We start from the raw sequence: 143514 nt of genomic DNA, 5'->3' as shown, positions 1-143514 counted from the left end.
AGGCAGCAGGAGCTCTCCACTCGGAGCAGAGTGGGGCCAGGGCCTCTCATCTCTGAACGCCCTCTTATGAGTCATTCTGGGTCCCTGAGGCATCTCTAAGGCCTTGAGACTCTGAGCATGATGTTCCTTAGGCAGTTTGCAATCAGGACGTCCCTCTGTGGGTGTTAGAAATCCTTTGTATTTGTATTTTAAAGTCTAAAAGTTGATATGTATGCTGTAGTAACTAGTTTTGCCCTCATTTTGGGAGGTAGTTAAACTATGCACGGAGAAAGTTAAATTCAGTTCCTTCTCAGGCTGGTTGGTTGCATTGGGCACATTCTTGCCCTTCCATCATTTCTGCAGTTACAATCTCAGCCTGTGGAGTAGTTTAATAGATTCTTATTTAATAGAGTAGAAAACATCAGAGAAGTAATAAGATATAAATTCAAGTGGTGAAAATAAAAGGAATGCATTATGAATTTACATATTCCTGAAGGTGGGGCAGTTGGAGCTTGGTCTTACCCCAAATAATAATCACAATTCAGTCTTGTTCATGTGTCTGCTCATTCTACGAGCATTTAGAGCCCATAGCCAGATGTTTGCTAAGCATCAATGAATTCAAAGTGTAAGTGACAGGATCCTTGCCCTCCAAGGGCCTATATTCCAGTGGGGGTGACAGTCATGGAAACTGGTAGATGTCATACGGAATTACAGGTGCTTTAGCCAGGTGTAATAGGGCACAAAGGAGGGAGCAGCTGGTTCTGCCAGGGTTGGGCTGGGGGTGGTTAGAACAGGTTTACAAAAGCGTGCGGGAAGTGCTTTGGAATTCTTCCATGAGTGACGGGAACCTTCAGGGAACAAGGTTGCCCTGCTTTTTGAACAGGGAATGTGCACAGGTTGTTGAAGGTGTTGATTAAATTGCAGATGATCCAGCACCATGATCAGAGGCTGCAGTGAAGATTCCCAGGTGAGATGATCAGCACACTCGTGAGAAGACAGCTCCACCACTGCTCATGTTATGTAGGTTGGAGGTGATGGTGGTTAAGATGATGATGATGGTGATGACACCTCACAGGGTGGCTGTGAGGATCAGATAAGGTCATGAGTGGAGAGGGTTTAGCTTAGCACAACACCTGGGACAAAGTAAGAGCTCCAGGGCTTGTTCATGTGTAGCCATTCCAAAGGTTAAAAGTGTTCAATTGTATGTGCTGCTTGGTAAGTAGCTGTAGCCCTGAGCCACCTGAGTGCCTCCCTTGGACCTTTAAACCTCACAGTCCAGCAACTTATAGGTTAACACCCAGGCACAGCAAGGGGCTCCAGGACCCTGCTCCAGCCCCATGGCCAGCATTAATTCTAACAGAACCCATGCTTTACCTGTGGTTAAATATTTTGAAGTCACCCTATGTCTTTGTCAAAGCATGCCTGTGAGCTGCTGATCTGTTTTTCCAGTAACATCTGGACACACACACACCTCACCAGATGTCTCACAGGGTTCCAAACGACAGTCGTCATTTCCCCCCAGAGTAAGTGAAACCACTGCCCCCTCACTGCTTGAGCCAGGAGTCACCCCTGTCTCTCTGCCGTGCCACATCCGCTCGGGCGGAAGCCCTGACACAGCCACCCCCTCCCACTTCTCCCAGCCACCCCTCCACTCCGAGGTGGTGCCTGGATTCCAGCAGCAGCCCCTCTGCACCCCTGCCTGTTAGCTGAGAACAGAAACGTGGTTCATGCTCTCTATATTCTCTCAGTGCTCAAAGAGCACCACCCTTGGCCGGACACCGAGGAGATGACTAAGACCGAGACAGGTACGGTTCCTGTCTTCATGACACGGTCCAGCTGGGAGGAAACCAGCAATAGTTATGATCTAACTGTACAAATTGCAGCATGTGTCTTGAGGGACAGGTACAGGCCCCAGGTGGCCTCCCTGTCTCTAGCCTGACTCCCATTCAGAGACTGGTCTTCCTCAAAAGACACCTGTCTGTGCCCCTTCCCCTCAAACCCTCCAGTGTCTCCCCTTTGGCTTCAGGAGAAAGTCCCAGCTCCACGCTGTGGCTGAGGAGGAGCTTCCTGACTGCCCTGTCTCCCTGCCACCCAGCCTCCTCTGCCATGGGCTCTGCCAGTGGCCGCACTGACCAAGCGAACCATCCATGTGCCTCTTGCTCCATCGCCAGCTGCCCCTGTGCATCCCTCCTCCGAGTTCCCTGCCTTCCGTACTGGAACCACAGGCCGAGCGTGGGACTCTTCCTGCGACTGCTCGCTTCCCCCTGGGCGTGCACTCCACGGATGGCAGGGCTGTGTCTTTTATCTCTGTATCCACAGAGGTCGCGCTATGCTTGACCCACATCAGTAACAATAGAAATGACTAACGTTCATTGAGCACTTACTATGTTCCTACCACTGTTCCAAGGGTTTTGCAGGGATTAACTCATTCAAAATGTCACAACAGTGAAGATTCTGTGATTATTTCCATTTTACAGATGGAAAAACTGAGGCACAGAGAGGTTCAACAGCTCGTTCCAAGTACTTACTAGTCGCAGGTAAGGAAGTGGCAGAGCCAGATTTAGAACCCAGTTTTCTAAGTTCAAAACCTGTGCTCTGAATGGCTCTAGAACTGGTTTCTTTTCTTCACTTAAAAACACCTAGTGCTTTTGGGGTTTACTTTTTATTGAGGTATAACTTTTTAAGGCATATATACTCGAAGTACACAGCTGATGAATTTCTACACAGGCTATACCACGTGCTAACCATCAGATTGAGCTACACGCCATTCCCAGCCCTCCCAGGACTACCTGTGTAGCCCCCAAGGCCACTACTCTGAGCACTATCACTATAGACCACTTTTGCCCATTTTTGAATTTCAAATAAGTGCAATCATACCATGTAAGACCTGGTGGTCCTTTGAGAAAAGCAACAGCTTTATTGAGATGTAATTCCTATACCATAAAATCCACCCTATTAAAATGCATAACTGTTCTTAGTATATTCACAGAAGGCTGGGCACATTTCTGTCTTGATAAATCTTGCCCGTCACATATAAAAAACACTCAGCACCCCGCTGTTTGAGTATGTATGGATATTTGAACTGGACGATGCATTTCAGGGTCTCCGTCTCGCTGGGAGAAAGGGGAGTGAGGTGTGGGGGAAACGCCCTCCCATTGTGTGTCCCCCCCCCCCCCCCTGGGCTGGGTCCACAGTGGGAGGAGCTGGAGAGGCCAGCGGCAACGGAGGGATGACTGCCCTTCCCGTCCTCAGGCTGAGTTCGGTCAAGGGGTTGACTCCACAGCGGCCGTTTATCATGAACTGGGCACTGAGCTGTGCCCGCTTTGGGAGACTGAGTCTCAGAGAGAGGAAGTCCCCCCCAATCTGGCACACTGTTAAGGAGACAGAACCTTTTTCCTGCTTCTCTCCCCCACTATTTGTTTTGGCTGCACCCCAGGCCTAACCAAAGATCCTAAATGCCCAGAAGGCAGCAAAGGATCAGGGCAGCTGAGCTCCTGCAGCCAGCCGCAAACTGCAATCTGGGCGAGAAGGGAGTGGCGCCTTGGCCAAACTGAGCATGTTGGTCGTGGACACCCACAAGTAATACCTGTTGGGCAATGGGCTATGGGGAAACCGTGGCCTATCTGTGTCTAAGTCCCTGGTAATGTTCTGTCGAAATGCCTGTTGCCAATCAGGGGTAGCTGCCGGGTGTTAAGATACTGTCCCATGGAGTCACTCAGAAACTCAGGACCATAGGCCTTTCTGTCTCATTCGCTGGGATGGCTGGTCCTTGTGTGTTCTTCTGGGGGGCGTCCTCGACTGGAGTTGTAAGGACAGCAGGCAGGGTGGAAAGGGCCCGGTTGTCAGCTGGCCCCGGTTCCGGTCTGCTGGCCTGTGTTGCCTTGGTTAGTTCATCTTCTCTCTCTGGGCCTCTCCTCCTATCTGTAAAGTGAGCAGGGTGATAAAATGATCTCCAAGTTCTCTTCCAGCTCCAACTTTCTTAGACTTTATCATTGTATATGATTCTTTGGGAGATTCCTGTGGGCAGCAGGAGGCCTGAGGGAAAAACGATGACATGGGCAAATCCCTGGGGGGTGTTGGGGGGCAGGGTCACTCTGTCTTAACCAAGGCTGGATTCCTAGCTCGCATCAAAGCCTGGTAGACAGGTGCGCAAATATTTTCTTTCTGCTTGGGGTGGGGCCAGCGATTTGTTAGATTTGTTATTGGGGATAGCTGCCAGGCTGGGCTAACATCTTGTATAACTTCATCTGAAGTCTGCTTACTTCCAGAAGATGCCTGGAATTACCAGTAATAAATCTAAAGTAGCTCAAATGTTTCAATTTTCAGCTGGGTAGTAGCCCCCAGTGTCTGACTGGTCGCTTTAGGAACCAGAGATGCTACTTGAAGTGAGAATTGAGCACCATCTAGTGTGTGAGTTGGGGAAATCAGAGGAGTGATTTCTTTTTTTTTTTAAGTTTTAGCTATTGTGTTTTAAAAGAGGGATAAATCCAGTGGCACCCTTAAATGATACCAAGAAAACCACTATTTAAAAGGCCCATGAGTGCATTTTTATGTGACACAAACAGTTTGTAATATATATGCTCTCCCGCTAATTAATTCCTCCTAAAAACTTCTAATGATTAATTAAGGGTTTTGTCAATAGGAATCTTTTGCTAGTAAAAGCTTAGAGTCCCAAGGGCTTTTATCTTTCCCGTGTTCAGCTGGTTCAGGAGGGCAGGCATGGCCCTTAGAGCAGCTGATGTGCATGCTTACCATTTACACAAACAGTAGCAGCCTCCCATGACTGTGTATCTGTGTTTTATGTCACGTGTCAGGTTGAACACATTTTTTATCTCACTTAATCCTGACGATTATCCCAGGGAGTAAGAACAGCTGTCTCTCATTTGCTGATCAGTCACTACAGCTCAGAAAGTTTCTATAATTTGTCCTGGGGTCACACAGTAAGTGGTAGGACCATGATGCAGACTCACATGTGTCTATCTCTGAAGACTGCTCTTTGCCCACTAAAAAAAAAAAATATATATATGTCATACTCCCTATTCCATTGCGATAACATTGGCATCCTATTATGTCCAAGGATAAATCTCTATATACTTCTCCTGGGTATATAACACTAATGGTTAAGAAATTGGGCTCTGAAGCCAGACTATCAGCATTCAATTCCCAGCCATATCACTTTTTATTTGTCTGACATAGGGAAAGCTACTGAAGCACTCCGTGCCTCAGTTTCCCATTATAAACGGAGTTGATGCTAATGATAACACCTACTTCAGAGGGTTGTGCAAAGCTTAAAAGAGCTACTACACCTAAGGTGCTTAAAACAGTGCCATCATATAGTAAGTTGCTCAGTACATACTACTTAAAACTTGACTGTAAGGCAGGGAGTTGAAGATCTGAGGCTTGGGAAATGAGGCCGCCTATAGCTGGCCAGCATTATATGGAGGGGTATGAGAGAGTGATTGAGATTTGCAAAGACAGACTCCGACTAGAGCCTCACCTCCTGTAGCCACTCTGCAGAGAGAAGTCTGCCCCCAGGAGGTGTGAGAGCTTCAAGACAGCCTCGAAAACTAGATGCAGACCAAAAAGGCAATTTCCCATCATTACCAGAAGAGGGCAGTGTAGTGCAGAGGACAGAGAAGGGACTAGTCCTGGGAGCTTCAGGTTCCAGTCCACACTTGGAAGTAGCTGCGCTCTGTAAAATAAGCGTGGCCCAGTTTTTCCTGATGGCCCCTTCTAGCCCTAAGGTTCTGCGATCCTCCAAATAAGCTTATGTAAAGAAGAAACCAGCTGTGGGGGAGGGGATAGGGATAGAGGGTGTGTGCACAGCTGGGAAGTTTCTTTTGTGGGGACTCAAATCTCTCTAAGTGAATCCAGCATTGGGAAAACGCCTTAAAACATTTCTCTTAGGGTCACGTGCTCGGAACGGGCACCATGTCAAGCCGCCTCAAGTAGCTTGGAATCCACCATTATAGTCTGTCCCTGCCCTTGTTGGGGCACATACTTAATCCCAAAGAAACGGTGAAAGTTACAAACACCACACACTGGTGGTTTGCCCATCTCTGCATTTTGTGACAGCAAAGCCTGTTTTTTTTTCCTTGATGGAAATTCCTTCCAGAAATGGCTCAATGCAGAATCTGTGGTGGCCTTGGGGTGCCCCTTGGCAGAGATAAAAAGTGAAGTCAGCAGGCAAAACCCTTTCTGGCTCATCCTAGCTCCACTGAACATGCCTCACTATGAGTTAGAAAGCCCATTGGAGTCTTGGGTTCCCCCAATGACTTTGGGAAGAGCCTGTTTCCATTGGAGTTATTTGAGTGGGTCGCCCCGGGAGTCAAGGACAATGAGATTATGTCTTAAGAGACCACTAAGGGCCTAGCTTGTCACTAAGAGACGAATGGGTATTTTGGGTGGTTCGGTGTATATGCATCTCCACTGGCCTCTAATTCTTCCAGACTCACCCAAAAGCCAGCCTCAAAAGGATAAACTCTGGGCAGGTGAGCCCTGCTGAGGAGCCTCCTACCAAGCTTCCCCTTTTCCAGCCTGTTCCTGCATCCGCTGGGCATGGACTGCTGACCTCGCTTCCTGTTATTACCCTTGGATTTCTTGGAGCTAGTGGGGGCAAGAAAGCCTAGTGGCTTGGAACTCAGGCTCCGGAACTGGATTGTCTGGCTGTGTGACTCAGGCTAAATCCTTCTTACTGCCTCAGTCCCTCACCTGTAAGCGGGGAGAATATAGCAGTCCCTCACAGAGTTTATGTGAGAATTAAAGTGCTTAGTGCATCTGATAAAGATTTGTTGAAAATACACATTCATGTCTACATTATGGAGACTAATGGAGACAGAGAAAAAAAATCCCATGAGAAAATACATTAAAAAAAGCATTGCCTGGCCAGGCGTGGCTCAGCGGTTGAGCATTGACCTAGGATCCAGGCGATCTCGGTTAGATTCCAGGTCAGGGCACAGGCCCAGGTTGCGGGCTCGATACCCAGTTGGGGGCATGTAGGAGGCAGCCGACCAATGACTCTCTCATTACTGATGTTTCTCTCTCTCTCGCCCTCTCTCTTCCTCTCCCTGAAATCAATAAGGATATATTAAAAAAAAAAAAGCAGCATTATTTCTACTTCTGTGTCTGGCTATGGTGGACAGGGGCTACATTTACCATCTGTCTGAAATAACTAAACACTAAGCACCTAACAAGAGCTTCTTAAAGGTTTGCTGGGGTTCTTGTTTTCATGCTTTAACTCATTTCTTCCTCACAATAAGTGTGTGAAATATGTTATATTATTGGCCTCATTTTACAGCTGAGGAAATTGAGATTCAAAGGTACAGGACTTGATCAAGGTCACTCAGCTAGTCAGGGACAGAATCAAGATCCAAACATCCTAGAGGCTGTGTTCCGGACCAGTGCGCTATCCTGCCCCAGCCTGGGACGAAGTGTCCAAAACAATTTGTTGAACGAATGACCCAACGACCCAGAATGAGACACGCCCTCCCTTGCCCCTCACCTCCCATATCTCCAGCCTCATCTCTCCTGGCTCCATCCAGTCAAGTCTTGAATGTGTTCATCTGTTGCCCATTCAGAAAAAAACAAAAAAACCCCCGAGACAATAAAAAACAAACGTCCCGTGCCCATCCCAGCCCATGCCGCCAGCCCACAGGCAAACCCCTGAAGGAGTCACCTAACGGTAGGTCCCTTTCTTCTCTCTCCAGTCCCCTCTCTCTGAATTCCCCTCTGTGCCGTCAGAATGGCTCCTGCTGAAGTCACCGGTGGTTTCCAAGATCCAGATCTTCCGCCCTCATCTCCCTGGACCCCACAGCTGTGTTTGCTACGGGTGCCCACTGGCGTCCACCTTGCCACACGCCTGGTTTTCTTCTCACTTCCTTGGCCATGCCCTCCTGGGGTCTTTGTGGGCTTCTCTTCCTTCACCAGACCTAAGGCCCTGGCCGTGGGCAGGCCTCCGTCCTTGCTCTTTCACGTCCTCCTGGCTGATGCCATCTGTCCCTGGGCTCAGCGTGCCACCTGCATGGGCCGAGACACCGAGGTTTCATCTCCAGCCCGACCTCTCCCCTGAGTTCTGGACCAGCTCCGGGTAAACGTACACTTGACATTCCTCCCTGGACGTCTAAGGGCCTCACGGCGGGCCCTCCGTCATCGGGACGCCCTTTCCGCCTGGGGAAGAGACGCAGGTGTCCTCTCTTCTAGCTCGCAGCCCAGAGCCCTTGCTCTTCAAGGTGCAGAGATCATCACAGGCTATTTCCTGAAGAAACCGAACGCCCAGGGCTGAGGGGACACCGTCCAGGGCGGTGCTGGCCAGGGCAGCACCCACACCCGCCTCACTCCACAGGAGCTCTGCTTCCTTCGGGTCTGAATGTTTTCAGGGATTGGGCCTCTGGCCGTCTGATGAATAGTGAGCCACCAGGTAGCCTTCCACGCCAGGGCTGTTTTGCGTTGATTGCCACCAAGACCCATGAAAGGTACAAGCTTCCTAAATTCGATGTGCCCCAAATGAGCTCACGATCTCCCTTTCTCCCCCCTCCCTCTTTCCATTCCTTCTTTCCTCCCACGCTCTCTCTCCCACTCCTTTTTCCTTCACCTACTCTCACCAACCCACCCTTCCCTCTCCTTGCACGAGGCTCTCCTGTTCTTTATTATCGCTATTTCTTGGTCTGTGATTTCAAAGCACATGGTCTTAAAAAGTGCCCAGCTGACTGGGGGGCTCCCCTGCCAGGCAGTTTCCAACAGGTGTGTCCCATTAAGCCAGGGCTCCCCCAGCCCCAGCCCGGCCCCGGCTCTCATTTCTGCCCTGCCCACCCCCACGGCCCACTCCCGTCCCCTCTCCACGCACCCCAGCCTTTGCTGAGCGCCACAGAGGGCTGCCTGCAGCAGGTGTGCCCCTGGCCACCCATCTGGCTGCCAAAAACAACGCTCCTGGTGCCAGGGGAGAGCTCTCCACATGGCACCATGTTTATGGGACTTTTCCTCAGGAAAATCTGGAGCCTAGTGGTTTTAGCCATGGGGAGGGATCCTGAAAGCTCACTTTTTTTTTTTTTTTTGCACTTTCTCCAAGGTACTTTCTCAAAAGCAAAGGCAAATTACATTGTTTATGGAGAAAGAAAAAAAAGAAAAAAAGAAAAACACATGAAACCAATAATAACACAGGGTAATTACAGAAGATGAGGGAAACACTGCAGGAGATCGCTGCTGTTTTTTCCTTAGCAGTTTTCACGTTGGATGCCAAATAGCCAGGGCTAGGCTAAATTCCTGCGGATGGTCCCCTTTTTTTTTTCTAGGATGGATCTGGTTGGGATGAAATCTTTTGGTTCTGAGTAAGAGTGGAAAGCATAATTAGTGTTTGTTGGAAAGATGATTCTTTGACTTTCTCCAGGCTCTGGGTGTCCTAGGGAGCTGCGATTCTGAAGCTCCTGGTTCAGTTTCTGTGACATCTGGCTCTGGTCTAATGAGGATGCAGTGACCCTTGACCCCTGGGTAATAAAACCCTGTGTTTATACTTCTCCCCTCTGCCAGAGCTTGAACCACCTGCTGACCTGCCAAGTCACTTGCCTTAAATGTCAGCAGTGGCCAGAGGTAGGGGCGTGAAAGAAGGCAGGCAGAGAGCGGCTTTAAAGAACTCACACTGAGCGGCTGTGTATTGATTGCTTATGGCTGCTGTAACAGATGACCGCACAGTGCCTTCAAACACCGCAAATTTATTCTCTTATAGTTCTGGAAGTCACAGTCTGGAATGGGTTTCATAGGCTGAAATCAAGGCCTTGGCAGGGCTGGTTCCTTCTGGAGGCTCTAGAGGAGAAACTGTTTCCTTGACTTTTACAACTTCTGGAGGCCGCCCGCATTCCTTGGCTCATGGCTCCTTCCTCCACCTTCAAACCAGCACTGTAGCATCTTCAGACGTTCTGCTTTCTTCATAGCAGTCCTTTTCGGACTCTTTTCTGGACCCCTGTGATCACACTGGACTCAGGTAGGTTATCCAGAATCATCTCCCCATCTCACAGTCTTTAACTTTATCACATTTGCCAAGTTCCTTTTTACCACGTAGGGTCCCGTAGTCACAGGCTTCAGGGATTAGGATGTAGACATCTTTGGGGAACCCTTCTTCTGTCTACCACAGGCCTCTTTGAAAAGCAGTTGCCTTAAGTCATGTGCTGAGAACAGAGGACAGAGGGGACTTGCTTTAAGATGGAAAGCCAGTCATTGGCTGAGATGGGATGTGAATCCTAGTTTAGGACCCCTGTCTTTTCATGACATTAGGAGTGGAGGGTGATCTTTTGAGGGTGGCTGGGGATCCTTGCATTGCCAATCTTAGCCTTCTTACAGAGGAAGTAACAAGCCCAGATGGTATTGGAAGGATTAATAAAAAAAATATAGAAACTATATACTACTGAGCTTTAATTTGTGCAAAGACGATGGTAAGTGATCAAATGCCTTACTTCACAAAATTCTCCCCAAGCACTTTGCAGTGGGGACAATTCTTAGCTCCATTCTACAACCAAGAAGACCAAGGCTAAGGGAGATTAAATAATTTGTTCAAGAAAGCAATGAAGACAGGACATAATACCAGGTCTGTCTGACTTCAAAACCCATGTTCTCAATGACCGTGGTACCAAGGAGGACTCATAAAACACTTTGCTGGTGGGAGAAGATGTTACTAATTCTCTTTTCCTGCAAGGCTGCGTTACTTCATTATCACTCAGAGGATAGAACAAAAATGGATGGAGAAACTCCAGGCACAGAGAGGTTAAATAACTTGACTAATATCATGCAGCCAGGCAGAGGCAAGGACAGGAATAGATGCCTGGAGCAATCCATCCTTTGGGACCTCTATGTCAGGGCTATTTGTGGGAAGAAACAGATACTAGTAGAAGTGGCTCCTTCATCTGTAGCCGTCTCCAGTGGGTAGAGAACAACACGCAGAGAGGTGTTGCCTGCACTGAAGATGGTAGGCTATAGTCCAGCGCCCTCCCCACAGCCAGCAAAGCCTCCACGATGACCGGGCCCTGCCTTCTAGGCACACTTGTCTTTCTCCGTTGGCTTCCCATGCCCCACCACACTGATCTGCTTTCAGTTATGACAACTCTCCAAATGCCTTCCTGCCTCAGGGCCTTTGCACTTGTTACCCTTCTTCCTAGAACTCACTGCCTCAGTGCTTACATGTCTGACAACCTCTTGTCATTCAGTCCAGTCACCTCAAAAGTCACCTCCTCAGGACCCTCCCTGACCACCCAGTCAAAATTGCCCCAATCCTTCTCACCTAATCAACACTGTCACTTAACACGGTTATTTTTTGTGTCACTGCATTTACTGCTATTTGATTTCCTTATTTACTTTTATTATTGGTCTCTCCCCTCTCCCCCTAATAATCTCCACTGAGTGCAAAAGGGCTTGGACTGATGATTTACAGCCGTGCCCTGGTGCCTGGCGCATGGCATGCCCTAGAAAATATTTGACGAATGAATGAATGAGAGTTGATTAGATGAACAAAGATGAAGGGGAGAGAGACATAGGAGGACTCTAGGCAGAGGCATGGGGCTTTGAGAGAACAAGGGGCAGTGAGGGGTGCTCAGCCATGAGCTGTGGCTGGAGCAGCAGCGTTGAGATGGAGAGTGGAGGGGATGAGTTATTGCGATGAGCAGGGCCAGCTCACACACACAGGGTCTTGTCTGCCAACCCAGAGAGCTTACAGTTTATCCTGAGACAGATGGAAAACCACTGAAGGATTCTGGGCAGGGATGTGTCATTGTCGGGTTCTCATGTTTTATAGATCACTTTGGTTGAGCACGAAGAATGGATCAGATCAGGGTGAGTGAGGCTGGAGACAGGATAACAGGTAGGAGGGGCCCCAATGAGGGGCAGGCCTGGATAATTTGTTTAGTCTGGAGATTGTTGCCAATGGTTTGGGGGTGGTTCCTGTAATTTATACTTTTATACATATATATCTTGGTTCTTCGGCCACACTGGCCTCCTTGCTGTTTGTAGTGGATGTTTGTGTCCTGCCTACAGCCCCTGTCCCTCCTGACCCCACTTCAGGCCTGTGGCACCCTGGCAGCGACAGGCATCCAAGGCTCTGCCTACTGGCCGCCTGCGAGTTAACGCCTGGGAGGCGGCCTCAGCCAATAGCCAATGTTGGTAGATAAACACTTCAGCCTCCTCACACTGCAGGGGAACAGCCCTGAGACCTCCCAGGTGTCCCCGGTGGGACTGAGCCCCAGGGTAACCGCTCACGAAAGACCCTCCCTATAATGGCTTCCTCCCCTTTCCCGTCTCACTCCCTTTCTCAGTATTTCTGGGATCCACTGCTAAATAAATTCCTTACATTCAAATCTTTGTTTGAGGGTCTGCTTCTGGGGGATTTCACCCTAGACCCCGTTCCTCACACCTCCTACACACCCCTGCTTTAGGGTCTTGGAATTTGCTCTCCCTGGCTTGCTCTCCCCCCGGTTTCCAGAAGGCTCACTCCTTTGTCGGCTCAGGTCTCTCCTGAGATGTCACCTTCGTTATCAGTCAGGACGGGCTAGTTATGCTGAGGTAACAAACAAGGCCCTAATCTCAGTGGCTTAACCAACAAAGATTTACTTGTCCTCATGCCACATGCCCGCTGCTTTGCTCATTAGAGTCCCTTGGGACCCAGGCTGTTGGAGACTCTGAGGCAGCACGTATCCCACCGTCAGCGAGGCATGATGGGGCCACAGAGAAATGATGCTCGTCACTTCTGCTCGCGTACCACAGGCCAGGGAAAATGAATGGCTGCCCTAACAGGGAGCAGAGCATTGCCATCTTCCCTCAGGTCCAGGGGGCAGAGAGCTGGAAATAATCGGTCACTAGCTCCAGGGACTCCTGCATCTCAGGGAAGCTGGCTGTGACCCCCTGGTGTTGATCATGTTCTGTGCCTTGAGCTGGGTGCCGGTTACATGTCTAGTTCACCTTGAGAACATTCATTGAGCTGAACACGTATGATTTGTTCGTTTTCCCTTATGTGTCCGATACTTCACTATAAAGTTAAAAAATTGCTATCCTGCACTGGCTGTGCCTTTCCTACGTTGCCTCCACAGCATTTGTCCCCATCTCACTGACTACGTGTTATGCTACTTTATTTTATTTGTCTCTCCCGTTGGAATGTAAGCTCCATAAGGAGAGAGGGAGTTCTCAATTTCTTTTTTCATTCAGTCTTTACTGCTGTTTGAGCAGGTTCTGGCATATAGTAGGCACTCAATATTTAGTATTAAATAAATGAATATTTGGAACGAGATGTAATACTCTAGCTTCGTCACAGCTAGAAGGCAGAGGCATGATCCATTTGGGATGGAGACTTATCATCAACAACCAGTCCAGTCTTACTGGGCATACTGGCTGAATATTAGCCCTGACTAGGATGCTAAATGCAGTGTTTGAAAATCTTATACTTGCCTTTTAGCAGCAAATTAGGCGTGATCTGGGAACAGGCATTGCCAGGGCTAATGTCTGTGTAACTAGCAGAGCGAAAGGGAACTCACACCTACTTAGCATTTAATCTTGTGCCAGGTCCTAGGCTGGGCTTTTTTATAGTTATTATTTAATTTAACTTCATGGCCTGTTTTGTTCTATTTCAAAAACCCCCAAATTGCATAACCCAACATTTTCCCCTGACTAGATTAAGAATAATCAGGGAGTCAAACAGGCCAAATCTTGCAGTGTGATAAAATCTATAATGGTTAATATTAGGGTTATGGAAACATGGAGAGAAAAGAGAAAAAGAAATTCTTCTGACGGAACAAGATAAAGTTTCATATGAAAGGGACTTTCGGGAGTGGGAGTGGGGGGCGTAGGAGGAACTGGGGAAGAAAAACCAGCAAAGGGAACAGCATGAGCAAAGACACCGAAGTTCGGAGACTCAACAGGTATGAAGACCAAGAAACCTTGAAAAAGAGAGACAGGAGGTGAGAACGGACCAACGTCATGGAAATAACGGGCTCTGGAGCCACTTACCACCTCAGTTCCTTACCATGTGGCCCTCTCCACAAGGCTGCTTGAGTGTCCTCACGACATGGCAGCTGGCTTTCTACTGAGTCCATGTTCAAAGAGAGAGCAAGGTGGAAATTGCAGTTTTTATATTTCAGTGTCCTGGCCTCAGAAGTCACACACCATTATTTCCACAACATTCTTTGGTAACACGGATCAGCCCTGTTCAGTGTGGGAGTGGACTGCGCAAAGGTCTGAACACCAGAAGGTGAGGATCAGTGGGGACTCTCTTGTAGGCTGGCTCCTAAAATGTACTCTTTAGACATAAAAGGTACTCAAATTATTTCATATCCTTGGAATGGTATTGATGGAAGAGAGAGATTTTTGAGTTGGATATAGAAGGCTGGACAGTATATCAATAGTGAAAAAAGATATGGAGGTGTGGGCCCATCATTTCTCTCCACTTCTTCACCTCTAATCATTATCATCATTGCTAACTGACATCACCACTGTCACCAGTCATCATCATCATCATCGTTGTCATCATTCTAGAGATGTCTTAGACTCTTTCATAGGAGTTTACAATCTATGATTTTAAAGATAGGAACAGAAGTATACAGAATGCGCACATGTATAAAGTTAAATATATATTATGTGATGCAAAGCAGAGGCTGTTTGGGAGGCGTGGGATGGGTGAGTTATGAGTGACAGCAAAGAGCTACTCATTTGCCCTCCGGAAAGCCAGTGTCTCCTGAGGCCTAGAGAAGGAGGGGTTTGGTACCTCAACTGAGGGTTGCGAGGGAAAGATCTTAGTGACTAAAGGGGGCTGGCTCTAAATACCCTTGCTATATGTCCCCTTGGCACTCTGAATTTGTAATTTCTTGTGTAACGGGATGTTATATTTGACTTTTGCTGCTTTGGCAAAGTACCCGAGGGTTGAGACCATCTGTGCAGTACATGCTAAGAGATTGTGAAATCAGTTCTTATTTAAAAAATTCTGAGCTCAGCACCCACATGGAGGACATACAATGGGGTGTGGGGGAATCAATCGAGAGAGATTGGAGAGCGAGTAGTCAGAGTGGGGGAAGCAAGGGGGTGTTTCCCTCCCCTTCTTCCCAGCCAAATGAGGAGGACTTCTGAGGATCATCTGGAAAAGCCCCTGGCGCTGAAGGGCCTTAGTGACTGTGCACAACTTGTGCCTGGAGCTGCCCTGGTGAGAGAGAGGAAAAAGGGCTGTGCTCCCAACAGCAGTGGGGCCTGGATATGGTTCCAGGAAGGGCGAGCCATCTTGAGTCATTTCGAGAGGGGTCTCCATCCCTTACGAGGCACAAGGTGACCCCAACAGACTATCTGAGTAGGAGAGATGGGTAGAAGCGAGAGGTTGAGAAGTCAGTGGGAAGAGGCATGGCCCACATCAGGGGGCTGCAGGAGGTCAATTCCATCTCTAGCTGGAGGGAGTGGAGGGAAGGTCCTCGTGGGAGAAAGAACCAGCATTTGGGCATCTTCTATGGCTGAGGACATTTGAGTAGTGCAGGTGGCCCTGGCTCCATAAAACTTTCTCACCCTCTTCGCCTCTCCAGGCTCTTCTTCCTGCTCTCTGGGCTCCTGAGCCTGGCCCAGGGGAGCCTGAATAAGCACAGTGAGTTGGAGAGAAGGGCAATGATTAGCAAAGGAGCCCACACTATCCACTTCCCATGGCAGCTCCCAAGCCTGAGCCATTGGGCCAAATGGGACTTTACAAAGGACCTGAAATGCGAAGCTATTCTTTAATACCCAAGAGTGACTAGAGCAGCTATAGGATCCATCTAAGACACCTAAGGTTTCCAGGGAGTAGGAAGATGGAACAGGTTCGAAGGGGCAGTGATGAGAAAATAAACTTCCTTTCTGCTGATTCCAGCTCACTCAGTAAGCTGGTTACATTTTTAAAGTTGTTCTTTTCTGCTGCACTCTGAGGGCAAGGCTCATGGTAGTCGTGTTCACCCTGGGGTTGCTAGCACCAAGGACAGCGTGCAGCTCATAGTAGGTGCTCAGCTAAACCTCGTTTAATTGCACCAAGTTCAGTTAAAGGGTTTGGGCAAAGAGTTCGGTGAACCAAATGACAAGGCCAGTGATTTCATGGGAGAGAAAGAAACCACCTTTTCCCTCATTTAAGATTCCAGTGAAGAATGTAATGCGATGGCAAGAGCGTCACCTTACAAGCTCTGGGTTCTGGCCGTGGCTCTGCTCCCAGCAGGCCGGTTATGTGGGACGTGTCACTGGGACTCTCTGGGCTTTGGTTTTCTGGTCTGGAAAACAAAGAGGTCAGTTGGATTGGTAAGTGGATTCCAAACAAGGCTGAATGTGAGAATCACTTGGTGCTCTGTAAAATCGGCTCTGCAGTCAATTACTGATCACCGTTCTGATTGGGGTGCTGTGTCTAGAACACGGTCCCAGATTCTGTAGGGTTTCTAAGATAATTTTGATGTACAAGTCAGCCTAGAAACCACTGGTTAAGATAATTTTTAAGGTCTGTTCAACTTTTAAAATCACTTTCCTTATCTGAAAAATGAAAATAATTTTAGTACCTGCCCCATAGGTTGGTGTGAGATTAGATGAAATAATACATGCAAAGGGTTGAGAACACTGAGAACAGCTTCTGGCGCACGCTACCTACTCAGTGAATAAAATCTCATAAATTCTAAAAGCTGATATTTGCCAGTAGAGTAGAATTGTCAACTCTAAAATTGGTTTTAAACCCACAAATATAATGCCAAATCTTTTCTTGTTTTCATTTCATTTTCTTACACACTTCTAGCCTGGGCCATGCCCTTTCTCCCTCTCATGTGTTTGCAATTATTTTCTCTTTAAAATGTTTTCTTATCCTGTTCCACCCACATCCCACGCTTGCCGTTGTATTTCCCTCACACTGAACTCATGGGCATTTTTTACTAATTTTCTAGTTCTCAGGCGATCGCCCACAAGTTCCTCCACCCCAGTGTCCCTGCAATGAAATGTCTTAGGAAGTCCCTGGCGTGACGGGCAAGTTTTCTGTAAGTTGCAGAGCAAGTTGAACAAGGATAGTGGGTAATTTAGCTTCATGGTCAAGGCCTGATGGACAGAGGGGCTGCTGTTGTCTTGGTGAATGTTGATCTTGGTCATGCTCAGCTTCCCGGCTGGTTTTCATTGCATCCTGACTTGGCCGAAGCCAAACATTTTGTGCTGGGCCAGCAGTTGTGAAATCCACAGCAGATCCAGTGTTATTGTGTGTCTATTTTTAGCTGCTGTGTCCTCGGGCCACAGAGAATGGGGGTTCTGTGGTATTTCGCTGCCTCTCGGGCCTTGCTGTCAGGGAGCTGACCTCATCTTTCACTCACCATCAGTAATTGACTGCAGAGCCATCGCTGGACTTCTCCAGAACCATCTCAGACTTTCTCCCCGCACCCTCCCGTTACTGAGCTGTAAGTACACGGCCTGGCTTCGTGGACGGAAATTGATTCTGGCCTAAGGCACTGCTCCAGTACATTTTTCTATAGCTGCAAATAACAGGCCAAGGCCAGTATATCCTAAATCCCTGCAGGTCTCTGTTTTTGATGAGCTGTTAAGTAAGGGAATGATTAGAATTTGAGAGGGTGGGGTTCAGTAGGCTTATTCTAAGGTTTTTCAAACCCGGTACAAGGCTAGTGGTAGAAAATGTGGCTCTCATGCTCTCTGGTCTCATCGACCCCTTCCTTTACTTACCACTATTGTAGACAGCAAATCGCACTGTTAGTTGCATGTGAATTTGTCTACTTTTGCTAGTAGTTTATAAACTACTATGGCCCAGGCACATGGTGGGAGCTCAGACATCATTTGTTGAGTGAAATTTGAATAAGTTACATGAGGACTGGGTCTTGTCCACCATTTATTTCCAGTTTCACACAGGACTTGGAGATGGTAGGTGTGTTACCATATCTGTGAATGAATGAATTTCAGCATCTATGGTTTTGGAGTCTGGCAGATATGGTGTCAAATGCTGGCCCCACAATCCTATGGCCAAATTTGGTCCGTTTCCTTTCTGAGTCTCCCATTTCTCATCTGCATAGTGGAGATAATAGTATCTATCACACAGAGCTTATCTTGGAGGTTGGATGAGTGAATGTACTGGTTAATGAAGAAATTCAGCAAAGAGAGAACCTCAGAGAATTGATGGTGACTCTGGGAGAAAGGGAAATAGGGACAGTAGAGCCAGAGGGGTGAGGGTAGGAAGAGAGGCAAGACAAGGGGAGGGCCGGCGAGGGTAATGAATGCATCCGCTCCCTTAACTAGAAACCATTGGTGGTGGCCTAGCCCACCCTCTGCTTCTGGATCAGCGACTTAGAGGTCCAGCTAGGGAGAGTGGAGAAGGTCCCTGGTTGGCTCCAACATTCAGGTTGGGGTACATAGGCCCTCCCCTGACTCCACTGAGGGAGTCCCTGTTAGAGTGGTTATGGACTAGAGGCAGGGTCCAGGGTCCAGTAGAATCCCAGGACACTGGGGGACTGAGCACAAACCCAAATACCTAGATCTGGAAGATCAGTCCTGGTTGCATTGATACAAAGGGGTTTTTCAGACCGTGACTTCTCTGAAATTTTTAGTGGCTATCGTCAGTTTATACACTTAGTGCTGAAAATATGTTATGTAGAGCATTGCTGATCAAAAGTCTAGGTAGTGGAGTGTGTGAAAACAGGGCTTCTCCTCTATTTTGTGTATCCTCAGTAGTGTTATAGAAAGGGGTAGAGAGGGGAGAGAAACATGTCACTTGAGAAATATTTTTAAAAATTCCCAATTACCCAGGAAAATTCATGTAATAAAAGTTACTTACAAACGTATGAAATCTATCAGTGTCTGACACCTTCTGGATGTTTAAGAACCATTATCTTCTGTTCTCCTCTGTAGGATTAAAAATTGGTAATAAACAAAAAAATCAGAGTAAAAGGAAGAAGCCCCAAACCCCCAATTCCAAATCTAAGATCCATATGTTCAAAAATGTTGCAGAATCATAATTTCGTGTGCTTCTTTCCAAGGCTCTGTCCGATCATCCTCAAATCAACTTTCTGTTTTCGCTGGATGCCTGGGAGAAACAAGCAGACGGCATGCCCGTCCTAAAACCAGAACTGGACAGATCCGTTAGGGCGCTTCTGTTGACGGCTCAAGAGGCACAAAGGCTATTAGTTTATTTAACTGAAAAGTTCAGGATAGACTTGGCCCAGCTTTATCCAGAGTTGCAGTATTATCATCAGGACTCCATCTCTCTCCCTCTCTCCATCTCTTGACTCTGCTTTCCCATTTTTGGCTTCATTCTCAGGCTTTGAATGCTAGCAAGACAGCTACCTTAACTACTTTCTTTAGGCTTAAGCCCTTCTACTCCAATCCAGCCTTAAAAAAAAGACACCCTTTCACCAGCAGTATTTACACAAATCCCAAGGTTCACTCTGATTAGACCAACTTGGGAGAGTATCTATCCCTGAAACAATCCCTTGGAAGTCACAAGGACAGAATTTTTGTGATAGGCTTACCTCTAAATCAATCACTGTGACTTGAGGAATTTTGTGCTCTCGTTGGCCAGGTCTAGGTCACATGCCCTTTCCTTTCCCTCTGAGAGTTTGTAGAGCTACTGGTTTGAAATCTGAGCTACCGTTGCCAGCAGAAAGGGGATAGATATTGGCAGGGAGATCAGCACATGAGCATTATACAGATTCTGTCACTTGCATGACATCAAAAAAGCAAAACAAAAAACATCTTTCAAAAAAAGACAAATCCCAAAAACAAATCCCAACTCTTTGATCTGACCCACGTTTACTTTGCTGACCTCACCTTCTTCCCCACCTCCTGGAAATCCTTGGCCAACTTTGCTCCCTCAGAGGTCGAGAGGTGCCTTGAAGAAAAATAAAGACATGTCAAAATAGGGCTAGGAAATTTGCGGTATATTGAAATGTTTTGGTTAACTAACACTGTCAACATATGCATCAGAAGCTCAGTGGTCATACCATCTCATTTGATGGCTACGACCAGAAGCCTGCATTTGGGGCCCTCTGCAGCCTCACCAAACAGTTACAGTGTCTGAAAGCATGTGCTTTTCCAAGAGGTGCTCCCTAGACTAAAATGCCTGTCCCCTGCCCCTTTCCTTTGCCTGTGTTAATTCATGCCTTTTAAAGTCTAGTAACCAGTCCTTTAAACCACTGTGCCTGCATCCCCTAGTCCTGGGGTCATTGATCTTTTCATGCCTTGGACCCCTTTGAAAAAATGACTTAGTGATACAGTAATATATGGAATTCTTTATTAATGCATCAAATAACAATATCCAGCAGCAAGTCTAATAACTACCATGGTTTGGATGTAATCATGTTTATAAATGTTCTTTCAAGGTTTCTGCCACAAATGAAATGTGATATAAGAATATATGTGATTACAATTTGTGGCAAAGTCACAGGAATTGCTAATACCATTATGGTTTGTTGCCCCCACTCATAATAGAAAGACATGCTTCATTTCAGTTAGAGGTTAATAAAAATCAAGATAGAATTTTTCTTGTCCACATTCCAGATGTTGACCTGCAGAACGCAGGGCAGAAACTGCCCTACTCTGATTTAGATGCCCTTGACCTAAGACCCGGAGCACTGTGTGTGTCTCTGTATCATGGCTCTCTTCTCTCTTCTGCTCTTAAAGCTGGACTGAGACACGCGATCACCATAAGTCAGCCACAGCCTGCCTGCCATCGGCTGCTGAGAGGAGGGGCGCGGTGACGGGGAAGGTGGAAAGGAGCCTGGACCTCTGTGGGTAGCCCGCGGCCGCAGCCCCAGTCCCCAGCTCAGTTCACTGTCAGCCCAAACTGACATGCTTCAGCCGGCAGCATTCCCATCCTTAGAGAGCAATTGTGCTTCTAGATTGATGTTTCCTGAGCTTGCCCCGTGGAGGAAGTGCTAGAAGCTTCTTTCTTCAGAGGCGGTTTCGGCTTCCCCGGTATGCATAAAGCCTTCCCTAAGATACCCGGTGCCCACCTTTCCTTCCTGGCTGGACGGGGAAGGAGGCCTTTAGTAAGAGGCTAAGGCAGTCACCTTTTCTTTATGCTCCTTGCTGCAAATGTTTCTCCGTCTGGGACAGTGCGTAGCTGGGCCTCGCCCTCGGTCTGGCTAAACGCTCACCGACCGGTTACCTGCTCCCGCTTCCTAGCGTGCATTAGGTGCTCAGGATTTTTGGAAGAAGCACGTCTATGAAAAGCAGTGATGAATGAAGACTAAGACCTCAGGGATGAGAGCCTAAGATTCCTGATTCTTGCTCAGGCCTAGGGCTTTCATTCCAGCACTTCCATTCATCAAACCAGCCTTTCCTCTTTCTGCCCTCTCTTGCTCCCACCCAGCACCGTGTCCTAATGAAGCAGCCTTGTTCTATAACCTGGCACCGGGGAATGACACCAACTGCAGACCCAAATAAGCGTCTGCTCCCTGCATTTTTGCGGCGAAAGGATTGACAGACTCTCTGGAGGGGTGGGAATGCATTCATTTAACAACCTCAGAGCGGAGAGAATACTGGTTTTTATATATTTTCTTTTTACTATCAAAAGGTGAACAAATAAAAAGGCTGTGCAGCTTGTGCTTTTATCACGGGGCCCTTTTCTCAGGCCCCGAGGGCCTCTAGCCTGTGTGTGTGTGTGTGTGTGTGTGTGTGGCAATTTGGTTCAGATGTAATTTGGCGATTCTTTTGATGTCTCACTTTGGTTCTTGGCAATCTGTTGGATTCTTCCTGGAGCCACCTGGCTCGCCAGGTGATGTGGCTTTAGTTATAAACTTTGGTTTATTGAGGTCCGGGGAGCTGCAGATTGCAGAGTAGACCAGAAGTCCTAGCAGGTGGCTGCTTTATTCCTCGTGATATTAAAAAATTTGGGAATAAGAGGCCCACTTTAAAAAGTTAGGAGATTTTACATTTAAAAAAACTCTCTGCTTCCAGCCTCTTTTGGAAGACTGGAAGGCCTGGCACTGTTGGGTTCCCTGTCCCACATTCCAGTGTCTGGCTGGTGTTGAGGGTGGCGGCCACCGCCTTCAGATGGCTGTTAATTTTCATTGCCCGCAGTCACGTGCTGTCCTCTTCATTTAAAACCTTCCAGGCCTCTCATTGCTTTTCGGGTGCAGACCAACATTCTTTCCGTGGCCACAAGGCCTGCACAGCCTACCTCCTGCCTACCTCTGCATCTTGTGCCAGAAACAGTAACAGCGAACGCACGTACAGAGCTGAACCTGTACCAGGCTCCCTCGATCCTCAGGACAGGCCTGGGAGGGAGGTACTATTGTTACCCTCACTTTACAGGTGAGGAAAGTGAGGCACAGAGGAGTCAAGTAACTTGTCTAGCAACACACAGCTAGGAAGAGTTGGGGCTGGGATTCCAACCCAGGCAGCTACCCCTTGGAAACTCTCGTCTTAACCACTCCCGCTCTTTGCATTCCAGCCACATGGGTCCTCCCACCGCAGGCTTTTAGAGGTGCTGCGTCCCCTGCCTGGGGGGCTTTCCTGCCCTTCCCCTCATCCTTCAGTTCTGGCTCAAGTGCCACTTCCCCCGGGAAACCTGCCAGTGTCTGAACACCCCGAGCTCCTAGTTCTGGCTCCTTCCCCTTAAGCAGTGCTCTCTGTAGAGGATCCCGTGGCAACGAAAATGGTCTTAATGCTGAGCAGTGTGGGAGCCACCAACCACATTGGCTGCTGGGCACTTGTCCTGTGTGACTGAAGAGCCAGGTTATCCATTCGGTTTCATTTTAACGAATTCGAAGTTGAATTAGCCACAACTTTAGAGCATTGGTCTCAGGCTGGAATGACGCCCCCTCGCTCCTGCGGGGGTCTCTGTCTCAGTCACGGAGCATGAGCCCCACGAGGGCAGACACGGGGTGCTTCCCGCGGACCCCCGACCCCCTCAGCGCTGCCACGTCTCGGGTGCTGGCCGAACGGGAGACTTCGTAGCTTTGTCTCCATCGGAAAGGAACGTGCTAGACACGGGTGGTCTGAAACCCCAGGGCCAGGGCGACACTGCAACCATGTGACATCGGGGGCAGAGCCGCGTTGGAACCCAGGCTCCACCTCGCCCAAGCCCTGTGAGCCTCAGTTTCCCTCAGACAAGTGGAAGGGGTAATCACTTCTACCTCACAGGACTGTTGTGAGGAACAGATGAATAACTGATGAGAACAGTAAAGCTTTATTGAGTTTATCATGTCCCCTAAGCGTTTTCCTGTAGTAAGCCATTCGGTCCCCTCCGTGAGCTGAGGCGCAGAGGGGCTGGGCGGCCTGGGGACATGTCGGTGGCACAGTGGCGCAGCCGTGTTTGTTCGAGCTCCCGGTTCCCTTCCCAGCGCTGGCTCTGCCCGTTGCGCGAAGAGCCCGGCTCATGGCAGGCCCCCCAGTATGTTGAACTATTGCCCCCACCCCTAATTTGTCCCCTCTTCCCTCTGCCAGCTCCTCGGGGTCCAGATGCAGCGGCGAGACCCCCTGTTGTGTGAGCCCCTTTTGGGGGCAGCTCCGGGCAGCCAGGGCCTTTGGGGCGACGTGGGAGGACTCCTCCCTCACAGTGGCCGCGGGGGCCCTGGGGCCCGGCAACCCAGCCAACCCCTCCGTGACCTTGCTGCCGCCCCGACCTTACGTGGCGCCACTGATCACTGCGACCCGGTCCAGCTGTGACAGGTCAGCCTCGCTACCCTCAGGCAGGCGGCCTCCACGTAGGCTCCCCGGAGACTCCTCTTTGAGGGGTTCCACTCTGAGGCTGAGGTGAGTGGGGCAGAGGGGAGGGAGCGAGTGAGAGGAGGAGGGGGGAGAGAAGGGGGGCTGAGCTTTGTGGGTGAGAGGTCAGCTCCGTCTGGGAACTGGGGCTTTTGGGGATTTGTAACCTCTTGGGCAGCACTTTGCAACAAGGCTAATGTGGATAACGAATACTTATCAGGCACTTGAAATGTGCCCAGCAATGTTCTCATCACTTTACCCTTCAAAGGAGGTTCTCTGATTTAATCTCATTTGACCGATGAGGTAACTGAGGAACAGAGAGGTTAAGGAACTGGCCCAAGGTCACACAGTAAGAGGTAGAGCCAGGATTCCAACCCAAGCAGTTGCACTTTAGAACCTACAGCTCTGAAATAATAAACCCAGATTGTCTCATCGCCTAAGTGCCTATTAGGAACCCAAAAGATTAGCCACCTAGTACATCCTGTTCATTTCATAGCTGCCGCATCAGAAGTCTAGAGAGGAGGAGTCTTGAGGCTTTGCTCAAGGACATACCTGTGCATAGAGACAGAGCGGGGTAAGAGCCCAGACCCCTACCGCAATTTTCGTCACGTACAGGATGTTACTGTACTAAAACACCCGGAGTTCCAACTGTACTGTGGCTTCCCACAGAAACTTCAATGAAGTGTTTCTGGAAGCATGACCCATGTGACGCTCTGTGAAGAAAGGGTCCACAGGTCGGCGAAATCTGGGCAGTGTCTTACAGAGTGTCACAACAGGCATTTGCTTACTAAAGGCAAACCTCCTTATCAGCTTGACCATAGAGTTTTAGCAAAATGTTTGATTTGGTGGCATTTAAAGAGAGAGGAGAATTAGCTGCAGATCAGGTTGGGACAAAGGAGATAGAAATCAGACAAAATTGGGAGGGTGTGTGGTGTGGGGGAAAGGCCATGGACTTCAGTGTTGGGCAGACTTGGGTCGAATTCTGCCTGTATTGCCTGTGTGATGTTGGGCAACTGACTGTCGCCTCATAGGGACAACAATGTCTCTCACACATGTGTGAGCCCAGATGAAGTCATAGAAATACTTAACACATAGGGGTCAGCTTGACAGTGATAGCTATTAAAACTGTTAAAATAATTAACAGTTCCAAAGAGTTGGGAATTAATAAGTATTACTTGACAAAAGTTTCTGTGAGCAAATATGGTTAGAAAATGCTTAGTTAAGCAAGGTACACAGATTTCTTTCTGCAGGACTTCTCAGTGCCTTTAGTTGATTTCTTATCCAACTTCATCTCCAGTCATGTTTCTTAGGATTACCAACTCTGATTTTTTTTAGAGCATAATTTATTCATTTTTAGAGAGAGAGGAGGGGGGAAGAGAGAAACATTGATGTAAGAGTGTAACATTGATCAGCTGCCTCCTGCATGCACCCCACTGGGGACTGAGCTCACAGCCCGGGCATATGCCCTGACGGGAAATTGAACCGGCAACCTTTCAGTTCATGGAACAATGCCCAATCCGCACTGGCCAAGGCCCAATTCTGATATTTTCAAAAAGGAAAAAACTACTTTTCTATTTATTTTTCATAACTATTTCCCCTTTGTGTCCTCCAAGTCTTAAAGTACCTGGAATCTTTTGTGGTACTTTGAATATTAACTAGTCAAATATCCTGAGAAAAAAGGTATGGCTGATATGTGTGTCACACAAGGTGTCACAGGGGATAAAACCAGCATTTATTGAGTGAATGCTTACTATATGCTGGTTACTTTACACATGTAATCCTGTTTATTTCTCATAAAAGTCACATGTAATTTTATTGACTGGGAAACTGAGGCTCAGAGAGCTCAGTTATTCAAGGCTACCCAGGTAGTGATAGCCCTTTTGGGGCTTAAAACACAACTTCAGGCTGACTCCAAAATCCACGCCCTTGGAATGGTGGGATGAGCATGAACTTTAAGGATGTCAGAAAATGAAAAGTAACCAAGTAGAGAAGCGAGCAGCTCCTTGGGTGATACAACGAAAACAAAGGAGCCCCGTGTGAGTTAGCTGGGCCACATGCTGACCCCTGGCTGGAGTGCTAGGGCTGGGCCGATAACCGAATGAATGAAGAACAGGGTTAAGCTTCCTAAAGATTGACATGCCAATAAAGTGACAGTCTTCATCTAGATTAGAGGGTGGAAAATGGGGGTAATTGGAAGAAATGGGCTATTTCTGCCTCCTTTGGCTGAGCCCTGGCAGACCTCACATGTGTTCCGTTCGGCTCTATTGTGATTTTCCTGCCCCATTTCTAGCCTTTTTTTTTTTCCCCTAATTTCTGAAAAATGACTTTGGAGCCAGTTTCTGAGAAATGACTTTTTCATTTTGTACAGGGTTGCTTTAATAACTTATATTACTTATTGTCATTTGCAGTAATTCCTTGAATATTAGAAATAAAATCTTTAGGGGACAAGAAAGCTTGCCTCTCTCCCATTTGGGACTAATGATTCTTTTTCATAAATAAATAAGATGGAACTTGGGAGCATTAAGCGTGGAGAGGAAGAAATGGAAAGTGGGCTTGAAGTCAGAGCAGTGGGGTTCTCGTTTTAGCAAAGTTAGGACTAGGGGCACCACCCAGTTGTGTGACCTTGGGCAAGTTTCTTAACTTCTCTGGGTATCAATTTTCTCATTTGTCAAATGAGGGGTTTGAACCGGATCATCTCAGATGTTTTCCAACTCTAATATTCCATAACTATGAGCCTATTCTGTGGGCACAGGGTAAGTAAATATACAATAAAAACTCAGGACTGTTAGTGAGATCAGGCTTGGGGGTTATTGAGGGGAGTCTTTGGGCAAGGGAGATATCTCCTTCATGACACTGATCCCGAGGGCTGAAGGACTGAGCTATGGCATCACAAAGTCGTCATAGGAAGGTCTGCATCTCAGCCTGGCCAGTTTGCTAGCCTCAGAGGGGCCCAGCCAAATGACATTACCATACTTAAAAAAGTGTCCCTGACTTTGTGATACACTGTTAATTCTGGAAATCTCTAATGTCAATCAACTTACAGGTAATTTCCACCTCTAAAATGGTTTCAAATCAGGATTTTCTTAACCTGTAAAACTGAAATAATAAAATGTACAGACTCGCAATGAAGGTTAAGTGAGATAATATGTGAATAGTGCCCAGACATAGAAAACAGTACATAGGTGCTCAATAAATGCCTGTCTACTTACTCCATGTGCATTACTGTGGCTGCCCACTCCTGTCTAATCTAGGCCCTTTCTGCACCACCCCTGCCCCCCAAAACATTCTTCTCCCTTGCAGATGTCCCTGTTGTCCACCCTGCTTTCTCCTTGGAGCCTTTGTCTCTTTCCCTGGCACCCGCCTGCTGGGCTGGCCATTTGGTAGGGTTCATTTTTGTTTTCCCAGCATGTCCCAGTTCTTTGTCCTTGCCTGAGACTGGAATTCTGAAAGTCAGGTTTCTTTTAAATAAAACAAAGTGTTTCCTTTTTATTGTAAAAGTGATTCATACTTATAACTGGAAAATAGGGGAAGAAAAAAAATTAAATTTGTATTAGTCTAAAACTAACAGCCAAGTACAGTGACTGTAAGCTCTTGGGTCATATTTTCTTGCATTCTTTTTGTCCAGATGAAATGTGTTTGAACATAATTTGCATAATTATATATGTGTGTGTGTGTATATATATATATATATATATATATATATATAATTGTGTACTCAGAGTTGCCTATAATATTATAACAATCACAAGATATTATCGCAAACTCTTCTTAAGTGTACTTGGTAAAGGGCATTTATTACTCCATCAAGACAGGTGGCCCATCATTTCTTTAACTATTACCTTTTGTTCATCTGGAAGATGTTTGTTGAGGGCCCAGGCTGGGTCAGGCATTATGTGAACCACTGGACACTTAGGTAGGTTGTGTCCAATTTTCTAATAGTATACATAGTCCCAGGGCAAATAATTTTGTATATAATAAAATTTCCCCCCCCCAAGTTTGAGATTATCTTCTTGGGCTAGGTTCCCAGAAGTTGGAGGCAGCTGGCTATGGTTAGTGGAAAAACCATGGGCCTCTGAGTTAGACAACCAGCTCCACCTTTCTGTGCCTGAATGACCCTGGACAAGCCATGTATCCTCTCTCACCTTTGCTTTCTCATCTCTAAAATGTAGGTTCAAAGGCCTCCTCCCAGGATTTTGGTCAGAATTCAGTGGTACGTGCTGAAATGAGGCCTGGTACATAGTTAGCTGTGAAAACAGCAACCACCACCACAAAATATATTATTGAGTTTGAGTGTATGAACACTTAGACATTCTACAAGCTTTTTCTCCAGAATAGGCCAAGACATGTCTTGATTACCCTTCCCAGCTGTCATCTCATTGTAGCTCACTCGGGGCTTGGGAAAGTCTCTTCCTTTACCCGGGGACACCTCTCCATGCGGCCGCAGGGAAGGGAGTGGGCTATGAGGTGTGGAGAGAACCAGTTACCTGCCTCCTGAACTGCCTCCCTCACGGCCTGGAGAGGAGCCCTGGACTTGCCAGTGGAAGATGCGGCTGGAAACCTGCCTCCGCCCTGGAAGACCCTGGAAGGAGCCTCTGAACCCAGGCTCCTCTGCCTGCGGAGCCAGCGTGCCCTCCTGCAAAGCTGAGACCATCCAGAGGGCGTGGGCCCGGCCCAGGGGGTGTCAGCCGAAACCAATGAAGCTCAGCTGCGGGTCCCTTCGCCCAACACGTGCTCCTCTGCCCAGGCCCACAGCCCCCCGCTGGGGTCCAGCTGACTTTCGCCCTGTGGGACGCTTCCCCAGAATTGCCAGGTCTTCTGACTTTTGAAAGATAAGCCAACACACCTGGATTCAAAACACAAAAGAACCTCCCAAGTTTTAAATGTCAGCAGCCTCTGACTTTCCTTCAGGACTTTTTCCAGCTATATCACCTCTTCTGGGGAGTTGTCTCCTCGGTGCCCCCCCTTCTACTTCTCTCCAGCATCACATCTCATCCCTTTGCATAATTCTCATGGCTGCTCATCTCTCGCACTTGTCCCTCAGTCATTTGAGGGTGCCACCTAGCCCCAGGCATGTACCTAGCACAGAACCAGGTACATAGAGGCGCTCAACAGACACCTCAAATGAATGGATAAACCAGTGACTGGTGAGCTAAAGCCGGAGGAGGTTATGTTATGATGGGGAACTTGCAAACTCAAGGACCAGGCTGTTGAAAAAGCACATCCCTCAAGCTGGCCGTATTTGAGCTAACAGGTGCCAGGCTGCTTGTAGTGTAAGCTGGTTTCTGCCCTGCGCCCAGCAAAACACCCCTGGGGCTGGCACGTTGCCATCCTTGCATATCCCTAAGTGGGGGTGGATTACACACATGCTCTGTAAAATAGCTATGCTCGTGTGTAAACACAAGAAAGCGAAACAAGATGTCAATGACATCAAGTGTTAGGGTAGGAGGATATGGTGAAGTTCTTTCCATGAAAATTGTATTATGGTTAGAGTGGATAAGTCGATTATGATAGTGAAAAACACAGAAAGGCACAAAGAACACCATAATGAACATCCCCGGACTCGCCATTTGGAATTGCTGCTAACATGTTATCGTATTTCCTTCCAATATTTTTATGTGAATAAAATTTTAAAATTACAGTTAAAGTTGAAATTCTCTTTTCCCTTCTTTCTCAGTCCACTCCCCCTACCTCTGTCTTCTCTCCACGGGCCCCGTCTCACATGCTGTAGGCACTGGGGTTCCTTCCCATCTCTTTCACACTTGGCAGTGTTTTTTGAACATAGAACTGAGAAAACAAAAAACAACAACCCACTTACCTATCTATTCCAATCCCTATTCTTTTAGATACCAAGGTGAGAGGCCTAAAAACTCAGTTTTGGGGACTAGAATATTCTAGTAGGCATCGCGAGGAAGAGAACTACTCTTTGACCAAGAAGAGATGAGGTACAGGGCCATGGCATATGTTCAAGGGGATCGTATGTGTCCAGCGCAACCAAAGAAATGATGATATATCTATAGTTCACAACATGGTGGGTACTTTGAATATACAACCGCATTTAAACTTTCCAGAAGTCTGTGAGGAAAGCATTTCATGCCCATTTTACAGATGAGGAAACCGAGATCTGGATACGTGAGAGAGATTCCAGGCTACTCAGCTAACAATCACGGCTGGATTTGAACCCGGGTCTGTCTGACTTCATTGCTCATGCAGATGAGAGGGAGCCAAGTGACACTGGTTGCAAACGGATTCAGGCCTGAAGGCCAAGGTTCTTGTTCTCATTAAGTAGGGATTCTATTCAATGTTCTGTTTGTTTTTTTTCACTCACTCATAATTTTTCTGAAAATTTCTCTCCTTAGGGCAACATTTTTCCATCACCAAAGGTGATTTGTTTTGGAAAAGTTTGAGTAAAAACAGCTCTATATTTCTTGCTTTCCAGCGAATGGAAAAACACATGCTGTTCAGTTGTGTTTTTAAATAGCTCCTTTAAGAAGCAGCACAGAGACACTCACATAACTTATTTCTTATTTGTTCATCATTTTAAATGCCATGTGCAGTGCTTTCAAAAAACAGTTGAGAACGTGAGTTAAGAAATTGGGTGCACTTAAAAACATATTTTTACTTTCCTTATGAAATCTGTATCTTCTGTTTTAGAGAAATAAATGTGCTTGCATCTCTCAACTTGGAGTTATTTAACATTTTCCAAGAACCAGCAGACTTCCAGGTGCTTTTCAGGGATTCGAGTAGATGGGTCCCTATCTAGGGGATCTTCACCTAAAAAATCTCATAAAATGAGCAAAAATATACAAAGAGATACAAATGAATAATGGCTGGTATTTGCATCGTGCTTTACAGTTTAAAATGTGGGTTCACATAGCCCTTGGCTCAGTGGTTAGAGTGTTGGCCTGTGGACTGAAGGGTCCCGGGTTAGATTCTAGCCAAGGGCACGCACCCAGGTTGCAGGCTCGATCCCTGGTGTGTGCAGGAGGCAGCCAATCGATGTGTCTCTCCCACATTGATGTCTCTCCCCCCCCCCCCCTTTCACTCTCTCTGAAAAAAATCAATGGAGAAAAATATCCTTGAGTGAGGATTGAAAAAAAAGTATCTCTTCATATAAAGTATCTCTTCGATGACCCTGGAGGGCAGGGGAAGAGACCTTGCTCTTCCCATTTTACAGAATAGGCCAGTGGGCACTCAAGGGATTGAGTGGCTGCGCTAAGCCATGTGGCTGGCGAGTGGCAGAACTACCCCCCCACTAAGGTCGTCTGGCTTCTGGGTCTGTGCTCATTCCTCAGGGAGCAAACTGATGGAGGCCTGAGCTCTGACTTTGAGGCTACCAGGTGTGTGCCCTTGAGGAGGTGCTCAGCCTCTAAACCTCATGTCTTCATCCATCAAAGCAGGAACCAGGATACATGCAACTTAGGGGCAGGAGGGGAATCAGTGAGCTGAGGAGACACCTGAAGGAAAGGATGTCTTAGATCAGGCTCACCGAGCAGCTTCAGCAGAAAGGGGCATTCAATGGGTGATCCTAGGGTTTCCTTTATTTATTTATTTTTTTACATTGCTTCTTTTCATTCTTTTTATTTAAATTTCTTTTTCAATTACAGTTGACATTCCATAGTATTTTGTGTTAGTTTCAGGTGTACAGCATAGTGGTTAGACAATCATATACTTTTCAAAGCGTTCCCCTGATATTTCTAGTACCTGCCTGGCATTGTACAGTTATTGCAATATTGTTAACTATATTCCCTATCCTGTACTATACCTCCCTGTGATGATTTTGTAACTACCAATCTGTGCTTCTTAATCCCTTCACCTTTTTAACCCAGTCTCCCAATCCTCTCTCCTCTGGCAACCATCAGTCTGTTCTCTGTATTTATGAGTCTGTTTTTGTTTCATTTGTTCATTTATATTGGTCTTTAGACTCCACATATAAGTGAAATCATGTGTTATCTGTCTTTCTCTGACTGACTTATTTCACTTAGCATAATACCGTCTAGGTCCACCCATGCTGTCTCGAATGGTAGGATTTCATTCCTTTTTATGGCTGAGTAATATTCCATTGCATATATGTACCACAGCTTTTTATCCACTCGTCTATTGATGGCACTTGGGTTGCTTCCGTAGCCTGGCTATTGTAAATGCTGCTGCAATAAACATAGGGCTGGATATATTCTTTCCAATTAGTGTTTTGAGTTTCTTCATATACATATCCAAAAGTGGAATCACTGGGTCATAAGGCAGTTCCATTTTTTGTTTTCTGAGTAACCTCCATACTGTTTTCCACAGTGGCTGCACCAATCTGCATTGGATCCTGGGGTTTCTTATGAAAACCAAGTGTTTTTTTTCTCTCTCTCTCCTTCCTCCTTTACTTTCCCCCCAAGTCCTTCCTCTGCTACCTTCTGCCCCGACCCCACCCCAATGGCTCCTCACCTCTCCTTCCCACTCTGCCTGTTTTTTTCTTTCCCTCCTCCCACAGGCTTTCTCTGCTTCTCTGGATATGGGACATATGATGCCACCTCAGCTCTAACCTGTCATCTTGGTTCAAGCACCCACAGAGAAGTACCAGAATTTCTGAGTACTAATTGCAAATTTTAGAAAGATGAAATCCAACTGGCCCGTTTGGGTCAGGTTCTTGGGGAGGTGCTATGGGGTCATAAGTCAGCAGTCAGCAAGCATTACATAAGCCATTAAGTATCCGGCGGTTGCTTGCTGCCATGATCCGATTAGATTTTTTACATGACTGTTTACACTAGTGTTTCTGTGAATTAGGCACTGTGCCAAGCACCCATGATTTTATTTCATCCTTACAGCAATCTTTTAAAAGAGGCATTATTACCCCTATTTTTTTCTTACCTATGAGGAAACTGAGGCTCAGGGAGATTGAACAATTTGCCTAAGACACATAGGTAAATAAGAGACAGAGTCAAGATTTGAACTCAGGTCTTCTGACTCTAAAGTGGGCACCATGTAACCACCAGGTGCTACTGCCTAGAAGACATTGATTGCTTCTCTGAATGTTCAGGAGTGAAGGAAGGAATGAGGGACTCCATCGGCACGATCTGAAAGATGCACGAGAGCAGGGGAGGGTCTTGTTTCCTTCCAAAGCTTTCCCAGGGCCTCATAGGCTCTGACTTACACAATGATTTTCCTGAGGCCGCACTGAAAGTATTCTTTGAGCCTGTCTTGGTACTTCATCTGCTGGGCTCTCCAGCTCTCTCCTACTTCAATCCCAGCTCCAACTCAAGCGACAGCCAGATCCCACCAAAGGCACCCTGCCCTCCAGACTGCACTGCAGTCCCAACTTGTGCCTTTGGACCTTCAACCAAGATAACGACAAAATAGGACTTTATCCAAATATAACTGTGCCTTTTTCAGGCCCCTGCATAAGGGGTGAGGTGAGAAATCTGTTCATTGACCACAGGGTCATCTAAGTGGGCCCTGATATTCGTGGTTTCAGCTACCAAGCTACTTCCAGACCCCTTTATAGAGCTGCGCTTGGGGCAGTGGAGGTGAACAGGTTAAAGCGGTAATAAAACCATGGGGAAAACTATTGTCTTAGTAGCTAGTAACAGAAGAATTCTTTTTGGGGAGCAAATTTGTTTATTTGTGAAAACATTGATGAAACTGATTGGGGTGAGATCCCCCGGAGCTCATACCAAGAGTTTTAGGAACTCACCAAAGCAAGAGTGGGTCCCTTTCCTAGGCTGGGCACAACTTTCTGATCGTTTGAAATAAGTAACAAGGAAGAAGCTCCTGGACACCAGGAGATGTAGCAGCCACTCAAAGACTGTTCCCAGCAACAGCTCAGACTAACATTTGCTTGTTCTCACATCACTTCCGTCCACAGCTTGGGACAGGTATTCCTTTTTGACCTGTCTGAAGAGAGTTCCCAGTTCGGGTGGGGGAAGACACAGAGAGTTGTTTTTTTCTTCTACAAGTGGATATCTGCTCTGAAGGTGGGGATGGCATTTTCATAAAATCTCCTGAGAAAAAACTTCACTAGAAAGATATCAGATCATAACTCCACACATTCCACTGAGGTAGCTTTAATAGGTCCAACTTTAGCTTTTTAAAGTTAATATTAAACAACAAGAATGGCTCAATTATTGAATAACACTTACAAGAATGGTCCAATATTATACGCTTTATTTGTTTTAATAATGGAAAATTTATCTTTCTGAGAAAGATGCTCACAGATCCTAGAGTGACTCACTGGAGGCAGAGGGAAACAATTAAACCTATTCTCACCCTTTTCCTGAAAGATAGAGGTAAAAAATTCTTAAAATGTATACTGAGTTTGAAGAGGTTCACTCAGGAAATATAAAAACATTCTAGGTATTTCTAACAGAAGGAATTTAATACAGGGTATAGTTATAAAGATGTTAGAAGGGCTGAACAAACAAAACTGAGAGGCAGGACGGGGCCAGAGAGAAAAGAAGGGAAGACACCTGGGCACCCAGGGCTGCTGGTGCCCCTGGCAGGAGCCGCTTCACTGTTCGGGAAGTAGTTACATCTGTGTCAGCTGAAGAGATGTCTCCTCAGCTTAGGCTGGGACTGCTGAAATGGGGTTGTTTCTGCCACGGTGGCTGGAATCCAAAATCACCCAACTGCTGCTGTCACTAGAGCGAGCCCCAGCAATTCACCTGTCAGAGCTCCAGAGCAGGAGGCCTCTCACTGCCTCCCACCCACTGGCTCATCTCCCACCAGGGCCACCTTGGGGGAAACTAACCAGGAAGGTAGCTGGTAAAGGAGCCTGGGAAAGGTAGTTTGCAGATCACGTAGCTCCAGGTGTACAGAGCAGAGCACAGGCAGGCAGCTGCAAGCCTGCGAATCATTAGGTAAATTATGGGCCCAGGCCTATCAAAGGGGGATTTGAACAAGGTCTCTTGGATCATCAGGGCTTCGAAGAAAGCGGTGGAACTTGAAAGGGAGCCTGGTGGGGAGAGTGCTGGGAAGAGCCAGAGGATTGACGGGTTGGAAAAGCCGGGGATGGTCATGCAGGAGAGGTACGATCCCTCCCCACTACCTCTTTTTGATAAACATTTTACTTACTTATTTAGGAAACAGGTGAAGGGTTTTATATCCAACTTGATGTCAGGGTGGGTCAAGACAGCTCATGAAGGCCCTTGAGGCCAAGATAGGAGACTATGGATGAATGAGTCCCTGAGAATGTGTCCACACTGTGTATAGGACTAGTGTGCTATAGCTGTGTCTGTACCCCCTAAAGGCAGTGCTGTATAGATTTCAAGGGTTGGGGACCCCAATTTACATCTAGGTGATAAATAGAGCCTTTGCTTGGAATTAGAAGACCTAATTTGTGCCTCTGTTCTGCCTCTTATTAGTTCTGTGACCTTTGACAAGAAACTTGGTTAAAGTTACTTAACCTCTCTGTTTAGCCTCTCAGGCTTCTCCTTTCTGAGACAGAGATAATGGTTGCTTTATGTGGTTGCCACCTCCTCCAGGAAGCCTGCCCAGCTCTCAGGCCAAATTTCTTCTGTGCCCCCATTGCCCTTTGTGCTTTCTTTCTTGAGAGACCTCCTGGCAGGGTGTTCTAAGTGTTTGGTTTTATGTCTGGCCCCTGAGCTCACTTGAACTCATTGAAGGGATTAGCTTTGCTTTATTGGTGGGCTCATTCTCTTTTTCATAATAGAGTCCTTAACTGGGCACAGGGCTGTCCACGAGAAAGACTTCATTTCCCAGCCATCCTTGCAGCAGATGTGGCCATGTGATCAGGCGGTGACCACTGGGATACGACTGGCTGTGAGGGAGGAGGTCTGTCCTCCTTCCCCTCCTCTTTCTCCTTTCCGCTGGCTGGAATGTAACATGGCAACAAACCACTTTGGACCATGTGGATGAAGGCAACATCTCCATTTGGTTTTCTGGGGCTGCCATAACAAACTTAGTGGCTTAAACAACAGAAATTTATTTTCTCAGAGTTCAGGTGGCCTGACTTCCAAAATCGAGGTGTCAGCAGAGTTAGTTCCTTCTGGGGACGGTGGGGAGAATTTTCCGGGCCTTTCTTCTAGCTTCTGGTGGCTTGCTGGCAAGCTTTGGCATCCCTTGGCTTGTAGCAGTGTCACCTCAGTCTTTGCCTTCACGGCACTCTCTGTGTGCATTTCCATGCCAAATTTGTCCTTTGCGTAAGGCCACCAATTGTATTGGATTAGGGACCCATCCTACTCCAGTATGACCTCACCTAAACTTAACTAATTACATCTGCAACCATCCTATTTCCAAATAAGGGCACATTCTGAGGTACTGGGGGTTAGAACTTCCGCATATGAATTTGAGGGGAAGACACAGTCAGCCCCTAACAACCTCACGTGGATGCTGCTGGACTGGACCGCTCAGATTACTTTTCACGACCAAAGGCCTTATTCCCACAGCCTTCAGCTAAAAGCCCTTGCTGAGAACTGCTCTCAGTTGAAGAGAGTCTCCTAGTCCAAGGTCACACCCCTTCCCAAGGGCAGCCAGTATCCAATGATTGGTCTCTGCGTGTGAATAAGGCCTCATCTTAACTTGGACAACCCTGAAAGGCCAGTACAGCTTCAGGGCTCCCCTAGGGGGTGGCTGAGGCCTTGGCTGTGACCACATCTCAGCCCAACTCCTCCCTCTGCTCAATCCAGCAGATACCCACCCTTCCCCATAGGTGTGGGCCCTGCATGCTAACCTCCATCTCGGAGTCTGCCTTCTGGGGGGAGGGGAGCAAAATGCAATACACTCTAAAGAACCCAGAGCAGAGAGGAGTCCTGTGTCCCCAGCCCCAAGGAGCTTCCCTATTAGCCCTGTATCATTTATACCCGGCTTGTGATCTGAGAAAGGAATAAACTGCCCTTCATTCAAGGTGCTGCTATTTTGGGTCGCTCATTACAGCAGAACCTATAACCTAAGCACCTGGGGGGGCTCAGAGTGGCGGTCTGCACTGAACAGCTGGTTTTGCTTGATGAGCTCAGATGGTCCTCCCGGCCTGGAGTTTCCAGGATTCCCCGCTACTGTGGACACAGCGTAGTGGGTAGTGGCCTCCAAACGTGTGCATTGCTAGGGAAACTAGCAAATACTTGTTTGGGGTTATGTCCAAGACCTTAGCATCACTGTAGTGGTTGTGACGGTTGCGAGGCAGCCGGCCGGGCAGCATCTGCAGATGGCATCTGGGATGCGCTGGTGTGGGGGGAGCTCACTGACCTCTGCCGAGGGGACTCCGTCCCAGCTTTGAATGTCTCTCTTCCCACCTCTGCTATTTTTCGGGCTTCAATTTCCTCATCTCCAACACAGGACTAAGTTATTTGAACATCCCTTGCTCCTGCTGCTTCAGAAAGTTGCACAAGGCCAAATTGAGCCCAGATGAAGGGCTCTGAGAGGTCAGCAGCGCTGTCTAAATACTCGAGGTGCGATTATCATGATTGGTATTGACATTAAAAGGCTGTTTTGGTCACAGGTTGTGCAAAGCGATGCTTGACAGATGGTATTCCCATAATGCTCCCAGCGGCCTTGTTACTGGGGGATTTTCCACTGAACGCAGCTCTCTTTCAAAGTTTTGTTTTGAAACCAGAGAGCCAGTGAGGAGCTTTGGTTAATCCTGGATGCGGGCTGAGCAACTCAGCTAGCCGAGCATGGGGCAGGCCTTTTATCTGGACCTGGACCTTTGGCTGACCTGGGAAGAGCAGTTCTTTCAGTCCCTAAGACAGCTGGCTATGGTTGATCAAACGTGAGCTCCAGGCTTATTGCAGTTCCCAGAAGTCTCTGGAAGGAGTTGAGCCAAACTCTCTGCCTTTGTCTTGATGTGCATTCTTTGGGGCAGGGTGTGTGTGTGTGTGTGTGAGTGAGAGAGGGAGAGAGAGAGGAAGAGGGAAGGGGGAGGGGATCATAGCACACTGGAGTTGGAGGGCACCTTAGAGTGATCTAATCCAGTCTCTTCATATTGCCAGTCATGAAACAGGCTCAGAGAGGTTTAGTATCTTGCCTAACATCACACAGCAAGTTAGGAGACAGCTGGGTGCAGAGCACAGGATTTTTAAAAACTTCTAGGCCAGGGGTTGTTTTCCCCCACCTCCCTTTCTACCCCCTACAGAAGTTGTTGACTCCTCCCCCTTTACCCCTACAGAGGTTGTTGAAGGCAGTTATCTCATAGACTTAGCACAACTGGGGAGTGGGGTGGAAGGATTGCACTCATTTGCTTAGACCCAATTTCACTTCTGAATAGCTGTTTCCTCCCTCTGGTGTTGCTAGATCCTTGTTAGACTAGCTGCTGCTGGAAAGCAGCCAAGGGCACTGACCCAGCTAACCCTAGTTGACCCTACTTTGAAACGCAGTGGCAAGTTGATTGAGGTCTGATGCAAGGGCCACACGACACCCTCTGCTTCTCAACAGCCTGCACCAACACTGCTGGAATCTCTCCATTCAAGGTCCCCTTTGGGGTTGCCTTTCTCTGATTCCTCCATTTGAGATGTAAATACCCTTGGGAGCGGCCACTCTTTCCCATCTGACCTGCTATTGTTGCCTGAGTGTGTTTGGGATCTCAGGGCAGGTCCTGAGAGAGAACTGGACTGAGCACATGTGGAGCGAGGTGGGGTGGCAGGGAGAGCATGGATGTAAGGGCCTGGGTCGTGGGAAACACATTTTTCTCATGCATGGCTGCAGTGGGGGCCGGTGGGCACTATGGGCCCAGCCCCTGCTGGGTGAGGGGCATTTGACCGTCTTGCCTGATAGTCTTGACCTGATCCTGATTTCATGTAGGCTGCCTGGGAAGTCCAGGCTGTCCTCAGACTTGGCTCTTCCCACAGATGGGGAGCAGGGAGCTGGGGGTGGGGGCAGTGCTCCACACCTGAGAGCAGAGGCTACTGGGGCCAAGGGCTCAGGCCTATGTCTGGCTCACACTTTTGGCCATTCAGGGGACATAGAAGAGCTCTTGGAGGCCTTCCTGATGTTTAAGGTCTCCAGGTGGCCTTTGTGAGACAGACAAAGGCAGGCTCAGTGCTCAACGGTGGCCATGGGAGGGCTTGGGGAGGGGCCCAAGCCCTCAGGGGAAAGAAGAACCTTCAGACCTCTCAGTATACCCACCCCCACACATCCCCATTGGCTCCGCCTTCTCACCAAGGAATCAGCATTTCTTTGGGGGGAAAAAAAGAACATTACAAAGATAAAGTCATAGAAAATAGAGAAATGCACAAAGAAAAAAACCAAAGCAATCACCTATAATCCTATTGCCCAGAGAAAATCACTGGGGGCATTTTGGCTTGTGCTCTCCCAGTATTTGGTGTGTTTGTGTGTGTGCATGTGTATATATGTGTGCATATATTTATACGTGTGTATGCATATGTATATGCGTGTATGCATATGTATATGTGTGTGCATGTGTATATATATGTGTGTCCCAAAAAATGTATACACATACTTTGAATAATTATAAACACAGTGTTTATTAAAATACATTTCATTTTCAAAACTGAACTATCAGCTGTTAAAGTGTGTATACATTTTTTGGGACAGCTGATAGTTCAATTTTGAAAATGAAATGTATTTTAATAAACACTGCCTTTATAATTATTCAAAGTGTGTGTATACATTTTTTGGGACACCTTATATATAGGTGTGTATGTGTTTGTATGCACATGTGTATCTGCGTGTAGGATCTAGAAAAACAGTCCTGTTCCCATCTGATGTCTGAACCTCCTGAGAGAGTCTGAGGAGCCGGCAGGGAAGGTCTAAATGAAGAGGAGGGAGCCTTACAGAGGGTGCAGCAGGGTTAAGGGGCAAACACGCAATGGTGTGGTGCCCTAAGGCTAGCCAGCAACTGGAAGGACTTACCTCCCTAAGGGTGCTGGGAAAGTGGAGGCTTTCAGGTTGGAGAAGCTGTAGCCATGGAGGGGGCTGCAGGGCAGGATCCATGGCCAGGGAAGGCTGGATCAGAAACTGCCAGCAGCAGGACACTTCTCCGCTTCTGACCCTTGCTGCTGCCTCCCATTGGCTGTGCCCAACTGAAAGCCAGAGGTCAAGGGGGTCCTGGTGTGGCCCACAGGGGTCGGCCTCCCTGGGCCAGAGAAAGAACAGAATGTATTGGTGCTGGGGGGAGGGGCAAACAAATGGACAATAGAAACTTCTTCCCCAGGGAGGAGTGGGTGTGGAGCCAGAGAGGCTGATTGTGATGGTGGAGCTACTCCACAAGGCAGTAAAATCAGGCAGGATGGAGACAAAGCCCCTCCCCCACCTAATAGCTTATCAATCAATCAATCAATCAATCAATCACATATCCTGTCTCCCAGGCAGTATGAAGTAGCGGCGAAGGCAGGCTCTGGGACAGACGCTTGAGTTGGGGGGCTGGCTGCACTACCTACCAGTGGGAGTTATTTCACCTCTCAGAGGAGCAGTTTCCTCATCTCTCAGTGGTGGTTGGGAAGATTAGATGAGTGAATACCTATGTGTAGTGTTTAGAACAGTGCCTGGCACATAGTAGGTGCTCAGTGACTTTATAGCTATGCCAACAAGTCTAGTGAATAGGTGGGTAACACTTTCTGGTCCTCAGGTCACGGGGTGGGGCTGGAGCCGGCTTGTCCCCCCTCTTCTCTGATCCGCAAACCCCAGGTTAGATTTAGTTTCCCAGTCAGGGCCCCAGGGGTGACCCTCCAGAACATAGTTCTGGGCACTTCTCTTCTAGTTCCTGCCTTTGAAAATGAAAATCCTCCTGGGGAGGGAGCCATTCTCACTAAGGTGCTAAGAATTTATCAGATTTGGGCAGGAAGGGAGGAGGCATTTAGTGGCTCAGGCCTGAAAGGCAAGAAGAGGGAAGGGAAGGAAGAAAGAGGAGAAGCCAAGTGCTGCAAAAGGCACAAAGGGAACGGGCGAAACACAAAGAGCAGCTTCCTACCCTCGCCCTCCACCCCAGGCGTGCACTCCTGGCTGTCTCCCCTCAGGTCCCCACTGCCTGAAACGCAGCGAGGCCAGCAGGTCGGCCAGGCCCACCTCAGGCCCCTCTGGGCCCTTCCTCAGTTGCAAGTCATGAGAAGAGTCTCAGTCTCCTCACCTGTAAAATGGGAACGATAACCTCTCAATCCAGGGGATTAAATGCAATACAATAACATATCTGTGGAGCTTGCTAGAGTGCCTGGCACAAAACACGAAAGAAACACATGGCCATGGAAACAAAACCAAGGGACCTGAATAGGCATTTCTCCAAAGAAAACATCTAAGTGGCCAATAAACATAGGAGAAGATGCTCAACATCACTAATCATTAGGAAAATACAAATCAAAATCACAGTATCACCTCCCATCCATTAAGATGGCTATTATTTACAAATCCAGAAAATAGTAAGTGTTAGTGAGAATGTGGAAAAAATGGATCCCTTGTGCACTGCTGATATGAATGTAAAATGTTGCAGCCACTGTGGCAAACAGTATGACAGTCTCTCAAAAAATTAAACATAAAATTAATATATGATCCAGCAATTCCATTTCTGAGTACATACTGAAAAGAAACGAGAGCAGGGACGTGATGAGGTATTTGTACACTCATGCTTGTAGTAACATTATTCGCAGTAGCCAAAGTGGAAGCAGCCCAGTGTCCATGGGTGGCTGCTGGCTGAACACAGTGTGTATACTATGCTTGACCTATGTATCTTTGTAGATCATTAGGAAGCCCTATAGAGGACTGATGTTCTGACAAAAGCTATAACAGGGATGAGCCTTGAAGACATCATGTAAGTGAAATAAGCCAGTCAAGATCGTAAAAGTAGAATGGAGGTTGCCAGGGGCTTTGGGGAGAGGGGAGAGGAGAGTTAGTGTTTAATGGGTACAGGGTTCCAGTTGGGGAAGATGAAGATATTCTGGAGCTTGGGTGCAGAACAATGTGAATGTACTTAATACCACTAGACTGAACACTTAAAAATGATTGAAACTGTTAATTTTATATTATGTATATTTTGTCACACAAAAGTAACAAAACAAAATGGAACTGAGGAAGCTGTAATAACAACACTATTATTAACCACAATTACTATTATCTTCCTGAAAGTGGATTCTGTTTATTTTCTTAACACTCTTTCCTTCTCAAATCTAAGCTGTCAATACATGAAAGCTTCACACAAGACAAACCCAAAAATCACTAAGTGGAGAAACAAAACCCAGGCCAGTTATCAGAACTCTTCCTCTTTGTCTTCTCTTCCATCTTCTTCCTCAGGAAGGCAGGTCCCGTGTCTTTGCACCATTTTATTTCCAGGGCCTAGCATGGTTCCGGCTTACCAGAAGTTTTTTCAATGACTAAATGACAAAGGCTATTCCTAGGAAAAGCTTGTCTCTGTCTCTCCTAGAAATGCAGCTTGAGGCCTTTGACTTGGGTACATTAAAGCAGCAGGGCAATTAAGAAGCTCCCCTCTCCTAGAGGGATCAGGTTTATTGAGATAGAGCCCATCAGGTGAAAGTCGACAGCTTTGGGGCGGAGGAGCCAGGCCTTGGTGAGAGATCAGCAAGGTTCTCATCCCTCTCTAGAAATGCTGAGTCTTTATTCGCTAACCAGAAAAACAGACAAGTGTCCTCTCCGAGATCCAAGTCACTTCCAAAGGGACTGATTTCATTTCCTTTGAGTTGCATAAGAGGCTTTCCTGGCACTTTGTTTTATTCATCGAACATTCCTTTGAAATGCTCTAATTCTGGGATACACAATACTCACTTCTTGGTAGAGCAAGATTTATGTCAGGGCTTGAGAGTTGGTATGTTAAAACCCTTGGGGACTGGAATGAAAGACCTGATTGCCTGTTTGGCTTATTTTCAGAGTATTTGGAACCACCGTGGTTCTTTCTCATTTGGCAGACCATGCAACTTGTCTTTAGAGTGAGAGCAAAAAGGAAGAGGCACAACTTTGGTCTCTGACCTAATTGACTAGGGCAGCAGATAGGCTGGTTGTTGCCTAACTTCATCCTTAAGAAGGTCTGTGCACAGTCACTGCAACTCTCACTACCATCCTGTGCACGCCAGGATTGCCAGTTGTATTAGTTAGCTTTTGCTGTGTAACAAATGACTCCAAAAATTGGTGGCTTAAAACAACAGCAATTTATTTAGCTCTTGAGACTCTGTCTGACTGGCTATTTCTCTTATCTGGACCAGGTGGGATTTATGGCTGCTGGTTTCATGCATCTGTGGTCAGCGGCTAGACGGCATGGGGGCTGGCTGGTCTAGGATGGCCTCAGCTGGGTTGGCTCACCTCTGTTCTGTGTGGCCTCCCATCCTCCAACAAGCTGGCCCCAGTTTAGGCTTTTTCCTGTGGCAGGGACCTAAGGCCTTGAGAGAGTAGAAGGGCTTTTGAGGTCCAGGCTTGGAACTGGCCAGACATCACTTCCACTGCATTTTATTGGCCAAGCAAGTCATAAAAGCAGCCTAGATTCAAGGGGCGGGGTAACTGATTCAAGGAAAGACTGTGGGACTCACATTGCTCATCTGTAAACTGGACACAATAATGCAATAGCATGACTCTTCTAGACGTTGTCAGACAGAATAAAGCATGCTGCTCTCGCACTTCTCAGTTCATTCGTTCGCTCATTAATTTACATTAGTGAGTGAGTCTTGGCAGTTCTGATCTGAGGGATAAAGGCCTACCAAAATGCCGAAGGAGAAATTGCTGCCCCAACAGTAAAAAAAAAAAAAAAAAAATCCCCTTTTAATTGAGCCCTTATATGCGACAGATACAAAGCTACTTTAATATAATCCTCACCAAATTGTATTTGTTAGGTATGAGGCCATCCTAGACCAGCCAGCCCCCAAGCCGTCCAGCAGTTGACCACGGATGCATGAACCCAGCAGCCATAAATCCCACAGAAACCGAGGCTCAGAGAAAGTTAGCAATTTGTCCAACGTCACACAGCTAGCAGTGGTGGGAGTGGGATTTGACCCAGAAAAGGCTTCGGAGCTTCCATCCTCAATTCCGACGGCCTCACCTATATAGGACTCCCTCTGTGCTTTCTTTCTTTCTTTCAACTTTGGCCTGGCTTGTTCCAGGGAGACGCGGCCCCTGCAAAGGGACTCCACAGCCAAATGGAGACCCGAAGCAGCAGGTGGGCCCATGACCCGAGCAACACGGTGAGAGCTGCTGGGACATTTAGGTAAAGGTAATGGGGGCCCAGACTGTGGATAACGGCTGTGTCTTGCTGTGGCCGGATGCAGGCAGAGTGGGCTAACCACCGTCTCCTGCCTCAGCAGCAGATTCTTGCCTCTCTTCACCCACTGCCTGGGTGACTGTTCCAGTCCATTCTTTGTCAGCGAAGGGATCTAGTCCCTCAGCCAGAACCCACTCATCACCTGTCGTCTGCCCGATTAGGAGAAAGCCAGACGGTAACCTGAGAAGGCCAGAGGAGTGCAGGGCTGGAAGGGGACTGCTGGGTGGAAATACCCCAAGGACACATTAATTTCCCTAAATGTCCTCCTGGCATAATGAAGGTGCCCAGAGTCCAATCAGCTGCCCTTTCAAAGAACATTGAGGCGGCTGCTCTTTTTGAAAGAGCAGGACGCCAAGCCAAAGCCAGGCTGGGGCTCTTTGTCCGGTCCTTTCTCTGGCTCTTCGTTTTCGCCCCCAGCACCCTTCTAAGCTGGGGGCTGAAAACACTACGCATTCCATTGTAAAAAGGGGACCTGGACCCTGCAACCAACTATGTGCAAAGATTTTACAAGTGGCTTTCACATACATGCCCTTTTAAAAAATTTTGACAATATCCCTATGATGAAGGGTACCATTATCCCCATTGCACAGATGGGGATACAGAGGCCCAGAGAGACTATATGATGGGAGGGGGTGGCAAGGGAGAGAGTAGGACCCTTAGATCAGTTTTCCAATCTGTAAAAAGGGAAGGATTGGCAGGGGAGAAGTGTCAGGGGATTGGGTGAAAAAGGTGAAGGGATTGAGAAGGACTGATTGGTGGTTACCAAAGAGTCACAGGGATATAAAGTACAGCATAGGGAATATAGTCAATAATTGTAATAACTATGTATGGGGCCAGGTGGGTAGAGGAAAATATGTCTAACCACTATGCTGTATACCTGAAACTAATACAAAATAATATTGAATGTAAACTACAATTGAAAAAAAAATTTTTTTTTTTAAAGGGAAGGATTGGCCACTTGCAGCCCTAATAGTCAATGAATTTCTGCCAAATTGCTTCTTGATAAACAGATTTGGCTGCTTGCCTTCTGCCTGTCCACACCTCCTAAATCTCCCCTGAATTTCTCCATCCCACCTCCACTTTGCCAAGTTCTTTTTCTTGGTATTTTGTGCCTTGGCTCGCCCTGAAGGGAACTAGACTTCTTTGGATTCTATTTCCTGGCGTTTTAAGCGGGCAGAGATTCAGCCACTTGGTGGTGCTGTGGGAAGATATTTGTTCTCAAAAAGCCACCTGGAAGTTTCTCCCAGGAGAGCTTCAGGTTTAAAGGTAGGGACGCCAGAAATGGTGTTTCAGGGGGAAAGGGGGGTGTTTCAGGGGGAAAGGGGTGTGGTTCAGACCTGTGCGTGTGTTTCCAGCATTTGCCCACATCCTGCTCATTTGGGCAGTCAGGGCTCTGAGTTCAGAGGTTTCAGGAATCCCGAGTGAGGTGCTCGTATTGGAGGGGCTGAGGAGAGACATCTGGCCCGGTGTCCCACTCATTCAAAGTCCTGGAAGTTTCTATCCTGCTGGGGGGAGAGTCCATCTCTCTCCTCCCCGTGTATAACACACAGTTTCTTTCTGGAGCCATTAGGTACACCTTTATCCTTCAGGGAGCTGACTTCCTGTGACTTTTAAAGAACAGCTGTTTGTGAGAGGTGCTGCTGCTTGGATATAAGCTGTGGTGTAGCCAAAAAACCTGCATTTGAGTCTTGGCTCCCCACTTGCGAGCTGCAAGACCTCAGGTAAGGTACTCAGTCCCTTAGCACATCGAGTGAAATGTGGGGAACTTAAAAAAATATCTAATCCCAAGTAAGATTTCATTGAGAAGGAAAAGAGACCCCTTCGGGTGAAAGCGTTTTAGAAACTGTAGAGCATGATACTGATGGAGGGTGTGGGAGACTTCCTGAGGGCAGAGGACTGGCTTACATCTCTCTTTATCCATCCCCAGTCCTTGCCCAATAACTGCATCTCATAGATGCTCAAGTAACATTTGTTGGATGAATGAATGAATAGGTGGATGCAGAGATCATAAGGTGAAGGGCAGATTGAAAATGTGTCTGTTAAATGAAGCGTTTCCAAGGATAAGGCTGGAGAGGGAGCAGAAGCAGGCCCTAGAGAGGAATTTGGAACACGTTCCTCATCTGCCAGGAGGGCAGCTTGCTATCCCTCACCAGCTGGCTGCCCGGGCAGCCTGGCTCCACTTGTGCCCAGCTGCCAGGCCCTGGGCCATTTAAGGCCCATGTGACTGCTCCAGAGCAGGTGGGCCAAGAGCTCCACCGTCAAGCACAGGCTGGTGACGCGCCTGGAATGCTCACCTTCTCGTGCCTGCTTTTGGAGCCTAAGTCCCTGGTGACAGTAAACATAGCCGATGCAGGGCCTGACACTGAGCTGTCCTGGGTTTTGGCGGGGCAGGGAGGAGGGACCTGTATCCCATGGTTAGAAATACAAATAAAAGCAGGACAGGGAAATATAGGCGATTATGTAGGAAATCTAGATCTTAAGACTAGTTTTCCCTGACCTAGTTTTTTTGTTTGGGACACAATAACTAAGGGAATTGTATTTCCTTTATATGATTATCGACCTGATATTGTTTACATGTCATAGACCTGATAGATTAAATTTAATAATATTATCATTTAAACAGTGTCCATATTGTTCCCCATATATCCAGATTGTACATTTCCTTGGGGCTTCTGCTCAAATGCCACCTTATCATCAAGTCTTCTCCTTGCCGCCATCATTCCCTGCCTCCTTAACCCTGACTTGCACTTCCTACCAGCCCTTACTGTCACCTGACATTTAATATTTGTCCATGGAAAATTGTCTGCCTGTGCACCTAATGGAGGCAGGGACTGCGTTTTTTGTCCTTTCTGGATCCCCAGTACCTAGATTCATGATGGGCCCACGGTAAGCCCTTAGCTAATGTGGTTGAATGCACCCGCCCACCAGGTATCAAAATGTAGAGGGGAGCTCTTTACATCTCCGGCCCTGCCCAGAAGCCCCCACTGAACCTCAGTGCAACCCGAGGACCCTTCCATTGTAGCCAACCTGAGGTGTTTTCCTGCCTGACCCTAGCACGTCCCTGCATGTGACACATTTACTCTCCGGGCTTTCTGGCAGCTGCTCCTTCCAGGGTGGCATGGTGTCATTTTCTGCCTCTGGAGCGCTTTCACTGTTGACAGGGAATTTCTCACATTTCAGCTTCTTTTCTGCATAACAGAACCTTCCAACGAATCCCCGCTGTTTCTTTCCCCTCTGGAAGAAGCTGTCTTATTTTTCAGTATAAAGTTCAGGACGGAGGAAACCAAGCGAGGGGAAGTGTTGCCAGTTGTCCTCTTGCCCCATGCTCTGCACACGTGCAGGGACAGGGGAGGGGAGTGAGGAATGTGCCAGGGGTGTGCAACCGAAATCTGCAAAGGTCAAAGCTGTCAGCACGGGAGGGTCATCGTGAGTCATCTCGCCTGATGACATCATTCCACAGGCAGGCAAAGGCACCTACCTGAGGTAGCATCGCTGGGCACAGCAGGGACTAGAAGCCCTGTCCTTGTCCCCAGACTACGGCGGCTACTGAAATTGGTGCTTTTCCCAAACAGGGGCCTTCTGCCCTCTTAATCACCAAGTAGATGAGAAAAATGTAAAGATCTCAGTCTGGGTTCAGTTGAATCCTTGTAATATCTGCAGGTTCTATTAATAATTCTGTTTCCTGATGTCATCTGTCAACCCCCATGAAAAGGCCTTGCCTTGTATCCTTTTAAACACAAAATATAATAACCAGTGGGAAGGTGGCAAATAGTAACAGCAGCATTTATTGGGTTCTCATGCCCATCTCATGCTGTTTTTAGTATTTATTTATTTATTTTTGCATTAACTCCATTGGTCCTCAACAAAACCCCTTTGAGCTAGGTATTATTAATGTCCCCATTTTAAAGATGAGGAAACTGAGAAAAAAAGAGGAAGCTGCCCGAGATTGTTGCAGCTTAAAAATGGCCGAGCCAGGATTTGAACTCAGTGATTTTGATTCTGGAATCTATGCTCTTAACTACCACCATTCTTGTTTCTCTAGCCACTTAGCAGAGGAAGAAGCATAGCTTTGTGTGTTGATTTGTGAGTAAATTTTAGTTTTTATTTTAGGTATCTATTTTGCATTCAAATAGCCTCGGTGCTTCCAAGAAGTTTGGTGGCCAGGGGTCAGTTGAATGCTGTAAACCATGTTTAATACCCACAGGCTGGAAACTTCATGAAGATGAGACCATTCCTGTCTTGTCCCAGCACATCCTCAGCCCAGATACCTGACATGTAGTAAGAGAATAAGAAATATCGTTGACTGAGTAAATTTGTTTCTTACTGTTTTATGACCACTTGGTCTCTGATACACATAACTGAGGAAGAAATTAAAGGAAAAACTCTGGCTCCAAATAACCTGCTTTCTCCTTAAATAAGCAAGTAGAGAATATTAAAGTAGCATTTTTTGGTTTCAACTATTCAGATGGTTGTTATAATCTTCAATTTTGCTTTTTATATGTAAATATGACTTAGTATAAGCATTATATATTAGTGATGGCAGTACTTGCTGCTGTAACAAAAACACTAATTTCTGAGGCTTAACACAAGTTTCTTTCTTTCTCACTCATGTACCAGTCCAATGTCCTGAGCAGAGGGTGGCTTCATTTCTCAAGGTAAAGCAGGGAACCAGGCTTCTTTCATTTAGTGAGTCCACCAGTTACTGGGGTCTTGGAATCCTCTGCCTCCAGTGAGGCAAAGTGGGGACGGCAAACCCAAGTTTTGAACATCCTGACCTGGAAGTACTGACCATCATTTTTGGTCATATTTCATTTGAGAAAACTAATCATGTGGCCATGCTTAGATGCAAGGGAGGCTGGGAAATGTAGCCCCAGCTGAGCAGCTGTCCATCAGCTCCCAAATTTTTGGTGGGCAGCTAGCAATCTTCAGCCACAGTGAAGGATGAGCATCTTCTTAGGTTGCTCTTTAATGCAAGCTGCCTACCAGACAACATACTGAAATTAGAAATGTCGCAATCTTCGTTAGCTTTCCAAAACCTCATCTAGAAATTTGGAAGACTAGTGTCAGCAAAGCATAGGCATTCATTGATATGAGCTGGGATGTCAGGAGGCCTGGAATAGGGGTCTGAGCAAAACCTTAGAGTAGGAGACTTGGGTTCAAGTCCTGATTCAGGCAGTTACTAGCTGTCTGATCACAAGCAACTTAATTTCTTTGAGGCTCAGTGTTCTGAACAGTCAGATGAGGATCATAACACCCAAATGGCAGTTTAATGATGATTAGAGGTAATACATATAAAAGTCCTGGAAGACAGTAGAGCAGATAAATGGTAAGTGGTATTATTATGTTTCCTGAACAAAGATTTCTCAAGAAAGCAAACATGCCTTCTTTCCTTTAAATTGCTTTGGAAATAGAAAGTGTAATAAAAAACAAGTAATGAACCTTATGTAAATATAAGTTGTAGGACCGTGTGGATGTCATGCTTCCAACTGCAGATGTTACAACAACTGTCTTGTGTCCAGAATGATGCCAGAAATCAGTCTAAACAAGCAGTATGATTAAACTGCTTGTAATTGTCTGAATTCTAGTAGGAGCCATGGAAGATGAAAAATAAGTATATCAATAGTCATGATTTACTGTGTATATATTATATCCCTTAATCCTCACATCAACCCCATGGGACATATTATTGTTAGCACCGCCAACATGGCCTATGTTATTACCATCACCATTCTGCAGAGACAACTGAGGCAGAGAGGGTAAATAATTGCCCAAGATTGTTAGTTACTCGTGGTGGAACAGGGATTTGAACCCAGGCGGTCTGACTCCAGAATGTAAACTTCGTTTAAATCCAGGAGGGTGGGATCTTGTTGGAGGAAAAGCTTTATCTATGGAAAACACTTGAATACAATGCATGATAACATTGTGCTGAAGTGTGGTTCAAATTATAAATGCTATAGGAATTCAGTCTGGAGAGGAACTCCCAGTGCCTGGGCAGGACTGTGTGCCAGGCATTGTACTGGGTGTGTTTCCATCCTTCCATTTAAGGAGAGGCAGCACAGTGTCTGTGGAAGAGGAAGAGCACAGGGTTTGGGGCTGGACAGGTAGGATTTAAATTCAGGCTCTGCTATTTACAACCTGTGTAACCTCAGGCAAATTACTTAACTTTGCTGGTATGGTTTCCTTGATTGAAAACAGGGATTACAACAACCACAGTAAAGGGTTTACTGTCGTGAAATGGTACCAGCCTATGGTAGGTGCTATTCACTCAGCAAATACTGATGAAGTCCCAGGCACTTGGAGTAACACTATTAGCCAGAATAAGCTGGGTTATGCTGCTGTAACAAACAACCCCCTGAATCTTACTCACACTACTTTTCCAATGCAGTTTAGCTGGGAATGCTCTGCCATCTTTACAGAGACCCAGGATGCCTGCTGGAGGCTCTATCTCTGTACTTCCATGGTTGTCAAGATAGGCTTGCCAAGACTGTGCTTAAAGAATTGTCAAGACATGGGGATTTGCCCATTGGATCTTAAAAGTTTCTACTTGAAAGCAATGCTCTCATTCCATTGCCCTAAGCAAGGCATGTGGCCACATCTAATTTCAAGAGTTGGGGTAGTGGATTCCTACCACATCCCCAGGAAGGGAAAGAACCAGAAAATATCTAGTGAACAATTTTAATTACCACCACAGACACAATATGTTTACCTGTAAAACAAGATTGGTCATCCATATTTTAAGAAGGGGAAACTGAAGCTCTGAGAGGTTAAGTCCTTTGACCAAGGTCACACAGCCTATTCACTGCAGAGCCAGGCTCGACCCTTATGCTACTCACTCTGACTCTTTTTATTCTACATGCACAGTGTCTACAGACTTTGTATCAAAGCAGAAAACAGTTTTAGGATGGGGGCAGGGAGGCACTGCAAGTGTGGAGAACAGATTAGGAATGGAATAAACATGGCCTTTATGTTTGTATTATGCAATAATTACCGTGCTCCTGGCTAAGGCAGGAAGGGGCAAAGGGGCTCCTGTGAAGCTTCAGTGGAAAAGGGTGAGCAGGTGGGAAAACCAAGCACTGGACTGTGGCAGAGGGGCAGGCACGGAGGATGGGTGACTGCCGTGTTTTAGGCCCTAGCGAGGGCAGCAGGGAGGGGGCCGATGGAGAGGCCATGCCATTGCAGGAGTCCGCGGTAAGGTGATAGGGGCAGACAGGAGTGAGGACAGCAGGAATGCAGAAGGGATGAACCTGAGACCTGCGAGGAAGGTCGCGGGGAGCCGGCGCGCGTGAAAAATGTAAAGAAGCGCCCGGATCCGCAGAGCGCACCAGGCATTCTCCGTACCTCGCTCCTCCTACCCCGGCTGGAAAACCGCACCAGTTAGAAAAAATTCCCCTCGGGCCTCCTTTTCTCTCGCCTTCTTCCTTATTTTTCCGTGACTCTTCAAGAGAAGGGGGAGGGGGCCGCTTCGCAGCAGTCGGAGGCCCCCCTGCCCGGCCCTCGGCTCGAGGGGTTCGGTCGCCGGCACCGTCTCCAGGTCCGGCCCTTCCAGCGAAAGGCTCGAGTCCCGAGGCCCAAGGGGCGCGGAGGCCTGAGCGGCCCAGCAGCCCGGGCCCTGCTCCCGCCGAGGCCCCGGCTGGCCCGCCTCCGTCCCCAGGCGGCCTCGGCGGGCAGCGCGGGCGCCCAGCTCCCTCCGGCCGCCAGCGCCCCTTCTCCTCCACGTCCCCAGCTCCCCTGCTCTCCCGGGCGGCTGCGGGGCCGAGGTCCTGGCTGGCGACGGAGCGGCCGGCGGTCGGCAGCGGGCCCCGGGTGCAGCCCCCGAGTCTCCGGGGCGGGCGCGGGCCCGGGTCAAGGCGCTCCTTTTGGGGCGCTCTGGGTCGCGCGGGCGGCCATCCCCCGGCCCGCGGGGCGGGAGGGGTGCGCATGCGGCGGGAGGGGGCGGTGAGTCACCGCCTGTAACCCAACACCCGCCCGCCTCCCCTCCCTCGCCGCCCTCCCCTCCCCCAGCCTCTCCCCCAGCTCCGGCTGGGCGGCCGCGGCGACACCTAAAAGAATGAAGGGGCGCCCGCGGCCGAGGCGCCCCCGGCCGGATCGCGAGCGGGCCCCGGCGGCCGCCGGCTCGGAGCGCTCCCGGGTGCCCGGGGCTCGGCGGGCAGCTGCAGCCGCCGCCCGGGCGCGAGCCAGGAGGGAGGCCGAGCGGCCGGAGCAGGAGGCGGCGGCGGAGGGCCCGCGGTAGCTGCGGCGGGCGAGCCCGGGGAGGGGGCGCCCGGGCTTGGAACCCCCGGTCCCCGTCCCGGCCGAGCGAGGACAAAGCCCGCGGCCGCTGCTGCGGCCTACACCGCGCGGCACAAAGGGCGAGTCGCGACACGCACCCATCCCCCTCCCAGCTCGGGGTGTCCCCGGGCCCCGGGTGGCGGCTGGGAGGTGGGGGAAGCCCCGGCCGCCCCGCCCCTCGGCCCCCCTCCCCCGGGACCCGAGGAGCGCGCCGCCCCGCCCCCGCCCCGTCTGCCCGTCCTCCGGGGGAGGGGTCGGGGGCCGCGGCGCCCACATAACACTCCCCCTCCTGCGCTCGGAGCCACCCCTCTCCCCTCCCTCCTGCGAACACCACCGCCTCGCCTGCCACCGCCGCCACCTCGCCCGCCGCTCCGCAGTTCGCCGCGGCCGGGGGCGGTGCGCGGACCGTGCGCGCCGGGGGCGCCAGATGTGCAGTCCCCGCCGCCGCCCGTGACCCAGCCGCAGCCCGAGCGGGGTCCCGCCGCCTCCCCAATGCTGCGGGGGCGACCTTGAGCGCACCCCGACTTCCCTCGGCGGGGTCCCTGACGCCCCGAGCGCCGTGCCGGGTCCTGCCCTTTCCATCCCACTCGCCCCGGGTTTGGACATGGAGGGGGCCGCTGCGCCCGCGGCCCGGGACCGCCCGGACTTGGGGCCGGGGGCGCCGGGCTCTCCCCCCGAGGCGGTGGCGGGGGCGGGGGCGACCGCAGCCCCCGCAGCGGCGGTCCCGGAGCCCAGAAAGCCGCACGGCGTGAAGCGGCATCACCACAAACACAACTTGAAGCACCGCTACGAGCTGCAGGAGACCCTGGGCAAAGGCACCTACGGCAAAGTCAAGAGGGCCACCGAGAGGTTCTCCGGCCGAGTGGTGAGTGGGGGGAGTACCTGGGGGAGCGGGCTGGCCGCGCCTGGGGACCCAGGGCGCCGGGGCCGGGGGTGTCTTGGGTGCTGAGTCTCTGTCGTCCGAGAGGGGGCTTCCCGGGAACCCCCAGACAACTCCACTCTCCCCCCAGCTCCCCGTGACTCAGGCGTGTTTCTCTCCTGAAACACTTGTTACATCCTGTCTGCGCATATTTTGGGGGGTTTTTATCCCAGCAGCAAAGTAGTGTTTATGATTTGCAAACACTTTGCAACGTTGGGACCGCCGGGGTCTCCCTCGCGGGCTCGCATTCAGACCATGCCCTGGAATGAATGCCTTATTGCTCCAACTCCAGACCAGACCCCCGTCCTCAGCTCAGAGCTGGCCCCCAAGTCCCGTGTCCTGCAGACGAACGCAGCCCCCTCCCTGTCACCTTGATGCTGCTGTCACTCCAAGGGAGGGCTGACTTCTGCCTGCCTTTCAGAGAGAAGGTTAGGGAGCAAAAGTAAAGGCTGCTGCAGGCATGAGGATTATGACAGTTTGGCCTGGCTTCTGGGAGGACTGAAATGCCCAGGGCATGAGGAGCCACACAGAACAGATGCTGAGTCGCAGCCGGTTCAATTACGTTTCAGGTCCTGGCTGCAGGGCTCCTAAGTTGCTTTAGGGGTCTGGACAAGCCGCCCCGCTCTTTGTGACAGCTGAAACCCTGCCTGGGTCCCAGCACCATTTGCACAGCCCCGGAGAGCGCCTTGAGTGCCCTGGGGTCTCTAGATTGTCACCAACTTGGTTCCTTGTCATTTTCCTTTCTGCAGAACAGGCCCCAGAAATCCACACTGCTTGTGGCTACCGGATTGGGTTCAAAGGGACTGACTGTTGCAGAAAGATTCTGTGTGGTGTGTGGCAGAAAATTAACAGGCTTCTTCGATTTGAAGCATATCAGATGGATGTTAATTGATTTAGCACCAAAATCAGGAACTAATTTTGGGACTTCTTGTGTGCACTTTTGGGGGTGTTTCGTGGCCCAGGGTTGGTTATAAACTTAACAAATGACCAGAGGGGAAAAAGCAAAATGAATTGTTGAATGAATTGGTAGGTTGATGTTGGTATTTTTTTGTTGCATATGTGCAGAAACTCTTCTGTGAAAAAAAGGGGGGCACCAATCAAAAAGTTTAGCCCCCCCCCAATTCTCAAATATTTGGATACCTGGAAAACTCCCTGTCCCTAAGCTTCACTGTTTGGGTTGATACAACTTTCTCCTATAGCTTTTAAAAAAAAAGTCTGTTGTAGGTTAATTGGAAATTTGAGACATTGTACATTATGTATTTTAAGCTGTGTCCAATTAAAAAATTCTATAGCAAGCAAAAGTAGTGGAGAATTCACTCTGGGCAGGTGCCATTTTTGAAGGCTGAAAAATGTAAAGTTGTAAAGATGTCCCTTGCGGAGCACACTCCCAGGTTTGTGGGAGACGAGGCCGGGAAACGTGCGCTTCATTCATGCTTTTCTTCTGAGGTGATACTCCCCAGGCTGGATGTTGAATAAGCAAAAACTAGGCTTAGCTTCTTGCTCGTGTTGTCTTAATAGCTGTTGAAGAATCGCGCTGGGAAGCTGGAAAGTGGAATAATGAAAAACAGACGCGGCTGGAGCTGCAGGTTGAGGATGGGAGCTTGCGACCGGCTGAGTAAGGGTGTGTCTGGGGGCATCAAGGAGGGGACACAGCAGCCTGAATTCTGGGGAGCTGCTGAAAATGGAACGCAGGAGACCTTGGGTTGTGGCAGACACCTTTCTGAGCCTCACTGGAGCCTCCTGTCAGGCGTTCACGTCGCTGTCTGAGCCGCAGCGCGAGTGAAAGGGATTGCATCAGTAGAGGGGAGCCTGCCGGTCCCTTTCCGTGGGTGTCACCCTTTATTTCCAGAAACTCTGAACATTCCGGCGGGAATTAGTGGAATGTCCACTAGGGGGCGCCCTGAGAACGGAAGAGGCTCATGGCTCCGCGGCAAGACTTGAGTCCCGCTCTTATTGTCCAGCCCTAGTTCAGTTCCCCATTGTGCTATTTATTTCAGCTCAGTCTCTTGCTTTACTCAAAAACTAATGCAAAGATTTTGAATCTGGTAGCAGATCCAGACCCAGAAACTGGCAGTCTCCAAACTGCTTTCAACTGGATGGATAAGCTTACAATGTTAGCAGAGTCATCTGGTGAATACCTTGCATTAAATAGGTGGGAAAACTATTGGGTGAGGTTGGGTGAATGGAAGGCGTCCTTGGCCTTGAGTCCTCCCCCTGCTGAGCACACTGCTCACAGATGGTGTAAGAACTTAAGCGAGAAGCAGGAATTGTCAGGTGGAAAATTCCCTGTGCCTGGCTGAACAGAAAATAAAACAAACATACAAAAAAATTGGTCAGCAAGTTGTTCTTGCCATACAGTGCTTGGTGACTCAGAATCTGTCAAGAGCAGCAAGAAATTTTCATCTAAACTGGCAGTTTTCTTCTGGTTCCAAGGATGCACTTAACAGCCACAACTTGCTTTTAAGGTGCAATTGAGGAGAATTGACGAGCCTGTCTCAGTTCTGCCGTTTTGATCTTCAGGGAGAATTCCGCAGTGATTTATTTTCATTTGTAGCCTCGCCTTCTAGAGCACTTCTCAAGAGGTGCAGTGGCTTTAAGCTGCTTTGCCAATGGGAGTGGCTGGAGCGGGTGCTGGGTGTCAGGCTGCATGAGATGCCCTCTGCAATCAGTACTCTTGAGGCAGAGAAGTGTTTTAAAACAAGAATGTTGTGGCTTTTAATTGCATGTCTGGAGGGCCTTCTGAATCAAACAAAACACCGCATAGCTATGATTCTATGATCAGTGAAAGGCAGCTCCAAAAAGAGCTGCAGAATCAGAAAGTTGGATCAGCTGGTCCAACCCTCCGCATGGTCCAGGCATCCTCCCCTCTTCAATCCCAAGTGTGGTCTTGTGGCTATTGCCTGTGCCTGTCCAGAAAACAGGGTCTCAAAGTGGCTTCTTCCAACAACAAGCCACTTAACAAGCCCAACAACAAGGCACTCTTGCAGAAGCGCTAAGAGCTCTGGCTTACATTCAAATCCTGACCCATCCCTTGCTAGCTTTGTGACCTTGTGCAAGAAATCTCAGCTTTCTCATCTGTAAAATGGGCAACTAATAATACCAGGTTCACGGGCTTGTTGTGAGAATTGAGTAAAATTATCTATAGAAAGCTTCAAAAGGGGAAATAAGCCAATTTTTGTTCCCTCTTCTAGTGGATTTATTTTTTCTCAGCTCACTTGGACTTTCATTTAGATTTTAAGGCCATCAGAAAGGCATGATGCTTTGGACAGTTAGCCTTGTATTGTTCAGAGAGAGGTAGAAGAAACAATCATCTTTCCATGTTAATTAGGGAATGCTAGGGAAGTGCTCCCATAGGAAGCCAAGGCAGTCGGATTCCAGTAGGCTCTGAATGTATTTCTAAAGCCTTGGATTTAGGCTTTATTTATTGCAGAACTCTTGTTTTGCTACAACTTGGAGCAGGGCTGTCGAGCGGGCGCCTGTGTCATAACATGGCATGCATTTTCTTTGAGCCAAACTCCCTGGACCTTGGGGCTGCACAAAATATTGACAAAAATACCAAAACCAAAAACAACATTTTGGGGAGAGGTGTCATGTGATCACCTCGCTGCCAAGAGCCAAATTCAACTTTCCCTGTGTACCAGGTTATCTCTGGTATGTGGTGTTATATAAGCAGGAGGAAAGGTCTGTGGGAGGGATCTGGCATGGGGGTGACAGGACTGGTGGGCAGAGTGTGCCCCCAGGTCCCAGAGCTTTAGCTTGAGTGACAGACCATCCTCACTTGGCAAAGCTACTGATTTGACCCAAAATGGGTGTTTTAAGCGTTGGCCCTGTTATTCATAGCCTGGTGGTAGAATGTTGCAGATCAGGGAGTGAGTTAGCAGGCTCGGCTGCTGAGCCTGGGCGTGTGTGGCTGTCATATGCATGGTGGCCGAGGTGCCACTTTGCAGCTAAGACCCAACCCAGTTTCAGGGAGCAAGGGACCTCGGCAAACATGTGGTCCAAACTTCACATCCTGGAGGTGGGAAAAGTAAGGCACAGAAGCGTTAGGTGACTTTTCTGAGGCTGCACAGCTCATAAGTGACCAAGCTGGGTCCAAGAAACCTGGGTCTTGGTTTGGTGTATTTCCATCATTCATTTAATAAATCTTTCCTAGAGCAAGACATGATCCTCATTCTTAAAGAGCTTATGATCTAGTAGCAAAGATGAAATGTACTTACAAATATTGAACTAATTCTGCTCAGTTCAACAAAGATTTATTACCATCTGCCATATGCTTCTCACCATGTTAAATGCTGGGATGTAGACAAAGGACTTACCGTCTGGAAGAGACAGAATTAAGCAGTTGCTAGGCAAGTGCTATATAGGACTTGATGGTTTCAGGTGATTTTCAAGTCAGAATGTAGTTCATTGAAGCTTAGCTCTTTCCATTGAGTTCGATCCTGCATAGGAACACCCCTTCCCCATTTTAGCCCTGCTGTTATTACTACCAGCTGATATCTGGGTGAGCTTGGGGTCTGTCTACTTCACAGACATTTTTTCTGATCCTCTCAACAATGCTAAGAGGTATGCACTCTGGCTAGACCCATTTAACAGATGGGGAAAGTGATGCTGTAGGAGGTTTAGTAACTTGCCGAGGGTCATACCGTTAGACAGTGTCCAACAGGTCTACCTGTTTTGGAACCCATTGCCGCTAGAGAAATGGAGAACATTCCTTATGTTGTCCAGCTGGGGACCTCTGGATCTGGGCATGGTGCTCCGCTCATGGTGCCAGGAGATCAGCCATGGGATGATTCTTTTCCAGGGGGAGTGTTTCTCATTCTTGTTCAGCGGGGGACCTAGAGAAGGGACCATGGAACACTGTAGGATTAGGGATGACAAGTGCTGTTGAAGATGACCTTTGATTTGAGTTTCAGAAGACTGAAATATGGGGCATTTCAGCAAAGGGCAGATTCTAGGGGAGCTGGCCAGGCTGCTTGCAATGTGGGGGTTTGTGCTGGGACCCAGTGGGAGGCACGGTGGGTAAAATAGGATGAGGGTAATAATAATATATAACAACAACAGCTAATACTTCTTGGGTGGTTATAACATGCCAGGTACATATACACTGATTTAATCCCCCTAACAATTTTGTAATGGTCTCATTTTCCAGACAAAGAAACTGAGTCACAGAGAGGTTCCCTAGCCTGCCCAAGGTCACATGCAGCAGCAGAACCGGGGCTTGGACCCAGGTAGCGCGAATGCAGAGACCTTGACCATCTGCCCTCCTCTAGGGGGCTAGGCTGGGTTCTGATCCCTGGGGCCCTGAACCCATCATCTGGTGGGGTGGCTCGGAGCAGGGAGGCCGCCCCGGAGGTTTTTGCAAGAGTTGAGGTATGAGAAGATAAGCATCGGACTGCACCCGGGGAGAGAGAGATGTTTGCTTCTGGCGAACTATCTGCTTGTTGAGCCACAAGTATATTTTAATGAATCAGTTCAGAGAGCTTGCCACCTGGACACACGCTGAGTGTTTTGTTGCTTAAGTAGCCTCAGATTCTAGAAACCCTAGGGGGCCTCGGGAGGGCAGCCCGTTCAATTCTTTTCTTGTAGACAGAAATGCATGCACACCACAGGCCAGGTCTTCGAGGGATCGTTTCGGCCCGGGAAGCAGCAGGAGATAAGGGTTGAGTCAGGTATCTTGTCTGTTGGGTTGTAAGCCCTGTCTTACTGCCTTGAACTTACTGTCAATGCCTCACATAGAGAGTGCCAAGCACATAATAGGTCCTCAACAAAGGCTTGTAGAATGGAACTGAAATGAATACATTGAGCCAGGGGATATTTTAGGAGATGTAGAGGCTGTAGGTCATCGTCTCTGACCTCAAGGAGCTTTTTGATGTTTTGGGAAGAAAAGACAATGGCTGGAAATGAATGGCGGATTACGTGGCAAAGTCTGCAAAGCCAGGCAGACCCTCCCCTGCACAAATCCCTTTCTGTTACATGTGCTCATGCACTCGTTGAGAGAAAGAGAGAGACAGAGAGAGAGAGAGAGACATCTATCCAGGGCTTGTCAGCTTCCTGGCCGTGGCTTCCTGTCCTCAGTGGCTCCGGAGTCAGACAGCATAAGTCTCATTTGTCTTTCCCACATGAAAGTCCTGGAGCATCTGTAAGTTATGATTTGTGAAGTATCTGCTTTAAAGCAGAATGCATTTATCATCGCGCTGGCCCAGACGACACTGTGCAGTACAGGAATGAGAAGATCCCAGGCCCCAGAAGAGGAGGGGCTGGGCCAGATGACCCACCCCGTGAGTGGTGTCTGGCTGTATTGATAAAATTCTCTGGAAACGGCCCAGGAGCAGCCAGATGTTGACTTCACGGCGAGGCTCTTTGGTAAACCTTCCACTGCGTGCTGTACCGGGGCTGGGTAATTCCAGGTCTGCCCAGGAGAAGTGCAAACACATGTCCACACAGAAACTTGCACACAATTGTCCACAGCAGCAGCATTCACAAGAGCCTCAAAGTAGAAGCAATCCAGATATCCACCGGCTGATGAATGGGTCTGTGTGTGTTCATTTTATGTATATTATTTATGATCAATTCCATACTTTTATTTCTGGAATATTGTTCAGGAATAAATGAAAAGAAGTACTGATACATGGATGAACTCGAAAGCATTATGCTAAGTGAAAGAAGCCAGTCACAAAAGATCATGTATAATGTATGGCTCTGTTTCTCTGAAATACCTGAAGTAGGCAAATCCATAGGGACAGAAAGTGGATTAGTGGTTGCCTAGGGCTGGGTGTGTTGGAAGTAAATGGGAGAGGCTGCTAATGGGCATGGGGTTTCTTTTTGGGAATTCAAGTGTTGTAAAGTTGGTTGGGATGATGATTGCACCACTCCGAATACACTAAAAGCTCTGACTTACATGTTTTAAATGGGTGAATTGATGATATGTGAATTAGATCTCAATAAACCTGTTATAAAAAACCACTGTAGCTCAGGGAGGTGGTTGGGAAGTGGGCATGGGGGTAGAAGCCCTTACGTATCAGGCCCCCAAGATTCTAACCTGCGGGTCCAGGGAACGTGCATGTGCATGTTGTGTGAGTGGAAAGCATTGTCCTGTGTAGTCGAGAGAGAGTGCCCTGCAACCAGATGGCCGGGTCCACATTCCTCCCACCCCTTGACAGTCGTGTGACCTTGGGCTAGTCCCCAATCGCCTTAAAACCTGCTTTTTATTTGGGGCTCATAGTAGTTCTTATTTTATGGAGTGTTGAGAGGATTCAAGTGCTATAGCCAGCTAAGCCTTTAGCCCTATGCCCGGCACATAGGAGGTGGTCAGTAAATGCAGTCAGGGCCACTGCTAGTCTAAAAGGTACATTTGCACAAATTAGAAAAAGCCTTTCTCTGGGTGGATGAATTTGAAAAAGCTCCCCCACTGGCCTGAAGCAGCCCCCGGACTGGTGGCTGGGTGAGAACAGTGTGGGCTGGAGGCCTGTCACTTGCCCCTCCAAGTGACTTTCATCGTTCTTATCAGCTACTATGCATCACTACTCTGGCTGAAGAGTCCCCGCAAGGAAGACACAACATACTTTGGGGGTTGGCACACCATTTCCTGTCACTCTAGCAATAAACCCGACACATTTAATGAGCATTTAAAGTGCCCAGGACTGGGGGAAATTTCAGAGACTATGACAAGCCCTGCCGTCAAGATACCGAGAAGTTAGTGGGGGTGTGTAATGAACACATCTGGAATAATCTGAGGACGATGCAAGGTAGTACATAAATGAGGGGGGAGGAAGAAGTCACAGCTGTGGGATCAGGCGGATTTGAGGTCCGAGTCCTCCCCGCCACTCGGCAGCTAAGTGATCTGGGCAGGCTGCCTGTTCCCCCCGAGCTTCTGCATTCTCATCTAGAAAAATGCGGCTACCGAGTGGGATTGCCATGAGAAGTGGGGCTTGGAAGCTTCCAGACTAGAGCCAGCATTATTGTTTTGGTGAGAAGTGCGAGCATAGAGTACTCGGTGACCTTTTTATCTTAGAGCATGGCTCTTCCTGCTTAAAACCCTCTCATGGTTGCAAGGGGACTAAGCTCTGAATTTTCCATGTCCCTTCGAGGCTTCTGCCTGGGTATCCGAACTCCCACTTCGTTATTCCTCTGCCTTGGACCTGGGTCTGTTCCCTTCAGAGCACGTAGACCGTGCGGGTTTGATGATTTGTGTGTATACACTCTGTCCTTGTCTCCCATTAGAAGGGAAACGGGGGCACTGTCTTACCACTGCAGCCTGGCATGTAGCCTGGTGCCAGGCATATAGTAGGTGCTCAGTAAGAATGAATGAATGAGTGAATGAATGAATGAGTGGACAACTGCATGAAGAGTATTCCAGCAATCCTGAGACAGGGGAGTTCTGTGAAGGGGGAGGCAGTGGGGAAGGCCCTATGGGACCTTCCTCCTCTTTTCCTGGGTCACCCTCTTATCATGACCATGAGGGCATCCATGGAGAGCCCAGCATTGCCAGGGGCCTCTTGATTGCACTGTGGGCCTGGAGAGGAAGAGGGACCGTGTTCCTAACCCTTGGAGGCTGCTTCCTAAAGCTCTGCATCCTTGGGCTGCTTTCATACTTCCTGGAGACTCCAGCCTCCCATCTGAGAAACCCTGGTAATCAGCTCTGCAGAGTAGGCAGGCTTTAGATGCAAAATGCATTTGCAAGCTTTTCAAAACATTTTATCCCAGGGTTGTAAATCAAGTACTTAAAGAACTGTAAACTGGCTGGAGTGCAGAGGTAATGTATGTCTGGAAGAAACACCATCATGATTTGCTCTTTAAACTCAAGAAAAGAATCCCACTTGTTTACTTCCATTAGAGATATTGAGAAGCAGCATGAGATTTCCAGGGGGAAGGTGCTAAGAGGCCTCTGCATAGGTTCCCCTCCTTCCCTGGAAGGGGAGGGGACTGGTGGCAGTTCCAGTGGCTTGAGGTGAGCAACTTGAATCTATTTGGCCCAGGGGCAATTTCCCAGTAAAGAATGGGGGCTGCTTCTCCGTTTGAGTGTTTCCCAATGGCCATTCCCTCCCCATTTCTTCCAGCTGACTCAAAAGCCACAATGGCATCTGATCTTGGCAGATAGAAGGATTCCTTGCCTGGCTGTTGTTATTTCACCTATGATTCACCCCAAGTGCCTAAGGACACTCAGGTCCCAGTGTTGTACAAGGTAGTGGAAGGGAAGTGGACCATCCAGTCTAGGAATCTACAAGGGTGCATGGGGGTGGCCTGGAGCCAGGCTGCCTGGGTTTGAGGGACCCCTTCAAACCCCCTGTGTAGCGTTGAGATGGTGAGCTTGGCTCAGTTTCCTCATCTGTGAAATGGGAGTGGCTGTGACAACAGCGGAGCCTGGCTCCTAGGTTGTCTTACGGATTCAGGGAGGGTGCTGAGAACAGTGCCTGACCTGTAGCCAGGTCTCAAAACATGTGAACTGTTATTATTCGGGGTTGAGAGGAGGGCAAGCTCCCATTCTGCTGGGTTGCCTGGGAGGATCTTGTCTCATTCTTTAAAAACTTAGAATTTAGGGGCCTTTGCTTTTGGTCCCAATGAAGCCAGAGCCCCGTGGCTGCCTCTGCTCTCAGTCGTGCCTTTGGGTCTTCCTGGAGACACCGTTTCTCTCCCAGTGGCTTTGGCAGTGTGTGTGTGGGGACATTCAGCATCCAGTCAGCCTGGATCCTTCCTCCTGGTGACAGGTGGGTTGGAGGCAAGACTCAGGATGAAGAAAGACTTAGGAGGGGTCCTGTCCCTAAGGCAAGGGATGTTTTTGGCAGCATCTGTTAAAAGGAAGAATTGACTCACTAACATGTTTATGTGTATTGCATCCTTGAAGATGAAATCAGTCCATCAATCAATCCAGCTCACCTTTAAGGAGCACTTTATAGTTGCCAGGCCTGGGGGCGAGCACATTGACTGCATCATCTCAATGACTTTCTTCTTGGCCTTAGATCGGCCTATGAGAGGAGAGAGCTGCTGTTGCCATCCCCACTTTACCACAGGGGCCCCACTGTGTGTAACCTGGGGATGAGGGCAGGAAGGAGACGCACATCTGCCTGAGCTCTCACCTAGGACCCTAGACAGCTTCCCAGGAAGGAGTAGAAATATCTATCATTTTTTCTTGTGGCAGGTGTTCCTTCTGTTTCTCCTAGGCAGCACATTTAAAAATAAGCATTCTGGTATTTGCTGAGCTCTTCCTCAATGCCAGGCACCGTGTAGGCACTGGGGGGACCAGGAGCAAGATAGGACCTCTGTCCCAAAGGGGCTCAACCGCCTCTTGCTTCTAGAACGTGTACCTACCCCTTTCATTTCCAGACCCCCAGCTTTGCGGTTCACACTTACCCCTCCTTGCTGGCTCATTTAAGGAGACTGATTCCCTGGAGTGTTTTTGTGTTTTTTTAAATCAGAATTCATCCCTTTGCATCCAGCACATCCATTATGCAGCCTTGACTTCACAGCGTCAATTAAAAAAGATGCCAACACCCTTTGAGAAACTCTCAGCAGCCCTTGATGCAATGTAATTACTTTGTATGGTTCTTAGTAGATTAGAAAGTGAACTCTTTCTCAAAGCAGCAGAAGTGGGTTGGGGGGGGGGGGGATAATCTGTGGATCTGCTGAGCTCAGAGCCCAGCAGGAGGACTGGGATGGGCAGGCAGGGCAGTGATGGGCTCACTGCAGGGAGAATAACCCTTCACAGCTTCCTCAAGGTTAGTGGATATCTTTTCCTGGGCAGAATCAAGTGGAATGCTCAGGGAGGGACTCCGTGTGTGGGTGTGCAAGCAGCTGGTGGCAGAAATCCTGGAGAGGGGAGGAAGTAAGTGGAAATCTCCGCTAATCGGAGCCACCTTCTTGAGTGTATAAGCAGGTCCAGAGCAGGAGGATCCTCCCCGCACAGTCCTAATCACAGGAAAGATTTAGTGAGTGAGCACTATGTGCCAGGCACTGTTCTAGCTACTTTACATGCCTTCTGTCCTTTGAGCCTCTATTATTAGTGCATTCATTTTGCAGACGAGGAAGGAGAGACTTAGATCAGGTGACTTGCCCAAAGTCACAGAGCCGGATTCTGGGCTGGGCCGTCTATCGTCAGGGTCATGGTTGTAACCACTGGGCTCCAGGGCCTCTCAGGGTATGGAGCACTGTGAGCCTCTGCAGCTTCCTGCTTCGGGTCATTGAACCCGGACGTAAAGCTCAGAGAAAGTTCTCTTCAGGCTTGTGAAATAGCAATTTGAGAAACTTGGTTCTGTAATGTCGATTTTTTCTGTGTCTTACTCATTTCTGTCCTTCTAGTGTTAGTCCAGTGCCAGGCACACAGTAAGAATGCAATAAAATTTTGTTAAGTGGCTGTGTTATGAGTCTGGGGATGTTGTCAGGAGGCTTGGGAGCTGGTCCCAGCATTGCCACAACTTCAGCTATGTGACCTTGGGCAAGATATGTCCCTTCTGTGACTTCAGCTAACTTATCAGTGAGATGAGAGCTCTGGGCCGGATTTTTGTTTTAGGATTCATTCTTCATTCAACAAATATTTGTTGAATGCCTGCTATGTGTCAGATACCATTCTGCTCTGGGCGACAGGGAGAGAGTGACGATGACAATGAGACAGATGATGTTCCTGCTCTCTCAGAGCTTACATTCCAGCCCCTTCCGGATTCTGCATCTGGTGCGTCCTCATGTCGCATGGAAAGCGGCAGACGCTGAATCCTTCCTTGTTTGCCTTTCTTTGCTGGAAGGCGTGTCCCACCAGTGCCAGATGCTTATTGGTTCTGCTCACTGATACATCCCCGGTGCCTAGCACAGTGCCTGGCAAGTAAATATCGGTGACACGCGGCAGGCATGCCTGAATGAATGATTGCAATGTTTCTCTTGCTAACAAAATCTCAGATATGAAAATTCTAGGATTAAAGTGCAAGAAGAAAATTAAGGCCACAAGGTGTCATTTTCCAGGAAAACCAGTGTTTGTTTTTTTTCTGCTTGTTAAGTTTTTATTGATTTCAGAGAGAGGAAGGGAGAGGAAGAGAGAGATAGAAACATCAATGATGAGAGAGAGACATTGATCGCCTGTCTCCTGCACGCCTCCTATTGGGGATCGAGCCTGAAACCCGGGCATGTGCCCTGACCGGAATTGAATCTCGACCTCCTGGTTCATAGGTCAATATTCAACCACTGAGCCACGCCAGCTGAGCAAAAACAGTGTTTTTTTAAAGGCAAGATGCAGCTGAGATTGGGAAGGTTTGTTATCTCTGCTAGCTGAGGGATTAGCAAGTTAGGCATGATCCCTTAATTTTTTCATCTGGTGATGCTTTTTGCAAACCAGAGGGAAAAAAAAACACCTCTCCCATTCCCCCAACTCCCTTTGCTCCAAGTAGAAAAAGCACTTGCTTCTTAAAACAGCTCATGCAGGGAAAAATTATGACAAATATTTTGCATTTCTCTGGTGGCGGCACAGTCTGAATTCCTTTCAGCCCCACAATGAGTTCTAATTTTATGAAATGTTTGGATTAGCCCCCAATTTTCCGGTGGAATTTGGGAGGCTTGTATTTGTACTTATCCTTGAAGTGAAGAAATCTCATAAAACCCGTGCAGTGTCTCAGGCCCAGTGGGACGTTCTAGCCAAGGACAAAGTGACCATCAACAGAATGACGGGGAAGAAAGAGATCCCTCTGGCAGCTGTGGGCAGGCTTTTCGGACCGTGGTGTGTTCTGGAACTGCAGTCTCTGGGGCTTGGCTGGGCTGCATACCACTTCCAACTGATCACGGGCTATAAAAATTCCAGCCCAAGTACAATGCCTTGTACCTGACCTTGTTTCTTCAGTTCCTGGAGCCTGAGAACATTAGGGCACCTGGTAAGTAATAGGGTGAGAGGCATTTGATAACACATGGTGCTGTATTCCCGTGTCCCCTGCCCTGCTCCTAGCACAATTGCCTTGTGTTATAATTTCCAGTTTACTTATCTGTTTCTGCCTCTAGCCCAGCCCTGTTCTATATGGACGCACGTGGCTGTTCAAATGAAAATTAAGTACAATTAAATAAAGTGAAAACTTCAGTCCCTTGGTCATACTGGCCCCTGATTAAGTGCTTAATAACCCTTTGTGGCTAGTGGTTACCGTTGGACAGTGCAGAGGTCATTTCTGTCATAGAAAGTTCTGAAGGACAGCACTGCTCTCGGTGCTGAGTTTAATCATTGCCATGACACACTCCACTCCTTACTTTGCTTTAGTAGCTCCATACGTAGCACTTGTCACCATCGGTAATTATCTCTAAGCAACCTAATTTATCTTTTCTGTGTCTTCAGTGGCTAGGACAGTGCCTAGTGTGTAGTAAGCGCCCAGTAAAGACTTTTAGAATGAATGAATGAATGAAGTTGTCTGATTCAGCATTGATTTCCATGTGCCTCACATGCCGTGGGCCTTCAAAACATTGAACGAATCCTTCTGGAGTTGTAACCATTGAATGGATTCATTTGATATTTGTTGAGCACATACTATGTGTCAGTCATTGAACGAGGCCCCGGAGGTATGGGATGAACAAACAGACACGATCCTCTAGTGAAGGAGCTTATCCAGTCCAATGGTTCTTAAATTTGTGGGAATGTGGATCTCCTGGGTATGCCTGTTAAAAGGCACCATCCTCGGCACCCACCCCCGAGAATCTGATCCAGCAGGTCCAGGGTGGGACTCAGGGTGGCCTGAGAATCTTGTGTTTTAACCAGGCAACTCAAGAGAGTGGGAAGGGTTGGTCCATGGTCTGTACTTGGAGGAACACAGCAGTGGGCAGCTAGTTGTTGTATTCATCTGGGGATAGACACCCCGCTTTCCTCAGTCTACATCTTCTCTTGTGCTGACCAGAGGGCCTAAGACCCTGCGTCCTTATTTTGGCCTGAAGCTTTAGGTCTCTTTGCTATTATCCTTCCATGGAGTAGTAATAATAACTGCAAACAGTTGCATCCCATCCTCATGGTAACCTTAAAAGATGCACACCATTATTACCCCATTTTACAGTGGGTAAACTGAGGCACGGAAAATTAAGTCACTTGCTCATGTTTGCACTACTCAGACCCTGAAGTGCTGCTTACTCACTGGGCCTTGAGCAGCTGCCTCCCAAATGCCAAATGGGCCTTTATCTCCTTTTCTGCCAGTTGCTCAGAATCAAAGTTCAGGTATATTTACGAAATGCCCGTTTAGGGGATTAGCACAGTTGGGCATTATGAGCTCTGTTGTTCTGCACATACCTTTCCTGGCCTCAGGGAGCATAACTCGCTCACTCAGTGGACGTCCCCTTGCTCCTGCTCTGTGCCAGGCCTGTGGTGCTCCCAGGTGTGAGGGCCTTGCCCCTGGCCTCATGGAGGACAGACACAGGCAGGGACTTTCCCAGAAAGTGTCACACCCAAGAGGGGACTAATATCCACATGGGAAAAGCAAAGCAAATCTTAAAAACTAGGAGTTCGCTCATTTTGCTGTTTGTGACTCGGTTTTTACATAGTTTTGCCATAAAGGCAAACGTAAGGAACGATGTGTCTGCCTTCTGCCCTTCTTTAACCACTTAGCAAGGCAGGGAACCCCGTAGCCTTGGGAGTGCCCCCAACGCCAGACCTGCTTGGGAGAACCCTGACATAAGACGGAGAAAGGGAGAGGAGTGGACATTTACGGAGCACTTGGTGTGTGCCTTCTGCAAGGCACCGGAGGAGGCAGGACACGCATTCGGCGCCCAAGGCCCTCTCATTTCACCGCAGCTCGCTGACCGCAGTGGCTGTTCATCCGCACTTTGCAGTTGAAGGAATTGGTGCTCAGAAGTAACCGACCTGCTCCTGTCATCACGGTAGCACCTGGTTCAAAACTCAGGCCCGCCTGGCCCCACGTGCCTCTTCCCGCTATCCCACTGGCTCCCAGCCCGGCTGAGCATTAGAATAACCTGGGGACCTTTTAAAAGCTCTTTGGGGATGAGCCCAAGCATCAGTATCCCCCCCCTCCCATTGCTTTTTAGAGAGAGTGGAAGGGGGGGGAGAGAGAGAGAGAAACACTGATGTGAGAGAGACACATCGATTGGTTGCCTCCCACACTCGCCCTGACCAAGGTCCGGGATCGAACCTGCAACCCAGGTACATGCCCCTGACTGGGAATCGAACCTGAGGCCCTTCGGTGTGCAGGCCGATGCTCCAACCACTGGACAACACCAGCCAAGGCCCAAGCATCAATATTTTAAAACCATCCCCCAGGTTGCTGTAATGCACTGTTGGAGTTGAGAGCCGCTGGCTGAAGCATGCTGACTGTGGAAGCCCAAGGGTCTGGACTCCTGAAGGTGTCCCCATCCATGACTGGTCACACTGGGGCCTGGTCCACAGGAAGGTGAATCTCCTCCCCCACTCTTGCCCTCAGGGAGGATTGGTGTGTCCAAAGCCATCCCCCCGGACCCGGGCCGTGACCTTTGGCTCTGTTGCATCAGAGGCTGCCCGTAAACCGTCAGCCCGCTTGTTTTCTTTTTAGGCCCCAGTTGTAGCGACCTTTGTGTGTCTGTTTATTTCAGGGAAATAACTCCATCCTGCAAACTTGATTCCCCGGGGGCTACAGAAGGGATTCTTATAGTGGGGTGACCTTAAATGTCCTCTTAAAAGAGGCTACAGCTGTTCCCTTTCTCCCGACCCCTGTCTCACTTTGCCCTCTGACATCGCACTCTCAACCTCATATTTTGAGGCTCTCCCTGTAGTGTTCTTATGCACATCTCTGCATAAGGTCTCTTTGTTTTTTTGTTTTAATTTTTATTTATTTAAATCCTTAGAAGAGGACATTTTTTCCATTGCTTTTCAGAGAAAGTGGAAAGGAGAGAGAAAGAGAGAGAGAGAGAAACATCAATGTGACGGAGACGCACCGATTGGTTGCCTCCCACAGGCGCCTAGACAGGGGCCGGGGATTGAGCCTGCAACTGAGGTATGTGCCCTTAGCCAGAATCGAACCCGGGACCCTTTAGTCCACAGGCCGATGCTCTAACCACTGAGCCAAACCAGCCAGGGCAGGTCTCTGTTGATAATGGTAATTTAAAAAGCAGTTTTGAAGCATATGCTTTAAGTTGGGCACATGACTGGGCATTTTCTATATGTCATCTCATTGCATTTTGCCTTTTCTTGGCAGTAACGAGCGTAAGCACAAGTCTGAACTCTGGGGATTTCTACCCTTCTTTACGATGGAGGAAGTTATAGTCATGCCACGATTTGCTGGCCTTGTTGGAGGGTGAGGTGCTCCAGGGACTGTAGAGGCTGCCATATGGGAGCATGAGTTTGGCTGGCATGGCGGTGGGTGGTTGGCTGATTGAGCAGAAGGGTCTGGGGAAAGCAGAGAGGGGCCCCCAAACCAGCACTGTCCTACCTGGCATGAGCCTCGGCCAGGGAGATGGAGCATACTGGTTAGTCGGACGCCTTGCTAAGATGCACACTCTCTTGCCTTCTTAAAACAAAGTGCCTTGAAGGTAGTTGAACCTTCTTGATGCCTTGATGTCTTTGGGGAGCTTCTAAGTAATCCTCAGCGCTGTGTTTTGGCGTTCTGATGTCTGCTATTTATAGTTTGTCTATCTTCTCCCTCATCAACTTTCATTCCTTTGTGTGACCTTTTTAAACAGTAAAATTCTTCTTTTCCCTACAGCAAAAATAATGCATGCTCAATGCCGAAAACTCACAGGACAAGATTAAAGGTGACGTTAGCTGTCCTGCTTGATTCTGTCAGCGAGGCCGTGTCTCGTGGCTTTTTGGGTCTGTTTGCCCACGTTCCCACAGATGGACTGTGACCGCGCTTGTTAGAATTGTTAGTAGGAGAGCTATGAGTGACCGTCTGTGGGGGCTCAGTGCATGGATTGGATGACATTTCTTGGCTTTTCTAAGGGTTAGGTGCAGTTATTCCTACAGTCTTCACAGCTGAACTGTCCCTGGCAGTGAATCTAGTGAAGTTTCGTCTTCTCGTGTAATAGGATGAGGCACTGTGGGGGAGTAGGGCTGGCCAGGGTCACCCAGTAAGTACGTGGCCAAGCTGGGTCCCTTGACTCAAGGTCCAATGCATTTCCCATTTTGCCACTTCTTGTTTAAAAAATTTCACTTATTGGGATTACATTGTTTAATAAAATTATGTAGGTTTCAAGTGCACAATTCTATAACACATCATCTGTATGTTGTCTTATGTGTTCACCACCCCAAGTCAAGTCTCCTTCCGTCACCATGTTTCCCCGTCTACCCTCTTCTACCTCCCCCCACAGCTCTTTCCCTCTGGGAGTCACCACAGTGCTGTCTGTGTCTATGAGATTTTTTATTAATTTCTTCACCTTTCTCACCCAGCTCCCCAGCTCCCCTCACTCTGACATCTGTCAGTCTGTTCTCTTTATCTATGAGTCTGTTTCTATTTTGTTTATTTGTTCATTAGATTCCACATATAAGTGAAATCACATGGTATTTGCCTTTCTCTGACTGGCTTATTTCACTTAGCATAGTACCCTCTAGGTCCATCCGTGCTGTTGTGAAAGGTAAGATTTCTTTCTTTTTTACGGCTGAGTAGTATTCCATAGTGTAAATGTACTGCAGTTTTTTTATCCACTCATCTACTGATGGGCACTTGGGCTGCTTCCAGATCTTTTGCCACCTCTTACCTGTGTTCTTGACTGTGGGTGAAGAGATAATGGGCTTTGGGATAAAGGAGCTGTTGCTATATTTGGATAATTAAATCCAGGAAAAACCTACCTTTACCTCAATCATGTACATTGCTCAAGTGACAGATTTTTTTAACTCCTTTTTCTGAGGGTGTAGAAAGAGAATGTAGCCTCCTCTTCAGCATGCCAGACCCACTCTCTGAACATCAGTCTTGGATTAACAAGGGGATGGACTCAGAAACACACTTGAAAGCAACATGCATTGCTATCCACACATAGCTTACATTTTATGACCTGCTTAAAAGATGCAGGGAGCATAAATCTTGAGGAGGTTTGTCTTATTTACTTGTTTGTCTTTTCTGCAGATGGGATGCTTGCATCAGAGCCGGGCTGGCTTCAGATGTCTGCTCCAGGATATTTTAGCTGAACTGTATGAGTCCATTAAACAAATGTAAGAGTTTTTGGGAAAGAAGGGCTGTGTCTCAAACCAAATGTTTTACATGGAGAACATCTGGGGAATATTGGTATTTGTGTGTACAGTACATCAGAAAGCAGCTTGGCGGGGTTCAGCTGGGATGTTTCTGGCCTGTGGTTGCTGGATTTGACAGTTTCGTTGTAAGAGAATGGTTCTTATGAAGTGTTGCCATAAAGGCGATGCTGGATCCAGGAAGGGGTGTCCTTGTTTCGCTGCACTCCCAAATTGTTCTGATTAGCTCCCTGGCCAGGTCGCCCACGACATTTGAACAGTCCGATCTCTGAGCTCGTTTTCTCCCCGAGGCTTGAGCTCCAGAGAAAGGAAGCAGCACAATGCCAGGACTCCGAGTGTTTCTTCTTTACCCCGTGTTTCCACAGATTTGACGAAATGTGGAAACAGCTGTGGTCCAGCGGAAGTAGCATTGGCCACAGAATCCAAGTACCTGGGTTGATACTTGGGTGTTGACTTTATGACCTGCTGGGACTTGGGGAATTCTTTTCCTGTTTCAGTTTCCCTCTCCTCCCTATTTCATGGGGTAGTGGGTTAGAGTAAAATAAAGTGGGGTGGCATTGTGTACATAGGAGTTGGTCATTTACACCATGGTATTGCACCCATGGATTTGTGGTCTTACCCACAAGTACAGGAGCAGCTTGGACCTGAGTGGAATCCTGTATATCATCTGGGTAGGTTGTCTGACTTCAGCAACTTGTAGACACTGGGCCAGGCTGGTGGTAGTGGGTGGATGGGTGAGAAAGGAATCATCCTGATGAAAGTTAAGACTTTTGCTATGTATCATGTTTGATTCAATTCAACTCAACAGTTATTTATTGAGTGTCTTCTGTGGTACCAGACTCTCCTAGATGTCCTAGGAGACACAGGGGCCCTTGTTCCCCATTCTCTGCTTGCTATGCCTGGTATTGACCATGAATGGCCCTCCCTTTTGTTAGTTTACATGTCGACTGTGTTTTAGGGAGCATGGACAATGACTGCTGTATTAGTCTGCTCAAGCTGCCATAACAGTACCACAGACTGAGTGGCTTAAACAACAGAAATTTATTTATTTTTACAATTCTGGAGGCTGGTAGTCCAATATCAAGGTACCAGCAGGGTTGGTTTCTGGCAAGGCCTCTCTCCATGGCTTGTAGACAGCAGCCTTCTCGCTGTGTCCTCACATGGTCTTTCCTTGGTGTGCATATGCTCCTGGTGTCTCTTCCTCTTCTTATAAAGACACCAGCCCTATTGGATCAGCACCCCACCCTTATGACCTTACTTAACCTTAATTACCTTTTTAAAAGGTCCTATCCTCAGATAGTCATGCCAGGTGTTAGGGCTTCAACAAATGAACTTGTGTGTATGTGTGTGTGGGGGGGTGACACACACACAATTTGGTAAATAACAACTGGTCAGTATTTTATTGGTGTGAACATTATTTGGCAGAAAATATGGCTAGACTTCCTGCACCTTTCTTCAAGTTGGGTCAAAATGATCCTTACTGAACCCCTAGTCAGCATATCCTACAGGACCAAACTTGGGAAAAGAAAGAACTAAGGAAGCCCAGCGGAACTATGTAGGAGAAACTACTAATAGATGGTCTCTTCTGAGACTGTTGTCGGTATGAATGTCCCAGCCGTTTTGAGACCCCTGAAAGTTCAATTCTGAGGAAAGAGAATCTCCTTAGTCAAACTCTAGGATTGTGGGTCCACCCATTGACATGAATTATCTGGACCGACAGTCTCTTTAGAACTGCATCCAATAGGGTAGAGCTCGTCCCCAGAGTAAAGTCAGGGCGTTTCTACTAGTAGAGGGGTGAATGGGTGCAGGGCAGGGAGGATCCCCCATGTCCACTACCCTTTCCAATTGGATTGTAAGCAACTTAAAGGGTAGGCCTGGGTCATGTTCTACAGCACCTGTATCAATGCCTTATTCAGAGTATATTTCCCAAAATTACTTGCTGGAGAACTGACTCATTATTGCATCATTTTAGGGACACACCTCCCAGGCCCTGCTGTTGGATTCTGCCAACTGCATTGGCTGGCCTCACAGGGAGCAGCAAGGAACACCAGTGGGTGTGCTTTTGAAGATAGAAGTGGTTTAAATTTTAGCTTAAAAAAAGACTTAGGGTGGGGACAAGGCAGTGTGGCTTTGGTGGGGCCTTCATCTCCGGAGACTATTATTCATCAGACACCAACCATGTGCTAGGTGCGGCCTGCTTTGTCAGTGGTTGAGAGGTTAAGAGTATGGGCCTTGGGTGTTGTTTTTTTTTAGCGAGACCCAACTCTCCTACTTATTAGTTGTGTGCCCCAGGGCATGTTACTTAACTTCCCTCAGACTCAGCTTATATTCATCGAGAAAGCAGAAATGATAATGTTTCTGCAAGAATTTAATGAGCGAGAGGTTGAGGCTCTTAACGGGATGGTGCCCAGTTCCTGGCATATACTAAGGGCTTGATGACTGGTGGTTATTATGATTGCTGTTAGCTATTAGTGGGAATTATTATCTCCCAGCTTGGCTCCATTTTAAAGATGAGCAAGTTCAGGCGAAGTGATTTTGGGACAGTGATGGATTGGGTTCAACGCTTGAGTAATTAGGAAGTAAAAGGAGACTCAGGGGCAGGTGCCTGTGGAAGGATAAGATGTCCTGCTATGGTTTTATGGTTTTTAAGGGTCCTTTTCCCCTGGCTTTATTGACATATAACTTATTTGAGTTTAAGATGTACAGGTGATGATTTGATACACATATATAAAACGGTTATCACAATAAGGTTAGTTAATACCTCCATCCCCTCACATAACTACCATTTTTATAATTTGTGTGTGTGTGTGTCTGTGTGTGTGTGTGTGTGGTAACATTTAAGATCTCTCTTAAAACTTTCAGGTATTACAATAATGTTAACTAGACTCACCATCCTGTACACTAAATCCCCAGAACTTATTCATCTTATAGCTGAAAGTTTGTACCCTTTTACCAGCATCTCCCCAGCCCTCCCACCCCCAAGCCTCTGTCTTCCACCCACCTACTCTCTATTTCTATGAGTTTGGAACTTACATATTCCACATGTAAGTGAAATTTCCTACAGTATTTGTCTTTCTCTGTCTGACTTCACTTGGCATAATGTTAAGGGTCCTTTTCAGTGGTTGGGGTCTGTCTCAGCAATAGCTTTTTGGCATTTCCTCTACACCAGGCACCTGCTAGGCACTGGAGCTGCACAGAAGAAAACAGAAGCGGTCTCTATGGGAATGAAACCTAGACGTAATGGTGATCGAGGTTATAAAAGGCGACCTATATGAACTTGATGGGGCTCATGGCAGGGATGGGTGTGGGGGAGGGGGCCAGCTGAAGGAGTGAGGTGCAGAGGATAGAGATCCTGGGGAGCTCCTGAAATGCCTGCCTGGAACTGAGCATGCTCCTTGGGGGTCCAGGCTGTCATCGCCTGGGGGGATGTGCATTTGTAGCTGGAGGTGCTGCCGTGACTAGCATCCCGGGCAGGTTTGCAGGGCAGTAATTAGCGGGTTGATAAGCATCCAGATGCATTTGGCAGTGGGACTGTGGAGCAGGAACCAGCCTGTTAACTCTCTGGGTGATGGACAAGGAGAGCTTCCCTTGGAAGGAAAAGAAGCTTCTGCTAGTGAGGGGATGATGAATGAGGCCTCCAGGGGGACAGACTGCAGCCGGTCTATTGTTCCTTCCTTGTCTGATACGTCTTTGCACACTCTAATTGCCATAAATCAGTTTTCTGAATAAGACGGAGTCTGTCGGGATAAAAATACCTTCTAAAGAATCTTCTCTTTCACTTAGCTGTAAAATCACCCATGGTTAAAATATGAAATTTAAAGCCATGTGTGTTTTGTTTGGTTTTGCATGTTATATGTATTTTACCATCTTAAGAGATTAAAAACCTCTTCTTTGTTCCGCTCACCTGGATCACCTGAATTCAATGGACTAATTTCTTTTCCTTTTGGAAAACTAATTTTGTTTCTTAGCTGTTTTGTGTTCCTTGTTGCTCCCAAGGTCAATGATTCCGTAGCAACCTGAAGTTAATATTTAAAAGCAGTGTTTTCAGGGAATTAGGAAATAATGGGATGAAAACCTCCCAACTATGCCTATTCATGTGTGCTATCAAATCAGCCTTCAGAAATTGGAACAAGGTTGGGACTGAGTTGGACTGGAAACGGTGTCCCTGGCGTGTCTGTGTGAGGACAGCGCCCTGGCATTAGGTGGAGCTGAAATAATGCATCGTGCTGCGAAATGGGTCATCATTTGCCAGCGTGCTTAGGAGTGTCTGTCACTCCTCATCCTGGCTCATTAATAATGCAGCCTTTCTGGGGACTTTGCCGCGCAGGAGCCCGCCTCCCATGTCACTGTTGAACTTTTCTGTGGCGGTTTCTGGCCTGCTGCTGGCTGTGCCTTGGAACTTAGGACTCCTTGCCCGGCGTAGTAATCCAGGACAGGGGTGGGACTCAAGACTCAGCTGCAGTTCCAGTGCTGCTGTTAACTTGGGGGCCTGTGCTTTAGCCTCCCTGGGACTCAGTTTCCTCATCTGTAAAATGGAGGGGAGGCGGCATAGAACATTCTGAGGTCCTTCTAGCTCTAACACCCGCTGTTGATAGCGGCACTCGTTGTGCCTCTGCCATGGTGACTCCTGGCCTTCTCTGCCCTCCGTCATGTGCACAAGCCGATGCGATTCCCACATTTACCAGTTTGTGGGTTGGTATGCTTGTCATCCTCATTGCGGGTGAGGAAGCTGGGCCTGTGATGTGCTTTCCTGAGCACCTCTGTGTGCAGGGGCGCCCTGGCCAAGTGGCTGTGACTGATGACAAGGCGAAGGTGCTGATGCTGGGTTTCTCAGCATTTCTGGCTGGGGCTTGGCTGGGCTTGGAGACTGACAAATAAAAGTTGCACAATCCTAAGCTTACCTAAGCCATGTTATAAACAGAGTCAGCGTGATCGGACGCTGCCAGTCGAGGCTGAACAACTTGTGAGTAACCTCAGCCCCCTGGTCTAGTCCTTCCTCTGCCTCCCCAGGGCACTTGTAACCTGCAAAGAGAGAGTGGCATGTGAGAATTCGGAGTTGCCGTTGCATTTGGCTTTTGGTGACGTGAAAGTCCGTAAACAGCTGCTTGGCCACTTGAGTCCCAGCTACACAGCCTTCATTTTCAGTCCTTCTGCAACTCCAGTTGCCTGTGTGGCGTCTTGTGCTACTGGAGGCCTTTTCATGCAGGTGGCCGTGGGGGTGTTTATTAGAGCAGAGCCCCGAGAGACTTCTAGGGGATCCTGGTCAGAGAAGGCTCCTCACGGCCACAGCCAGACCATCTCTCACCCAGCAGGCAGAGCCTCACGTTCTCCCTCCTCCTTTGGACACATCCACTTTTACCAGGCGTGGGAGCCCAGGTTGCATGCTGTGGATGAAGTCATCTATCAGCAGCCAGCTTCTGGCCCTTATGGGGGCCACAGGCCGGCCTCGGGCTAGGACGAGAGGAAGCAGCTTTCCAGGTGCCAGGGGTAAATTAATTCAGGTCACCAAGCCCCCTCCAGGAAGCAACTTGTTTATAATTCCCCTCTAGATAGATGGGCAGCTCCTCAATTTTCTCTAATCACCTAATGTTTAGTATTTAAGGTACGGAATAATAAGGGCCAGGCTGGCCCCATTGACTGCAGTTTGAGATGGCATTTCTTAAACTTCACAGTGCAGCAGAATCCCTGGGGAAACTCATAAAAAATGCTGACAGGAGCTGGCCCCCACCCTCAAAATTCGGTAGATCCGGGATGGGCTCTGGAATCTGCATTTTGACAGTTTTCCCTCTCCCCCCTGAACCAGGGGGTCTGACTCGGGGGGTGCTCACCACTCTTTTGCAAATTGCTTTCTCTGAGAATCTAACTGTGCTCTGAGCTGGTTTGTTGCTTGCTTTTGGCATTGCTACTGGTGTTAACTTTCCCTTGGCCTTCTTTTCGCTGCTCAGTCAGCCATGGCCACTATCTCGTGTTTACAAACCTCAGCGCCCGTTGTACAGGGGAGTGTAAATCTACCTGAGATTTCTTAGTCATTAATTCAATTTCCCTTGTGGCATCACCACGTGCAATAACGACAGTCTTAGCTCAGTCTTTTTATTTTTTTATTTTTATTTATGTATTTATTTTTTATTTTTTAAACATATCTTTATTGATTTCAGACAGAGGAAGGGAGAGGGAGAAAGAGAGAGAGAAACATCAATGATGAGAGAGTCATTGATCGGCTGCAGCCCACAACCCGGGCATGTGCCCTGACCAGGAATCGAACCCTGATCGCTTGGATCCTAGGTCAATGCTCAACCGCTGAGCCACGCCCGGCTGGGTTTAGCTCAGTCATTGAAGGGGGAGGGGAGTGATGGAGATTCTACTCTACGTATAGAAAAAAGTCCCAGGCCTCTCTGAGGTCCGCCAAAGCAGGCCCTGGCGCCGTCAAATAAAAATCTGATTTGCTGCTTAAATTCTGGAACTAGAACACATTTTTCATAGCAGGAGAAAAATCAGTATCATCCGAGGAAACAACATCTCTGATGGAATTTTGAGAAATAGAAGATTGAGAAGTGAGTTGCAGAGGGTTATATTTTTAGAACCTCTTACAAGATTAAAGGGCTGGTGGTGGTGAATGGTGGGATGCCATTCTTAGAAGAAGAGGCTCTTTTTTACACATGCCGTGCTCCCTGGCATCAGGGTGCCTCTTTTCAGAGCCTGTTGATACAACTCTTGGCTTCCAACCTGCTTCTGTCTGAAAAAACATCCATGTAACAACATGAATCAACAGGCCGGAGAGGAAGAGGGCTGTGGGTCCCGCGGCAGAGCTGGCTTGGGTCCCTGTGGGGCCGATTGCCTCATTGCAACTTGTTGGAGTGTTTTCCTGAGTTGGCCAGAGCTGTGGGTCATTTAATTAATTAGGGGCTTTGGCTGCAAGATGGTCTCCTGGGTGGCATCCCTGGGGTGATGGCTGGGCACAGGCTTTCTGAGTGAAAGCCAGTGGGTGATCCTGTGGGGCTTGGGACCCATGTGGCCCGACTTCTGACCAGACAAGAATGGGAACCTGTGCACTGGCCTCCAACTTGGCTTCCCAGAGGCCACTTGCATCGGTCCCCTTGGTAAGAAAAGGTCCCTGAGCTGCCTCTGATACAGTGCCCTGCAGCTCCCGTGGAACGTGGAACATGGCTGGGCGTGAGATCACACCTTGTGAATGGCGGGGAAGCTGCCAGCTCCTCCTGCCAGATAACTGCAAACTTGTTTTCACTAAGTGATGCTAATGCCGTGTTTATGGCGTGTGTCTTCCCTGCTGCTCACTCCCCAGGCCTGCCTCCTGGCACTTGACATGGGACCCTCTAAAACTTCATCTGCTTGGAGAGGGCTCATCACACTGGGCTTGGGAGACTGTTTGGGATCTTATGAGAGATTCTGTCACCTGCCACATTTGCTGTCCATCCTAACTTTAAACACAACCTCAAGAATTAGCAGCCTCTGAGCTCAGCCTGCCTGGGTTTGAGTCTTAGCTCCACTGTTCGCAAGCTGTGTGACTCTGGGTAATATTTATGTCCTCTGTGCCTCAGTTTCTTCCCCTCGAAAATGGGGTTGTAGTTAGGATTAAATGAGCTAAGGTCCACTGCACATGGTTCACATGTAATGAATGTTAGTCACTGCTGTTAAGAATGTTGTCACTGATTAAAAATGTTGATATGTCAGGGCCAAAGGCAGAGCACTAAGATCTTGCTACTCACAGTGGATCCTTGAACCTGCATCGCTGGCATCACCTGGGAGCTTGCTAGAAATGCAGACTCCCAGGCCCCCTCCTTAGAACTTTGGGTTCAGAGTCTGCATTTTAAGTAACAAGATGCTCATGACCCCTGTAGGAGAAGCACTGCTCTAGAGCACTCCTCGCAGGCTGACGTATGGGAGTGAATGAGCATCCATGAGGGATGGCTGTGGTGGGACGAAGGCAGCGATTGTCTTGGCTAGAGCCTCAAATACACACAACTTGCCCAGAACATGCCCCCCTCCCCAGAGCAGGCCAGGAAGACAGCTGGCTGCCTGCTGAATGTGGGCATGCAGGCTGGCTCTGAATGTTAACCTGCTCTCCCACCAGTATAAATGTGGGGAGAAGATGTGTGGGGAAACGGAGGGGAGAGGTCTGTGAGATGATTTGCTTTGGGTTCATCACCCCTATAACATGGTCCAGGACCCCGTATCTGATAGGCCTCTTTTATAGTTACCCCCATTCAGTGAACACCTACTGTGTGCCAGGCACTAACCTACCATTTTACAGATCAGGAAACTGAGGCCTACCAGGTTGGGGCTTGCCTGAGGCCGGCCAGCCAGTACAGGCCTGAACTTTTGTCATTCTGCTCTGCTTGCCCATAACCCTGCCGAGATCACCAAGCTCCTTCATTCGCGGCGGCGGCGGGCTACAGAGCAGGTGGTGCGGCGGGCTGCAGAGCAGGTGGTTTGGGGTTATTATTCACAAAAAGAGAAACTGCCCCGGCAGAAGAGGAGGCCGGGCCCATTACATTTAACAAGGGATGGGAATTGGCTGCGCCGAGTTTGCCTCTTAAGCAGGCAGGCACTGCAGGGCAGCATTGGCAGGTCCCCGGCCAGACCTGCGGCTGCATACGGTTTAAACATTAAACCACGGGGTGGCCTTATTTAAAAGCAGACCGTTTTATAAGAGACGCGGTGCCGTCTAGACGTGGGGACATTTATGAAAGTTGCTGTGCTGCGTGCTGGGCTCAGACACCTGACTTCCCGGCCCCAGTTATTTCCAAGGCGGAGTGAAATCTGACTCGTGCAAGAACAAATTGGATTTTTTTTTTTGAGGGTGTATGGTTTCAGACATTCGGTAATCTCTTCCTGCTGGGCCCTTTCCTTATCTCGGTCTTTCCTTGTAGATGTGGTGAGGAGGGAGGAAAACGAGAGGAGCTTTTTCCATAATGCTGGCCTCTGTGCGTGTCTTCGGTGGCCTTTGGGCATGAGGGAAATTCTGTAATCATTTGGGCGATTTTTCCGTCTTGTCCTTTGCGCCCCCCCCCCCCATCTTGAGGGCTGGGGCAGGATCATGTTGGCTGCCTTTTGTATTGTCTCAGCACCGTGCCTGGCACCTGGTAGGCACTCAAAGGAATAAGTGGATGAACAGATCCAGAAAAGCTGAGCTGGAGAGCGTGAGTCAGACTTTTGACTGCAAGGAGGAAGAGTTTATTCCCTTGTTCACCTGGATGGGCAACCACAAGGAGATGGGGAAGACGGTCCTAGGTTCAAATTGTCCATCTTCCTTCTGGTCTCAGACTCAGGTGCCATGATGACCATGGTGGGCCCCAGCCGCTCTGAGCTTCCTGATATTTCAGACCAGGGTACAATTTAGAAACCCAGGAGAGAGGTGCTCCAGCCCTTGGTGTTCTTTGGGAACAAATGTGGTTTCCATTCCCTCCCTCATTCACTGCTCCCTGAGTAACCAGGAGGAATTCAAGTTTGCTCTGAGGATGAAAAGAAGACCCGATTTCTGGGGCACCCTCTCCGAGTTAAACACGGTTGACATTTATTGAACACCTACCCTGGGCCAGGCACATTCTAAGCACCTAACATGTAATCCTCACAGGGAGGGACCCATGAAGGTAACACTGCTGTTTCTATACAGATGAGGAAACTGGAGCACAGAGAGGTTATGTAACATGCCCAAGGTCACACAGCTAGTGAGGAGTTTTAGCTAGGACTTAAAGCCACATCGCTAACCGTTATGCAATACTGTTTCACTGTGCCCTGGCTCGGTGTATCCTTTAACTTCATGAAGCAGGCGCTGCCTTCTGTTACAGAAGCTACACTTACAGGTCTCCTCCTCCTCCTTCTTAAACAACTATTTAAAAATGCGACCGCCATTCTTAGCTCTCTAGGCCCTGCAGAAACAGGCCTCGAGCTGGATTCGGCCCATGAGCTGAATGACTATGCAGCAGACAGAGAAGCAAGAGAGCTTCAGATAGTTTGAAATGGCCCCAAAGAGATAAAATGGGGAAGGGTATAGAGGGGGTGGCCAGGGGTGGCCTTATCAACCAGCGGGGTCAGAGAGGGCTCCCTAAGGGGGTGGCATGAAGCTGAAGCTTGAGCAGCGAGAGCGATGTCAAGATCTGAGGTGTGTAAAGCACTTAGCGCAGTGTCTGTGCCGTAAATTAAGTGCTGCATGAATGTCTGCTATTATTACTCCCGTATTGCTTTTTGTGGTTTGCCACTAACTGGCTCTGTGACCTTGGGTAGTCACCTCGCTGCTCGTGGGAGCTGAACTGAGAGCCTTCCCTCTGGCCTTGGCAGTTGCACAGTTCTAAGTGATTTCTAGCATCTGTCTCCTCCCGACTTCCCACCACCCCTTTGAAATAGGGGATAGAATGAACCCTCTTTTACATTTTCAATAGAAGACTCATTGTTGGAAGAGGGAGGCTTTTGTGGAGGGACAACCACCATGCTTATTAACATTTATGGAGCCCTTTTAGTTTCCTCAGTGCTGAGTGGGGTTTTATTAGAATGTGAACACTCCCCTTTTCGCACTGGGCTGGAAGCATCCCCCTGGCAAATGCACCATGGGGCCCTCAGCGGCCCCCAGCTTCTGTTGGGGGAATTGACCAGTGGGCTTATTTTCTTACCCCCCAGAATGCCACTACCCTCCCCTGACCCTGGATGGTGAAAGAATGTATTTCTATTGTCACTTGACAATAGGACCTCCTCAAGGCCAAGTTCAGCCTGCTGCATAATCAAAGGGGTGGTTTCTCCCCTCCTCCCCTTCAGTCCATGGAGGAATGTAGGAGTTGGTCCAGCAGCCACCCACATCCTCCAGGCCTGTGTGTGTTCACTGTCTGCTTCCTCTAAGAACCAGCTCTCGGGATCGCCGGCCCTGCTCAGATAAAATAAAGCCTTCCAGTCATATCCTTACATTTGACGTAAGCACACGGAGGCTTTTCTTGCTATGTACTGAATGGGGCTGTGCTGAAGACCCGGGGTAGCTCTGAGCCTGGCCCCTGGTGAAAGGGGGCCTTGTAGCTGGGAGCTCATTCAGGTCTGCGTAGCCGCCTTTTATCCGGCAGGGTGTCTCGGGTTTCCTATCTGCTTTCTTCGTTCCTCGATTGCCCATGGGGGAGGATGTCCTAGAAATCCTAAGCTGTCCTCCTTTGGTGCCTGTCTCCGCGGTGGTTGGCGGGAGCGCTCCCTTCATTTTCGCTCCCGGTCCACTGTCACTTCTCTAGCCTGCGCTCTCCTCACCTAATAGCAGCCACCCTTGCCTCTCCCTCCCCTCCTTCCTTGCCCGCTTCTCTCCCCTCCTTCCCATCCTACCAGTCTGCCCGCCCGCCCGCCCGCCTGCCCACACCGAGTGTTTTCTCAGGCCTGCCACGTGCCAGGCGTGGCGCTAAGCACTGAGATAAAGCAGTGAGTAAGGTCTCCACTAGTGGAGAGTCAAGTAACGACACAAATGCTGATTTAATTACAACTGGGGAAGGCTCTGCAAAGGAGAAGAACAGGGAGCTGCTAGTTAACCTGTTGCGGGGAGGTCAGTAAATAGCAAAAACACTGATAAAAATAGCTTTCTTATTCTTGAGTTACTAGGAAAGTGTCGGACAGGTAAGTGAAGGCACAGACGCACCAGGATGGAGGTGACTAGGCAGGCTTTCGGAGCTGGCAGCAAATTGGTTGGCAGGCTTCCTTGTTACCCATGGATACCTCCCCCACCTAAGTAGCTTTTATCCCCCTTAGAGCCAAGGAGAATTAAATTACCAACCAACTTGTTCATGAGCAAAGATGAATCCATTGGCAAATGTGTCTTTCCTTATTAGATTCCCATTGTCATTTAATGCCTTTTTATTTATGGATTTCTTTTGAGTAATGGCTCTGCGTCATGGCCTGGCACTTCTCAACAGTTTGGATTTGCAGGAGACATTGGTACAGAGCTTTTGGAATCAACTGGGGCTGGGCAGGGAGTGTAGCTGTCACTCCCTTGGTTTTACCCCGATTTTCCTCTAGCAGAGCCTTTTTGTCACATCGTGTGCTGTGACGGTGCCTTGGGAAAGAGGAAGGATGTAAGGAGGATTTGGCTTCTGAGCAAGTGCATAAACAAGGCATAACCCCGAGTCTTAAAACCCAGGGTTTGAGCAGAAGTGGCCTCCCGACGGGATGTGCAATAAAGCTTTTTGTAGCCTTCGCCCTGGCAGCTGCTGGAGGAGCTGAGTGATACTAATTTCACCTAGCCCTGTTTAATCATCGGTACCCTGTAAACCGAGCTCTCCGTTTTTCTTGTTTCAAAGGATCCGGATTCCTAGAGTAAATGGATCCGGCCACGTGAAGCAGCCTCCGCTTTATGAAAAAAAATTCACCGCCCCAAATCCCAGGCTGTTAAAACCTGATGTTTTCTGTTGTCCGGAGAAGGGTGTTTCTGCTATAAATGAAAGACGTGACAGGGGGTATTTCGAAGCTTTGTTTTGGTTATTGTCGATTCTGCCAACAAGTAACATCTGTATTTATTTTCCAAACTCCCCCAAATGGCTGATTTGCATCTGTTTAGTTCTCGGAGTAACATTTCATTTCCTGACTTTACAGGTTGCTATAAAATCCATCCGTAAGGACAAAATTAAGGATGAACAGGACATGGTTCACATCAGACGAGAGATTGAGATTATGTCATCCCTCAGCCATCCTCATATCATCAGTATTTATGAAGGTCAGTGATTTTTTTTTTTCCCATCCTCATATCAGTTACCATTCCTCATACCATGGGGCCTGCCAAGATTTTTAGGTAATTGCCCTTCTGGGCAGGAGCCAAGTATTTTTCCTCATGATGCAAAAATAGCCGGGTGTTATCTCCTATTTGGTTACCTTGAATGCAAGCAGACAGGCGTAGCGCAGCTCACTTTGGTCATAAAATATCTCCGGTGGGTGCCTCCTTCCGCTTCCCAGTTCCTTGGCGGTTGCTAAGCAACCCGCCCTATTGAAAGCCAGGCTGGGCGACAGCCCTGGTTTCTGAAAAATGGCAGTTTTGTTGGGCGACCAAGTAAGGGTGGATACATTACACTGTAAACATCATTCCCCAAAGCCGATGCTCAGGGGCGGTGTCATGAGTTACCTAAAGTTAGGCCCTTTGATGGAGCAATTGCCGTTGAGCAGGTGCAGGTCCAGTTCATTTTGAGAAAGAAGAGGGATCTGTGGGTGCAGATGGAGTTCAAGTTGGGGCAAAGCTTATAGAAGTGCTCGTGCTTCAACCTCCTTGCTCCCTCGTGGGAAGAGATGGAGAGAATCCATTTCCCGAATCTTATCATTTTTTTAAAATATCCTGGAAAAATATTACACAAGCGATATGTGTTTATTGCAGAAATGATTAAAAGACTAATGTTAAAATTAAAAAATAATTTCTGTTCTAACTCTGATAAAAAGCTCTCTATCAAGATTTACATTTTTATGTACTTCTCTATGTCTGTGTCTTTATCCAAAGTTAGATCATACAGTTTATACTGTTTTGTAGCTGGATTGTTTTCCAGTTTTTATATTATGCATCTCTTCCTGTGTCAATAAATATTCCCCCACGAGGACATTTTAAGCCGCTTTGTAGTACTCCATTTATGGAAATACCATCATTTATTGAATCTAATTCCTTTTGTCAAACATTTAAGTTATTTCAAGTTTCTGGTTGTTATAAACAGGGCTTTAGTGACCCTCCTTGGACATCATTTTTATGTTCATTTTTTATTATTTTCTTATGAAAAATTCCTAGTCTTGGACTTTCTGAGTCAGAGTGTTTCTTGAGAATGTATATTTTTTACTTTCTACATTATTTATTCCATAGATTTATTTTTATAAAATTGAGACATGATTACAGTAAAAATAAGTTCACATACTACACAGAGTTATAAAAGTTGGAAAGCTTAGGTGAAGTCTCAACATCCTTAAATAAGCATTACTAGTGAACATATTTTCAGGTATTTCTTTCTGCATCTACAAACATACAGAGAATATTTTTTAATAAATGGTTGAGTCAGAAAAATGACCTATTTTTCATTTCTGGTCTGATCACGAGAAGTTATACAGTAAGAGCTAAGAGGACACAAAATGGTGACCCTGAAGTTCTTCTAATATTTAAAATTCTCCTTCTTCTGGTTCCCTGTTGTTTTTTGTCCCTCACCTAGAAGTCCATGCTGGTAATATTGTTTATCTTGATTTTAAGGGAACTTTTCATTCATTCAGCCATCTATTCATTCCACAGACATCTCTTGCAGTGATTCTCAAAATGCGGTCCCTGGACCAAAAGCATCAGTATAAACTGGGACTGTTAGAAATGCAGCTTCCTGGGCCGCACCCGGGACCTGCCGAATCAGCAGCTGTAGGGGGGGCCGAGCCGTCTTTGTTTTAACAGCTTGGGAACCACGTGTCTGCTGAGTGTCTACTTCTCGTGACACTGAAACGTGGTTAGAAATTTAAAGAGGAACATGGCATGAGTGCTCCAAGAGTGATGCAAGGCGTGACAGTAAAAGTGTTCTGAGATGTGTAAGCACCACGTTCGGGGACTGTGTAGGCAACATATTCTGGGACCACGGAGGCCTGCGGGTGGGAAGTGTTCGTGGAGATGTGCGGCATCCCAGCTGGGCCGGGGGGAGTGTTTCTGAGGAAGAACTGTCGAAAGTGGAATTTCAGCCTGATAAAACATCTGCATCTGCCTGGTGAAGGAGGGCACTTTCTAGAAGTTAGAAGTGAGTAGAGATACAAAATGTAGAATGAGAGTCAGTTTTATTAAGTTCTGAGTGTTCTTGCTCCCTGTGGCCTGGTTACTATGGAAACCGGAGGCAGTAGCGAAGGAGGACCTGCATGGTGGGACTGGGGTGGGTCACATGCTCTGGGGGCACTTATGTGTCTGGGATTTCATGACCCAGAGTAGGAGCCTCTTTATCAGAAGGCGGAGAGGGAGTTGTGTCAGCAGGAAGGTCTCAGGTTCTTTATTGGGAGGCATCTGCGGTAGCCGAAGTCCTACATGGAGAAACCTAACTTCCTTGCTAGTAGTGTGCCCTCTTTGACCTTGGGAATCCTAGAGGCCAAATGGGGAGCAGGTATCTGTCTGCCTCCCAAGGGAAGGCCAGAGATGAACCTCAATGGAAGAACTTCCTATTATCAAGGTCAAGCTGGCTTCAGTCCAGCCCCTGCTGGGGGCTTCAAGAAGAGAAGCCCTTGCTCAGATGAGTGCCAGTGTGAATTCAAGCTCTTTCGGTGACCCAAAAGAATTTCCCTCAATTCATATTGAGAAGGCCTCAGTTCACCTCAGTTCATAAAACCCTCCGATCTGGTTTTGGGGGGTCAGTTCTTACACCACACAGTCCGCAGTGGCCTAGACACGAGACTGTGGGCGAAATGCAGGCCTCTCGGTGCCTCAGTAACCACACCCACAAATTGAGGATAGTGTCCTGCCTCTCTCCTAGGGATGTTGGAAGGATTAAGTGTGATGATGCATGTACTGGTAAGCTCAGAAAGTTTATTATTTTGAAGACAGTGTAATCATCCTAAGTGGTTCTTAACCTGGGGTCCACTGATAAGGGCATTTCATGGGGGAGCTGCCGGGGGTCTATAAACACTCTGGAATAGTCTGTCACTACATTGTACAGTACAAAAACCGCGATCCAGACGTGGATATTTAAATTAAAAAATAATTGAAATGAAAAGATTTAAAAATGCAATTCTTCAGTCGCACTAGCCACATTTCAAGTGCTCGCTGGCCACCTGTGTCCAGTGGCTGCCCTGTTGGACAATATAGATACAGAACCCTCTCATCATTGCAGGATAGGGCCATGCTGGTGTAGATATACTCTTCTGTGGTAAGTGTGTAGGTTTTTTATTTTTTAAAAATTTATCTTATTGTTGTATTACAGATGTCCCCCTTTCCCCCCATTGATCCTCTCCATCCCACCCCACCCCATTAGGTTATTTTTTATGGGGGATGCATAGCTTTCCTCAGACTCTCAGAGGGATTCCTGACTTCAAATAGGTTAAAAAAACACCCATGGCCATCAATTGTTTTGTGACCTGCAGAGAACCGTATAAATAAAAAGTATGGTTTTTATCCAGAAATCTCTAAGGGGCTTAAGTGGGATCCTTTTTTCTTTTTAATTTCTTAGAGATCTCCAGTTTCTGTTCTGTGCTCTTTCCCTTCTCCCACGCAAGTTCCGTTTCTCCCACATCCACTAAATAACTGTGGAGGGGGCAGCCCCCCTCCCTCCCTGGGGGTTAGGAGCGGAGATGGCCAAGGTGCTGTTCTGGCTCTCACACCTCTATATGGCACCCCGACATCTTCAGGTCTATGACTGTGTCTGCTTTGCTGCCCAGGACCCCAAGGCATGAATTCGGACACCCTGATGTCAGCAGGCCAGGTGTTCCCATTGGGCAGTTGTGGAAACTGAGGCTCTGAATGATTAATGACTCGCTGGGAGTATTAGTTTGCCAGGGCAACCACAACCAAGTACCACAAGCTAGGTGGCTTAAATGATAGAAATTTACTGTCTCACAATTCTGGAGGCCAGAAATGCAAGGTCAAGGTACCAGCAGGGTTGGTCTCTTCTGAGTCCCCTCTCCTTGGCTTGTAGATGATGGTCTTCTCCCTGTGTCTTCACATCTTCCTCCCTCTGTGTGTGTCTGCGTCCAAATTGCCTCCTTCTCTAAGGACACCAGTCACATTGGATTAACACCCCTCTAATGACCTCATCTCATCTGTTATCTCTTTAAAGCCCCTGCATCTGTGCAGGGTCACATTCCGAGGTACTGGGAGTTAGGACTTCAACATGTGAACTTCGGAGGACCCAATTCAGCTCATAACACTGGTGTCACAGTGAGCCTGTGAGTTAATAGGCTGGTTTCTCTGCTCCCCACAGAGTGAAAGGAACCTTCTCTCTGGAAGCTGATTGATTGGTTGACAGGCCAGTCAAGAGCCTTAGCTGAATGGAGAGATGCATTAATATGTTTAATGAAAAATCAGTGCCAGGGCATCTAAGTGGCTGTCTGGATATTAGCCAAGTGAATAGAAGCTATTAAAGAACTTTGCAATTTTCCCCTCCCCTCCCCTCCCCTCCCCTCCCCTCCCCTCCCCTCCCCTCCCCCTCCCCTCCCCTTTTCTCTTCTCTTCTCTTCTCTTCTCTTCTCTTCTCTTCTCTTCTCTTCTCTTCTCTTCTCTTCTCTTCTCTTCTCTTCTCTTCTCTTCTCTTCTCTTCTCTTCTCTTCTCTTTTCTTCTTTCTTTTCTTTCTTGAGAGAGAGAAACACTGATTTGTTGTTCCATTTATTTATACATTCATTGGTTGATTCCGGTATGTGCCCTGACCAGGATCGAACCTACAACCTTGGTGTATCGGGATGATGCTCTAACCAACTGAGCTACACCAGGGTGAACTTTTTGTAACTTCTTTTTCAGCAAGGACCTTTATGATTAAACACACACACACACACGCAGTGGCAGCAGCAATAACGGCCACATGACAAAGCAACACCTCCCTGTAGGTTTAGGAACTCGGGGCCTTCATGAGGGGAAGGCACCACCTTGGTTATATTATCTGGTGATATTGAAATACTAGTTCCAGAGAAAAAGTAATTCATTCGTGAAAAATATCAAGTAAGTGCTTAATATGTCAGGCACTGTTCTAGGCACTAGGAATACAGATGAGTGACTTTTGAACTGAGACCTGAATGGAGCAGGGAGTGAGCCCTTCGAAGAGCTCATTCCAGGCAAAGGGAACAGCATGTGCGGGTGCTTAGAGGACGGGAGGAGCTTGTGTTGGTAGAAGTGACAGAGGGGCTGTGAGGCTCTGAGGCTGAGGGGGTGAATGAGTAGGATGGTGGCAGGAGAGAGGTGGCTGGAGAGGGCCAGATCTTGGCCACATTGGCTAAAGGAGGGAGTGTGGATTTTACACCAGGAATGAGGGCAAACTATTGATTTTGATGAGAGAAATAGCATTTTTTCCATTTACACTTTAAAATAATACTAATAATAGCTAGGAGTTGCTGAGTGTTTACCCTGTGCTAGGATGTGTACATGTATTATCTCATTTAACCCTTACACGATGATATGTGAACTGTTGACATCCCTACTTTATGGTAAGGAAAATTTAGTTTTTCCATGCTTACCCAACTAACAAGGGGGAGGGGATCTGAGAGTCAAACCCAGTCAGGGACATCCTGGAGCTGCTCCTCATAAAATTAACCAGGTCGCTTGGTGGCCTGCAGTGACCTCTGATTGGGGGCATTATCCTAGACCCTGTGATAAGGAGAATTTCTGGCTTCCCAGAGATGGCTGTCTTAAATACGAGAGAGCATTAAATCTCAGCTTTGTGGGTATCTTAGAAAATATGAAGAAGATTGGGCCCATATCCAGGACACTCCTAGGGCAGGCATTTTCTGCACAGCAGTCCATGGCAATGTAAGTTATTTATATATTATTCATAATACCTGCAGGCTCATTAAATCTGCAGCCTCGCTGAATCAACTCCGCTGTTCACCAAATCTCAAAAATAATTCCTTTCAAATGCTTCTATCTCAAACCAGCCCCTGGGGTTACTCTCCTGCTGACCCATGGGGGAAGGTGATTAAGCCGCGAATCTGTCAACTGTGCCAACACAGTCAAATAAAGAGCACGGAAATACCCCTTCCAGTGTGGGACAGAAGGGTAACCTAATCGACAGAGAAAAGGAAGGGATCTCTGGCACCATCTCCGAGCTGGACCCATGTTTCCAGTCAAAGGAATTCCATTCTCTCAGCAGGGAGGTAATGACAATATGGAAAGAGCAGCTGAAAAGGAAGTGCCCACCAGCGCTTTCAACTTGGTTGCCTAGGATGGAAGAGATAAAAACAGTTTTTGCCTGAGGTTCTGATTTCAGGATCCGAGTTCAAACATCAAAGGCCCGTTGTCTCACCCCTCTTTCCCCTTTGAAAACCTAGGAGACCCCATGAGACTGAACATCTTGTGGTACTTTAGGGAACCTTTGTACCCCACCTGGTAACAGTCCTGCAGGTAAAGGGGAAAGGGCGGGGGTGGGGGTGGGGGGTGGGGTGGAGATTGGGCTTGTGCCTTCCCTTTTATGCCCCAGGTTTTTGTTCCTGGAAATCTCGCTTCCTGGCCCTGCACGATTAGATCTCTGTATTGGCCCCTGGCATTGTGATCTGCCAGAACTGGCCAACCCTTTCATCACAGCTCCTGTCTTAGGTGAGGGTGATCCTGGCTTTCTGGGACGAAGTAGGTAGCCTATGTGGCACTTGTCATCTGTGATCTTTCGCCTTGGGAAGAATTCTCAAACTTAAAATAACAGAACAAAATAGACAAACGAGCATGCCATCTTTGATAAGCATGTGAATCTTATGCCCTTGCCCTATGAGTCTCAAACCTGCTGTATGCGAGAAGATGTAAAAGAGTCTGTGTTCTAGAAAATTCTCCAAATTCCTACCATTAAGACACTTTGGATGTGTTTACTATCAGCTAAACACTCCTCCCATCTCCCTAGAAGGACACATTGCAATATGCTTTTTCAAACTACCTGTGCCTCCTGAGGTTCTGATTGACTTTCTGGGAGGAGATATTGTTCTTGCCCTTTGGTGAAAATCACTGCTCAAAACATCCAGCTAGAGATGCAGAGGAGAAAACGAGATGGGATCTGTGGACAAGCCCGCAGCTTTTGTCCCGTGTTGTTTACTGCAGGCTTGTGTGACAGGGCATTCCACCTCCTGCCTTCTCCCCCCGCCTTCTCTGTGGCCAGGGGCAGTGAGGCTGATCTTTCCACAGGAGCCAGCAGAGGTCCTGGAGTCAGAAACGTAGCTGCCTCCCCCCCCCAAAAAAAACCCTGAGAATGGCAGGACCCTGATAAACTGCCTAACAATGCATCTGAGCAGCTGTTCTCAGAGGGTGGTCCAGGACCAGCTGTGTCAGCATCACCTGGTCCCACCCAAATCTACAGAATCCAAAACCCTGGGGGTGGGGCCCAGTGTTCCCACGCACTCTTAAGTTTGAGAACCCTGCTCAGGAGGTCAGAAAGCAAAGCAGGGCTGCATTGCTAGCATCAATTATTTGGAAATACCCACAGTGGAAGCCGTTTACATGTGTCTTCTCAGGCTCAGGTGTTCTAATTCAGGTTTCTCAGGTAGCAAGCAAATCCTGATTCTGGCCCTTTAAAAGGCAGGGATCAGCTGAACTGATCTAGCAAGGTCTGTTCTCATTCACTCATTCACCTATTTAGTCATGTATTTAGTCATTCATTTCTTTTACAAAAATTTGTTGAGCACTTATGTTCTAGGTGCTGTTCTAGTAGGGTGAGTATATATTTATTGTCCAAAGAGGCTTAGATTTGAATGAGCCAGTTGCTCTACCAGTTGTTACTGTGTGATCTTAGGCTAGTGACTTAACCTCTCTGAGGCTCAGTTCTGTTATCTATAAGATAGGGCCAATAACTAGCTATTTTATAGATAAGGTTGTGAAGATTAACTCAGATAATACATAAAATTCTTAAGCATAGTGTTGGGTACATGCTCAATAAATGATATTGATTCTTCCCAATGTGATTGATCTTTAGGGCTCTGAGAGGTCCTTTCTGGCTGGAATAGAAACTTCTATTGGGAGGTACTGGAAGAGAAGCTTGGGACCAGCTTGCCTAGATGTGTATCTGGATGCTGGATACACATTAGAATCTCATGGGGTGTTTATAAAAAATGCCGATGGCTCTGCCTCACCCCCGAGGATTTAGATTTAATTGGCCAGGCTGAGAAATATGGACTTCTTCCTGCAACTAAGGGGAAATGAGAGCCCTGCTCTAGAAACTCATCTTAGTCGGATCATTTGTCATCAGTGAATTCCAGAGGAGAACGTGTGTCTGGCAGCAGTCACCAGCGAGCAGTGAGCGATACCTTTGGGCTTGGGTTTACTTACTTAGCCATTTGGTTGCTACCCTCATCAGGGACTCAGAGCCCCATGAAACAGTTTGTTGAACTTGGCAAAGCGGTGTATTATGCTTGTGTTTACTCTTTTGAACCCATGGCGAATTGCTGAGCCTTGTAACACACTGCCTTTGCTGCCAGATCCACAAGTTGCACATGAAGCCTCTGCAGACTGGATCCGAAGGAAGGACTCGCCCTGGTTAATAACACAGCACCAGAGAGTTGTCCTCACTGTTAATCATATGAACCAGCTCTTCAGCTGTGAGTCTGTCCAGCCACGTTTCTAATGAGTTTCCTATTAAGTTAGCTATTTGACCTTCAAGTGTATTATTTTCATTGTTTTCTTTTGATTACACCCAAGTCATTTTTCTGAAGGCTGGAGATTAGAAATAAAACAACCAAAAACGAATGCTACTCCCTGGTTGTCCTGCCTCACCCTCTTGGGTTTCCTGGAATTCAGTATTTTCTAGGGCCTCAAATAATACCACTTGTACTTGAAGCTAATTTTTAAGGAAAAAAGTTAGAACTGTGTGGTCATTTAATATGGGGTCTTTGGGAATTAACTGGGATGGCTTTGTTAATTTGCCCTGGGCAGTCACAGCCTGCATTTAGGAAGGCTCATAGAGTGTAGAAGAGGTCCAACCGGCCTCCAGGATTTCTGACAATAGGTTCGTCTGATTGGTATGGCTCTGAGATTGAGATCCATGCTTTGGAGCACCACTGGGGACTGAGGAAGGGACCCTAGTTAGGAGATCAGGCTTCCCTCCACCTCAGGCTTTGCTGTCTTTGAGTATTAGTTTACTGTTTCCTCCATTCTCTCACCTCCCCCCATCCCTCAATGGCACATGTATAATCTCAGGTGTGGCTTCTGCCAATACATATCCTTATTAATTTTGGATTTAATCCAGGCTTGTCTTCATATGTTCTTTCTTAAACTAATACTTGCCACTTAATAATAGCAGGTTAACACTTGTAAGTTTGCTTACTATTGCATGCTGTGATAATCTTTACAATAAGGATAGTCTTCACTTCAACAATGAGGAAACTGAGGCACAGAAAGGTTAGGTAACTTGCTAACGTCACTCAGCTGGTAAATGGCAGAGTGTGGATTTGAACCCAGGTAGCCTGGCTCTGGGAGTCAGGCTCTTAACCACTGCGCTATCTTGCCCAATGAGGTGGACTAGAATTTAGAATTGACAAGATGAGCCATACATGGTGGGTCAAGCACTGGCTAGAAGCAGAGGTGTGATAACTATAGGCCCGGCTTTTCCACTCTGACTGGTAGTAAGGGTGGGAGAAGTCCCTATAGTAAAGCCCTCTGTGGGGAGGGGAAGACTAAGGCTGTTTTCCCACAGGGAGGGGTTTCTACCCCCTTCATTGCCTGAATTAGGGGAGCATGCTTTTTTTTAGAAGCTCACTGTGTCAAGTAAAAAAGCCTTAGCTTCAGTCTGGGGTGATTCTGAGATGTTCTGATCAATTGTCACTGCTCTCTCAGATTCAGGATTGTGTGTGTGTGCGTGCGTGCGCGCATGTGTGTGACAGAAAGGCTGAGACAGAGAACAGAGAAAATGATCTGGGAGACTGTGGGTGTGGCTGATGAGTGTGTGATGATGGTTGACCAAGCCCGTCTCATCAAAGCCCTGTTGGTTTCCATGGAAACGCCACCAGGGATGGTTGTGGAAGGAGGGTGGAGTCCAGTGGCTGTTCCAACATGGTGCCTTTGATCTCTCCCATGCAACTACTCTCTTATCCTGGCCATGTCTGTCCCCTATCTCCTAGGATTTGATATTGGGCCCCCAAGAGCACTGATGATCTTAGCAGGAGTGAATGGTTCTTGGCAGGCCTTCTCCATCCCTGTCTTCTGCAGGTCACTTATATACTTTCTTACCATTTCTTCTGCCTTCGGTGGAATCCACTGCTGGTGGTGGGTGGCCTGGTTGGCTGTGGTTCTCCTTGGACACACCAACCAACATCTAGAAAGTATTCTGATTTAAGAAAAGACAGTTAGTGAACTAAAGAGCCTTTCATTGTCCAAACCAGGAAACCCATTGACTCAACCCTGACCAACTCATTGACAGTGGGGAGCTGCCAGTCCATTTTAATTTTCTCACTCTCACTGCCCTGGGCTTTTGGACTTAAGGGATCAGAAGACCATTTTGTAAGCCATGAGCCCGTGAGATGTTTGAAATTTAGTTTTGGGGAGGAAACTGTTGAAGAGGGAATCTTGTATTGACTAAAGATGTAATCAGGTTGGATGATTCTTGCAAAGGAAAGATGGCTCCATTTCTGATGAAAAATAAGCGATTTTCTGTGGATTCTACTGACCTTTAAGAAAAGAGCATCCGTGAGGAATGGAATGGTTCTTCTGTCTGAGGTTTTAAGAAAGTAATAAAAATGCTGCCATGTGGGGAGACAGGGCCATGGAAGGAATGGCAGTTCCCTGGAACTAATTTGGGATATGAAGTTGTTTGAAAGCAAAGGCAGGAAGAGAATTCAGACTGGTCCACTCTAGGCCCTTGGCCTTTTTGCTTAAAACCAACAAACTAGTCTTCCTTTCTTGAGGCTACATGTCAGCCAGAAAGATAGCCTTCATTTTTTATAACCTGCTCTCCACCAAGTATCCTGGAAATCGATTCCCACCCTCTCCCCTCCCAAGCTCATTATCTCCCTAAGTGGCCTCCTGCATTTGGCTTTCAAATGGCTGGTGGATGGTTAAAAATCCCAAGATCTCACTCATCAGCATTTCTCCCAGGCCAGAGTATTGTTTTGATAATATGCATATTCTCAAGTTATACAGTTGTGTTACTAACCCCGAGGGCAACAGGAGGGAATGGTTAGGAGTTGGGTAATTAGCGTGGTTGTGAAAGCCAGACAGATCGGGAGGCAGAACTGGACTGTCAAACTGAACATCTGATGAAATTCAGAATTAATTTGGAGAAGTCGCTGTTGCTATAGCGACCAATCCCCATTCTCTTTTGAAATGGAAAATAAACAGAAAACAAGAAAAACAATTCAAGTTGGTGTCTGGGAAGAAGGCCCTTCTGTGGAGCAGAAGAAGAGAATGAAGAGAGTTTGGATCTTTTAGGGTAAGCTGCAACAATGGTAAAACCCTCTCCCTCCAACAAAGCCCAGGTTGTTTGCCACGGGTCATTTCTGCCTGCTTTCTCTAGGAATCTTTTCGGGCCCATTCAGGTTACCTCACCCCTTCTTTCTGATCATCTAGGTTCTCGAAGCCTGTATGGTGCAGATGAGCCCTTGCTTTATTTTTTTAAGGACTAGTTTTATTCAACCGGATAGCAACTCTGGAGGACAGACTGTGTCTTATGCTACATTTGCATTCTTTCTAACACATAGCAAAATGCTCAGATAAATGCTTTGGACAGGCTGATAAAAGAGCACTTTTAGAAAAGATAGTGATGTGGGTTCTCTTTAACGAAGGAGAATCTTTATTGAGTGTTACGGAAGGAGAGTCCGTGGATGGTGGCGGACGGTGGTGTGGAGTTGTGGCAAGAACATAAGCTTTGGAGTCCCGCAGATTTGGGATCTGATCCGGGAAGGATCTGCCCAGCAGAAATCCGTATGGGTGAGCATCGAAAGTCATGCATGCGAATGTTTGCAGCAACACTGCTCATCTCGACCCTCAGCTGGGGCAACGCAAGCGTCTGTCAGCGGTAGAATGGATACTAACCGGTGATATAGCCGTGCGTGGAGAGCTCGACGGCAGCGAGGGTGCGCAGTCTGACTGCAGGAACAGCACGGATTAGTCTTACAAATATGCTGAGTTAGTGAAGCCAGACGCGAAAGAATATGTACTGGGTGTTTCATTTTTAGAAAAACTTGAAATGCCAGACGAACCTCCGATACCGGCTTATTTGAGATAGTCATGATCTTGGTATAGATATGTGTACACACACAAGCACACGCACGTCCGGGGAGATGGGGAGTGGCAGAAAGAGGACCTGGGGGTGCTCGCAGGGTGCTGGCCACATTGTTTCTTGATCTGAATGCTGGTTCCCTATTCATGGAGTAGGGAGAATATTACTGCCTATCTCACAGGAGTGTTCGTGTTAAATGTGAGAATCCAGGGCAGGCAGTAATGGTTCAGTTAATGTTAACTGTTGTTGTTATGAAGAAGCCTTCCAGGGAAGGAGCAGTCACTGTCTGGGGAGGCTGCTGGGGAGAAGGGAGCTCTGGACTATTTCATAGGTCCAGGATCCTGGATCCCGCCTTGTCCTTTGTCCCCTGTACTTGGCGACCCCTGGTCGCTTGTCTGACTCCTCCGCAGAGCTCCCTGTGGGCATTCAAGGCCTCGGTGTTACATTCAAGGCCTGCGTCTTCTTTCTCTTCTCGTGACCCCTGGCACTTGCCCGCTGCCGGTAGTTCGGCTTAGGTGCTCCTGCTTCTGCCCTCGCTCACGTCCCCTTCTCCTGGGCCAGCCTTCCCTCTCCTTCTTAACCTTGTAAAAACTTCCTTTACTATCCCCAGGGCCATCCGCATAGTGGGTGCTTCATAAAAATGTGTTGTGCTCAGAGCCCAGATCTGCAGCACGTGGGCATGGCCCAGTGCTGGGGCTGAGTCCGGCTGAGCTAAGTTTCTATTCAGGGCTCTCATTTTCCTGGTGGGCCTGGCATGTCAAGGGCCATAGTTTCCTTACCACTCTGGAGCCACCGGGCTGCTGGGTAAAACCGTCTGGCCAAGAGACACAGGCTTTCATTTTTCAGAAAGGAAACCCTTCCCAACTGGTGGAAAATAAGCTTTTGCTTAGTGACTAATAACATAAACACAGACAAGATTTCTGGGCTTATAAATAACCAGTTGTAAAAGTGCCCAAGGGAAGCAGCCCTTTTTGCCGTAAGAATGGCCGAGAGCATTCCTGTCACCTTGTTGATAGTGGCCTGACTATGGGCAAGGAGCCTTGGGCCGAGCGTGCGGAAGCTGGTCATTCTTTAGAACAGATTCCCAAGGCCCTGCTCTCATGCATTACAAATCCCGGGCTTCTTTGGAAAAATAATACTTGATCTCTAAGGTTCTCTCTGCTTGAAAATCCTGTGGTTCTGCGGCAGCCACAACATGTTTGAAAGAGCGATGCTGGCGGAGAGAGGCAAGCCTGAGAGTTTCATTTTGCCAGAGCTGCCTAAGAGGCAGACAAAGTAAGTATGAGAATAGCTTCCATTTATCCAGCACTGGCCGTGGCACTGTGTGTGCGGAGGATGCTGGACCCAGGAGCTCACTAAGTCCCCTGTGGCTGTGAGGAAATTGTGTAGCCTCATTTGATGATGAAGAGACTGAGGTTCTGGGGGGCTAATGCATGTGGCTAAGAGCATGGAGTGTGTAGTCAGACCATGCGCTCAGGCCTGGCTCTGCCTCGTACGAGCTCTGCAGCCATGGCAGTTATTAACCTCGCCGGACCCAGGCCTTCTCATCTGTTGAGTGGGGATACTCATAGGACCAAAGCCATAGGACGTAATTCATGCAAAATGCTATTAACATAGTGCCTGCACATAGCAGACCTTCAATAAGTGATGCTTTTATTAGCAAAGGATCAAGCTTCACGTATGGACACCACATGGCCTTCTCGATGAATCATTGATGCTTCAAGCCTAGAACTGTTGTTTGCCTTTAGCTAATCTAGAGTTATAACCAGGACCTTGACCTTGAGACTCCAGCTGCTTCCTGTGGGATGGGCGAGGCAGAGGTTCTAGAGCCAGGCCTGGCCACTTGGACACTTCTCTCACCTGGCTGCCCACCAGCCTTGCCTGCAACAGTGAGGGCCTGATTTTATCACTTGGATTTCATCTCATTCATGCAGTGTTTCCTGCACTGGCTCCTGGTTAGTTCCTGTGGATTTCAGTAGGTATATTGAAATGAACATATCAACCTGCAAAACTTGAGTTAAAGAAACCAGACTCTCCAAGGGCCATCAAGTATTAGCATTTCCCAAACATGTTACCTGTCTTTGACCATGGAACCCCTTTTTCCTCTAGAATAGCTTGCAGGGCTAGTGCTCCATGGAACATGCATTTGGAACTGTTCCCCGCCCCCTCCAAATGCAGCCAGCAGAGGGGCAAGAGCGAAAGATGGGAAATCAGAGAGGATGGGGATTTGGAGTAAGGGGTGGCTGGGGATGTGGAACAGGTAGACAGAATCTGGATATACTTCAGAGGGAGGACCAGCAGGACTTACTGATCGGAGCTGCTTAGTAAAATATTTGGTGTTTGAGGTCTGTTGAACTGAATATGTCTCCTTGATAACATGTCAGCCAGTTGGGAAGGGAAGAAGCTGGTTGCTGAAGCTGTCCTTTGGTTTGCATGGGGCGCTGACCCACACCTTCTGATAGTCACTGAAGGGACTGCTGGCTTTGACCTTTAGTCTTGGGCATTAGACTTTTTGGGGTGTGAGGCTCCTGTGTCTTTCCCTGTTGAACTCCTTTCCTTCTTTCCTCCCACCCCTTTTAAAATGAGAAAACCCTCTGCCCCCTTTCGGGGATATCACTCTGTCATCAATGGAGTCTGAGCCATGCATCCTGAGACAGCTTTTCCAGTTTGCAAAGTTTATTGTTAATGAAAAGTGCACACCAGGCTGAAATCCCTGGCAGGAGCCGGAGCTGCAGGGTACACCGAGGCCAGCAGCCGCAGGAGCAGCCAGTTTTATCTGGCTGTTCTCTCTCTCTCTCCTCCTTCCTGCCCTCCCCCTTCCCCTTCGTTTTATCAGAGAGGTTTGGCTGGACTTGAAGGAGCCAGAAAGGAACTGGAACTGGATGGGGCCTGTGCTTCTAGCTGCCAGTGACAAGGTGTGGGAGGATCATGGACCCAGGTCTAGGGCACATTCCAGTTTAACTCAGTCCTGTGTGTGTGTGTGTGTGTGTGTGTTTCAGTAGTAGGCCCTGGGGTCCAATAATATTGATACCAACAATAATAGCTAACATAGAGTGCATGCCATAGGTGCAGGCCTTGTTCTAAGCATTTAACATATCTAATACCAATAAATTCTCCCAGCAGTTCTAAGAAGTACTAATAGTGTGCACATTTTACAGTTGACTAAACTTAGGCACAGAGAGGGCAAGCAACTTCCCCAGAGTTACACAGCAAGTAAGAGGCAGATCCAAGAATTCTACTTAGTAGAGTCTGATTCCAAAACTATAGTTTTTACTTCTCAAAGTCCAGGCAGAGGAACTGGATATGTAAACCAGCAAATAAATTCATATAGTTTGAAAGTCCTATGATGCAAGTATGGATTAGTATAGTGAGAGGCAGAAGGAATGCAGAGTGGAAGCCGTATTTGTGTTCATTCTTGACTGATGAGTTGGAGTTTCCCTGGCAGGGAAGACAGGTAGGAAGGAGTAAAGGGAGAGGGAAGAGCATAGCGGTGGGAAACAGCAGTGTGTGTGTGTGTGTGTGTGTGTGTGTGTGTGTGTGTGTGTGAGAGATTGTGAGAAACAGCAAACAGTCCTGCATTGGTGGGCATAGCAGGCCTGTCAGGAATTGGTAGAAGCTGATGAGATTATGGAGGAAGGTAGGCAGAGGTCCTTCAGGGAGAGAGGGTCTTAGGTAGCCTACAAGGGTTTTTTAAATTTATTTTTTATTTTTTTACAACTTATCGCTTGGGAGTGATGGATTTAAAAAAAAATTTTTTTTCATTTTGTCTTTGCTCAAAGGACATTTTATGTGAAAGCCCAAGATATGAAACATAGCAATGGAGTACCTTTGGCTGAGGCTGTGCTGCTGAGGACCAAGAGCCTGTCCTTTGAGGTCTTCCCTAGCCCAGCCCCCCAGGCATCTTCCTGGAGCTCCAGGAACTCAGATGAGCAGAGCTTTGAACATCACTGCTTGAGAATATCAGGGTTGGAAGAGAAGAGCACTTAGTGATATGTAATTATTTAGTGTAATTGTCCTCAATGCATTTAGGAAGTTTTGAATTCACTCATTTAGTAAACATTAATTGAGCCCCTATGCCAACTAGCATGCTGAGTGCTGGGGACACATCAGTGAATGAACTAGAACAACCCTCATATTCTAATGGAGGAGACAAAATAAGCAAATACATAGAAGAGATGTGTAATGCAGCTAAAAAGGGTCCACAGGATCATGTAGGACCTGGTGGGCCACATTTGGAACTTTGGGCTTTATTTTGAGTGAGATGGAAAGTCTGGAACGCTTTGAGCAGAGAGGTGACAAGATCAGCCACCCACTTTGGGTCAGAGTAGCTTATGAGGGCTGGGTAGCTGGTCCATATCAAATGGTTAATAAATAGTAGTTGTGTTTATTACCCATTTTCCCTTCTATAGGGGTGCTGTTCTAGTGGGAGGCGATTGTGAGAATGACCCTGGTAAAGGGAGTGGAGTCCTCAGAAAAGCAAGGCATGCTCCCTTAATTCGACAGTGGTGTGTCCAATAACAATAGTGATGATGTCACTGTCCACCTGGCTGGAAAGCTGGCCCGACTCCTCGTGATGTTGAATGGCCCAACTTGTGTCCTGCCCTGTAGCTGTTTGCCCCGCCCCTCACTCAGTGACATCTCTGCTGTCCCGGTCATGAGTGAGATTGTTGGATAAACAGGGTGTTTGTGTATTGCTGTCCCCCCCCAGTGTTTGAGAACAAAGATAAGATTGTGATCATCATGGAGTACGCCAGCAAAGGGGAGCTGTACGACTACATCAGCGAGCGGAGGCGCCTCAGCGAGAGGGAGACCAGACACTTCTTCCGGCAGATCGTCTCGGCCGTCCACTATTGTCACAAGGTACCGGCCCGGCCAGAGCTTTGGCCACAGATGGTTTTTATGGCATCACATGGTTTTGGTTTTTTTTTTTTCACATTATGAGGGTGGTGTCTGTTCACTGTAGTACTTATGGAGAAATTATAAAATGGAAAGATGGAAATTATCCAGTGATAACCCGTCGTTGACATTTTTATTTGTTTCTTTCCAATCTCCTTCCTCCTCCTCTTAACATTTGTTTTTTATTTTAACTTTTTATTTTGAATAATTTTATATTTACAGCAGTTTCCCAATAGTACAGGGAGTTCCCATATACCCGACTCAGCTGACCCTATGGTAACATCTTACCATGATAAATTACTGTAGTAGGAATGTATCAACATTCGTACGTTGCATTAACAAAACTTCAGATTTTATGTGGGCTTTGCCAGTTTTTCCACCAGTGGCCTTTCTCTGTTCCGGGACTGCATGATTTTTACATAGTTTGTGTCTTGCTTTTTCACTGAGTATTTTAATCTAAACATTTTCCTATGTTCCTGAAAATTCCATATAATTATTGTGAGTTTTGGACATTTAGGCTGGTTCCAATATTATAAATAATGATCAATATCTTTAGACATGAACCTTTTCCTCTCATTTGAATGATTTCCTTAAGAGAAATTCTAGAGGTGGACTTATTGGGCCGTGGGTTCTGAACCTTTCTCTGCTCTTGGTATCTTCTGTTGCATCGATCACACCCACTTGGGTTACCTGTAGATGCTCATATCCATCCTCTCGCAACACACCTAATGGCATGTGCTCATAATATAGTTTCACCACTGTTGGTCTCTGGAGTAGGACATTAAGTCCCCAGATAATCCCAAGCCACGGTCTAGCCATTATAGTTATTAATCATCTTATTTATACTTTCCCCCAGAGTTATTATAATCATTCACTCTGAGGACAGCAGTGACTTGAATCCAACATGGCATGCAGAACATCCTCAGCTTCTTCATACAATGACTGCACCATGGGGTCTCCTGGGTTGTCAGTTTATTGACTGGACTAATTAGAAAAATTTCACTCAGATGTCAAACCTGTAACCCATGTGAACATTACTTGACTTCTTCTTGCTGACTCAAGGCCCTAATGACTCAGATCATACAACATTTTGTATTTCACGATCCAGCATCATCAAAAAGCAATGCAGATGGTATTTTTTAAAAATTATTTGAAGTGTCTGAATACTGTGGGTCTTTATTAGACTAATTTCATCTTATGAAAACCCGGAATGCAACAGTGTCAACCAAACTACTCCCAATATTTAAAAGAAAGCAGAACCAGGTACCTTGTATTTCGTATCTTTCCTCTAGGAGCCTGGGTTTGTACATGGCCTTTTCATCTCTCCTGTCAGTGCTCTTGTAGATGTTAGGAACTGACAAATGGCAAGGAGAGTAATAAAGAACCAACTGGAAACAGGCAGATCTAAACTAAGGAAATCTTGACCGAAAGACAAAGAATTTCTAGGCAGTTCATTTGCTTAAAAGAGTAGCTTAGCTTGTAAATGTCCTTTATACTGAATAATGTCACAACTTTCTCCCTGCTAATTACCTGCCCAGCCCCAAATAGTTGCTCCTTTCAGTTCCACTCTTCTTCCTGTGCCCACCCACCCCCTTAAAAGATCATTGGCTTTTAGAAGAGCACTGAGCAGGCCAGTTGTTACTGCTGCATAAACCAACAGCCCGTTGGCTGATGACCCCTTTTCACCTTTCACCTTGGCTGCTTGTCACTGCGGCTCAGCTTTCAGCCCTCCTGGCGTTTGCCGGAATGGAAAGGTCACCCAGTATGGCAGTGACCTGCTCTGGTCAGCCCAGTGGCTACGGTCTCCCCAGCCTCTCCCACCTTCACCTTCACCTTCACCTACACTGAGTCCTGCCAAGCAGAGAGGGACTTGAAAATCTTCCCTCCAGGCTGCTTTGGAAACACCCGTGGTAGCACCTTTGTCATCCCCAGAACCGATTGAACCAGGCTTCTTTCCAGCACTGAGGAGGCAGGCAGACAGGCAGACAGACAAGCAAGGTCTGTGGGCCCTGCATTCTGAGTCCCCAGCAGAGAAATCTGCTTCTTCCCTGGGAATCACATCACAGACAGACATTGTTCGCTGCCGCCTGGGACTGGGTTGCTTTCACACAGTGGAATGACATTCCGACAAAGGATCCCCCTGCTGTTTTACAGGCTCTGGGGGAGAATGGATTCCAGTCATTTTTCCCTTAACCACACAGCAAGTGACTAATGCTCTGCTGTCCCCGGTCTCTGGGTCTCTGGCGGGAGCTTCATGACAGTGAGAGCAGCCCTGAAGGATGGAGGCGAAGACCACCGGGCGGGTGCATCCTTCATCTGTCAGATGCTTCCCTTTGCTCGGCCTCCGCCTTCCTCTTTCTCTCATCCCCTCCTCTCCCATTCAACCCCTGCCTGTCTTCTCATTTCAGAATGGTGTGGTCCACCGGGACCTGAAGCTGGAAAATATACTGCTTGATGACAACTGCAATATTAAGGTAAACCTCTTGCCTCGATGATTGATATGCAGGGCCTGGGGATGGCATCCGGTGGGGGTTTAAGCTGCTCTAACTAGAGCCTAGAAAGAAGGTGGCCACTTCCTTCCCTGGCAGGCGGGTGGGGAGCGTCACTGGGCTTGAGTCCTCAGTTCAGTTCAAACAATTAAATTCAGTTAAGCCATTTACCCGTGTTCAAGAATGCCAGACATGCTTCTTCATGCTGGGATAATTAGGTGACTAAAATACAGTCCCCATCCTCAGCAAGTTCACGGTCTACAATCATTACAATCATTGCCATAAAAATACTCATAACAATAACGCTTTCCATATGTATTTCAAGTCATATTTGTCTGATAGCACTTAAATTCGATCTTTACAAGAACCCTAGGAGACAGGTACTCTTATTTACATCATTTCACTGATAGGGAAACTGTGGCACAGAGAAGTCAAGTAACTTACCCAAGGTCACACAGTGGTAGGTAGTGGAGTTGGGGTTTGAACCCAGGTCTGTCTAACTTATAAGCCCAAGTTTGAACCACTCTGTGTGACTTGCCAGCAGGGCCCCAAGTTACTTTAGAGCTGGGACTCTTTCCCTGCCACTTTCTATCACTCCCACCCTGTGTCTCCTGCTTCTCCCTCCCACCCCTGAGACCTGCCGAGGAACTGGGAAGCTGAGCGAAATGGTGGTGTTTGCTGCTGGGAAAGAGCATCCCGTCAAGTGATGGAGTTTACTTTTATGGAGAATATTATTGCTGGCTGCTGCTGGAGCTGGAGAAAGTGCTCCTGGCCAATAGGGTTCAAGTGCCTCCTGCAGAGCGCTCCGAACGTCCTTTTGATCATGTCCGCAAAATAAGCAAACACGGTTTCAAAATAAACGGAGCTCGCTGCATGGGTTTCATTATGAAATGGCCTTAGTACTCCCGGCATCAGGGGATCCCTCTCATTAGCCGCTGGTGACGTTAGTGCCTCCTCCCCGGTCCCCAGACAAAGCCTGGGAATGACCTTGCATCACCCTCTCTTGTTGTTGTTGCTCTAAGTTGAGGGATACATCACCGGGTGACCATCTCCTTGCTTAGAAGGACGGCGTCGCTTTGGCATTTCACCACCATTAGTCACCATCGTCCTTCGAGAGGCCTCTGGAAGCCATGTCCAGTGACATCTTGTGCTGGTGGGTGGGTGACCGTGGTCACATATTTCTCTGCGGTCCTTAGACTAAGGAGGAAACAGTTGGCCAAGGCAGTTTTCTCCAGGAACAGGACAGGAAATCTCAGGGCCCCTGCAGTCTGGCAAAGTGGCTGGAGTGTTAGAGCAGGAGACTAGATGCAGGGTTAGAAAATTCCATCCTGTGTGGCTCGCTGGTTCCTTGACCTCGGGCAATCCGCTTCACCCTGTCTCCTCAACTATAAAACGGGGTAACAGCAATGCCCACAGGCTTGTTTTGAGGAGTAAACGAGAGACTCTGTGTTTAGCTTTAGAAACCGCCGAGCACTGTGCAGTGAGTCAAGGTTAAGAGCAGTGGCTTTGGATTTGGATAGCCTGGGTTTGAATCGCAGCCCTGCCTGTTACTAATCGCGGTATTTGGGATAAGTTACTTGCCTGTTTGTCTCAGTTTCCTCATTTGTCCAGTAGGGTTGCCAGGCCCTGTCTTTGACCATTGTTGTTGATTTGCTCATTTTATCAATGACTATTCCCCGAGCAGTTACTGTGTGCTATGCACTCTTCCCAGTCCCGGGGTGTCAGTGACCAACATGAGGACTAGATAATACCTAGTCAAAGCACTTAGCATTTAACTCTTCATGTGCAAGGTGCCTGCTTAAATGTCTGGCCACCAGAGAGGAAGCTGAACAGGAAGTCAGTTGCTCTGAAGGGACCTGGTGGTCAGCCTGTGGCTAGAGAATTGGGTTCTAGTTTGAAGGACACAATCTAAGGGTTTGTGTCATCCACCCGATAACTTCCTCTGCAGGTTCTTCCTCCCACCTGCCCCTAGAGCTCTCCAAACCAAATGTAGTCTTACAAGGCCTGGAATGTGATCCTGTCACTTGGGGATTGGCTTCTGTAGTACAGTGTGACCTCTTGCTCCCATGATGTAGTCCCAGAAGTGATAAGGCACATAGCTTCCTAGGGAGTCATAGAATTGCCCAGAGGAAAAGAATGGTTAGAATCTGGAAAGCAATTGTGCTGGGAACAATAGGCAGGAGCCCAGGAGAATGGCTCACTGGCATAAGCAATAGTGCCATGCTGTTGGTTCTCGCAGCTCCCAGGACCAAGTCCTTCCATCTAGGATCCCTGTCCATTAGGTAGGGAAATAGCAGACACAGAGCATATTATAGAAACTAAGGTTTTGGTCATCTCTTTTTCTTTACGATTCTTAATCCTTAAGGTTCTCTATTTCTGGCATTTACCAAGGGAAAATACACACGCCTCCCCAGTAGAAACCAAACCTTCCCAATCTCGGACACTAACCCTTCCTTCTGCTTATTCAAGGAATGCTGCTGGGATCTGAGACTCCCACGGCTTGAAAGGACCTTGAGGGTCATTTTCAAACTTTTTGTTTTAATGATTATGGTCTGGAAAGTCTAAGTGATGTGCCCAGGATCACTCACAGTGAATCGGTATAGACTAAATGATTGTCTTTGTTTCCCTGGAGTGCGGCATGGTGCTTGTCACACAGTAGGTGCTCCTAAGCTCTTTGATTTGGAGTGAAGGGATGACAGCCTGGATTAGAGCTCACATGTTTGACTCCAGACAGATTCTCTCTTCATCATCTCACACCCACTCCCAAGGTTTTTAAAAATGTGTTTCAGCTGGTGTTGATTTGTCTTCCGGCTGGATGTGCTCAGCTCTTCCCGAGTCAGCATTTCGCTGAAAACAGTACTTATAAAGGGCACTTCTGATAAAGGCAGGCAGGCACAGACACATGGCCACAAGCTGGCTGCCTCCAAGTTCAAGAGAGTCCATGTCATCGATGTCTGGACTGGGGGACCATTGACACCGATGGCCTGTTACCAACCAGTGGGACATGAGCAGTGAGGCGCCTCTTGGAGCTCCCTCCTGTGTCTCTGCAAATGTGGGTGCATCTTCCGTATTCCAAGGGTCGAGGGCTGTTGCCCAGGAAGCCTGTAAAAATGCTACGGTTGAAACTCATCACGTGTCGCTGCAGCTTCGGTGTGAGCCATGCAGCTGTCCCTCATCCCTTCCCTGCCTGATGTTGATCTGCAAAGAGCACATCTGGCACTGGGAGTTACTTATCTGGCCACTGCCAGAGGGTGTGGCTTCTAAAAATATTCACGCAGTCGGTCAGCAGAAAGAATGAGAGCAATGTGCTGCTTTGGGTTGCATTCCGTACTCCGAGGAGAAACACGTCTACCAAAATAGACACCCAGTGTAGCATTAATTCCCAATTAATAAAAACGGGCCAGATTCACATCCCATTCTCTGGGAGAACGGAGTGCCGCCCATTCCCATGGGAGGCTCCTGTGGAAACGCCTTACAGTGAGCAGAGGTCCAGGCACCAGGGTCAGCTGAGCTCCTCAAAGAGGGCTGAGAATTTGGTGAGCCCCCAGGACTGGGAGTAGAGGGGCATCGGGGAAGTGGCCTGCTGCCCCTGATGACAATGGAAACCCAGCTGCTGGGGATGAGACGAGAAACTTGAATGGCTTTTATGGGGCCGGATAGAGGCCTTGGAGGCTTAACAAGACCAAGGAGGCAGCTAAGGATCCGCGCCTCAGGGCTTTGTGAGAATGTGCATTGAGGCGTGAATGAATCCATTCATTTGTCTGTCCATTTATTGAGTGTACACATATATATCCATGCATGCTTGCATTCACTCACCCATTCCTGCACTTATTCATTCAGCAAATTGAGTTTCTTCTGTGGGCAACGTTCACTCAATCACAAATATTTACTAAGTTCCTACCTGGTACCTGGCCCTGTGCTGGCTGCTGGGGATTTACTAGTGGACCCGATGGCTGGGTTCCTGTCGTCTTGGAGCTCAGAATCTAGCACATAAACCATTGGTCATGATGAGTCATGAGAAGGACACCGAGGTGAATGAGGGCGGTAAGGTACCTGCCCTAATGGACTTGGAATTTCAGTTCAGGACGCGAGCAATTCACAAAGAAATGTAAAATGTAATTGCCTGGCAGTGAATAAATTTTTTGTGCAGGGTTAAGTTAGAGAATGGCAGGTACTATTTTAGCTTGGGTGGTCAGAGAAGGCCCCTTGCATAGGACTCGAACTCCTTAAGTCTACCAAGCCTTCTCTGGATTCCTGGCCTTTGCACACATGGTTCCGTCTGCCTAGAATGCTCTTCCCACGACTCTTTGCCTGTCTGTTCTTTGAGCACCTTCTTCTAGGAAGCCTTTTCTGATCCTGTCCCTTCACAGGACCGGTGGCCTTGCTATGTGCCTCCTAATGCCTCCTGTGATATGCTGTGGGAGTGCTGAGCAGGGAGTGGTGGGTCTGTCAACTGGATGGACCAGGAAGCCTTTGCTGAGGAAGTGTTGATTGAACTGGGTTTTGAAGGCTAGGTAGGAGTTCAACAGAAAGGAATGTGATGGTCTTTTAAGGGGAAGGAGCAGCAAGCACAGGGACAGGGCATGGAGGCCAGGAAAAAAAGCAACCTTTATTGAGCCCTTGCTAGAAGCCAGAGCCCAGAGCCAGGCCTTCCATGTGCCTCTTTCGTTTGGTTCTTAGAAAGCCTCCACTGGGATGGGTCTGATTACTCCCATTTTACAGACAAGGAGGCTCTCACAGCTAGGTGATGGGACTGGCCACAGCTAAGGCTCTTTGACTCTGAAGACCAGGCACCTGATAATTTCTACCCTTCACTGCTCCAACCCAGATTTCTTAAATCCACACAAGCATCACGAGGACACCTTTTGGTCCTTGCCTCAGTTGACCTCACCTTGTCTTGTAGCAGCTCATGTCCAGCTGTCCCTGGGAGAGGCCCTCCAAGCACAGGGACAGCAGAGTCAAATGTGTAGTGAGCTAGGGGAGGTTGCTCAGCAGCGTCCTGAGAGGCTGCTTTGGAGGCGCCCTCGGTTAAGAGCGTCCCCAGGTCGCATGGAGTCGGTCCTTTCCAGTCTCTCCTGTGAGGCCGTGTGAGCTTAGATGTTTCGAAGATGAAAGCCGACCCCTTCCCTGCTGCTCAGGGTTCCACTGCTCACCTCCACTTCCTGACAGCTCGGGAGCGAGGCTGTCGTGGGGAAAGCCACGGCCATTAACTCCACGCCGGAAAGGAGCTGGGGAGCGTGTCTTCCTCGACGGGGCTGGGGAAAGCTGTTTCCTCCACAGCCACCTGAGAGCAATGACTCCTCTTTACGTGGACCTCTAAGCAAAGGCTGCTCTTCCTCTGCCTCTCAGGCCAGCCACGTCCCCGCCCTGGGTCTCAGTTTCCTCATCTACAAAATGGGGATAATGATGGCGCCCTCATCATAGTGTGGTGAGGATCCCACACATTAACACATGTTGCGCTCACAGAACGGCGGCAGCAAGCTCACGTGGTCAGTGCCATTGCATCCCATTTCCCAGCGCAGGAAACTGAGACTCAGGGAGGTACAAGGAGTAATTGCTAACGTTTACTGAAGGCCCTGTATGAAGGCGGCATGCTTTCCATCGATCATGTGTTTGATTTTGCATCAGCCCTGTGGAGTCGGTTGCCTTATCACCTCCCCTGTTATACAGATGGAGTGGCTAATGTTTGGCATATCTCCTGGGGATCTTGTTAAAATGCAACCTGACTCAGTAGCCTGGGCTGGGTGGGGCCTGCAGTTCTGTTCTGAGCTGCTTCCAGTCGGTGCCCATGCGCTGGTCCCCAGGCCTCCGTGGAGGAGGGAGAGGTTGACTAATGTGCTTAAGGTTAGAGCTGGGAAGAGTTGAGGCCGGGATTTGAACTCAGACACTCAAGCTCTACATCCCTTACCTTTCCCCTCACGCAGCGCAGCCTCTCATGCTTATTTCAGGAATGAATGATGACTATTCTTTGGCTCTTTCATGGACAGTGGCATAGTGCTTTCAGTCCTGTGTCTTGCCTGGCAAACAATGTTAAATAAACCGAGTCAGCAGCATTATTGTCACTGCTGTAATTTAGAGTCGCTGGGACCAGGATTATTTCAGAGCTTTACATGTGTGTTCTCTGATCCTCACAACGCCTGCATGCGGTGGGGCCTGTTATTGTTCCCATTTTGCAGATGAGGAAATTGAGTACCTTGGCAGGTCCCACCAATCACCTAAACCTCTGATCTGTTCAGTCCGCTGCATTTCCCCTTAGACACAGCAAGTGGCTGTCAGACTGTCGCTTGTATTGTTATTGTCATCAGCATCCTTTCAGCAGTTAATCATCAGCGAGCTGATACTTCCTTCTTCGTCGGGTGAGCTCACAGTCATTATTCATCTGATTGAGGGTAATCCTTTTTTCAAATGATAAAATATATGTAGCATAAAGTTTACCATTTTCAGGTGTCCAGTTCAGTAGCATTAAGTACATTCACATTGTCCTGCATCCATCACCACCACCCATCTCCAGAACTTTTGTGCCCTCCCCAACTGAAACTCTATACCCTTAAAAAAAAATTCCCCATTCCTTCCTCCCCCAGCCCCTGGAAACCACCATTTCACTTTCTGCCTCTGTGACTTTGACTACTCTGTGTCACATATAAATGGAACCATATACTATTTATCCTTTGGTGTCTGGCTTGTCTCACTTAGCGCAGTGTCTTCAAGCTTCATCCGCGTTGTAGGGCGGTGAATTCTTTTGAAATGTGAATAGTCATTTCCTAGTTTATCTTTCTAACTCTGACTTTCATCTGGCAGGGCACACTTCTAGAAAAGCTTGATAGCAACAAAACTCCAAAAGTTAAAGACATGAGTGTTGACTTCCCAGTTTCCTTTTCAGAGTCCAGGCTGAACTGAACCCAGTGTGGGGACAGAGGGTGGTTCTGAACCAGGACGGGGCAGGGGAACCCTCCGTCACCAGGAAAAAAACACAAAGTAGTTACCTTTCTCCAAAGGAGACCGGTGTGTCAGCAAAATACCACTGTAAAAGCAAAGCCTAGATGCCTCCTTGGTAGAATCACCCTCCGTACACAACTGACGGACGCTCTGATGCAGGGAAAGCACACAGATTGGCACACAGACGCTCGTGGGGTTGTCTGTCTCTGTGACCTTCAGCAAAGCTTTCAGTCGTCTGACCTCCACTTGCTTCGCTTACAGAACGAGGGGTAGAATTAGCTCACCTCTTAAGGCTCTTTCAGGTTGAAACCATTTTGGAGATTGGGTTGCTTTTGCTTTATTATGTTCAAAATCATTATTCCCCATGTTATAGCTTTTCCCAACCCCTTTCCTTTCACTTTCTTCTTTTTTGCCTTTTCCTAGTATCTCCTGTGCTGTTTTACTTAACATTTTTATTTCAATTCATTTTTTAAAATTGTATTTATTTGAACGAGGAGCCTTATGGAATTCCCTTAAATGGAAAACCAGTGTCCTGTTGAGTATCGCGAAGTTATTAAAGTTACCTAGATGGGTGAGAGTGGGAAGCAAATACTGATCGAGCTTCAACTCTGTGCCAGTTACTGTTCTAAGCCCTTTACATACTTCATGTTATTTCATTTTTACCATGACCCTGTGGGGATAGATCCTGTTTCTACCTCCATTTTACAGATTAGAAAACTGAGGCTTCGAGGAGTTTCAGAGCCAGTGGCCACTTCCTGTAAGCTCCACGGGGCATGGCATCTTAGGGCCACAGCCCAAGTTTAAGTGGCTCAGGGTTTGAGAACTGTGTGTGCGTGTGTGTGTTGGTTAATTTCGCTTTTCCGCTGAAGTGCCAAGAACATGGACTAATCTAGATTTCTATTAATCTTCTCTCAGCGGCCCTGACAGTTTTACTGGGAGAGGCTGATAAACATCAGTCTGTGAGGATGGGAGTGAGTACAACATAAACACACTCTCAGAGGGCTGCAAACAAAGCAAGGATGCCCAGACTTGGAGAACTCTGGTGTGGGTGTGTGTGCACGGGGATTTGCACATGGAGCTGGTGGGTGCCTCTCGTGTGTGTGTGGGGAGGTGGTGGAAGCTCGTAGGCGCCCCAGATGCCGCCGACATTGCGGGGTAAGAAGGAACGTATTTTCTGCAGGATGCGCAGTTGCTGTGACAGTTCCAGGACACAGCCTGCGACTTCTCCGTATGTCCCAGGGCTGTAGCCATTTCATCTCTCTTCTGATTGACAGGGCACACTTCGTAGAGCTTCCAACCAACTTCCTGCAACCAAGCCAGGCCGGGGCCTTGATAAAAAAATGGAATTCAGGGCAATTAAGTGCAATCCGAACCCCAAGAATGCGTTCTCCGAGGGCAGTTTTTCACCAGCTACTTTCAATGGCATTCCATTCATTCGGGGCTGACTTCTACAAAATAGGCTTATTCTGGGGGCTGTGTTCAAAAGAGAGCCCCAGCGCGTTTTTGCGGTCAGGCCGGGCTGCTCTCTGGGCATGTGAATCGCTCTGCCTGTTTATAAGCCCCCAGTGGAGACCAACTTGGGGAGCGGCAGAAGCCTGCAGTGGGTTCAGCTTGTGAGGCTGGAGGGAAAGGCTGAGAATGGAGGGAAATTTTCTGTTACCTGGGGACAGAGCAACACAGAGGTTGAAAACTTTAGACACTGGTTTACATTGACACTGACTAGTTAGCTTGCCTGAGATGAACCACTGCATCTCTCTAAACCTCAGTTTCCTCATCTGTTAAGTAGTGTTTTGTTTTTGTTTTTAAATGTGGTAAAATATCCGTACCACAAAATTCACCATCTTAATCATTTTTAGATGTACAGTTCAGTGGCATGAAGAACATTCACATTGTTGTGTAAGTGGGATTTTGGGTAGATTAGATTAGAGAGCGTAAAGTGCTTAGATCAGTGCCTGATACTTGGAGTTTGTTCAGTAAGTGGTAACTAAGTCTATTATGATTACTTTGTATTATCTACTAATTATCCTGTGCTTTTCAAAATATAATGCTTATTCTACTGACAAGTATTTCTTGGGTGAGACCTGCCACCTGCCTCAGGGGACTTGGAGTCTAATAGGCAAGGTGCATTTGTATATATATTTATGTAAACATAAATGTACTAAGGAAAAGAATGGCTTCGAGGGGGGTGCGATCCAAGAACAGCAAGATTAGGTAGAGCACTTGTGTGGGACTTGAAGACTTGAAGGTTATAAAGCACTTTTGTATTCACGGTCTCATCTGGATGGATTTTTTTTTTGTCATTCTCATAGTAATCTTGTGAGCTAGAACAAGATAGGGATCATGGATTCCCATTTTCTGGCAGGTAAACTGAGGCTTAGAGTAGCTAAGAGACCTGCTACACGTCACACAAGTGGCTGAAATATGACTCCAAGCCCAGTGCCCTGAGTCTGTTTCATCTAGGGTCACAAGGTGGGCAAACTGCAGCTCTGATCAGAGTGTGGGTGGATCAGGTGGTGGTGTCAGGTGCACAGGTGAGGGTTTTCCAAAGTGTGATATGCACACCACGGCACAGTGTGGTTTTAGGTAGGTTGCAGATGAACACTTTTCACATTAACAGGTAGGCGCTTCAATATTCATCAGAAACATCAAGCCTGTGATTTTGTGGCTATTTCTCAGGCAAGTCTAAATTGAAGTGAAAATAGAGAGTCCACGTAAGGAATCATTTTAATTAAGCAATAGAGCAGGTAGTGTGCAGATGTGGCAGGACTTGTGCTGGATGCCAAGGACCACATTTGGGAGTCACTAGCCCGCCGTGCTGACTGGTCCTTTCATGAAGACCCAGGACTGGAGAGAACAGGGTGATTCAGCCGGCACACCCACCAGGTGCCCTCAGCTGCTCTAGTGCTGGGTGGTGCGAGTTGATCCAATGCAGACACTAACTGCAACGCTAACAAGCCGCTGCCTGGATCTTGCTTGTTTTTGTAGATTGCTGACTTTGGGCTTTCCAACCTGTACCAGAAGGACAAGTTCTTGCAAACATTTTGTGGAAGCCCACTCTATGCATCTCCTGAAATTGTCAATGGGAGGCCTTACCGAGGGCCAGAGGTGAGCAGGTTGCCTATTGTGTATGGTGGGGGGGGGGTGGGTTTGGTGGGGAGAAAAGGCCAGAGGGCAAGAGCTTGATCCAGGAAATACTTTTTAAAAAACCCCAAAACCAAGCAAAGAAAACATTTCCTTATATGATTATAAAAGCCATAATATACACACCTGGGAGGAAAATGGAAAAATCCAGAAAAACCTAAAGGAGAAAATAAAGTTACCTGCAATCTACCCACAAAAGATAACCAGTTAATATTTTTGTGATTTTTTAAAAGACTTTTTTTTTCCAGTGTAAATCTTTGCATTTCAAAAATAACTGAGCCCTGGCCTATGTGGCTCGGTTGGTTAGATATTGTCCTGTGCACTGAAAGGTTGCTGGCCAGGGCATATGCCTGGGTTGCAGGCTCGATCCCCAGTAGGGGGTGTGCAGGAGACTACTGAGTGATGTTCTGCTCTCACATCGATGTCTCTCTCTCTCTTCCTCTCTCTCTCCCTCCCTCTCCCTTCCTCTCTTTCAAAAAAATTAAAAAAAAAAATCTTAAAAAAAATTAAGGTCCTTGAATATGTATATATGTGTGTTTATATATATATATATCTTGCCTTTTATTAACTTAACATTATATTGTGACATTTTCTGAATTTGTTATTAAAAACATAGTTTTTAATGACGACACAAAGTTTTATTGTATGAATAAACAACCATAATTTAATCACTCCCCAAGATTTAGGCTGTCAGATTATTTTCAGTTTTTCCTCATTATAACAAAACAGATAAAACAAACATCAAACCAAAAACCCCCTCCCTGACTCTGGGAGTGACTGTCTTTTTGCAAATAATTTTGACAGCCTGTATTTTTTGATGAAGGAAATACATTTTAATGGTATCTTCTAACTCATGAGAAATGCATTTCTCTACATGCCTAAAGCTTTCAGGGCCATGTGTTATGTAGAAATGTTATTTTAAAAGCGGGTGATTTGTGAGTGACTATTTTCTTTAAAAAAAGATGGTCCTCTTTACAGAGAGATTTCATCCACTCAGTATTCTTTAAATAGCAGCTGTTCACTGGGTTGAAATATTTCCTTCCAAATATTTATCTGTTTGAGAGTGTTTGGGGGCAGGGCTGGAGGCTGAAGAGAAGGGTGCCAGGAGCCTCTGCCAATTACAGTGAAGAGAAAGTCTTTCTGAAGTAGGAATGTAAGGGAGGAGCATAGGATTCCATTTACAAAACTGTAGAAACTCGACACTGTAAATTTATCACAGATAATGAATGCTGCTTTGATCTTCCAGGACCTGTTTCCGAGGTTACAAGCTGGCAGCCTGTGAACTGGCCAGCAGGCATGCTTTATTTGGCCACGTTAGTTTTTCTAAAAAAAAATTTGAACAAACATTTAATAACTGGGAGATTTCACATAAAAGTCTGGTTTCTGACTTCTCTTGAAAAACCAAAGGATCGAGCAGTGTGGGGTCCGTGTCACTTTGAGGCAGCAATTAGCTGAGGGGAGGCCGCCTGCTTAAGACGGGTGAATGGACCCTACTGTTTGTCTCTGTCCCCAACACTCTGCATTGTACCCCAAATTCTCTCCTGCTTTGTTCGTGTTTGTTGTGTGCCTGGCTCCTGTAAGCGTTTGGGTTTGCTGCCTGATCCATTTGAAAAGGAACAGGAAGGAACTGATTCCTGGATTAGGAGCCAAGAGCCCCGCGTCCCAGTCTTAACCTCCTTCACTGGGGCGAGGCCTCTCGAGAAACCATTCGGTCCTCGTGCCTCAGTATTCTCATCTGTCAATAGGGGGGGAGAGTCATCCAAATCCTACCTATTTAACAAAATTATAGTGAAGATCAAAGGAGACAGTCTGTTTGAGAAAGGCCTCATGTAGGTTGGGACCTCGGGTCTTGGTTTGAAGTGGAAATGCCCAGCTGCACTCATATCGGTTGTCAGGCTGCCGTGGGAACCTGTCTGCCAGGTGCCAAATTCAGTTCCTGGGGTCCCGGGGGTGGCTGCTCACGCACGGAGATGCTAATGCTTTGGAAGGCCTCCGGAACCTGCTTCCCAGCCCCTGTGTGTCCTGTCTCCGCTCCAGGTGGACAGCTGGGCCCTGGGCGTGCTGCTTTACACCCTTGTTTATGGAACAATGCCCTTCGATGGCTTCGACCACAAGAACCTCATTCGGCAGATCAGCAGCGGAGAGTACCGGGAGCCCACGCAGCCCTCAGGTGCGTCTCGGGCAGGGTCGGAGGTTGAGTGCGAGCTGTCGGCTTGCCTGCCCGGGCTCACGCCTTCTGCTTCTGTTTTGGTGTCTGTAAGGAGTCTCCTGCTTTCCCATTTTCTTCCCTCCAGGTGTTTGCTTTCTAGCAAAGCTGGCTTCTTAGCTGCTTTACCCAAACTTTCCCCAATGAAAATTTCAGAATAAGCTTCTACATGGCAGGAAGGCCAGGAGTCCCGTTCTCTTGCTGTGTGAACTTGGGGCAAATCCCTGACCTTGTTTGGATTCAGTTTCTCCACTAAAAATTAAAATTTGGGGAAAGGTATTACATGAAGTCCCTTCCGGTCCATGTAGACATACAGAACACCTTCACTAGACTATAAGTGCCACAAGGGTGACAACTGCCCTTTTTTAGCACTGTGCCTTGGACAGGGGTATGGCACATGGCGCTGTTTCAATATCTGTTGCTGCATGACAGCTCTGTCCCAGCCCCCCAAACAACCGTGTGACCATATCTCTGGTTCCCTGGGTTGCTAGAGCTCTCCTGGCCTTGCTTGAAGGGATTTCTCCTGCAGCTGCAATCAGATGGCAGCGGGGCCTGGGGCTGATCTCAGGACACCTCCGTGTGGGCTCTCTATCCATGAGGTGCCTCCCCAGGCCTCTCAGTCCAGGAGGGAGCCTGGACTTCTTACGTGGCAGCTCAGGGCTCTAAGAAGGAGGAAGCAGCTGCCAGGCCTTTTTAACGTCTGTATTTAGAAGCCAAATAAGTCACTTCCACCATGTTCCATTGGTTAAAGCAATGGAGGCCATAAACTCTACCTCTTGATGGGAAAGAGCTGTGTGTGCATGGAAGGGGTCTGTACAGGAGGCCGTTTTTGGAATATAATTAACACAGATGCTTCATATGTCTACATATATGTACACACACAGACACACATAGGCGATTCTCATTAATCATACAGTTACATTCTATAAGGTCGCCATGAACACTTGTTAGTGAAGACTAAAGCATTTCTCTTCAGGGAGATACAGGACTCAGTTCCTGTGAGTCTCTGGTCACAATGCTTTTGTCAACTGAACGGTACAGACCTTGTTTTATGTATGTTTCTGTTTAAAGATACCTCGCTTGAAATACATTGTTCATCCTTTGACATGGAACTCATGGCCAGCAGCACTGTGACGCATGCCTGAAGGAAGCTTATCTAACACACATCACACAGCCTTCCTGCCCTTAGGAACTCTAGATGGCACTTCAGCACTACCCCTGGGGGCATTTTAAATAGCAAACCAGCAACAGAAGGCACAAACATGTGAAAAACATGGACTGAATAGACTGAAAAGGACACTTGGCAAGTCATGAGGGCAGAAACAAGGCAGAGTGTTGTCCTCTTGCTGGACCTCAGCTGGGAACACACGTGTGTCTTGGGGCAATGCAGATTTTTTGCCGCTCTATAAATGTACTCAAATGACCAGGAAAGCAGCCCAAGTACTGATTTTGAGGTTACAAATACATTTTAGTGAGTAGGCGAATTTACAAGTACAGAATCTGTGAATAATGAGGATTGGCCATTGTATGTGTGTAGATAGATAGATTCATATCTTTTTATGTATATTTTTTCAATAAGCCAACCTGTTTTTTTGTTTGTTTTGTTTGTTTGAGATATTTCAGGGTCACCTCTGTGGTGTGGTCTTATTTGCCTCACCAGCTAACAGGAGCTCCTGGCACACTACAGGGGTTCAGAAAATATTTGTTGAATGACTGAGTGAACATCATCCTGTCTGTCACTTTTCAGGGGTGCAGCTCACCCCTCGCCCCCTTGCCAGGCCCTTGCCAGCTACTCCTTAGCCCGCATTAGTGGCGCCTTCCCAGGATGTAATTCAGCCCCGCTGGGGAAGCGCAGTTCGAGCTTCAAAGCCAGCTTGTAAGCGGTGAGAGTCCGTTGGTTCCTGTGGCCTCCTCGACATCCCTTTGGGGCTTTCCCCTGACTCTCTGGCAGCTGACATTTGCAAATGAAATTTGTCAGACAGGCGCTGAGCTGATAGCAGACAGATCAGCTCTGTGATCTGACAGCTCCGCGTGCCGTGGCTTATGTCAGAGAGGGAAAGGAGGCGAGCCCACGGGGCGTGGCCCTCAGAGCCTGGCCGAGGCTGGCCGTGGGTGTGGCCGCTTTCACTGCCCAGGTGTGCCAGGTCTGAGCTCCTCGCCATCCTTTTCTGCCTTTCCCTCTCTCATGAGGAGCCTTTTTCTCGCCATCTCAGCCCCAAATTTCCTTTTCCTCCCTGCACACTTTCCCCGTGACCCCGAGCACTGCGTGCTTCTACGAGCCTACCTTTGGAGGATTACAGAGCCAGAGTAATCTATCCCTGCTATCCATTTTGGTGAAGTGATACCCACCAAAGGAATAGTAAGCCCTGCGGGGGCTGGGGCTGGATTCTGTCCCGGTACCTGGCCTTGCCCATTTTATAAAGACTGGAGTTGACGGACAGCTCAGTAGTTCACGACAGTCCTTCACGCACATGCGAGCACATGCCAGGCTGTGCTGGCACACTGCCTGTGGCTTTAGGTTCTGGTGAGGCTCTTGAGGTACAGTCTGTAAGGCTTTGGCTGAACTGGGACTCCACTTGGAGTTTTCTGAAAGCGAGTGTGTCTCCTTAGCCATTCCTGGAGTGTCATCCCTGTCACAGAGCCAAGGGCCCCCATTAAGGCCTCTTCTTTCTTGACCCCTAGATGCTCGAGGACTCATTCGGTGGATGCTGATGGTGAACCCCGATCGTCGGGCCACCATCGAGGACATCGCCAACCACTGGTGGGTGAACTGGGGCTACAAGAGCAGCGTCTGTGACTGCGATGCCCTTCACAACTCCGAGTCCCCGCTCCTGGCTCGGATTATCGACTGGCACCACCGGTCCACGGGGCTGCAGGCTGAGGCCGAAGCCAAAATGAAGAACCTGGCGAAGCCCGGGGCCTCTGAGGTCATGCTGGAGCGGCAGCGGTCGCTGAAGAAGTCCAAGAAAGAGAACGACTTTGCCCAGTCTGGCCAGGACTCGGTGCCCGAAAGCCCATCCAAGCTGAGCTCCAAGAGACCCAAAGGGATCCTGAAGAAGCGAAGCAACAGCGAGCATCGCTCTCACAGCACCGGCTTCATCGAAGGCGTCGTCAGCCCTGCCTTACCCTCTGCTTTCAAGATGGAGCAGGACCCGTGCCGGACTGGCGTGCCCCTGCCAAGCTCCCCCGAGGCCGAGGTGCCAGGGAAACTCAGCCCCAAGCAGTCGGCCACCATGCCCAAGAAAGGCATCTTGAAAAAGACACAGCAGAGAGAATCGGGTTACTACTCCTCCCCGGAGCGCAGCGAGTCTTCAGAGCTGTTGGACGGTAACGACGGGATGGGCAGTGGTGTCCTGTCCCCCAGCCCCCCGGACCCAGCCAGGGTGACTGGCCACAGCCTCTCCTGCCGCAGGAAGGGCATCTTGAAACACAGCAGCAAGTACTCCGCGGGCACCATGGACCCGGCCCTCGCCAGCCCCGAAATGCCCACACTGGAATCCCTGCTGGAGCCCAGCGTACCCGCCGAGGGCCTCTCCCGGAGCTACAGCCGGCCTTCCAGCATCATCAGCGACGACAGTGTCCTGTCCAGTGACTCCTTTGACTTGCTGGATTTGCAGGAGAATCGCCCCATCCGACAGCACATCCGCAGCTGTGTCTCTGCCGAAAACTTCCTCCAGATCCAAGACTTTGAGGGGCTCCAGAATCGGCCCCGGCCCCAGTACCTGAAGCGGTACCGGAACCGGCTGGGAGACAGCAGCTTCTCCCTCCTCACGGACATGGATGACGTGACTCAGGTCTACAAGAAAGCTCTGGAGATCTGCAACAAACTCAACTAGCTCCCGGGGTGCAGGGGCGGGCTGGGGGTGGGTACGAGGGAGGAAGGGAAGCAGTGACTTGTGCTAACACGCTGGTTACCTCTTTGCTGGCCATAATGATAGACTGAAAAGGGATTGGTGCCATCTCACTTGGCCAAGGTTGCAGCCTTGAGCCAGCACCTAGAAGGGAGAAATGAGCTCTCTGCCAGTCCTGTCACCTGCCAGTCAGAATTTGGGTCCTAATCGGCATTGGCTTTATGGCACCCCTTAGAGGCCCAGCTGTCCAAGGAAGGTGGTGTTGGCCAGCATTTAGAGGGTGGGAGAAGGCATATGGGAGAGGGAACATTTCCCTAGAAGTTGTCCAAATACTTCTGGAGGAGGGCGGGAGAGCCTGGGGCCATCTGCTTTGGGTGAGCTCAGAGCTCGCTCCTTCTCACGTGAGCAAGCTTGGTCTGACCGCGTGGGGTTGGCAAGTAGATTTCAGCAGCCTGAGCTTGAATGGGCGATCGATTGGTGGTGGCAGCTGGCTGTGCTGGTGTGAGTAGCCCAGGCACATGGGAAGGAGCAGGAGCACTCATGCCACATAGTTGCCCTCCTTGACCTGGCTAAGCCCTGGGAGTTAGGTTAAGGCATCCTGCGGGATCCATGTTATCTCTCAATGCTACCGGTGTGGCGTGGGTTCATTTGCTACTCTACCTTGAATGGAAGACAGGGCCTTGGTCAGAGAGAATGTCTGGACTCGGCTAAGGACTTAAGAGTCAGACCATGGTGATTTTTTGCTGCCTTTTCTGATGTCTGCCTTGCTCTTCAGCACAACTTCCCAAGAGTGGATGGGAAAAGGATGTGGTGTCAGAGGTCAAAACTGGTGGAGAACAGAGCTTGGGCCCCTCTGTGGTCCGTGCGCAATGCATGGAAATTGACCCACACCAGCAAGGGGGCAACTTGTCATTTCTTTAACATCTCAATATTAACTGGAATGCCGCCTTTTGGGTTCATTCTCACCTGCATGAATGCTCTGAATCGGATGTGATACTGTCCCTAGCCTCCAAAGGAGTCACTGGCTCACCCGTTGACCCTGTTTAGTGATAGCAGACAGTCTCCCCATCCACCACATGTGGAATCCTCAGAGGTAGGCGAGTTTGCTTCTAGGTAGTTAGTGTGTAGGTGGGATATTTGGATGAGGGAGAGGAAAGTCAGGCAGAAGGCGCTTTTTCCCCAAATCTAGGTATTCTGTGTCATGGGTTTGAACCCCTAGGCTTTTGGGGAAAGAAAGTTTCATCCTTTCGAATGAGTAAGGTGTTGGAAGAGCAGAGTGGGTTGGGAGGAAGCATATGGAAGAGGAGACATTTCCCTAGAAGTCATCCAGATGGCTCTGGAGGAGGCAGAGATGAGGTGTGATAGGACTCTTATCCTTAAAAGCAACCTAAATAAGTATTTAACTTCTGGCACCCAGATTGCAGGTGACAAGACGTCATTCCCACAATGGGACATCTTCAGATACTGGGTTTGGAATTAATGGTGTCATTTGTGAATTTGGGATGACTTCAGATTCCACTGGCCTGGGGAAATTGAAACCCTCGTCTCAAGTTGGCCAACTTCTGGTAGCCACCTAGAGAAAAAAGAAGACTAGTCTGGGAGGTATTTTTGGGAAAACCAACAGGCAATAGCTCATAGGGAGCTGAGGAAGAATTCACCTTAAGGCGCTAAGAACATTAATGAGAACAAAACTGCCCTTTCCCTAAGGAGATGGCTGCCTTTCTGCCACCAGCTCTGGGGCTTTGTCATGTGCATTCCTTCAGGTCGAGCTGAGTAATGTATTGTGGGAAGCTTCTCAGTTTCCTTTCATTCAATTCCACCTCCTTCCTGAGCTCCAGTGTAGGTTCAAAGGGAAAGAAATCTGTAGGTGGCAAATTGTGTGTGGAGGGTGTGTGGGTGCAAGGAGGGCATTGTGCACCCTCTGAGCTCTCGGCTCCTTTTCTCGTTCTGTGCAGCACCCCATAGTGCCACACCGCCGGTCCTCATGCATGGCAGCCGGCCTAGCTGGTAGCTGTCGGTGTGACTTAGGTATAACACCTACCTGCTGGTTGATGTGTTGTTTTTTTCCTTTTGCCGAGTGCTTGCCTCTGTTTGGTATTTTCCAGCCTTCTAATCTTTAAATAAAAATGACACTATTAAGAAAAACCATCCCCCCCCCAAAAAAAAACCACAACAACACACACACGCACACATGTATGTTCTCTTTTGTCAATAAACCCAGACTCGATTGTGGCAAAGACAGTCCTCCACTCAGAGGCCGAGATTCTAAGCTGAGTCCTGGTGTGCTGCTAACTAGCTGGTGGCTTCAGGCACCTGCAGAGTTTTGGGGACTAAGTTTCCCCTTCAGTAAGAGCTGGAGGGGTGGGTTAGCTGGTCTCTTAGGCCCTGCCTAGTCCTGACATTCTACTAAATCCTCTGATTCTAGATGTGATGTTGACTCTGTCTTTTCGAGGAAAACCTTGGAATAGAGGGAAAAGCCCAGAAAAGCAACTTTCTCTGCTTCCTGATTAAGCCCTACCACCCCTACCTGCCAATCCCCAGCCAGGGAGGTTGTTGCTTGATTCATTTCCACGGAATCACAAGTGAGAGACACTTTTATGACCCAGTGGACCAGGCAGGAGATTCGATGTCAGCTCTCCTGGTCCTTTCCTTGCCTCTTGGGCCTCTCAGTGTCTTAGTTTACACATCTGCCAAAGGAGTGGAATGATACTCCTTTTTACAGGTAAATTTCAAAGGCATGATCAGTTTTCAGGAAGTGCTTCAAGACCCCAGGCGAAATGAAAATGCTATGAACTCACTGAATTTCCATTCCTGCTATAAAGTGCTGCTGCTTCAGATGACAGGGAGCACTTTTCAGGGTGGGATTCAGGTGAGGGTTGCCCAGGCCTGCTGTCTTGAGTACAATGTGAATGATCGACTGACTGCTTATTGCCAAACTGGAAATGTTCTGTAGGGATTAACTGGCATGGTATCATTCCTAGAAGAGAAAAAAGAGAGAGAGAGAAACTTGACTGCACATTTTTTTTTTAAAAGAAAAATCCAAGTTGTGACTTTTATTTAATTTTTTTTTTTTTGGTAATAAAAAGTTGACTTTTTTATTTGAATTTGTCTTTTCTTATTTATTGGTCTGAAAGGCATTTCAAAGGTATTATAATAATATATTGGTGTAATTTAATTGGTGCAACATGCTCTATGGCTCCAGTCAAAATTGGTTTTCACTCATTTGATTGGTTTGAGCCCAGAACAGCCTACAGGGGAAAAAAAAAAGCTGGATAACCACCCAAAGTGTTTGTATTTTCATTGGAAACTGATTTTTGTTTTGTTTTCTGTTTTTGTTTCTGTTTTTATTTTTAAATTAAATAAATTGCAATGAACTGAACTGGCACCTTGCTGCTTTATTTGGATGTTTTTCTTTTAGTTAAGTAAGTGACAGAATGGGTGTAAGTGACAGAAACCCACTCAGGCTGGCTTCAGCACACAAGGGGAACTTACTCGAAGTTCTCAGAAGATGGAGAGCAGTTGGCAGGGAAGCGGGAGCTGGAGATGTGGGATCGTAGAACCACGGGCCCTCTTTCTGCTCCTCTTAGCACGTCAGCTTTTTTATGCTTTCATAGCCTGGCTTCTCCTCTCTGATTTTAAGACCCACTTTGGGTTATCAGATAACTTTCAAATTTGCATGTTCTCAGTTCTGGTTTCCCAAGCAGACTACTGACCGGTTCCTTCAACCTGGCCCAGAGATAGCAGCAGAGGGTAAAGCCACGCTCTGTGCCCAGCTCCGCTTCCCCTCCTGCCCTGTCCTCGGCGCCTCCTTTTCTCCCGAGGGCAGACAAGTCTGTGATCTGATTGCTCAGAGTCCGGGATCCACGGGCCATGTTTCCTAGTGGGAAAGGCCACTGCTCTGCCTGGAATAAAGTGGCACCTGGGTCCCATTGTGCCATCGTTCCTTCTGCGCACAGACCCTCCAGGAAGCTCTTGGAAGAGGGATGGGTAATGGGGGAGACTGAGGGTTTTGGGATCCCAGCCACAATAGCAAATGACATCAAACCCGACCCTAGAATCAAACCTCAGAGAGTCACGCTCTGTACTGAAGAGCAGTGGCAGGAGATCCACGCAAGGAAAGTCTGACTTTCCAAAGAAGTAACTTTCACTCCTTATCTGGTCTATGCCTGCTGCAGCGTTGTCACATTTAGCAAATAAAACTACAGGACAGCCAATTAAACAAAAAATTATTTTTCTTTAATATTTGGGTTAGGCTTATGCTGAAGAAAAAAAAAAGGCATTCTATATTTTATCTGGCAATATGATGGGGCTTAATTGGCTAGATTGGGTAATAGCTGTGGTAGAGGGCTGAGGAATGGACACACACCATGGTGGCCTGCCAAATTAGGACATGTCCACGCCTCTCAGGTTGGGCTGAGGTGGGAAGACTTCCAATCCCAGCTTGAACTTGATTGCTATGAAGTCAAATTGCTTCACGTCTTTGGCCTCAGGTTTCTCATCTGTCTTATGGGTGTATTAATTGCTGCCTTACCCAACTCTTAACAGGGCTGCGAAGGATTGAGAGAATTTCCATGAAGTTTCCTTGAGTATAAAACTCAACGTGAATGGGAAAGCATAGTCCTGTCTTTACAGGGCAATATTCATTGACTGTGGACATTTTAATGGCAATCTGCCTGGCTTGGAGGCTCTTAATTCTTGTTATGGCCCCTGAGGCTATTAACAAATGGGCTTGCCAGTCATTTCCAAGGTAAGGGATTAAGGGGAAATCTACTAAAAGGTGAGTCCCTTTGGAAAGACATCATTCTGCAGCCAGATAGAAGGAATAGCACGTGCATGGCCTACAGGCTGGACCAAATGTGACATGTAAGGGGCAGGGAGGAAAATAGGGGTCGCTGGAGTAGCACAGATGACATGTTTTCACCTAATAGGTTGGTGAGGTTAATGAGTGGTCACCTTAAGGAGGAAAATCGAGAGAACCTATATTCATTGAGCTTCTGCATGGTGCTCACATTATCCTTAGCTAGTGGCAAGTGGTGGAAACCCAATTCAGACCATGTTAGGTAACAAGATGAATTTACTGCTTCAGGCACAGCTGGATCCAGGGGTTCAAGAGATGTCACTGGCCTCTTTTTCACTTGCTCTCACTAAATGTGGATTTCATTCTCAGGTGCTCTCTGCATGACAGCAAGATCGTTTCTGGTTACAGGTCCTGTTAGTGTGTGAGCCTAGAGTCAGAGAGAGTCTTACTATCCCAGCATTTATGTGCCAAGGAAGCATTGTGGTTGGCTCTGCTGGGATCCTGTGCCTCCCTCCGGCCAGTCTCAGGGTCCAGGTGGAAGGACGCCCTGATTGGCCAGCCTGGACCCTGTGCCCACCCTTGTATACTTGAGTGACAGCTCCTTCTGAATCACACAGTGGGGGAGGGAAGCTCTCCCAACAGAAGGGATGGATACAGAGTCAACAAAAGAAGTTATACCTTTTGGGCCTCATCTGGAAAATAGCATTAAATCATCCCTAACTTTCAGAGTTGCTGTGAAGATTAAATGTCATAAAGTACCTTAGGGCTTGACACATAGAAGATTTTAAATTTATACAGCTAGTATCAGGAATACAATATATGTAATGCTATAAAGAGGAAATATTTTTGTAAAATCAGCTATAATGTGAGAAAACCCAGCTGAAACTTGTTAAAACACTACCAGGGCTTTATTAGCTCGTATATCTGGAATTCTAGACATAGGATGGATTTCATGGTTACTTAGGTCTAGTGGGAGAAACATAATAAACATGTAAACAAAACCCCCTCAAATTACAGATTGTAATAAGTGCTATGCAGGAAATGTATAGGGTGCAGAGATAAAGAATTAAGGGGAGGGGTACCTCCTGTAGGAAGAGTAGTCTGGGAAGGCATCTCTGAAGAGGTGACTTTTGGGCAGAGGTCTGAAGATGAAGAACCAGCTATAAGAAGAGTGAGTATTTCAGGCAACAGGAACAGTATATGCAAAGGCCCTTGGGTCTTCAAAACAGAGCTTTACAGGGTTAAATTCTGGTCCATTGGCTTAGGACAACCATGGTCAGGGAGTGTGGTGTTTTGCGAAACAGATGTGGCCACGTTCTGATGTGGACTGGCTGCAATCATGTATGACTTGGTGTGCCCTTGATTACCAATGGCTGCTTCCTTCGACAGGTGGTCCCCAGACGAGACATACCATGACGTGCATATTTAATGAGAATATGTTTCCACTGCAGAAATTCACTGCCAATTTATTGAAATTTATGGAGAGGATGTTTTTAATCCACAGAATCATGCAAAGTTTGGGACATGGAATGGAGCAGTGGCGACGCTCTGTAAAGATCAGAAAGTGCAGACTAAGGTTTCCATGTCACAAAACCTGCCCCATGCTATCCCAGCTGTCTGGTTCTAGTAGGGAATTGTGTGGAAAATTTGCAATCAATTGTGTTTTTAAATTTTGACAATTATTTTTCTGCTGATGAAAAATTGACTGTCCATTTCTACCTGACTGGGAATATCCACTGTTTTTTGATCACCTGGTCCCCCTTCTGTCTACTCTCTGTGCTAGTTTTCGTTTGTGAATTCGTCTGGGTAGACTATGTTATGTTAAAGTGACAATAAGCCCTGAAATGTCAGTGGCTCAATATGATCAACAATTATTTCTTGCTCTCACCAAGTTCAAAGCAGTTTGGGTGGCTTTCCTTACCATGTTGTCTCCATGCAGACACTTGGAGATCTGAGCTTCTTCCATCCTGTGCTTCTGCCATCATCAGGTCTTCATTTCTAGCTGTGCAGATGAGGGAGAGAGAAAGCACAAGTCAAGGTCTTTTAAGAATCAGGCCTGGCCCGGCCGGGCTTGGCTCAGCAGTTGAGCGTCGACCTAGGATCCAGGCGATCGGGGTTCGATTCCCGGTCAGGGCACATGCCCGGGTTGCAGGCTAGCCGATCAGTGACTCTCATCATTGATGTTTCCATCTCTGTCTCGCCCTCTCCTTTCCTCTCTCTGAAATCAATAAAGATATATTTAAAAAAAAAAGAAAAAAAAAAAGAATCAGGCCTGGACGTCATATGCATCATTTGTGCCCACATCCCATGTCAGAACTCGGTCACCTGACCCAAGCTAACTTCCTGGATAGAATCAGGTGGACACATAGCAGTGTCTCTGTCACGACTTATGTCTGCTTCCCATGGAAGGACCCAACATAAATAAAAATCATTACTGCTCATTTTAACCCAGTTCTTACTGAGCTTCAGGCAGGTGTCTACCCTTTACATACATCATCTCTTTTAATGTTCCTCATGTTCCCTTATCTCCATTTCTACAGATGAGGAAACTGAGGGTTGGGAATGCACAGTAACTTGCCCAAGTTGCCCGGCTGTTAAATGTGGAACTGGATTCAAATACAGGCCCAGATGACATCCTTCTGAGCCCAAGCTCTTAATTGCTCTGTTGTGCCCCTCAGATGATCCTGCTTCAAGTCAGGCTCCTTGTTCATAAGCCCCATCCTGCCACCTCCCTGCTCATGTAAATGGTATTTTCCTGCAGGAGCTAAACAGATACCATCAGGAATGAAGACCCGGGTCCAAGTCAATTGCTCTTCAAAATACGGAAAGAGCAACTGTCCCCCAGTACCCCATCGGTTTTATGTTCTAGAAAATCTGGGTTCAGCAGATGGATTAATAGAGTCGATTCAGGTTTCTTAGTTCCTCTAGAGTGGAATGGGACAGAGGAGTGAGTCTTTCTCCATTCTGAGCACCTGCTGTGGCTCAGAACTCAGTAGAGGGACAGTAGGCCTTGAGGGGCTGGATTCCTTCTGTGCAAAGCTGTGTATTCACACTCATGCCCCAATTGTGCCACATGCTATTCCCTGTGCTGTTGGGCCTCAGGGGACCCCTCTTCTAGAGGGCTGATTGTTCAAAGCCACTGCTTGGAGCCATATGGAAGCACAGGATGCCAGGCCGGGCTGAATGAACCTTCCTGGGTCAGGCATCGCAACAGTAACTTCAGTCACAAAGAAAGGAGAGTATTGCCACACCTTTGAAGCCCAGAGCAGGGTGATGACACAGGCATGGTCCCAAACTGGACTTCCGGGAGAGCACCTCACAGTCAAGAGAAACTGAGGATGGGCGACAGTTCATTTTGGATGCAGCTGGAGCAAAGGGACTCCAAAAATATAGCTATTCTGAGAAAGTTCTGCAAATTGGAATTTGTGAATCACCGAGGCTGAAAAACATCAGATTCAGCAGCGCAGAGGGCATTCCAGAAGCTTCAGCCATCAGGCCTTGGAGCCCAGACAAAACGATGTGTGCAAAGCAGAAAGTCAGCGGCAGGCCTCAGAACCAGGCTGCTGGTCAGCTCCAAAGAGGCCGTGACCGTGGGTTCCGTCCCTGTGGAGTACACAGACCGTCCCTGGCAGCGGTTGCTGTGTGGACTGGCTCCTCATAAACACATGTGTCTGGGCGTCATGATGAAGTGAAGAGACATGGGGCTGGGGGGAAACTGCCTCCCCTGTTACAGAAACAACTATAATCACATGCTCAGGTCCGTTGGGGATCCAGAGTAGTGGGATCATGTTGCCCCTGAGGTTCAGTGGGACTTAAAGGGTGTCCTTGTTGAGAAGAGAATTCCAAAGTGAAGCAACCGAGTGAAAGAGACAAGTCCTCCTCCAAGGTTCCAGTGCAGTCGCACATTGGTGTTTTGGCTGGTGTTGTTCCTGAGGCCTTTCCTGTCCTTGCAGTTTTCCTTCTGGTCAGTCTACTCATGATTCTGCCACTACAGCCAGTGCCAGCCACGGTGCTCAGAGCCAGTGTCCTGACCCTCAGTGCTTTGCTCTTCCCTTTGCCTCACCTCCTGAACCGTGCCTGCCTTCTGCCCTTAGAGCCTTGCTTGCCTTTGTTTTTCTCCTCACACCCATTCCTTAAATGTGAGCATTGACGTGACATCATAGCATGGACCCCTGAATCAGCCTTCACCCTTTACCTGCACTAGGTGACCTTGTTGTCTGACCCAGTGCCTAATAAAGAATTGGGAATTGTCCTTTTAAGCCAAAAGAAGTCAGGGGTCTTAGTTTAGCACAGATGCCAATGCCAAGTTGGGAGATCTTAGGCTTGATGCTTGTGATCTTGATCCAGTTGCATTTTCGCTCTAGACTTCACTTTTCTCATCTGCAAAGGAAGGCATTGGATTAGAGCAGTGGTTTTCAAATTGGGTTCTTGGGAACATTTTAGGGTGTACTCACCTGGGTAAAGGAGAGTGGCGGGAAAGAAACCTGAGCTGCTGGGATTAAAAAAAAACACCAACCCACAGTTTAGGTTGCTAAACTGTTCCATTTTATCAGTGTGTTGTGACTTTTGAAAGTTGTCTGTTTGAAGAGGGAAATTCGATACAGCTTTAGCCAGTGGTGTGCTGGTAAATACTTAACAACTGGCTCTCTGGGGTCAGGTAGTGGGGGAAGGGGAGGTGTGAGGAGATACATTGATTTGTAGAGTTTGCCCATTTCCATAGTGTAAATTCTCCCACCAAGATTAGTTTCAAGATACTGATGTGATATCAGTGAGCTAGCAAAATTCCTGGAAATTTAACAATTGGCTCTTATGAGCCTGTATGTGTCTCCCCTAGCACCCTGCTGGTCTCAGTGGTCTCTCCTAAGGTCACACAAATGGAAATATCTACTCCAAAGCACGTCACAGTTTTTTCACTGCATGAAGTGGATATATATTGGTTATTTTTACAGCATTGCTCCCTAATTTCTTTTGGGAGCAGAAACCCTCTATCCCTTTTTATGGGATATGTTTCTTGCCCCACTTTTAAAATTGATTTAATCTACATATATTTATTGCATACGCTGTTGCAGGTGCAGGGGATCCAGCAGTGAAAAGATAGAGATGGTTCTTAATTTTATGGAGATAACCTCCAGTGGTTGGGGGAGGAGACAGACAATACACAAACAGCTGCTTTATCTGTATTATTAGCTGGATTCTCCTATCTGCTTCTGCACTCAATATCATGTTATATGTTGGTTAGCTTGAAGTATATGAAGAAAATCTGATTTGTAGTTGCAGAGGGTCTTGGGGATTTTCATCAAGGAAAAATAAATGATGAGAAAAAAGAAAAACAGCTCTCTCTGTTCCACATTGGGTTTTGTGGCTTGGGATGTCCCAGGCTGCCCCGTTGACATCACCTCCAGCCGTTCTTCCTATTATTTCCTGTCCCAGCTGCCCTGTGCCTTGTTGTTTCTTGAACCCCTCAAGTGTGTTCCTTACTCAAGGACTTGGCCCTTGCTGCTTCCTCTCGCTGAAGACTTTTTCAACACACTATAGGGCTAACTGCTTAAGTGTCACCTAATCAGTGTTCCCTGAACACTCTACAAAAATACTATCCCCCCATTTCCCTTGTCTTGCTTTATTTCTTCCACTGTCTTATTACCATCGGATATTGTTATTTTTGTAACAATGAGGCTCTGCTGATATATATAATTTTAATCTTTTTTTCACCCCTCTGTGCTTCTTATGGGTGTTTGTTTTTTATGTCTTCAAGTTAACTGATCTTTTCTTGGTAGTGTTTAATCTGTTCTAAATTCCATCTAGTAAAATTTTATTTCAGATATTGTGTTTTTCATTCCTGAAAGTCCCTTTTGGGGGTGTGTGTGTGTGTGTGTGTGTGTGTGTGTGTGTGTGTGTGTATTTTTTCCTAGCAATGTTTCTGTACTCCGGCTGGTGGGAACTTGACATTTCCAGTTCTTGGTTTGGTCTGAAAATTGTTTGTCTTGCAGCTCCCCATGGACTTTTGTTTTGTTGTTGGAGTTGTTTTGTATTGTTATTTTTCTTTGCTCAGTTTCATAGACTTCCCCCCGTATTAGCACATTAGCGTTTAGTTAGACACAGAGTGTCCCTGTGCAGCTCTGGAGCTCTTTCCTTATATAGTGGCCTCCTCCCCAGTCCTCTGTGCCCCAAATCTAGCTGCCTTGGCCTCCCTGGCCTCCTTGACCTCCATCACTTTCTCTGTTTGGGTTCCTTTCCTGGTGATTTTCACCAGAAACTTCCCCCAGGTTAAGCGGGGACAATTGTATGGTTTCCCTTGTTTTTCCCCCTTTTCACCGGGATCATAGTCCTATGTTGTTTGCTGTATAATGTCTGAAAATAATTGTTTAATATATTTTGTTCTGTCTTGTGGTTTGTTTTTTACAGCGGGGCAAGGGATATCCCATAAGAGTTTCTCCTGCATGGATAGAAGTAAAAGTTGAAGTTAATTAATTTGCACAATAACAGAAATAGTTGATGGCAAAACTGGGTCGTAAACTCAGATATGACCCACTTGGAAGCCTGTGCCTTTCACTGTGATCAAGATCCTGCTCTTCTCTCCTACCGCACTCCTTTTTAAAATAACACATTCCAGAAAAGAGGCAGGTAAAAATCCAAGGCAGGTAAAGAGCAGGTTGGTTATTCAGCTTGCTGGCAATTCCAGTAAAAAGGATTAGCCAGGGAGTGTGCTTATAGCTGCTTACTTCTCAGAGGAGCCCAGGCAAAGCGAGCTTTCACTTACCCCCTTCCTCCTGAGTGAGTGGAGAGTACACGGGGCAGCCCCTCACTTATCCGCTCACTCATTTCATTAATCCTGCCATTTACTCATCCAGGCAAGATTCTTTATGGAACCCCTAAAGTACTCCAGCCTTTTCTTCGCGTCAGGGAGTGAGAAGAACTCCCAACAGCTTTGCTTCTGCTCTCTTCACCCTCTCCTTCCCCTCTCCCAAACCCTCACGTTCATGACCGTGTGGGAAAGGCCCATAGAGTGACATCACCAGGATGTCTCCCTGGACCCCAGTGGAGCTTCTGAGTGGTTCGGAGAGGGCTTAGGGTCTCCTTCGCTACTAAAACAAATGCCAGTGCTCCCGGTAGGGATCACACAGTAAGCCATTATCAGCTCAATCTTAACCAGCCATTAATGTTTCAGGAGAGATTTATTAAGTGCTAACTGAGAGTAAGAGTGGAAACAACGCAGGCCCCTTGGAAAATGGGACAGGATGAGAAAGCAGGGGACTTCTCACAGGAAAAGGGGCAAGGACAGACTCTGAAATCCAGCCTCAAGCTGAGCCACTTAAGTATGTCTCTTGTCTTCTTTGGTCTGAGTGTCCTAATAACAACAAAGTTGAGTGATATTTTGTAGGTTCCAGCCCTCCCCCCCCAACTCACTTTCTCCTTGAAGCTGCCTCTCAATAGGCCCCGGAGGTAAACACTGATAGTGCTGAGGAAGTGGAAGCCTGGAGAAGGGAAGTCACGAGCTCAAGTCACCCAGCTGAGAAGTGGTGGCCTGAACCTGAACTTGGGCCACCTGACTCCAGGGCTTTCGATTCTAATCCTGCTCTGTCATCTAGCGTGCGAAGTGGATGGCTATGACCGAACAGCCTCTGTCTTCATTGCGCATGCCGTCCATGAAGCATTCGCATGTGCAGCCCTTCCACCGAGCACCGAGGTCATCTGGGCTCTGGCGTGTCATCCAGATGTTTGCTGCCAATCTTGGAGATGAGCTCTTCTTCGTGGAGGGTCGGTTGGAATGAAAGTGAAAAGCAAGTCTTTCCAACTACTGCCTGGAAGACCAAGAAATGACAAATAAAGGGACACACAGATGTTCTCATCTTAACGTTTTGCGCCACATCTGGGCAACGGAACTGGAAAGAAAGACCTTTTGAGGAGAAGCAGAAATTAAGTGGTATCCTATTGTCAGGTTTGGAAAACAGAATGCAATGTATTTGCAGGGTGAGGGAGCAAGGCTGTCCCTGAGAGAGGCACCGGCAGGCCTTGCATGAAGGCCTGATGGGTTAATGAAATAAACGCATTTCCTGCTTCTCCATGATTTATATTTCCAAGGCTGCACTACATAGTAATTCAATAAAGCTGAAATGGCAGGAATGTCTGGCAGATTTTTTGGGAACATGATACTTGGCTCATTGTGGTGGTTCCATTTTAGTATCTGGGTAAGAGCGAGAGGCAAAGGGACATCAGAAACAATCTCCCCCCCCCCCATTAGTCTCTCCTGCCTCAGCACACCCCACTCCTCCTTAACTTTATTCACGTCTACATAATAGGCTATTTAATGAGGGCTTCCCGCGGCTGCGGTCTATTCGAGAGCCATGAGGCATTTACTGCCCGCCAATTATGGGTCTCAATTAGGAAGTTTATGCTTCAGTTCACGGTTTTGCTTTTTCTCTGTGTAACAAGAGACCCTAGCTCTGTCCCCCTAGTAATACTGGGATAGACCCTCATGGCCATTTTCCTCTGTTAGGGCCCTAGGGACCATTTAAAGCCATTTTCTTGCGTGTGTGAGAGACAGAGAGACAGAAGGAGGAGGGACGGAAGGAGGGGGGGGAGACAGAAATGTATGAATTTTTGTGGGGGAGCTCCATACTCCTTAATCTAGCTTTCATTCTCGCAGCTTTTATTGATAGATACTCTGTGTCACCGAGGATTCTGAAGTGGAAATCTATTCTTTTTGCCCCTTTGCAACACTTCCTTTGGGGCACTGCCCCTCCCAGTGGAAAGGGGCTCCAGAAGGGCATCACCCGGCTGGAATTACCTGGCGCGAGATCTCCACCCACTCTAACCAGCTGGATTTCTCTTTCTCCCAGACCCAATGTCCTGGTGTCACTCCAAAACCCAAACGGGGTCCATCAGTCCCATTTGGGTGGTCATGTGTGGATGTTGGGGGAGAGGGGTCTGTGTCCTTTCTTTTCTTTCTGGAATTACCAGGAGAAAGCTGCAGACCTAGAGACACTGATGGTGGCCTTTCTTATCACCAAGTGATAGGAAAGCTGGCCCGAGAAGGAAGCCAAGAGAGAGGAAAACAGAGCTAAGGAAGGAAATGAAGTGTGTACTGTGGCGTCATTTGAACTCCTGGGCCCAGCCGTCCTAAAGCAAAAACCAACCCAAGACTTCACTGTTATGAGAGTTAATACATTGTGTGGGGGTTTAACTAGTTTGATTTGGGTTTCTGTCACTTGCAACTGAAGGAGTCCTGACGGATACAGTTTCTGAGAGTAACATGGGATAAAAACCAGCAGAAACTCTTTGTGGTTACAGTGGAGATCAAGGCGAACTTGGACTCTGCCCTCACCTGGTTCATGGTCCAAGGGGCTGTCGTTTCAGTGGCTACATCAGTTCAGAGTTCTTACTTCCAACACCGGAAACAGGTTCTGGCTCTTTTATGCAGATGTAGAAATGATTGAAGGCCATCCCGTGAACACAGAACCTTCAGGTGGGCCACACTTTGAGATCCAGGTGCAGAAACAGAATTCTGTTGTAGCACTTATCAGGTGGAGACACAATCACGCCAGCCCCAGTGGTCACAGACGTCGCCTGTGAACTGCCAACATCTGATAGGGTGATGCTGGGGACAGGCCACTAATGATACTTTCTTCTTCTTCTTTTTTTTTTTTTTGTAAGAGCTGCCTCTGATAATTGGAGGTATCTGCCACCACATTTCCTAGCATAGACTCCACGTGGGGTCTGCATCTGGGTCAAGCTAGGCATGGGTTTATCTAATTGGTGGGGACTGGGTCACAGCCTGGGCCCTGGTGACAAGGGAAGTGATGCTCTAGTTTCTATAGTAGCCTCTACCTTTCACTAAGCTTCATAAGACAGGGACTTTTGTGGACAAAGGACAGGCCTTCAAAGATGTTAGGCATCCAGATAGGATGACAAATGTCCACAGGGTCCACATATTAGGGAAGGATGAGTTTGAACATACAGCATCTGGGGGCCCAGCTCCAAGAACTGTGGAGTATGTTCCCCCCCCACTGGACAGGCCCTGCAAAGTAGGCTCACGTGGCCGTCTCCCCAGGAAGCCACCCAATGAATGCTGCTTCTCTCCTGCTTGAAGTTATCTTTTAGTAGAATAATAATAATAAAAATGATACAAAATCAACTTCTAGTTTAGGATTGACAGGGTAACAAAGAATTTTACTTTTTCTGCTCCAGGTTTCGACGCTACTGAGAAAGCAACCCAGGTGCTAGCTTTCTATTAGCTTCATTCCTGACACAGGCCGATCAGAGGTGGCGGCTGGGCCCTAGGCCACAGCGGGCTTTGGCTCTTTCTCTCTTCCAGTGACGTCTCGCAGTGAGAGGCAGATAAGCTGGACGAATAGAGCCTCCACCTGGGACCAAGAGAAGCACCTAGGACTCCTGAGGGCAAGAGATGGACCCCAGATGGCCTTGGGTGAGCTTGCCCTGTGCTCCTTTTTGGTCTCACCAGCCAGATAGTCACTCTGAGCCAAGGAGAGAGGGGTACAGAGGAAGAGGCGATGCGTCCCTCTTACAAATATTGCCTTCTGGTAAGTAGGAGAGGAGTTTCCCTCCCTTTGTTAAAACGGGGGGAATAAATGCTCTCCTAATACTGTCATCAACAGGGGTCTTCCTCCGTGTTGAATGCGCTACTGAGCGCTTTATAAAACTGAGCTCATTACACTTTCATCAAAACCCTACGAAACAGCCTAGTAAGAGCTAACGCTTATCTCGTGGTCATGCCAGGAGACTTTCTAAGCCCTCGGCATATATCGATATATATCGGCATATATCGTTCACTCTTTACCAGCTTTAGGCAGGGGCCTGGCATGAAACTGGTAACTTGAGAGTTTCATCAAAGGACCATTTCCTCAGGTGTGGGCAGGGAGTGTGGGGGCCACAGGGGAGTGGCTCTGCCCGGGGAGCCAGCGAGGTGTGAGCAAGGGGCAGGCCCTGGGCTCTGGAAGGACCGAGGGAGCAGTGTGGAGAGGGCCTCCCAGACATGGGCTGTCATCAAGGGAGCTGCGCCCCAGGTGACCGTTGGGAAAGGCCGTCTCCTGCTTGGGGTCTTTCAACCTCCACGCTGCCAAGTAAGAACAGGTCCGTTGGGGCCTGGAGCACTTCTTACCAGGAGATAAAGAGCTTGCTGGCCTGTCACCTTGTGTGAGGATACCTTTCCCTGTTTCACATGGTGAGTGCTGTTTGGTCTCAGGTAAGTGTGTTGCACGGCACCTGTCCTATCTGTCCTCTGCGTGGAAGGGACAGGTTCCTTCCACTGCGGGCACAAGGTGCGCGTGTGCAGGCCGATTGCCCTGCCTCGGCTGCTGAGAGACACCGCCGGTCCTGAGGGACCCACCCCCACAATCGCAGCTGTTCTGGCTCGATTTCTTCTCTGTGTAAGCAAAGTGATGCTCCATCCGGTTCTTGATTGCGGTGTGTTTTCTTCTTGGCGACTCTGATACTAAAACTCTGAAGTGTTTAGAGTCCTCCCTTGGGGTTGGCAACTGGTGTATAGGCTCTGCTTGACAGTGACAGTGACCCTGCAGGGAGGGAACTCGCAGATGGGGACCTTGGTCTTCCTCTCCTCCCAGTGCTTCCCCTCTGCAGCCAGAGGGCAGGGGTAGCCATCCACTGATGTAGTTGACACAGGTCACCTTCCCAGGACCCAGAGCAGGTGGAGGAAGGTGGAGAGTAAAACTGGAGGGGTCCATGGAGAGGTGCTCTCAGCACAGGCACATGCTTTTCTGTTCCTAGTTTCTAGAGGAGGAGACCAAGGCTTGGAGAGGTTAGACAGGGGCCCAAGATGCTATCCATAAGAAGCGTCAAAGTCAGATGGCCTCTCAGTCCCCCTTGCCATAAACCTCGGGCTCACCATAGTCATTCTGGCCTCAGGGCCTTCGGCTGCACCTTCTTGCCTCTGAAAAGTGATCTGCGGGCTTGTGTGCCAGGCTGGAGGATGGGGACCCGCACCGATTGAGTTTCTGCTTTATATGACAGGCACTGTACTAGGCAATTTACTCACAACAGACCCACTGCGACAGGAATTACTGATTCCATTCTGTGTGGGAGTCATCTGAGGCTCAGAGAGATTATGTAATGTGCTCGAGGCCACACAGCTGGCTAAGGTATGAAAACAGGTCTGTCAGATTCCAGGGCCATGATTTTTCCACTGGATCACGGGGCTCGGGCATGAGGAAGGACAGGCGGGGGGATGCAAGGGAGATAAAGAAGCGGCTGCTGTGTGGGCTGTTTGGAGATGGTAGGAATGGAGGAGAATTCAGGGGGCAGCAACCCTCTGGGAAGCATAAGGCACGTGGGCAGGAGTCCCAGAGTGCCATCTGGAGCTCCATAAAGTCCCAAAGCAGCTACATCTCTGCAAAACCAGGAGAGCAGGCCTGTGCTGGCTGCAGCCTCTCGGGGAGGCATAAAGCCTGGTGCTTTGGAAGCAGCGGCCGACACGTCTGATTATGCAGCAGATGGGAGGTAAAATCACATGGCGCAGTGGGCACATCGCAGCCAGCACCCTCTGTCCCCTCACGGAGCTGTCAGGATGTCTGAGGAGCTTCTCGCTCGCCTGTACTTCCCACTCCTCTGAGTTCCTCCTCTCTCTCTTTCCTTTGCTGTCATCGTTTCTTGCTTTAGCTTTAGTTTCCTCAAGTTCTCTTTGCCTCCCCCAGGGCCTGGGGATGCATTTTCACTTTGATGATCTTCAGACCTCTCCAATGCAGTGCCTTCAAATCAAAATCACTTTCTTCCCACCCAGCCAACCGTTTCCCGTGTTGCTTAAGGGCACCAGGTGGGCAGGACGGCAACCCAGGGAGGGCCGGCCTCTCCTGCTGCCACATCCCCTGGCCCTCCCTCTGCCTCCAGCTGGTTTCTCCGCTACTCTCAGTGTCAAAAACAGGCACTGCCCTGGTTTTCACCCTCAGCGGCTCTCATGAGAGCTGATCTCCCTGACCGCTTTGTTTCTTCTTCCCTCTCTCCTCACACTGACACCTGAGTCTTTCTAAAATGCAGATGGACCTCCCTTTGAAACATTTTCTAGGTGACATTAACAATCTTAGCAAGGAGAGAAATTTGAGGCATTGCAGGGTGGCTTTGGGAGGAAGGCTGGGCACAATTATGGCCCCACAAGATTCCAGCCCTAAGGGCAAAAAGGACTTTGCAAGTGTAATTTAGGTTAGAATCAATTCACCTCAAGAGAGGTAAATTACCCTGGTAAATTACCCAGGTGGACTCGGTGTAATCACTAGAACCCTTAACAGCGGCAGAAGAAGGCAGAAGGGAAAGCCAGAGACTTGAAGTAGTAGAAGGATTCGACGGCCTTTGCTGGCTTGAAGACAAAGGGGCTACAGGTCAAGGAAATGGGAACCTCAGTCCTACAGCTGCAAGGAGCTGAATTCTGCCAACACTCTGAGCTGGGAAGTGAGTTCTTCTCCAGGGCTCCCAGAAATGAACACAGCTCTGTTGGCACCTTGATTTCAGCCTCATGAGCCCCTGAGCAGAGTTCAACCATGTCAAGTCAACGTCTGAACTACAGAGTTGTGAGATAATAAATGGGTGTTGTTTCTTAAAATCTTACATTTGTGGTCATGCAGTGTCATCATTAAGCCCTGCAAAGACTGTCTCTCATTTTTATTTCCGCTCCCCTTTTTTCGAATACCCATGTCCATTCTCTCTCCCTACTATAGTTAGGCCCTCATCCTAATGTGAGGTATACGTCCTTAAATATGGCTGTGTCTTTGTAAAATATGGCTGATGTGTTTCTAATTTTCACAAATGGTATTGTGCCATAAAACTTATTCTTTCCTTATTTTCTCACTCAATACTATTAAAAAAAGAAAGAAAGAAAGAAAACACAAATATTACTAACGATAAAGCTGCTGAGGGAAGTTTGAGACTTCTCTGCAAAATTCTTGTGTTCTTGTTGTGGTTCTCAGACTATAGCCCACTAAGGATAAATAGTTAGGATATTGTGTTCAAAAGTTTGTTTTCAATTTTGAGGTTTGTCTTTTCTGCCGTCTTTTTGGTTTAATTTATCTTTTGAGTATGTAACACACATAGTTCAAGAGATGAAACTAAATGAAAAGTTCCACTCCGAGATACGGCCCTTCCATCCCTTTTCCTCCACCCCGTTTCTGACCCCCTGACCCATAAGAGTTATCATTATTATTAATTTTTGGTTTTCCTTTGAAGTGATTTTTCTTTTGTGGGGGAATAAGCACATATACATATATATACACATATATTCTTCTTTCTCTTTCTCGTTATGTGAAACGTAGTACACGTATAAACAGCATTCTATACCTTGTCTTTCTTTCATTTAACAATATACCCTGGAGCGACCCCCAACTGGTGCCCAGAGATCGTCTTCATTGTCTCACAGGGGTACAGTACCACACTGAGAAATGTCCAATCATATCCTCAGCTGCCTCCTAATGTTGGAAATTTAGGTTTCTTCCGTTCTTTTATTATTCCAGACAGTGCCACCGTGACTCACCCTGCACATGTGTTGTATTTACGGAGATCCATTTCCAGTGTCGACTCCTAGAAATGGACTTAAAGGATCTAAGGACAAATGCTACATCCCTTCATGAGGAATTGTTTAATTCCCTGCCACAGGGAGTGGAGCACTGATACATTGATGGGATGGGATGTACGAGATGCCAGTTAATCCGCAGTCCCACCGAGAGGGAAGTCAAACTTCTATATTTTCAACAATCTGATAGATGAGAAATGATATCTCAGTATAGATGTCATTTGCATTGTTTCTTATTCTGAGTTAGGTTTTAGGTCTTTTCATGTGTTTCTGGCCGCCTGCTCATTTTGTGTGTTAACGCTGCACCCTTGGAATCCATCCACGATGCTCTAGGGATGTCTAGCTTGTTGCTTCTGCCACATTGCGTCCCAGAGACTGCATTCATCCCCAGTTAACTTTGTCACTTCTCCCGGTGTCACCGTTTACCATAAGCTGTTACCGTAAACCTGGGGTATGTGTACCCAGGAGGACACATACACGTTTAAATTCACTCAGGGCTGACAGATTGCTTTCTGAAACGCCTGGAACCATTCACCTTTCCACCAACGTAGCATAGACTTTTTACTCTCGAACTTACTCAGTTTACACCTAAGGTAAGGAAGCCTAGGTAGGGTCATAAAGTTTGCCAGTAAGAGCCAGGATTTGAAACCCTGGTCCTTTAAATCCATATTAATCATTGTCGACTAATGTCTTAGCCCATAAAATGAATTAATTCCAAGAACCATGTATTGAGTGCTTACTGCATGGCAAGAAATGTACTGGGCGCCGGAGATACAAAGAGGAGGCTCTGGCCTCGGAGGGGAGATCAGCACCTCCGCACACGGCCGCAGTCAGCACTGACCCACCTCCATCTGCAGTGTGCACGGGTCACTCGGCGGCCCGTGTGACCTGGCCCAGCTGGCCTCTCTCCTCTTGCCCAAGTCTGAGCAGGAAGAACGAGCCTGGTGGTTCTGTTCTGCTTTCTGCACATCTCCCTGCTGGTCACATGCTTGTGAATGTTTCCATATCTAGAAAGGTTGGCCAGCTAGTCTGCCACAGTAAGAAATACTTTAGCAAGTTCCACCCACACACAGTTAGGAAAAAGAACTACATTTTTGCGGGCACATCTTCTGACAGCACCCTCAGGACTATGACTTGAGGAAGTTTTCTCTTGCAGTTTTGTCCCACTTGGCTTCCTTGGTTTCCCACTTTCATTAAGAGCAACTAGATCCTGCTGGAGCAGGTCTCACACTTTTCAATGCCTGGGGCCTCTTTTCTCATTTTTTTTCTTCCCCTGTTTTGAAAGATATTGTCTTCTCAACAAATGATTTGTTAAATAGTAACCAATATTTTTTTCCTGCTACTTATGATTCAGATATATATTTCTGATTATGTAATAAAATCGCCTTTTAGGAATTCTATCAAAGGCTCTGACAGTCAATTACAGATTCTAATCAGCATCTGGTAAGCAGTGTTGGTGGACTTGGTCTCTGGGATGGACCTTAATAGTATCTTAGACCTTTTCTGGTTCCATATTTCTAATTCTGTCTATCTATTTATCTATCTATCTCTATCTATCTATTATCTATCTATCTATCTATCATCTATCTATCTATCTATCTATCTATCTATCTATCTATCTATCATCTATCTATCATCATCTATCTATCTATCTATCTATCTATCTATCTATCTATCTATCTATCTATCATCTATCTATCTATCATCATCTATCTATCTATCTATATCTATCTATCTATCTATCTATCTATCTATCTATCTATCTATATCTATCTATCTATCTATCTATCTATCTATCTATCTATCTATCCATCTATATCCATACATCCATTTATCCATCTATTCATCTCTCTCTCTCTCTATCATCATCTATCTATCAACCTGCCATCATCTATCTATCTATCTATCTATCTATCTATCTATCTATCTATCTATCTATCTATCTATCTATCATCTATCTATCATCTATCTATCTATCTATCTATCTATCTATCTATCTATCTATCTATCATCTATCTATCTATCTATCTATCTATCTATCTATCTATCTATCTACCTACCTATCTATCATCTATCTACTATCTAATCTATCTATCTATCTATCATCTATCATCTATCATCATCTATCTATCTATCACCTATCTGTCTATTCAGGAATTCCTTTAATGTCACCTATGGTTATTATAAAATAAATTTAGCACTCAGTTGATGGGATCTCATACAAAGTCACTATGACATCATGGCTAAAAGTCTGGGCCTTGAAGTCAAACTACCTATGTTTTAATCCCAGACATTCCCCTTGCCTCTTGCTGGCTGTGACCTTGGGCAGGCTACTTAACTTCTCTAGACCTCTGTTTTCCCACCTGTGATTTATCTCTGATATTGGTTCCTCTTATGGGGCTGTTGTGAGGCTTAAGAGATAATAATTGAAAAGCACGCAACATACATGCTACCTTGTGATGGTGATGATGATGGTGATGATGATGGTGGTGGTGATATGATGATGGTGATGGTGTTGAAAATGCCTTTAGAAGCTGTTTTATTTTTTACTTATGTTGCTGCTCTCGCCATGGTCGTGTAATTTGTCTTTCCCAGCTGTCCATTAAATTCTCCAAAATTCATACTTCTTGTGTCCTTGCAAATTTCAGAGTCTTTGGGTTTCACATTTTACCACCAAGATTATTCAGTGGGTTGGACATTCATGGCTTTTGTCTAGATCATACAACTGGGGTGATCCTCTCCCCTCAACCCAGGGGACATCTGTCAAGGTCTGGAGACATTTTGGGAACCGCTAGTCCATTCCCTGCAGATTACCTGGGGAAGGGCCCGACAAAGGGGAGATGGATGCATACACAGTGAAGTCGAGGTGACATAGGGAAGGTGCCTGTCAGTCTAACCTGGAACAGAAGGTCATTAGCCAGAGAGGGTGGGGCCACTGCAAGTGAGTGAAATCTTAGAAAGTTAAAATCCGCAGACAGAGGGATTCTCCTTCTGGTTCCTCTCTTGTTCCTGTTGTTTCACTCCTGCCTCCTTACATTCGCCTGTGCTCCTCCCGTAGCCATGTGGCCCTAGAAGTTGTACTGCTCATGGCCATGCAGACCCCACACACAATGGGCAGAGGGACTGCACCTGGGGACACACGCTGCTGGATTGCACTGTGCAAACACAGAACGGACCCTTTGGGCAACAGCTTTAATCCTAGCTCTGCTAGGGACACAGCGCCCCTCTTCTGTGGCAACCTTGGAAACTCAGGGATTTAATTCCACGCAAATAAATGCTGCCATTTTCCCATGCAAGTCTCAGAAAATTCCTTTTCTTGTGACGTCGCAGGAAGTCCACTTCCCCCGGCAGCAGGTGGGGACAGAGGGCTCCCCACCGATAACATCTGCCCCCCGTGTTTCTCCCATCCTGCCTCTGCCCTGTCCCTGTGGTTCACTGCACACGGTGCAAACACACAGACCCTCTTTAGGCTCCTCGAACATGCCAAGCTTGTTCCCAGCTCAGAGGCTTTGCGTGTGCTGTTCCCTCATGCTGTGTGGATAACTCTCCTCACAAATCTTCAGCCTCCTGGCTTCTTCTGCTTGCTAAGTTCTGCCCTCCGAGGGTGCCTCCTCTCAGCGCCTTCTCTAGGCTTTCTCTCCCTCATCCAAACTCCCCGTTACCACATCACTCTGCTTTATAATATTTATCATTACCTGGAATTTTCTGAAACGTTTTTTATTGCTTCTTTCCCAAGAGGATGAAAATGCCAAGAGGGCAGAAGCCTCTTCTGTGTTGCTCATGCTGTGGCCCTGGTAGTGTTGAGCATGTAGTTGGTGCTCAATAAAAATCTCCTGAGAGAATGACCACGGTGATGATGGCAGTGACAGTGTTGGGGAGAGGACTTGTTACTCTCGTCTTTCTGGGCTTCTTTTCTGACCTGTCGCAGCGTCAGAGCCCCTCCCGGTCCAGAGGCAGGGCCCTTGGGAGATAGTGACAGGACATGAAGCAGCGCAGCTTTCCTGCCCGCCCGCAGGTTCTGGAGCCAGGCTACCAATGCTCTCCAGGTACAATCGCTCGCTGTGGCTCATTGACGTGTCTCTCAGCGCTGGACAGGACCTGTTGCAGTGCCTCTTGTCGAATTTGCAGAGAGCTTTTCAAATTTTTTTTATCAGCTATGATGAAGCTGGCAGGCTGCCCTGCATGAAAAATGAAGCACTCGCCTTCTGTGGGACTGGGGTGCTTCCATTCTCAGATGTCTGGGTTTATCTCCTCCGCCGGTTGTATAAATGTCAAAGGCTGACATTTCAAGGGCAATGTCTGACTCTTCCCCTGGACCGGGGCTACCAGGAGTTACATGTGAGGTTGAAATCTCAGAACCAACCCAGCATGTGCTGAAGTTCTCGAGAGAATTCTGCCCGCAACTGCCGTGGCTCGGTGGGCCTTCCTCAGGGTCTTTGCATTCCTGTGTGTGTCATTGCTTTAGCTCTAGGTATTGTCACCGCTCATGATGTAGCAGCTGTCATCTCTCTTCAGCACTGGACTGTGAGCTTTCTGAGGGCAGAGACTACCTCTGAATCATCTGTTTGTCCTTAACACAGGACCTGTTGTCTTAATTGGTGTTCCTTGAGTGCACAAACAGAATGAACGTAAGTGGATCAATGAGATCTCCCTGCATAGACATACATCACAGGCCGGATCACCCACTGGCAGGGCTTGCTTCTTCCCTCTGTCTGTGGGCTGTGGGCTGTGTGGGTCCTTCCCTTTTTTATCCACATGCCTCCCCATGCTAGCCTGGCCACAAACAGGATGGGGAGCTCAACCTGCCAATGGCAAACTTGTGGGTCTCTTCT

At 47.8% G+C, this 143514-nt stretch overlaps 1 protein-coding gene across 1 annotated transcript; it reads left to right on the top strand.

Annotated features, from left to right (window-relative positions):
• Positions 1-52513: 52513 nt before the first annotated feature.
• NUAK1 (NUAK family kinase 1) lies at positions 52514-122736 on the top strand. Its single transcript, XM_016223149.2, has 7 exons — positions 52514-52892; positions 83623-83743; positions 100547-100698; positions 103143-103208; positions 113145-113264; positions 115338-115470; positions 118189-122736. The coding sequence occupies exons 1-7, from the start codon at positions 52632-52634 to the stop codon at positions 119340-119342; spliced, it is 2007 nt and encodes a 668-aa protein (XP_016078635.2). The 5' UTR covers positions 52514-52631; the 3' UTR covers positions 119343-122736.
• The last annotated feature ends 20778 nt before the right edge of the window (positions 122737-143514 follow it).

The sequence above is a fragment of the Miniopterus natalensis genome, chromosome 2 (genome assembly GCF_054644295.1).
Source record: "Miniopterus natalensis isolate mMinNat1 chromosome 2, mMinNat1.hap1, whole genome shotgun sequence".
Lineage (NCBI taxonomy): Eukaryota > Metazoa > Chordata > Mammalia > Chiroptera > Miniopteridae > Miniopterus > Miniopterus natalensis.
Note: the sequence above shows the minus strand (reverse complement) of the source record. Positions and strands in the feature narration are given on the sequence as shown.

Bases quoted from the DNA above. Each gene is read 5' to 3' on its own strand.
- NUAK1 (XM_016223149.2), top strand. From the start codon at position 52,632: ATGGAGGGGGCCGCTGCGCCCGCGGCCCGGGACCGCCCGGACTTGGGG. The intron at 103,209-113,144 runs GTAAACCTCTTG...TTGTTTTTGTAG, and splicing joins ATGACAACTGCAATATTAAG to ATTGCTGACTTTGGGCTTTC. The intron at 115,471-118,188 runs GTGCGTCTCGGG...CTTGACCCCTAG, and splicing joins GGAGCCCACGCAGCCCTCAG to ATGCTCGAGGACTCATTCGG.